We start from the raw sequence: 144,179 nt of genomic DNA, 5'->3' as shown, positions 1-144,179 counted from the left end.
GCCACCAGTGGTATACACATCATTGACTTGATTATTATACTCTGGGTTACCACTATTAGGGAATATCTCTGTGACTTTAAGCCCTGAAGGTGACCCATGAGATATTTCGTGCGTGTGAGGTCGATTTTGTTTCGTCGTTTCGTATATATTCGTCATTTGGTTTGGTGAGAGGTTGTTAGTTGTGCCGTGAATGATGTTGTTCCTCCCCACAGGTGAGAAAGATGGGGTGTTGTGGAGGTGAGTGAGGTGTTCTGGGTGTGGATCATGGGTAGGGGTGACGTAGATCTGTTCATGGGGTAGTGTAGGTTGGTTATGGGGAAGTTGGTACACGTCACTTACACTCGAGATATGGTGTGATGGGGTGTACATGTCGTTGATAGTTAATGAGGTCGTCTGATGGGGTGGTTGGTAGGTGTCAGTCACAGGGTTTAGAGAACTAGAAAAGGTGTAGGAGCTCGATAAATCAGAACTATGGAGAGTTGTGCTGGATCCAAAACCACTACTGTACCCACTAACACCATTAACACCATTAACACCATTAACACCATTACGCACTGAGTTAAAGTTCTGGGAGACAATACTTTTGGAGTGTTGTGCCGCGAGGAACTTTTTGGAGTAGGAACAGTCCACATTATACCACCAGTCACACACTGAGTATTTCTGGCTGAAGATGGTGCCGTTGGGACATAGGAAGGAGTCTTGGCGGCCATCATACTGACAGATGTGGAAGACTTGACAGCGGGACAAGTCAGCGGTGTCAGCGTAATAACCCGGACACTCTTGATGCTCACAGGAGAACCGGGTGTAAGGTACAGAGGCCAGGATCGGGTAGTTTAGACCAGGGACGCCGCCGCCGGGGATGCTGGCGGCCAAGGCGGCTATGGGGTCCTGGTAATAGGCGTCACTAAAGGCGGTTGTCTCTGCGTAAACCAGCCCCTGAGCCATCCTAGTGTAGCTTCTGCCTCCCATCACAACTGTGGGATGTAACCTGGTGTTAAACGTCATTATTTCCAGTATAAAACTATCTCATATCACCAGAAACACCTCCAGCTATTTGGTCGTCACTAACCAAAGGATAAAACTACTATATTTCCCCACCAGGAAGAAAAAAAAAACCTAAATCTTTCCCGAACACAAAAGAAAAAAATCCCCTAAATTCTCCCCAGCACAGAAAAAATATCCCCCATATCTTCCCCCAACACTATAAAAACCTTAGAATCTTCCCCTAAAACACAACAAAATCCCCACAGTACAGGAGTCTCACCCAGTAGAAGAAGTAAGAGGCTCGCCATGGCTTCGACGGTGAGTGAGTGTCTGTGAGTTGGTGACGGAAGCGGCGACAAAGGAGATCACAACTCCACTAACCGAGTAAGAGGAATCCACGCCTCTATATACTGTGTCATAATACCATATCCTTGACAGAGATGAGGGGGGGGGAGGGGGGAGGGGATAATAAGCGGAAGTAACAGGGTATACGGTCTCGTGTGTGTGTGTGTGTGTGTGTGTGTGTGTGTGTGTGTGTGTGTGTGTGTGTGTGTGTGTGTGTGTGTGTGTGTCTCCTCTGCAATTCTAAATCGATCTCAATCTACCTGTCTATCTATAGGAGTAATTTTCTGGGCTGGTACAGGTGAGGGGTTTACCTGTTAATTATCTCACTCACCTGTGTTGACTTGACTGACTGACTGACTGACTGGCTGACTGAACTCCCAGGCGTATACTATTTGTTTTTATGAGGGTTCGAATCCTCCTCATACCTGAATCCGAACCCGTGGCTTGGTAGGGTCTCTGGAGGTGTTATTGTCATTGGTGTGTACTGAAATTGTCCCTCTGTCATGTCATGCCTCTCTGGTGACGTCATAGATTACCTGTCATGTCAAGGCTTCACATTGCTTCTCTGGTGATGTCATAAAACCGCTCCCCTGTCATGTCAAGGCTTCACATTGCCTCCAGGTGATGTCATACAACCTCTCCCCTATCATATCATACCTCCCTCGTGATGTCAGCTAATCTACAAAACTACAGGTGAAGGGACTAATGACATCATCTCATTACCTGTCTTATTAATTACACCCTAATGACAGGTAATAACCATATCATCTTTAAACTCATTTAACATCGTTTCCCTCTTCCGTTCTTCCATTATTTATTTACTTTCTATTATTCCCACCATTATTATCATCTTCTTCCTTATTTACTGCGACGTGAGGGAAATATTTTTTTATGCTGTTATGTTAGTAATTATGGCATAAGAGTTAATTAAATAGGTGGGTGATAGGATTGAGGGGATAGGAAGAGGAAGAGGAAGAAGGAAGAGAAGAAGAGGAACAAGAGGAATTAGTAACAGGTTCAGTTCAGGTTCAGGATAACGAGACGAAACAATTATATAGATTATTTTTATTTACTAGTGATCAATAGTTTACATTCTCGTGATAATAAATTAAAGGTTGATCGACAGTGTACAGTGTAAGGACAGCGAGAAGACAAGTGAGGAGGAGAGAGGAGGGATTTTTTTTTTCGTTTTTGTGTTGTGGTGAGAGAAGATGGCGGCTCACGGGGCGGTCTATATTGTTCGGCGTCTAGGTCGATGGGTAATTCTCGTCCATACTACAGTAGTTGGTGAGTATTAGAACCTGTTGGGGGCGCTGTAGAAGTTGATGGGAGCTGGGGGTACTGTTGGGGTATCTTGACGCTCTTCAGGCACGCCGTACTGCTGGCTGGGCGCCACAACGTTACTGCGGAAGGAAGCGGCAGCGTCCTCAGGGATCTTGCCGATCTCAGCGTTGAGGCTACGGAACTGTTGTGAGGCGGCACAGTCCACGTTGAACCACCAGTCACACACGAAGTACTGCTGGTTGAAGATGGTGCCGTTGGGACACAGGAAGGAGTCCTGGCGGCCGTCGAACTGACAGATGTGGAAGACCTGGCAGCCGGCCTCGTCGGCGGTGTCAGCGAAGTAACCTGGGAACTCCTGTTGCTCGCAGGAGAAGCCGGTGTCGGGTACAGAGGCCAGGATCGGGTAGTCTTCACCAGGGACGCCGCCGCCGGGGATGAGGGCGGCCAGGGCGGCTATGGGGTCTTCCTCCTCCACCAGGCTGGAGGCGGCTGATCTCAGCTCGGGGGCGCCGTAGGTGTAGGCAGGAGGAGACTGCGTGAATAACTTATCAGCTTGGGAGGCTCCCAACAAGGCTGTGGGGAAACAGTTCAGGTCAGTACAAATAAGGAAGGCTTCCAGTGGAGGAATAATTGAACGTCATTATTATTATTACATACAGATCAACATTAAATAAAGAGAGAGAACCTTCAAGTGACAACATTACACACGTAACATAGAGTAAAGCTCGCGCCCTCACTATAAACAGACTACAGGTCGAAGCTGGCGATGCAAACGAGAACATTTTGGTGATGTTTACCGAGAACAAACACGGAGAGGAACTTGGCCATTGCAGCGGTGCGTGAGTGTGTGTGTGGGAGGGCGGGAGGAGGTGGACGAGATCAGCTTGGGTACTGTGCTCATCCGGGACGACTGGCGTCACTTTATACCCTCGATGATGCCCTTCCCTTAACGAGGTCATATCCCTGAGATGGACGAAAGGTGCGTCATGCCCGCCACACACACACAGGTGACCACAGGCAGGACGTTTAACATGACCTCCTTTGATGAGAGAGAGACGCTGCTCGACCTTGTCTCTCATATATTGACAAGTTGAGAACGAACTTCTTCTCTTGTGTTCTCCAGCAGTTGTCTCTCTCTCTCTCTCTCTCTCTCTCTCTCTCTCTCTCTCTCTCTCTCTCTCTCTCTCAGTAAGCCAAGCATTCCTCCACACTCTGTTCAGTTTCTCGTGATAACAACGCCGTCTTCAGTGAGTGAGTCGATGTCTGGGTTTTATGGGGTAAGTGTTTTTTTTTCCTGCACAAATTCCTGAGTTTACTTAACCTGTTCTCCGTTACACCTGAAGTTAATTATATAGGCGTGAAGACGGTGTTCAGTATTTACTTTAGTGACGTACATTAAAACCTCTATTTAATGGACTATATGGGGGAGTGTAAGTCCGTTATATCGAGGGGGATGTTAAATTTAAAACCTCCATATAACGGGCTGTTAGATGAGCTTCTGACCTAATATGATAAACAAAAATATATCATAAGGGATAACTATATATTTATAATGAGGTCAAGATAAGAAATAAAAGTTGGCTGCTGTTTCAATTTCAATTTCAATGACCTTAAATAAATAAAAAGGATGGCGTGTTGGATATCTTGCCTCCATCCAAGTCTTGTAATGAGTTGCTTTTGCCATCTTTTATCTGAACCAAGGTAGGAGGAGAGCTAGTGTGTGTGTGTGTGTGTGTGCGTGTGTGTGTGTGTGTGTGTGTGTGTGTGTGTGTGTATGTCTGTGTGTGTGTGTGTGTGTGTGTGTGTGTGTGTGTGTGTGTGTGTGTGTCTGTGTGTGTGTGTGTGTGTGTGTGTGTGCGTGTGTGTGTGTCTGTGTGTGTGTGTGCGTGTGTGTGTGTGTGTGTGTGTGTGTGTGTGTGTGTGTGTGTGTGTGTGCTGGCTCTGGTTGGTTGGGCAGCAGATGTGTGGACCAGTTCAATCAGACCTTGGCCCACTCCCCCCTTACTTCAAGACACTGTCCAAGTCTGTAAGATGCTGAGGAATGTCTTGGCCATCTTGAGGGTTTCTTTGTCTTAGCTCTTGAGTTTAAGCTGAATTAAGCTTGGTGGTTTTATTGTGGATGTTGATTTAAGCTGGATGGTTTTATTGTAGATGATGAATTCAGCTGGATGGATTTATTGTGGATGTTGAATTAAGCTGGATGCTCTTATTGTGGTTGTTGAATTAAGCTGGATGATCTTATTGTGGATGTCGAATTAAGCTGGGTGGTCTTATTGTAGATGATGAATTAAGCTGGATGATCTTATTGTGGATGTCAAGCAAAGAAAATTGTAAAATTAAATTGACTTGTAAAAATGTAGAATGGGTTCCAATACCTTCAATTAAGTTAAAGATAGGTTCAGTTGATTCGATTTTCATTGCTTCAAAATAAAGTCGATTCAACTGTATTAAATTAAATCAATTTGGGTCTAAAATTCACTCCCTCCTAAAATGAAACAGTTTCGACCCACCAGTGAAGTAAAAAACACATCAGCCCCAGAAAACAGTCAGTGTACAGTCCCCTTCACTTCTGCGTTTACAGGGACTCGTTATATAAACATTCCACAAATTATTATCTTTGAGATATTTGTTTTAATATTGTTTTAATTTGATTCTATACCATGTTTACTATTACGAGTTTCCTTGTGTCGACTGTAAATAAACATAGTCTGCCACACTGCACAAAACCTGACGATCCCCTGTAAACGCACAAGTGAAGGGGACTGTACATAGTTTCGGAGACTTATTCCCAGGGAGAAATTTTTTTGTTTAACGCTGTACTATGTCTTAAACTACGCCAATAAACACACAGCAATCATCAGTGGGGTATCAAAGGCCTGGAATTAGTGATATGCTTGACTGATATGTAAAGACGTGGTTAGTGTCGGCGCTTCTGTTCAAATAATAATAAGCCAAGCATGAGTGTGTGTGTGTATGTGTGTGTGTGTGTGTGTGTGTGTGTGTGTGTGTGTGTGTAGAGAGAGTGAGTGAATGAGTGTGTGTACTCATATGTGTGTTCATGTATTTACAAATCATCGAATCTAATCCATGAACCAATCCTAACGTAATATAACCTTACTTGTCAAAGGGAACAAGTAGGAAGAAGAGGAGGAGGAGGAGCTGAAGAAGGAGAGAGAGAGAGAGAGAGAGAGAGAGAGAGAGAGAGGGGGGGGAGGAGAGGAGGAGGAGAGAGGTGGGGGCAAATTCCAAAAAATCCCCTTCTTCCCTTTTCGTAAATATTAATCATAGACTTAACTCCACTTCCACTCCACCACTTACCCTAATTCACCCCACCCCTACCCCCGACCCCCCAACTCTTTCGATACATCATCTAGCGAGTCTCAAGGCATAAAGACTCTTAGATACAGCCTCCTCTTCAATCTTCCCGTTCCTGCCAGATTATCCTTAATCTACCTTACTTAACTTTGTCTTTATTAAATATTTCCGCTCATTCACTAACCTCCTTTATTCTCATCATCATTCTTCTCTCTCTCTTAGTCCTTGGTATTGTGTTTCAATCTGTATTTAATAGCGTCTTGCTTTCTTTATTATTAAATAAATGATTAAAGGTAATTAACCATTCTTTTTCATTTCACTGTTAGATTTTCAAGCACTTCTCATCACTCTCCCCAGGTGAGACTTGATGAGGTTTGTTCTTCCCAGTGATGAGAGAGAGAGAGAGAGAGAGAGAGAGAGAGAGAGGAAAGAGGGAAGAAAGGAACGAGAGAGGGAAATACAGAGAGAGGAAGCGAAGAAAGAAAGAAAGAGAGAGAGAGAGAATGAAAAAGAAAGGAGAGAGAGAGGGAAGAAAGGAAAACGAGAGGAAATAGAGAGAGGAAGGAAGAAAGAAAAGAGAGAGAGAGAGAGAGAGAGAGAGAGAGAGAGAGAGAGAGAGAGAGACCATCATATAATTCAGAAAGACAAAAAAAAAAAGTAAAATAAAAAATTCATACTTTTTTTTCACACACAATAATAAACAACATATTAACTAATTGCACCTTAAGAGATTATGTATATTAAGGTCATATTCTAATGGCACCTATGTATGCATTACCTATAACCCGTGTTTAGTATCATTCACCTTTGTTGTCAGGTGTATCTCATATCGTCTTGATCTTCTGGTCTGTCTGTCTGTCTGTCTGTTTGTGTGTGTGTCTGTCTGTCTGTCTGTCTGTTTGTGTGTGTGTCTGTCTGTTTGTGTGTGTGTAAGTGTGTGTGTGTGTGTGTCTGTCTGTCTGTCTGTGTGTCTGTCTGGGTCTGTCTGTGTGTCTTCGTTCGTCTGTCTGTGTGTGTGTTCGTTCGTCTGTGTGTGTGTCTGTCTGTCTGTGTGTGTGTGTGTGTGTGTGTGTGTGTGTGTGTGTGTGTGTGTGTGTGTCTGTCTGTCTGTTCGTGTGTCTGGTTCGTCTGTTCGTGTAAAGCCTGTGTGTCTGTCTGTGTGTCTGTCTGTCTGTCTGTCACTTCTAGCCTCAATATCCTCATCTATCCCTAGGGAGTCGCTGGAACGTCCTACTCTTGTAATTAATGGAGACAGCTTTCATTCCTTCTTCAATCACCAACTATAATTACCTCCATCGTTATCACACACTCATGTCCTATACTTGTTTTTTGGTATATAATTACTCAATAATTACCTAGAAAACATAGATCCGTCAGCAATACTATATTAGTTGTGGTAATTACCTGAGATAATGGTCTTACTCTTGATATGCATTAATTAGTCATCTGGAGCAGTGACGTCACCTAGAGCAGTGACGTCATCTGGAGCGGTGACGTCATCTGGAGCAGTGACGTCATCTGGAGCAGTGACGTCACCGTGAGTCAAGTGGTGTAATATTCCTTTGGTTTATATATATGTTTTCATATTGCCACAGACAGCAGCTAGTTTGTTGTGCACCCCATACTTATCCTGTGAGCTGTAGAGGAAAATAGATTATTGAGTAGAGGCCACAGAGGGAGTTTATGAGACTCCTATGGTCAGGATATTGTAGCGTTGAGTATTACAGAGTATTTCCAGTACTACGAGATACCGAGATAACGTGATAACGAGATACCGAGATAACGTGATACCGAGATAATGAGATAACGAGATAACGTGATACCGAGATACCGAGATAACGTGATACCGAGATAACGAGATAACGTGATACCGAGATACCGAGATAACGTGATACCGAGATACCGAGATAACGTGATACCGAGATAACGTGATACCGAGATACCGAGATAACGTGATACCGAGATACCGATAACGTGATACCGAGATAACGTGATACCGAGATAACGTGATACCGAGATACCGAGATAACGTGATACCGAGATACCGAGATAACGTGATACCGAGATAACGAGATAACGTGATACCGAGATACCGAGATAACGAGATAACGAGATACCGAGATTACGTGATACTGAGATAACGAGATACCGAGATACCGAAATAACGAGATAACGAGATAACGAGATACAGAGATACCGAGATAACGAGATACCGAGATAACGAGATAACGAGATAACGAGATACCAAGATAACGAGATACCGAGAGAACGAGACACTCCTCAAGGGTTGGTGGAGCGAGTAATGGTGTGGATTCAGGGCTTGCGTCACCACTCACCCGTTTATTCCGATTTAAAGAGAAGAATTAACTTTTTGGGGGCGTTTTATTTTTATTATTATTATGTGATTTAGCTTTTTTGGGGGGTGTGGGGGTTGGGATGGGGGGTGTGGGGAGGTTAGGATGGGGGTGTGGGGGTTGGGATGGGGGGTGTGGGGAGTTGGGATGGGGGGTGTGGGGGTTGGGATAGGGGGGGTGTGGGGGTTGGGATGGAGACAGGGAGGTTGGGATGGGGGGGTGGGGATGGGATGGGGGGGGTGTGGGGGTTGGGATGGGGGGTGTGGGGGTTGGGATGGGGGTGTGGGGGTTGGGATGGGGGTGTGGGGGGGTTGGGATGGGGGCTGTGGGGGTTGGGATGGGGGGTGTGGGGGTTGGGATGGGGACTGTGGGGAGGATTGGGATGGGGGTGTGTGGGGGTTGGGATGGGGGTTGTGGGGGTTGGGATGGGGGGTGTGGGGTTGGGATGGGGGGTGTGGGGGGTTGGGATGGGGGGGGGTGTCTTTTGTCATGGTGTATACGCGATTAACCTTTCAGTTTATATCACCTTAAGATTAAACACCATAACCAAACCTAACGCTAACCTAACCAAACTTAAACCAAACCTAACTAAACCTAACCAAATTTAAACCTCTTATATGTGGATTCCGATTAACTATTTTCCATAATGAGTAAATAGATTTCAATTCTATATAGAGGCTGGGATCTTTCTTTTATACTTCAGGTTGAGTGTTGATAAAGACTGCCCGGTCCTTGACTCTTATTACTATTGTGATGATACGTAATCTTTCCCAGGATCTCCCACATCTGCCTCTGTGTTTCAAGACCTCCCTAACTGTTGGTCCTTTACACTGTACTCCACCTTATGAATCCAGGTATAATTACTCCATAAACAATATAATTACTCCATAAACAGCGCCTTTAACCTCATAGGGTCATTAACAAATAAACCAGACCTTTGTGATAAGATGTAGGCAATGCGGACCAAGTGTGAGAAACGGCGCTGTGAACGAGTGTACAGTAGGTCCTGTGGAAGGTAGGAACGAGGAAGAGGTGTGAGAAACGGCGTTATGAGATATGTGAACGAGTGAACGAGTGAATGAGAGTAGGTCTTGGTGGGTGGGGAAGGGGGGGAGGGAGGTAGGGATGTCCGTGATATTTTTCGGATCATTTGCTGAAGGCATTTCTTTTATCTCTCTCACACAGGGAGGGTAAGGTTCCTCCCTGACCCAGGCACGTAGAACACATTCATTAGTCCTTCAGGGGTTAGTAGGGGTAGGAGGTGGGTAGAGAAAGGGGGTGGGTAGGTGAGAGGGGTTAGCGGGGGGGGGTAGGTGAGAGAGGGTAGGTGGGGGTTGGGTAGGTGAGAGAGGGTTAGCGGTGGGGCTGGGGTAGGTGAGAGAGGGGTAGAGGTGGGGTTGGGTAGGTGAGAGAGGGGTAGAGGTGGGGTTGGGGTAGGGAGGAGGGTTAGCGGTGGGAATGGAGGTGGGTAGGTGGGGGTAGGTATAGGTGAGGAAGATGACGGTGGGGGGGCGTTATAGGTGAGTGGGGTAGTTGTGGTGGGGGATAGGTAGGTGAGAGGGGTAAATGAGAGGGGGTATTAAAAAAGTACAGTATTAACCCAGATACGAGTATACCCCCTCTCCATTTCAGCCTCTTAAGATCATTCCCCCATAGCCGACACCTCTCTCTCTCCACTGCGTTGCGTAACTTGACCACCGCCATCTGTCTTAACTTGGTGTTGACAGGAGTGGGTAGTTGTTCATGGTCACTGAAAATGGTGATAATAAGACTTAGTAAACACGATGATAGTGGTGATGATAATGGAATTGTATATTTTGGGAGGAGGGTTGGGTTAGATTAGGTTAGGTTAGGTTAGATTAGATTAGATTAGCATTAAGGTGGTTATTAGACCTAAATAACCTAACCAAACTTAATCAAACTAACCAAATCTAACCAAACCTAACCAAACCTAACCAAACCTAACCAAACCTAGCCTAACCTAACCAAACCTAACCAAACCCAGCCCTCTATTGCAGCGCCTCATGTAAACATTAGCTCATATCAATACCCTCAAGATGTACGATAATTAATGCTAATATATTCTGTCTGGATACCGACACCTGTTCCTTGGGTTACCTGGAATACGTGAGAGTGATCTGTTGGAGGTGTTGGAGAGAGGCTGATGTTGGAGAGGAGGGAGTGGTGGTGAGGAGAGGAGAGGGAGGGTATTGGTGATGTTGGTGGAGAGGAGAGGGAGGGTTTTGGTGGTGGTGGTAGTGGTGGTGGTGGTGGTGGTGGTGGAGAGGAGAGATTGGTGGTGGTAGTGGTGGTGGTAGGGTGGTGGTGGTGGAGAGGGAGATTGGTGGTGGTAGTGGTGGTGGTAGTGGTGGGGGTGGTGGTGGTGGTGGTGGTAGTGGTGGTGGTGGGGGTAGTGGTGGTGGTGGTGGAGAGGAGAGATTGGTGGTGCTGGTGGAGGCAAGTGTAAAAAAAATAATAATTATTCTTTTATTTAACAGACAGACAGAAAGAGAGACAGACAGAACCGTAGTCTGTAAAAGAACATAAATTTGCTCTACTGGCTGTTAAACTGTCGTGTGTGTGTGTGTGTGTGTGTGTGTGTGTGTGTAGGTCTAACATTTACACAGCACCAACACTGCCACAAAGAGAAGATTTTTTTTCACCCTATAATTGTTTGATATAAGTGTGAGAGAACTCGGTCACTCTCGGGGGTAAAATACGGAGTCAAAACACATAAGTAAAAAAAAATTAAAGGAAAAAAGTCATAAAAACACAAAAATCGAAAAAAAAAGTAAAAAGCAAAAGTTATAAAAACACAAAAGTAATAAAACAAAAGTAAAAAAAAATCATAAAAACACAAAAGTAAAAAAAAAGCCTAACAAAAATTAAGTCCTAAAAACACAAGTCAAAATACAACTCTGGTCAGGACTTTGTGTTTGTAAAGGGTTGCGGATGTGCTTGTTATTTTTGACTGGGTGAAAAAAAAGCGTAGTTTTGCAACCTAACCTAACCAAATCAAACCTAACCTAACCAAACCAAACCTAACCTAACCAAACGTGTAAGAAAATGAGTAACATATATTCAAGATTCTCATAATTTCAGGTGTGTAAATTACAGGTAGGATAATATCTAATTAGTGACAGGTAATACATTGAAATAGTGTGATAACCTCGATACAAGGAACATGTGTTTAATATTAGAATAAACAAATTAATTGGTAAAGTTAATTGCTTGATAATTATAATTTGACTGAATATTAATGAGGTTGAATTTTAATTGTGGTTAAGTGAAAGTGCACGCTCTCTCTCTCTCTCTCTCTCTCTCTCTCTCTCTCTCTAGGTATTGTAAGAAGAATAACCCACACCACCCACACCACCACCCACACTATCATCACTACTACCCATACCACCGTCACCACCACCACCATATTCTCACCATACCCTCACCACGTACAGTGATGTGGGGGCAGGAGTATGTATGTATGTATGCAAGTAAATCACTGTAGGTGCGGGTGATCCAGCACCCCCACACACACAGCTTCTTCCCCACCCCCACCCCCTCACTCCCCACCACCATGTAGGGATGGGGAGAGGGATGGGGGGATGGAGGTCTGCATGGAAGGATTGTGGGATGGAGGGGGAGAGGGAAGGAGAGGGGGGAGTGGAGAGGGGGGAGTGGAGAGGGGGAGAGATATTCCAAGATGGGATCAATGGACAGTGAACAAAGCGTGTGAAGGCTCTACTCCCACCACTCTTTTTCTGGTATGCAAATTATCTATTCTGAGACCTTGCGATATGTACAGTGCGCCATCTGTCCCCTTGCGTCGCTCTATATCCTGGAGGTGAGGAATATATTTATCTCTTCTCTCTTATTCCTTCTTTCGTAAATATTTCCTACGTCACCGAATGGAAGCCAGAAATTAGATTTTTGTTAACCAATCATAACACAGGTGATATATTTTCTACAATTTCTACCAATCACAGAAGTTGTTACAAGTCGTTTCGCTTGCCAATGAAAACAATAACATTTCAAGGAGCTTGGAGGATAATGGCTCACACACACACACACTCAAGACGGGTCAGACGTACCTGGCGCTCCTCTGGCAGCAGCCAGGTCAACTGTTATGTTGGCCCATACCAACCCCCTCCCCTGAACCCTCCTCCCCACCGGAATATCAACAAGTTCTCGCCAGAAGTTACTATTTCATTTGGGAAAGGAATGGAACCAGTGGTGAACAGAGGTGAACAGTGGTGAACAGTGCTTAAGTCAGTGAAAAATAACTCGGCAGCTGAGTCTGAGCCAAGCTAACCTTCACACAGTGAGGTTCCAGGTACCCAGTGATAATTCTCCTGAGACTCCACGATGGAGAGGCCTGGGACCACACCTCACCCACTTGAGTGAATGAAGTCCTATGACTACAGACCACATGGTGTCCCCATGATGCTACGACACCACGTAGTGAATGAGGGAGTTACTACACCACATCAGGCCCCTCATAACGCCATCTGTGAGGGAGTTACTACACTACGTGTCTGCTGTTCAACACCTCAGCGTACATGATCTACGTGACCTCCACTGTAAACATTAATCTGTATGTTCACTGTATGTTCCTTTACCTTTCTCTAATGAAGGCTTTTGTTAAACCACCAATGTATGTAATAAGTCATTTATGTCCACTGTATATTTTCAGCCTTCGGGCTGCAGAACTTTTTCAGTAAACCGTTTATTATTATTATTATTTTTAATATTATTTACACACACACAAACATTCACACTCACCTGTGAATAGAAATAACACGGCCATGACTACACCTCACCTGTGTCTCTCTCTACCACTAATTAACTCAAAACTCACCTGTAGTTCCTTAGGTTTTATTAATTCCATCAATATCGTTGGACCACCTGAAGATTAGGCACCCTAGCTTATTTATTTACCTGATGATTAAATACCCTATCGCTACCTGAGGTTAGGTTAGGTTTGGTTAGATTGAGTTAAGTTATGTTAGGTGAGGTTAGCTTTCCTTTTCGTGGTTAGGTTAGCTTAGTATAGCCCTCCTGTTCGTGGTTAGTATAGGTTAGCTTAGCCCCCTCCCGTTCGTGGTTATTATCCAACATACAACTACCTACCGGCCAGAAAGTGTGTACAGCACCTTCAATCTTCACCAATGTTCCTCTTTATGTTAAATAGGTACCTCGTCTTTTGTCAAGTATTTAGATAAGTTTACAGCGAGCGTTGAGGAGCGTTGAGTGTGGACAGGGAGGCGTGAAGGGAAATATATTGTAGAATAGTAAAGAAGAGACAGATAGACAGAGACAGACAGACAAACAGAGAGACAGACAGAGAGACAGATAGACAAACAGACAGACAGAGAGTAAAATGGTAATGAACAGAGAGACAGAGACAGACAGACAGTAGAATGGTAATGAACAGACAGACAGACTGACAGACTTTGGAATATAATTATTAAGGCATTCATCATCTAATTGGTTTACAATGATTAAGTTAAATATATATTAATACCTAGTGAATTACCTAACCTAACCTTACCTAACCTAACCTAACACTAACCTAACACTAACCTAACACTAACCTAACCTAACACTAACCTAACACTAACACTAACCTAACACTAACCTAACCTAACCTAACACTAACCTAACACTAACCTAACCTAACACTAACCTAACACTAACCTAATTACCTTAATTAAAGAAGCGTAGTAATACATTATAACATCAACAACAAAAGACCTTAATTAACGCACTAAACAGCAATTAAGAAAAAAAAGTTAAAAAAAACACTAAAACAACAGTAATCCTTTTAATTAAGAGATGTAGACTATTGTTATTTATTCTTTTTCTCTGCAATGAAAGATGCTATTACACCTTCCTACTCGGCAGTGAAAGTTGCAAGTTGATTTAAGTGTTGCAAGGCTTTAGTTCTGCTGTTGTGGGATGCGTCTTGTCCACCTAGCAGAGTAGTATGCACCTTGTTTCATCTGCCACTGTGTCTTTCTGTCTGCCACTGTGTCTTTCTGTCTGCCATTGTGTCTCCCTGTCTAACCTACCACATCCCTACCTCCCTCTACACCTCCCTACCTCCACCTGCACCTCCTTACCTCCACCTGCACCTCCTTACCTCCACCTGCACCTCCTTACCTCCCCTACCACCTCTCTACCTACACCTCCCTACCTCCACCTGCACCTCCTTACCTCCACCTGCACCTCCATACCTCCCCACCACCTCCTCTACACCTCCCACCTCCCCTCCACCTGCACCTCCCTTACCTCCCCTACCACCTCTCTACCTCCCACCTCCCTACCTCCCACCTGCACATCCCTACCTCCCTCTACACCTCCCCTACCTCCCACCTGCACCTCCCTACCTCCACCTGCACCTCCTTACCTCCACCTGCACCTCCTTACCTCCCCTACAACCTCTCTACCTACACCTCCCTACCTCCACCTGCACCTCCCATACCTCCCTACCACCTCTCTACCTCCACCTCCCTACCTCCTCTACACCTCCCCTACCCCCTCTCCCCTACCTCCACCTGCACCTCCTTACCTCCCCTACCACCTCTCTACCTCCCACTTCCCTACCTCCCTCTACACCTCCTTACCTCCCTACCGCCCCCTACCACCTCCCTGCCTCCCCCTGCCTCAGGTTAAAGTATTGAATCAGGTGAAATAAGCTAAGGTGATCCAATGAATGTAACTAAACCAAACAGTGACGAGGTAAAGTTGGCTAGACTTATTAAACACACATGATATGCATTATTTTCTGTGTGTATATATGTGAAGGAGTGAGAAGATGTCTTGTCAATATATCAAACTTAAAATCCGAATATATAAATGTAAAATAAACTTAACAATTGTTCTGAAGTGAGAAAAATCGTCATTGTTTTCACTTATATCAAAAAACCTATTGTATTTTGAGTGCTGTTTTGTGTACAGGTAAATATATCTAATAGTTTATGTGAGAATATGTATCGTAAATTGTAAATCTATTGTAAAAAAAAAAAAATATTGAGTTGTTTTTTATAGGTATTGGTGAAACAGTGAAACAAATGAACATCGCTAGTGACGTCATTATGGTAAACACAACACTGAGAGTTCAAGAGTAACAAGATGCAGTATCTCTCTCTCTCTCTCTCTCTCTCTCTCTCTCTCTCTCTCTCTCTCTCTCTCTCAGTCCCACAATAATTAGGACACGTTTTCTTTCGAGGTCAGATTTTTATATTGCATGAGAGACTCTACACACACGCACACACACACACACACACACACACACACACACACACACACACACAGTCCTAATATTTGTAAACATTGTGTAAACCTTCTTTTAAAAGCGTATGCAAAAAACATTACTACATCCATGGCGTCCTTACTCTTATTACGATACTTTTGTGTTATTGAGTAATGAAAGTAACGTAGATAATTGTTACTGATATTGATTATTATTGATAGAGGAAATCCTATTGAAATTGGTAAGGGAATACGATTGACACAGTAGTTCATTTAAATCACCTGGAGGGGTAGTTAGGTTAAGTTAGTGTTTGGTTAGGTTAGGTTAGTGTATTGTTAGGTTTGGCTAGTGTTAAGTTAGGTTATTTAAGTGAAATAAACTGGGGTGCCTAATCTTCATGTGATGTAAAAATGCTAAAAAAAACCTTAGTTGTTAAAGCTCATTAATACATTATAGTACATTACTTAACACACCACAGTCTACCACATCCCTACCACAGAGACATAACACCACATCCCTACCACAACCTACCACAGAGACACTACACCACATCCCTACCACAACCTACCACAGAGACACTACACCACATCCCTACCACACCCTACCACAGATACACTACACCACATCCTACCACATCCCTACCACAGAGACATAACACCACATCCCTACCACAACCTACCACAGAGACACAACACCACATCCCTACCACAACCTACCACAGAGACATACCACCACATCCCTACCACAACCTACCACAGAGACATAACACCACATCCCTACCACAACCTACCACAGAGACACAACACCACATCCCTACCACAACCTACCACAGCCTACCACAGCCTACCACACACAACTTTCACTCTATTGTTCACACCAAGCACTAAATCACTCCACCCACCTTCACTCTGAGTGGTTAGGTTAGGTTAGGTTAGGTTAGGTTAGGTTAAGTAAAGGTGTATAGAATCAAGGTAAAACTGTCTCGTCATAATGCAGGTGTCCACAGGTAGGGTCATTACTGAGGTGCATGTGGGTTTATTTATAACAGGTGAGTGTATGAGTGTAAAAGAGTGTGTGAGTGTATGAGTGTATGAGTGTGTATGAGTGTATGAGTGTATGAGTGTGTGAGTGTGTGAGAGCCCCCCCCCACCCCAGAAAACATTGAAAAAAATAATAATTATACCACTTTAAAAACATATTAAGGGAAAGTAATTAAGAGTTATAGAAGGTTAATGACGCAAGTTAATTATACTAAAGAGTCACACTAGTAGTTATAGCGATTAGTGATGCAAGTTAATTATACTAGAGAGTCATTAGTAGTTATAGAGATTAGTGACGCAAGATAATTATACTAGAGAGTCATTAGTAGTTATAGAGATTAGTGATGCAAGATAATTATACTAGAGAGTCATTAGTAGTTATAGAGATTAGTGATGCAAGATAATTATACTAGAGAGTCATTAGTAGTTATAGAGATTAGTGATGCAAGTTAATTACACTAGAGAGTCATTAGTAGTTATAGAGATTAGTGATGCAAGATAATTATACTAGAGAGTCATTAGTAGTTATAGAGATTAGTGATGCAAGTTAATTACACTAGAGAGTCATTAGTAGTTATAGAGATTAATGACGCAAATGAGCAAAACAAAAATCAACAACAGTCATATAGCTGAAAAAACGAACAAACTCAAAAATCAAAACAAAGGAAAAAAAATCACTCGAGATTATATAAAAAAAGTTGTAGATACGAAAGATAAACAATGGGACCCGTATCAACAAGGCGAGTGTATAAGCCGTATTTATCTCGGTGGCTAAGACCAGGGATGTGTTGGTATAGTATTGTGAAGCAGAGTCCCTTAGCACATCCTCTTTGACGTTAGCACACCCTCTCTGACGTTAGCACACCCTCTCTGACGTTAGCACACCCTCTCTGACGTTAGCACACCCTCCCTGACGTTAGCACACCCTCTCTGACGTTAGCACACCCTCCCTGACGTTAGCACACACCCTCTCTGACGTTAGCACATCCTCTTTGACGTTAGCACACCCTCTCTGACGTTAGCACACCCTCTCTGACGTTAGCACACCCTCTCTGACGTTAGCACACCCTCCCTGACGTTAGCACACCCTCTCTGACGTTAGCACACCCTCCCTGACGTTAGCACACCCTCTCTGACGCGTTAGCACACCCTCTCTGACGTTAGCACACACCCTCCCTGACGTTAGCACACCCTCTCCTGGCAATTTAGCACACCCTCCCTGACGTTAGCACACCCTCCCTGACGTTAGCACACCCTCCCTGACGTTAGCACACCCTCCTGACGTTAGCACACCCTCCCTGACGTTAGCACACCCCTCCCCTGACGTTAGCACACCCTCTCTGACGTTAGCACCCTCTCCTGACGTTAGCACACCCTCCCCTGACGTTAGCACACCCTCTCTGACGTTAGCACACCCTCCTGACGTTAGCACACCCCACTCCTGACGTTAGCACACCTCCCTGACGTTAGCACACCCTCTCTGACGTTACTTGCACACCTCCTGACGTTAGCACACCTCCTGACGCTAGCACACCCTCCTGACGTGCTTTTACCCTCCCTGACGTTAGCACACCCTCTGACGTTAGCACACCCTCTCTGACGTTAGCACACCCTCTCTGACGTTAGCACACCCTCTCTGACGTTAGCACACCCTCCTGACGTTAGCACACCCTCCTGACGTTGCCCACACCCTCTCTGACGTTAGCACACCCTCTCTGACGTTAGCACACCCTCCCTGACGTTAGCAACACCTCTTGACGTTAGCACACCCTCCTGACGTTAGCACACCCTCCCTGACGTTAGCACACCCTCCCTGACGTTAGCACACCCTCCCTGACGTTAGCACACCCTCCCTGACGTTAGCACACCCTCTCTGACACCTTGGTAGAAAGGACTCATTGTTATTGTTTGTGATTTTTTGTTTACCGGGAGGCTTATTTACACCTGTGTGTATACAGATGCTCTTTGTAAACAATTTAGCACGGACAGCCTCACATGTGTAGGTGTAAAGGTAAATAAATGCATTCAAATATACACACACGCACATGTATACACACACATACATACACACACACACACACACACACACACACACACACACAAACACATCTGCGTATATGTGTGTGTGTATGTGTGTGTGTGTGTGAGAGAGAGAGAGAGAGAGAGAGAGAATACGAAATTACAGTAAATCAGGTTATCCTCAACCCAATTACCTTCACACTTAAATTAAATCAATAAACAACTTTTTCAAAACTAACATAACTTTACCTGAATATTGTATTAATTGAATAAAAAAAATCTTATGGGTGTTATTATTTGGAGTTTGTAAAGCCATGAGATGAGAAATAATGAGAAATATCGTGAAGAAACGAGTCTAGGGGCCTGGCATCAGAAAATATATCAGTGGTGGCCTTGAGTTCCTTGCGGGAGGGTGAGGTGTTTCAGACTAACGCTGCCGCAGTTTCTTTGTTCCTGTGTTTGTCCGGAGCAACAGACTAACCTAACCCAGTCCTTGTTTTCTCTCCTAACACCAAATATCATCTTATCACCAAGCTACCTGTACGTGACAACTTGTGTTAATATAATATATATTTTTGCTATAGTGAAATCTTGAGTTTATTTACCGATTTATTATAATTTACACGTGAATACATACAAAAAATTATTAAAATATTAGAGAAAGTAGACATGAATATTTAGAAAGTTGTTATAGAGTTGTATTAACGATATATAGAGAAAATAGATAGAAAAACTTTGATATTAGTGAAAGTTCTTAAATAAAATATAATAGCTACTTACTGGATACCATTTACCTTAACCTTGTATACTGAATGACTTTCCCCGGTTCTCGAGGCTGTCATTACGATAGTTACACTAATTATTGATCTTTTCACTCTTGAGTCTATTACCGGCTTGTGTAGTTAAATGAGATAGAAATATAGTCACACTAACAACCTAACTCAAGCTATCTTATCTGTAGGCCTATGAGTAATATCTTATCTGTAGGCCTATGAGTAATATCTTATCTGTAGGCCTATGAGTAATATCTTATCTGTAGGCCTATGAGTAATATCTTATCTGTAGGCCTATGAGTAATATCTTATCTGTAGGCCTATGAGTAATATCTTATCTGTAGGCCTATGAGTAATATCTTATCTGTAGGCCTGGCTTATCTGTAGGCCTATAGTAATATAGGTTCAGATTTTTTCAATGTGTATGTATGTGTCCATTAAAATGTCCTTGTCTTCCCTGCCTGCCTGCTCCTGTCTTCCCTGCCTGCTGCCTGCTCCTGTCTTCTCCTGCCTGCGCCTGCTCCCTGTCTTCTCCCTGCCTGCGCCTGCTCTCTGTCTTCTCCTGCCTGCGCCTGCTCCTGTCTTCTCCTGCCTGCGCCTGCTCCCTGTCTTCTCCCTGCCTGCGCCTTCCCTGTCTTCTCCCTGCCTGCGCCTGTTCCCTGTCTTCTCCCTGCCCTGCCTGCTCTGCCTCTGTCTTCTCCTGCCTGCGCCTGCTCCCTGTCTTCTCTCCCCCTGCTCCTGCTCCCTCCCTTCCTGCCCCTCCCTGCCTCCCTGCTGCCTGCGCTCCCTGCCTGCTCCCTGCCTGCTCCCTGCCCTCCCTCCTGCCCTCCCCTGCCTGCTCCTGCCTGCTCCTGCCTGCCTGCCTCCCTCCCTGCCTGCTCCTCCCCTGCCTCCCTGCTCCTGAGACACTGTGAGTCGGAGGGAGGGAGCAGGCAGGAGGCAGGGGAGGCAGGAGGGCAGGAGGCAGGGAGGCTGAGGCTGAGGGAGGCAGGAGGGAGGGCAGGGAGGGAGAGGAGAGCGGGGAGGAGGGGAGGCAGGGATGGGAGGCAGGGAGCAGGAGGGAGGCAGAGGGAGGGAGGGCAGGGGCAGGCAGGGGGAGGCAGGGAGCAGGAGGGAGGAAGGCAGGGGATGGAGGTGGGGAGGCAAGCGGGGATGGAGGGGGGGGAGGGCAGGGAGGAGGGAGGAGGCAGGGAGCAGGGGGGAGGCAGGGAGCAGGCAGGAGGAGGAGGCAGGGGTGGAGCAGGAGGCAGGGAACAGGGAGAGGAGAGGCAGGGGAGGCGAGGGAGGGAGGGGGGGAGAGGGGGGAGGCAGGGGGAGCGAGGCAGAGGGAGGGAGGCAGGGGAGGCAGGGGAGGCAGGGCAGGGGAGGCGCAGGGAGGAGCAGGCAGGGAGCAGGCAGGCAGGCAGGGAGGCAGGGGAGCAGGCGGAGGCAGGGAGAGGGGGAGGCAGGCGGAGCAGGCAGGCAGCAGGCAGGGAGGCAGGGGGCAGGCAGGGAGGCAGAGGGAGGCAGGGGAGGGAGGGAGGCAGGGGGGAGGCAGGCAGGGAGGCAGGAGAGGCAGGGGAGGCAGGGAGGGAGGCAGGGAGGGCAGGAGGCAGGGGCAGGCAGGGAGGCAGGGAGGCAGGGAGCAGGCAGGAGGGGGAGGAGGCAGGAGGCAGGGAGGGAGGCAGGCAGGGAGGGAGGTCAGGGCAGGGCAGGGGAGCAGGCAGGCAGGCAGGGAGGCAGGCAGGGAGGGAGGCAGGCAGGGCAGGGAGGCAGGCAGGAAGCAGGCAGGGAGGCAGGCAGGGAGGGAGGCAGGGACATTTTCCTGTGACCCATGATAGTTAGATGATTTAATTATAGTCTAAATTAAGTAATCCTACCAAGATAACTTACACAGATTTTCAAGATAACTAACACAGATTTTCTCTCTCAGATGCAGCCCCTCATACAGCACCAGGTAAGTGATGGTGTGTTCAGGTGTACGAGGAGTAATGACTAGTTACCTGGTGTGTTTTAACCTCTGAAAGAGATACCTGGCGTGAGGGGGGGGGGTGTGTTGGGAGATAAGGTTAGGTAAGGTAATACGAGGAGAGAGAGAGAGAGAGAGAGAGAGAGAGAGAGAGAGAGAGAGAGAGAGAGAGGTGTAGAATAGAGAGGAAAAACGAAAGTCACGTTATACAATAGACTAAGAAATTGTATCTGTTGTTGCTGTTGTTTTATACTTCAGGTACTCTAGCTGACAGAGTACAGTCTTGAACTCATACGGTAAATTCTCTCAATAGCGGAATCCTCTCAATAATGGACAAGACTTGCAAGAATTAGTCCGGTATTGGGAGGGTTTACTGTACATTACCTTCACTAAAATACAAAATTCAGTCGAGCGTGTATGAGTGTGAGTCACTTTAAGTATCTCACTGTTAACCCATTTCCCTCACTTGGACGAAGACTTGTCCCATTTTCTCTCACTTGAGTTCCTTCCCAGACACAAATATGGACGATCATTTATGTAAGGTCACGTAACATGGGACTCCTCGGGAAACACTTGGTGAAAACAGGTCAACACACCTGTATGAAAGTGAAAGGTCGACCTCCCTCCAACACTGACTTGGCCATTCCCAGTTATAGGACCGGAAGACTGTGAGGACGAGACTTACATATACTTAATCTCTATATGATCAACATGATACCTTGTGGCCTCCCTTGGTGTTAACATTAAGTGATTCGTGGTGACGACACTCATGAGGAAATGTGTTTTCTCACGGACGGAAGGAAACTATCAGCCTGGCGGTGTGAGAAGCCGAGCTGGGAACGAAGGATACAAAAAGAACTTGTTCACTACATGAAATTATCTTAAGAATATGTGTAAATTATTATTCTCCTGAACATAATTAATTAGCTCATCATACGTGGCCTGACACTGGCTGTGGTACTGTACGAAGTGTAGTGAAACAGGTGGTGAGCGAACACTATCCTGCAGGTCGTCCCTCTCAGCGCTGGTCATCTGGATCAACCTTGACTCAGCCAGGGAAAGGTGCAGCGAGGCACTATAAAACGATGCCAACACCTGCAGCAGCACAGTGCCAACCACAGCCTCTCCACTAACACAATGATGACCAAGTGTATGGCGCTGCTCACCCTCAGTAAGTGTACAACATGTAGCTTCTTCTTCTTCACTACAACCAACCTTAAACTAACTTAGTCTCAGCAGCCAGAGTGACTCACTGGAGGCAACTTTACATATATTGTTGTTAATAGCGGCTGTTTGTTTATAGGCTTGCTGGGAGTGACGTACGGTCAGGTAGGATATAACCAGCCGCCTCCTCCTCCTGCCTACTCCTACGGCGCCCCGGAGCTGAGATCAGCCGCCTCCAGCCTGGTGGAGGAGGAAGACCCCATAGCCGCCCTGGCTGCCCTCATCCCCGGCGGCGGCGTCCCTGGTGAAGACTACCCGATCCTGGCCTCTGTACCCGACACCGGCTTCTCCTGCGAGCAACAGGAGTTCCCAGGTTACTTCGCTGACACCGCCGACGAGGCCGGCTGCCAGGTCTTCCACATCTGTCAGTTCGACGGCCGCCAGGACTCCTTCCTGTGTCCCAACGGCACCATCTTCAACCAGCAGTACTTCGTGTGTGACTGGTGGTTCAACGTGGACTGTGCCGCCTCACAACAGTTCTTCGGCCTCAACGCTGAGATCGGCAAGATCCCTGAAGACGCTGTCGCTTCCTTCCGCAGTGACGTTGTGGCGCCCAGCCAGCAGTACGGCGCCCCCCAGCAGCGTCAGTCTGCCCCAGCACCACCCCCAACCCCGTCACAGTTCTACAACAGCCCCAACAGGTTGTAACTCCACACTGGCTCCACCACTGTACCACCGCCTTGTGGTGTGCCGACTTAGTCCTACAGCTTCCCTTTAGTTTATGAACAGTAATTTACGTCATTTCTGTATCTCATAAATTTGACTCTTTAACACTTCATCTTCACCTTCCTCCGTGAACGCCTTCGCTGTGGTGCTGCTCGATCAAAGGAATTTATTTATCGAAATGTATATAAATATGTATTATGCAAATAAAAAAGATATATAAATGTATTGTCTGAATGTCCTATATACACCTTGCTACATGACGTGTGTGTGTGGCGAGATGAATAACCCTCATAACACTGCAACACCTATCAACACCCACCTGACCATAGGAATACGAACCTTTACCTCACACACTGGAGGAACCAAACACCACCTATCAATGAAACATAACAAAATAAAACGAACCAAAGATAATAATCCACTCTTTACGTAACTTCTTAATAAACAATAAAGTAAAGGGATTATCAGGAGGGAGACGTATTTAATTTTGTGGTGTAAGCGACCTCTAGACTGTGATGATTAATGTTGTCTTGATATACACGAACAAAAGGTCATCTATTCAACATTGTTACATAAGATACGAAGTTGTTGCATTATTATGGGTAACTCAACTGTGTATGTAGTGTGTTTATGTATGAATGGATCACCTGAAGATTAACCACTCTGAAACTAAACCCTACCATACCCTACCCTACTCTGCCCTACCATACCCTACCCTACCCTGCCATACCCTACCCTACCCTGCCCTACCCTACCCTACATATTAGCGTGTGAATTTAATATCTTCATTTCATTCTATAAATACATTCCGTATATTTGAGATATCATAGCCATAAATTTATCCTCAGACACACATTGTATAACTTAGTCGACGGTTCACCACGCAAAACTCATTAACGTCAAATATTTAATTTTATTGTTCACTAAACATTAATGGCTGTCTGTTTATATATTATATTATGGTTAACATTATGACAATAGTGAAGATAATTTCTAAATATTTATTAGTGGGGGAAATAATTGTTGATGTTAATTTTGTCCTTTGATCAAAATTTGCAATGCATAATAGGAGTTATGGGTAAATTAACCTAACCTAACCTAACCTAACCTAACCTAACTCTAAATTAACCTAACCTAACCTAACTCTAAATTAACTTAACCCCTCAGGTAGCATAAGGTGTGTTTAATCATCAGGTGACATAATCTATAAGGGGGTTAATCTGCAGGTGATCGCTCTAAATAATAGTAAACATTTAATATCTAATAGAACTTAATGTGTGTGTTATAAGCCTCTCGAGTATTATAGAGCTAAATATACTTATTACCTCACTAAGGACTAGACCAGCTGACGACATCTCTTAACTCGAGACAAACATGCAGATGTAAATAAAACTAAGTGGGCTCTCAGGTGCTCGGTGTGTGTGTGTGTGTTTGTGTGTGTGTGTGTGTGTGTGTGTGTGTGTGTGTGTGTGTGTGTGTGTGTGTTAAGGCCAGATCACAACAGGTTCGGTGGTATAAGTATCGTAAATTACAATACAAACGAATTTAATTGATTTTCTTCTTTTCTATTGTCTATGAACCAACGCGTCTGATTTACTAGTTAGTACTCAAATGATTCCTGTACAAAGTTCTAGTCTGCGATGCGTTTATCTTGTACCTAGACGTTACTTTATTCACTTGTCACACACTTACAAGGTCACTTATCTAAGTTGAGGTAACACGCGCTCTTCTGGAAACACTTAAAGGAAAAATCAGGTCATGAAACAACTGGATGGAAGTGAAAGGTCGACCTCCCACGAGCACTGACTTGACCATCCTAGTTACGGGAGCGGAAGACTGTGAGGAAGAGACCCAGCCAACAGCCGACCAGCTGGGTGATCTTCACTAACCAATCGCATCACTCGTGGCCTTCCCGAGCGTTCTCATTTGGCGAGGTGTGTGACCAATACCGAGAGAGGATCGTGTTTCCTTGTTGGTGTGAGAGCATCCCTGAAGATGTTGTCCCTCTTTGTCAACAATGGAGGATACTGGTATACAGGAGTAAAACTTTCTTTATTCATTTTACGAAGTTCCATGAAAGAGAATTTGACATTTTTATTTTATTTACTATAATATAAAGGAGTTTGTAATGAATCCTTGATAAGGAGATGATAGTGGTACTGGACGAAGTGTAGTGAAACAGGTGGTGAGCGAACACTATCCTGCAGGTCGTCCCTCTCAGCGCTGGTCATCTGGATCAACCTTGACTCAGCCAGGGAAAGGTGCAGCGAGGCACTATAAAACGATGCCAACACCTGCAGCAGCACAGTGCCAACCACAGCCTCTCCACTAACACAATGATGACCAAGTGTATGGCGCTGCTCACCCTCAGTAAGTGTACAACATGTAGCTTCTTCTTCTTCACTACAACCAACCTTAAACTAACTTAGTCTCAGCAGCCAGAGTGACTCACTGGAGGCAACTTTACATATATTGTTGTTAATAGCGGCTGTTTGTTTATAGGCTTGCTGGGAGTGACGTACGGTCAGGTAGGATATAACCAGCCGCCTCCTCCTCCTGCCTACTCCTACGGCGCCCCGGAGCTGAGATCAGCCGCCTCCAGCCTGGTGGAGGAGGAAGACCCCATAGCCGCCCTGGCCGCCCTCATCCCCGGCGGCGGCGTCCCTGGTGAAGACTACCCGATCCTGGCCTCTGTACCCGACACCGGCTTCTCCTGCGAGCAACAGGAGTTCCCAGGTTACTTCGCTGACACCGCCGACGAGGCCGGCTGCCAGGTCTTCCACATCTGTCAGTTCGACGGCCGCCAGGACTCCTTCCTGTGTCCCAACGGCACCATCTTCAACCAGCAGTACTTCGTGTGTGACTGGTGGTTCAACGTGGACTGTGCCGCCTCACAACAGTTCTTCGGCCTCAACGCTGAGATCGGCAAGATCCCTGAGGACGCTGCCGCTTCCTCCCGCAGTAACGTTGTGGCGCCCAGCCAGCAGTACGGCGCCCCCCAGCAGCGTCAAGATACCCCACCTCCTTCTCAGTTCTACAACAGCCCCAACAGGTTCTAACTTCACCCTGGCCGGCTCCACCACTGTACCACCACCTTGTACTGAAGACGAGAAATAGCCTTTCTGATCTTTGTTGAAATCTAATAAGTTAGGACTTCCTTCTTCCTATTACCTGACCTCCTGAAAAGTATTTCTATACTCATTTTCTGCTAAATTTTCTATATTTCTACTTCCCATCCCATACCCCCAAAATACTCTGATGCACTGCTCGATATTATTTATTTACTCATCAACGTGTACACAGATCTGCATGTTGTAAATAAAACTCTGAAGGTAAACGAATCCACTTTATCTATCCTGACGCGAGACACCAAGACGTGCCTCTGTCTCACTCTGGTGTTGTGTTGACTAACTGGAGGTGACGGGAGAAAGCAGCGCCTCGATACGTGTGATCACTTTGCTGAGTCCAAATAGAGAGAAGTACAAATGGTCTCTATCTCTCACCTTCAGCGTCTCTTTATGGCCAGGGTTTAGGTGGGAGGTCTCGTACTAGCCCACCACCCACCCACCCACCCACCCACCCACCCAGCCTTCAGAGAGATGAGTTAAAGAGGTTCCAGTCCTAATAAACACCCAATTTAACCATAGGATTGAGGACTCCTTATTGCTAGTGTTGGATAGGATGGGATTTTCTTAGGATTTGGTTAGGTTAGGAATAAAACTCACTTTAATCCTGCAACCTTCCCAATACCTTTTCTTGGAGGAGGAGGAGGAGAAGGAGGAAGAGGAGGAGGAGGAGGAGGAGGAGGAGGAGGAAGAGGAAGAAGAAGAGGAGGAGGAGGAGGGGGAGGAAGAAGAAGAAGAAGAAGAGGAGGAGGAGGAGGAGGTCTTCCTTAACATTTAACACTTTGCTTTTTAGTACGATGACTTAACCCCTCCAAGACGATGACAACCCCTCCTTGGAGATAGTTGGAGATATTGTTCCTTGGAGATAGTTGGAGATTTGTTCCTTGGAGATAGTTGGAGATTTGTTCCTTGGAGATAGTTGGAGATATTGTTCCTTGGAGGTAGTTGGAGATATTGTTCCTTGGGAGTAGTTGGAGATATTGTTCCTTGGAGATAGATGGAGATTTGTTCCTTGGAGATAGATGGAGATTTGTTCCTTGGAGATACTCTACTTAAGTCATCGTACTCAAGGTTAAATCATCGTACTCAAGCGGTAAAAATCATCGTACTCAAGGGAAAAATCATCGTACCAGGTAAATCACGACTCAAGATGGCTGATTGAATAAATTGCCTCAACTAAGAAGATCATCTCTGGAAATAATGGTCTAATGGTACCTGTAGGTGTTGGTCTATTGGTTACCTGTAGGTGTTGGTCTAATGGTTACCTGTAGGTGTTGGTCTAATGGTTACCTGTAGGTGTTGGTCTATTGGTTACCTGTAGGTGTTGGTCTATTGTTACCTGTAGGTGTTGGTCTAATGGTTACCTGTAGGTGTTGGTCTATTGGTTACCTGTAGGTGTTGGTCTGGTTACCTGTAGGTGTTGGTCTATTGGTTACCTGTAGGTGTTGGTCTATTGGTTACCTGTAGGTGTTGGTCTATTGGTTACCTGTAGGTGTTGGTCAATGGTTACCTGTAGGTGTTGGTCTATTGGTTACCTGTGGTGTTGGTCTATTGGTTACCTGTAGGTGTTGGTCTATTGGTTACCTAGGTGTTGGTCTATTAGTTACCTAGTGTTGGTCTATTAGTTACCTGTAGGTGTTGTCTATTGGTACCTGTAGGTGTTGGTCTACTGTAGGTGTTGGTCTATTATTAACTGTAGGTGTTGTCTATTGGTTAACTGTAGGTTGGTCTATTGGTTACCTGTAGGTGTTGGTCTATTAGTTACCTGTAGGTTGGTCTATTGGTTACCTGTAGGTGTTGGTCTATTGGTTACCTGTAGGTGCTATTCTACTGTAGGTGTTGGTCTATTGGTTACCTGTAGGTGTTGGTCTATTGGTTACCTGTAGGTGTTGGTCTATTAGTTACCTGTAGGTGTTGGTCTATTGTTACCTGTAGGTGTTGGTCTATTGAGTTACCTGTAGGTGTTGGTCTATTAGTTACCTGTAGGTGTTGGTCTATTAGTTACCTGTAGGTGTTGGTCTGGAGTTCGTAGGTGTTGGTCTATTGGTCTGTAGGTGTTGGTCTATTAGTTACCTGTAGGTGTTGGTCTATTGGTTACCTGTAGGTGTTGGTCTATTAGTTACCTGTGTGTTGGTCTAATGGTTACCTAGGTGTTGGTCTAATGTTACCTGTAGGTGTTGGTCTGTTGGTTACCTGTAGGTGTTGGTCTAATGGTTACCTGTAGGTGTTGGTCTATTGGTTACCTGTAGTGTTGGTCTATTAGTTACCTGTAGGTGTTGGTCTATTGGTTACCTGTAGGTGTTGGTCTATTGTTACCTGTAGGTGTTGGTCTATTGGTTACCTGTGGTGTTGGTCTATTGGTTACCTGTAGGTGTTGGTCTATTGGTTACCTGTAGGTGTTGGTCTATTGGTTACCTGTAGGTGTTGGTCTATTAGTTACCTGTAGGTGTTGGTCTATTATTTACCTGTAGTGTTGGTCTATTAGTTACCTGTAGGTGTTGGTCATTAGTTACCTGTAGGTGTTGGTCTATTGTTACCTGTAGGTGTTGGTCTATTGTTACCTGTAGGTGTTGGTCTATTGGTTACCTGTAGGTGTTGGTCTATTGGTTACCTGTAGGTGTTGGTTGGGTTACCTAGGTGTTGGTCATTGGTTACCTGTAGGTGTTGGTATATTAGTTACCTGTAGGTGTTGGTCTATTAGTTACCTGAGGTTCATTGGTTACCTGTAGGTGTTGGTCTATTATTACCTGTAGGTGTTGGTCTATTAGTTACCTGTAGGTGTTGGTCTATTGGTTACCTAGGTGTTGGTCTATTGGTTACCTGTAGGTGTTGGTCTATTAGTTACCTGTAGGTGTTGGTCATTAGTTACCTGTAGGTGTTGGTCTATTGTTACCTGTAGGTGTTGGTCTATTAGTTACCTGTAGGTGTTGGTCTATTAGTTACCTGAAGGTGGTCTATGGTTACCTGTAGGTGTTGGTCTATTAGTTACCTGTAGGTGTTGGTCTATTAGTTACCTGTAGGTGTTGGTCTATTAGTTACCTGTAGGTGTTGGTCTATTAGTTACCTGTAGGTGTTGGTCTATTAGTTACCTGTAGGTGTTAAATATGGTTAAGATTCATTTTATCTTTGCTTGTGGTGTTGTGTTCGTGGATGCCAGACACTCGCCCTAGGAACTACCTGACGTATACCTGTGTCTGCCTTACCTGGGACAACATGAAGGTTGGATAAAAAAGAGAGGTTTTTTTTCCCTTTTATTTGATGTGTTTTGATTATTTTATTTTATTGTGGTGATGTTAATATCGTCTTGTGGTAATAGACAAATTTGGTCTGGGTGAGGAGAGGAGAGGAGAGGGGCGTTAGAGGGAGTGCCGTAACTTTCACTGGTCTAAAATGGACGACAAATATATAGTACAAACTGGGTTTTTATAATATCAATATTTATAAAAGGAATCACCTCCCCATAAATGTTAAACTAGATCGCACGACAAACACAGACACACATTTACACCTGACAGCCAAATATCCTGAGAGACAGAGAGTGACTTAGAAATCAAGGCTGAAGACGTTGATGAAGTGATCCACAATGAGACGCTCGGCTGTGAAGATTTGGACAAGATGAAAGTGAGTGAAGTAGCACCGTCGTGAACGTTATCCTGTGAACCATCTAGATCAACCTTGATCATGGGGAAAGGTGGAGGCTGGCACTATAAAGCACAGGCACTCACCTCCACCAGCACAGTGCCAAGACACAGCTTCTCTATTAACTTCTTTCGTCTCACTATCTTAAGTGACCACATAATGGCCGTGTTTACCGTGCTGCTCACCCTGGGTAGGTGTAACACACACACACACACACACACACACACACACACACACCAGTGATGCCACACATAACTCCCCTACAAGAGATGGGTGTAAGATACACTGGTACACTGAACCCTTCTACCTCGACCTTACAGGATTCAACAGTGATAATGATGTCCTGCATCACTGTTCATTTTCTTACAGTTTGTCGAATATTTGCATGTCTGATATTTCAGCACCAATGACCTACCAGCATCACTATCATGTGTCGATGTGTCCATATACTAAATATCGTCTCGTAATCTTACAGCCTTGCTGGGAGCAACTTACGCTGACAAGAGCTTCTTGCCCCCTCCTCCTGCCCCTCGCTATTTTACAACGCCCCTGGCCTGAGGTCAGACGACTCTAACTTAGTGGCGGAGGAAGACCCCATAGCCGCCCTGGCCGCCCTCATCCCCGGCGGCGGCGTCCCTGGTGAAGACTACCCGATCCTGGCCTCTGTACCCGACACCGGCTTCTCCTGCGAGCAACAGGAGTTCCCAGGTTACTTCGCTGACACCGCCGACGAGGGCCGGCTGCCAGGTCTTCCACATCTGTCGTTCGACGGCCGCCAGGACTCCTTCCTGTGTCCCAACGGCACCATCTTCAACCAGCAGTACTGTGACCGGTGGTTCAACGTGGACTGTGCCGCCTCGGAACAGTTCCGTAGCCTCAACGCTGAGATCGGCAAGATCCCTGAAGACGCTTCCTCCCGCAGTGATGTGGTGGCGCCCAGCCAGCTGTACGGCGCCCCCCAGCAGCGTCAAGCACCACCTCCTTCTCAGCTCTACAACAGCCCCAACAGGTTCTAACATCCCTCCAGCACCACCCCAGCCCCATCATAGGTCTAATTTCAATCCAGTTGTGCAGCACCTGTCGCCATGTGCACTCTAATTGCATTGTCGTTCTCGTCGTCTAGAATGTCTCGCCTTCAACTGGACGCTTTATTTCCTTTACGAATGAATGATTAGCAAACCTTCCCCTCATCTGTTCCTCTCCGCACGACAAGCGAATTCGACTTCAGATCGTCCATTTATATTTATATGCCGAAATAACTGTATCCATATTTATGTGCAAATAACACTGTCAAACCTACACCCACGAGTATATCTTATGAACCTCTTGACGTGACGCACCAGAGTGACTCACTGATAACGGAAGCTGAGGGAGCATTACAAGGCAGCGGGGCTTACCATACCACACATGTAAACACACCGGAAACAAACTTGTGTCTTAGGACCATCAAATAAAATCTCTGACTGGTGATGTTTTTAGGTACAGGAAAAAGTAGTTATGATAATGAATCCTTTGGTGACAATACAGTATACATTACGTGAAGCGATACTGTACCTTACAAATTCTCACTGTTATTATTGTTGTTTTGTATTTAGTAGTTAATTCTGGGTTGTTAAGTATCGGAATTAAGAATTATTTTTACAGAACAAATATAATTAATCTCTTTTTTATTCCACGTCTCTCTCTTTGGGGGCTTCACAGCACACTCAGTATATACACAAAACACTGACAAAATCCACACATAACAGGTAATGCATTTTACCATTGACATACATACATACATACATACACTTACCAACCCCAAGCAGTGAAATAGACAATGATGTGTTGTCAGTCTGCTGTTGATCTTACGTGCTACAGAACCCTGGACACTAACATTAAAATCACGTGTTAAAAAAAAAAAAAAAACTCATTAATTTTACGTGGAATTTCCCTGTGTTTACAAAGCATTAGGCGCACCACACTATCATAACCACACCAAATAGTAAAAGACCTGACTAGTAGTGGCTATTTTACTTATATCCACTATATTTACCTCCTACTAGCTCATGACAATAGACCCGTGGCTACTAGCTCGTCTCTTTAACCCCCAAAGTGATTTCTGTAATAGCATTTGTGTCTCTTAGGAGTTCTCTTGAGGAGATGGAAGAAAATGTTTCAAGAAGATTATAGGAAGAATTTTTTTGATGTTGTGGGATAAATGGTGGTTTGTAATGCCAGTTACCATACCACACCATACCATACCATACCACACCATACCCCATACCATACCATACCACACCACACCACCACCTACCATCCACCACCACCCCCCCCATACCATACCATACCATATCATACCTACTAACATACCATTTACCAAACCTTTTAACCACCATACCATACCATACCTCCTCAACCATACCATACCATCCCATACCATACCACAACCATACCATACCACACTCATACCCACACCATACCATACCATACCATACCATACCACATACATACCATACCATACCACACCACACATACCATACATACCATACCATACCATACCATACCATACCATACCACTACCACACCATACATACCATACCATACCATACCATACCACACCATACCATACCATCAACCACACCAACACCATACCACTACCACACCATACCATACCACATACCATACCGTACCACTACATACCACACCATACCATACCATATCATACCCATACCATACACCATACCACCATACCATCCACCCACCACACCATTTACCATACCATACCATACCATACCATACCATACCATACCATACCATACCATACCATACCATACCACACCATACCATACCATACCATACCATACCATACCATACCATACCATAATTCATCAAAATGGTTATATATATATACCCAACTCTGTCTTGATTTACCCTTTGATGACGATGATTTAACCCTTTGATGACGATGATTTAACCCTTTGATGACTATGATTTAACCTTTTGAGGACGATGATTTAACCCTTTGATGACGATGATTTAACCCTTTGATGACGGTGATTTAACCCTTTAATGACGATGATTTAACCCTTTGAGGACGATGATTTAACCCTTTGAGGACGATGATTTAACCCTTTGAGGCCGATGATTTAACCCTTTGCCGACTATGATTTAACCCTTTGAGGACGATGATTTAACCCTTTGATGACGATGATTTAACCCTTTGATGACGATGACTTAACCCTTTAATGACGATGATTTAACCCTTTGATGACGATGATTTAACCCTTTGAGGACGATGATTTAACACCTTTGATGACGATAATTTAACCCTTTGACAACTATGATTTAACCCTTTGACAATTATGATTTTTAACCCCCTTCAGAACTCAAAGGGTTAAATCATTGACAAAAACCCTCCACCTCCCCCCACAAAAAACCCCTCCCTCGAGCCATGATCTTAATTTGCAGTCACTAGACACTCACCTAAGAACACGTTGTAGGAAGCGATCCATTCTTGGTATAGTTGGCTACACAAATAAGCTAAGTCAATGTTGATTACCTGAGTGGTCTGTGGCTAAGAGAAGGCAGGGCTTATGGCACGTTTCTTGTAGGTAACTCGATAGTAAGGGAAATGACAATGGAAAGTGTTATTTATTTGTGTTAGTTTTCACCGCGTTTATCAAAGCATTCGGTGAGAAGTAATGTTTCAATGATGCTTTAATTCTATGTGGTATATTTAATTGCATCAGAAAATAAGTCAATAATGTTCCAATGATATTCTCTGTGTATGCTTTAATTCTATGTGGTATATTTAATTGCATCAGAAAATAAGTCAATAATGTTCCAATGATATTCTCTGTGTATGCTTTAATTCTATGTGGTATATTTAAGCTGAATAGAATTTTTTTTTTTTTATATTTATGTTCCCTAATCACCTTTCAACGTGTTTGTATTATTTCGTCAATCACTGATCACTTTCGCGGGCTTTTGTAGCGAGGAGAGTAAAAAACCAAAACTCGTTGTTGTTTTTTTAAGAGCAATGAGCATGAGTCGCGCGCCTCACCAACTTTACCTTGTCAATAAAGTCGAGATTCCACCCTGATGTTTATAGTTCAGTTGGATCTTCGACTTTCAATCTCCTCCTCTTGAACATAGACGTAACATACTTCTCGGTAGATTGGTATATGTTCTCTGATTGGTTAGGAATTTAAGCTCTCTAATTGGCCAGGAAATTAAGCTTTCTAGATGGCCAATCAAATGTTTTCAAGCTTACTAAATGGCTAGTAAATAGTGCTCTCAAAGACGTTAATAGTTCATAATTGGGTAAAACACGACATTTTAGTCCACCCAGTGCTTGTCCAGTCGTTACTTAATGGCAACAATGGCAACAGTGTAAGCATGGCCGGTTTTCCTCCATCAATGGCACCAGTGTAAGAATGGCCGGTTTTCCTCCATCAATGTCAAATTAGTCATTTTTCCCGACCATTCAACACCCAGTGTACCCGGTGTCAACATTCGCCTCCATTAAATAAACTAAACACCGAATCTCTTGGCCAATACGAGGCTTCCATCATATAGCTATCCAGTAAAGGTTAGGTTAGGTTAGGTTAGGTTGTGTGTATAATTATGGACCTTAGTGGTTAATTTTATGAGCTATTGATAATTTCACAGGTTATAATGAAACAAGTGATGTGCGTGAATTCCAAAGGTAATTGTTTATTTATGCAAGTTGTAGGTCAGTTTATGCTAGGTGAGAGGGAGAGAACTACCCTGGGAATGTGTCTTGAGTTCCTTGGATACAGGCGGAGGAGCTGCCAGGGTACAGGAAAGTCTAGATCCGTCAATATCGTGTAAGTCATCAGCCTCGGCAGCGACTCTTCTGGCGAGGTCGAGCAGCAGAGGAAACATTACGCAACAGCTGTGCCCTAAATTGGCAGCGTCACTTAGTGTTGGGTGTAGGGGCGAGGGAGAGGGACTAAACAAAGTGTTGTGAAACATCTGGGCTGCGGCCGCTATCCTCTGGTCACCTCGATCACTGTTTTCTGGATCAGCCTTGACGGAGCCAGAGAAAGGTACCAGCGAGGCGCTATAAAGCTGTGTCGGCTCACACCACCAACACAGTACTGCACTAAACACAGCTTCTCATTTACCTCGACTCAGTTCCTTCCTTCCCTCCTCACGATGGCCAACACCATGATGCTGCTCGCCCTGGGTTAGTGGAGCGAAAACTGTCTTGCTAACAATCAGGTTCAGTCTCTCATTAAACCTTTTATCATTAGAGCTCTTCCATGTATTGAGTTTTGTCACTTGAATACAACGTTGTTAAAATATTGTCTCATATAGTATACTGTAGTGTCCTAACACCTCCCATGATGTTATTAATATTAGCCCCTCATTTGCCTTCTCTCAGCCCTGCTGGGAACATGTCAGGCTCAACAGGGATACTTGCCGGCGCCTCCCAGTTACTCCTACAACGCCCCAGACGTGAGGACAGCGACAACCGAGCTAGAACAAGACCCCATAGCCGCCCTGGCCGCCCTCATCCCCGGCGGCGGCGTCCCTGGTGAAGACTACCCGATCCTGGCCTCTGTACCCGACACCGGCTTCTCCTGCGAGCAACAGGAGTTCCCAGGTTACTTCGCTGACACCGCCGACGAGGCCGGCTGCCAGGTCTTCCACATCTGTCAGTTCGACGGCCGCCAGGACTCCTTCCTGTGTCCCAACGGCACCATCTTCAACCAGCAGTACTTCGTGTGTGACTGGTGGTTCAACGTGGACTGTGCCGCCTCGGAACAGTTCCGTAGCCTCAACGCTGAGATCGGCAAGATCCCTGAAGACGCTTCCTCCCGCAGTGATGTGGTGGCGCCCAGCCAGCTGTACGGCGCCCCCCAGCAGCGTCAAGCACCACCTCCTTCTCAGCTCTACAACAGCCCCAACAGGTCCTAAATCAACTCCAGCCTCGGCATAGATCTACTACGGCTTCAACAGATTCTAACTCGACTGTAACTTCTCTACCTAACACTCCCTCAGTAAGAGTAAACACAGGAACATATATATCAGGAGTTATTTGAACTATTTTCCAGTTTACACTTAGCTTAAGAGTTTGAGCTACTGCTGTACAAAGCTATATTGCTTAGAATTTATATTTTTCTTAGAATTTATTTTGCTCTTCATTGTTCTATGTACAAATAATGGTAGATTTATTATGGTAATTTATATATCCAGTCTTATGTAGCTATTTATGTATTTAATTAAATATACGCATGATATATTGATATAGTCTGTCTTATCCTCACAAACTTATAAAGAAGAACGTCCCAAATACATCCACGAGTAAACACCGTCACCGTTTGTTTACCGCAATGCATTATGGGTTAAAACCGAAGATCAAGTCAACCATTTTGTTTTCATCCCTCTGCGTGACACACCTATACTAACTTGTTGATAAAATGCCACAAGTAAGCTGTTGTGGCCAGCAGTGTGATCCAGCGAGAAGAATAACACCTCCTAAAGGTTTGTGTGAGCAGCCATCGACGATAAGAAGAGATATAACACCATGTCTTATAGCCATTCAATCTTCTCCCATCTTACCATATCGTTGCCTCTGACTCGATGAAAAACAAAAGAATCTCATTAAAATATTTCTTGAATAACAAAAGTCAGAGATTTAGGATTAGAGTCAACAGAATCAATAATGTTTCTTATGGTTATATTACATTATGTTTTTTTTCTGTTTCTAAATATAATCCGGATAAAAACTATTAATTACGTTATTGTTTGGGTGATTCCTGTTTCACTAAAGTTATATGGTCCGGTATACTAAATAATATACAGTATATCCGATATACTAAATAATGTACAGTTTATATATATATATTTTTTTCCTATTTAAAGTTAGAAATACAAAAAAGAAAAACTAAATAAGTAAACACTATAAACACAATGACTTTACATAAAATACCTCCTTACACAAAAGCACAAACACATACACAAACACAACCATCCTATACCCCAGAAAACATTACGGTAATACTTCATAGGATACATAAATTCAGTCAATTTATCCTACAGGTATACATTGATTCAACAGGTATGTAAACAGTACAGGTGTGTATAATAATTAAGTCAGGTAAAGGTAAGACATATATCTCTCTTATTTTTTTTATCGTATTAGTGTTTTTATATGACCTAGAATACATAATTAAAGACCTTAGTTACTGAAGTTAATCATCTATCATTACTACCTATGAAAAGACCATCATTGTTAAGCTATAGACACCCATATTAAACTGTTTATGTTGACATGTTTAGAGACATAGATACGACTCGTGTGTTGTGTTAAAAGATGTTAGTTGTTATGTTAATATTATATAACATTCACCTCTTTTGTTTACATTCTCAAGTGTTGTGTTGCGGAGTCTGACCTGCTTGCCTCCCTATAACAGCCACCCCCCTCCCCTCTACCTTATTGGGGTGTGACTGAACTGTTGTTACTACATGAGGGTTGCGTTAGATAGGTGCGTTAGTTAGCTGCGTCAGGTAGCTACGTCAGATCATCCTGTAGTAAATCTTCAATGACAACGTCTCCACATCCTCCGCCGACTCAAGTCCCTCGGAGTTCCTGCACACGAGCTCCTCAGTGTTTACTCAACATTCATACTTCCCAAGCTCACCTATGCCTCCCCTACCTGGTCTTCCTCCCTAAATGCCACACAACGTAAACACCTAGAAAAAGTGCAAAAGAGGGCATGCAAGATTATTCTCTCCCCTTCCTACTCCACATATCAAGAAGCGCTCAACACACTGACCCTTTCGACTCTCACTGACCATCACCACGACCTCATCTGCAAATTTGGTAAGAAGCTTCTGCACCATCCTCGACACCGGCTCCTACTACCACCTGAGATCCCTCGCCCGAGAATTGCTGTTCGACACCACAACCGCATCCAGCCCATACGTGCACGAACTGATCGCTATAAGAACAGCCCAGTCCCAACCATTGTAAAAATTATCAATAACTTGTAATAAACCAGTGTGTTCACTCCCAGTAAATACTACTTCTTGCACTGTCACTATGTTGAAATGCCCTGTAGTTTGATGATTAATTATCGTACTCAAGGGGTTTGTGAACTCATGGTACTCAAGTGGTTTAATTCATCGCACCAAGGCTTCAACCTTGTCGTACTCAAGGGGCTTATGCATCGTACTCAAGGGGATTAATTCATCGTACTCAAGTGGTTTAATTCATCGTACTCAAGGGGTTTAACTCATCGTAGTCAAGTGGTTTAATTCATCGTACTCAAGGGGTTTAACTCATCGTACTCAAGGGGTTAATGATGATTGCCTTCCTGTGCTCCGTCCTGGTCAGCTCTGGTCATGAGGGTGAAAGGGGAGACAACACGAAACAATAAGGAACGTCTACACTGAACACACACACACACACACGCACACACGCACACACACACACACACACACACACACACTGATCTGAGTGTCGGTCATCTGGATCAACCTTGACTCAGCCAGGGAAAGGTGCAGCGAGGCACTATAAAACGATGCCAACACCTGCAGCAGCACAGTGCCAACCACAGCCTCTCCACCAGCACTACATCCCTCCCAGCTTCTCTCTCTCCCCATAATGGCCAACTCAATCATCCTTCTCCTGGGTAAGACTCTTGTTCTTCCTCGATATTACTGACTTCTGCTCCTGTGTCCGCTGATCCAATGCTTTCAAATTCACGATATTCTGTAAATACTAAACAAATGTTACCATAATGTTAGTGTGGGTTGAAGACATTACATTTGGTTGATAACTAATCCACCCCCCCTTCCTCTCCTGTAGCCCTGGGGAAACATGTCAGGCTCAGGGATACTTGCGGCGCCTCCCAGTTGCTCCTACAACGCCCCAGACGTGAGGACAGCGACAACCGAGCTTAGAACAAGACCCCATAGCCGCCCTGGCCGCCCTCATCCCCGGCGGCGGCGTCCCTGGTGAAGACTACCCGATCCTGGCCTCTGTACCCGACACCGGCTTCTCCTGCGAGCAACAGGAGTTCCCAGGTTACTTCGCTGACACCGCCGACGAGGCCGGCTGCCAGGTCTTCCACATCTGTCAGTTCGACGGCCGCCAGGACTCCTTCCTGTGTCCCAACGGCACCATCTTCAACCAGCAGTACTTCGTGTGTGACTGGTGGTTCAACGTGGACTGTGCCGCCTCGGAACAGTTCCGTAGCCTCAACGCTGAGATCGGCAAGATCCCTGAAGACGCTTCCTCCCGCAGTGATGTGGTGGCGCCCAGCCAGCTGTACGGCGCCCCCCAGCAGCGTCAAGCACCACCTCCTTCTCAGCTCTACAACAGCCCCAACAGGTCCTAACTCCCCCCCAGCACCACCCCAGCCCCATCACAGGTGTTCGTCAGCCCCGACATGATCTATATCTCTAAAGTTTCCGTATCATCGCTCTCCTCCTCCACTCCTCAACAGAGACAAACTTATTGTTAAATTTTCTCTTCCATCAGTTCATTCAGTCTTCATCTTCTACACTGGAGCTTCTGCTGTACATATATTGCTGTACTCGCAAACTATCTATTAACTCTATTTATACGACCTAAATATACCCGATACCTAATATATAAATCTGTAATACATATCAATAGCTGTAATCTGCTAATAAAACCTGCCTATATTACCCTTATCTTTTAATATACATTTTGAATCAAACTTTATATATGTAAATGTTCCTCTCACCGATAACATGGCGGATAATTAGGTAAGGTTAGGTTAAATTAAGCTAGATTAGTTAGGTCAGGTATCGATTAGATTAACGTCTGTCTTAAAACAATATTCGGCATCACATAACCCCCCCCAAACTTACCTGTCTCGTCTTTACATAATTTATCATCGCTAATCAACAGGTAGACAGAAGTATTTGCCTCATCATTCTGCGTATTGGTATAGTAAGCGACCGAGTGAAGTGATCTGGTTACTAGCGGGAGATACGAACCTTTTATAATACGCTGGTGGTGGTGGTCAATACCTTGATTTTGTTGTGTCAAGTTTAACCAATAAGGATTAGAGTTAATTACAGGTGAGGTAATTAATGAAATATCTGTGATATGTGTGTTAAAATATACCTGGTTATTATACGTATATTCCCAATGATGTTTTTTTTTTGTTAAATAATTAATAATAGAAAGAAAAGTCCTTGAATATATTAAATACATGATGGTAAGAATTTCATTTGAGTTTTATAGAGAGAAAAATCATTGTTTATGCTAACTGTGGGTACAAGATATTACAATACATTATGAAATAGTGATGTTGACTCAGTATATCACATTACAGTCTTTTAAACTGTATTTTTCCCTGTATCTTTATGGTCATTAAAACAATACGTATATACACACAGGTAACACACATCAAGTTACCTGTGTATAAGAGGGGGAACTAATTTACCTTTGAGATTATTATTTACCTGAAAAAAATAACATATAAAACTGTATTTGTTAAGGTAAGTAGAATATCGTTATTGTTTATTAAAGGTAAAATAATGAAGGAGAAAAATGATATAATTTATCTGTGTTTTTGAGTTGCGTTTGTAGGTAATTATAGAGAAAATATAAGTCATTAGTTATTAATAGTTAGGAAGGGGTGAGGAGTGGGAGGGAGAGGGGGAGAGAGGGGTGAAGGGTGATGGGGAAAGGGTGAGGAGGTGAGGGAGGAGGAGGGGTGAGAGGAGAGGGAAAGGGTGAGGAGTGAGAGGTGAGAAGTGAGGGAAGGGGTGAGGGGTGAAGGTGGAGGGGGAGGATAGGAGGGCTGATGGTGAGGTGGAGAGGAGGGGTGAGGGGAAGGGGTGAGGAAGGAGGGGTGAGGTGAAGGGGATGAGGGAAAGGGGAGACATGAGAAGCCAAACAGTCACACAGGAAAAAAGACAGAGTGAAAGGTACTGTATTTAAGTCTTCCTCAACAGAACTGCTTCAATTCTTTTTCTTTCACGTAAGATCTTTGTGGACATTGTCTAAGAGCGCCGCCCTGAGCTGATTGGCTGAGAATATATACATCTGAGCATCGAGGAACTTCACTGTGAGCTGATTGGATGAGAATATAAACATCTGAGCATCGAGGAACTTCACTGTGAGCTGATTGGATGAGAATATAAACATCTGAGCATCGAGGAACTTCACTGTGAGCTGATTGGATGAGAATATAAACATCTGAGCATCGAGGAACTTCACTGTGAGCTGATTGGATGAGAATATAAACACCTGAGCATCGAGGAACTTCACTGTGAGCTGATTGGATGAGAATATAAACATCTGAGCATCGAGGAACTTCACTGTGAGCTGATTGGATGAGAATATAAACACCTGAGCATCGAGGAACTTCACTGTGAGCTGATTGGCTGAGAATATATACATCTGAGCATCGAGGAACTTCACTGTGAGCTGTGAGCTGATTGGATGAGAATATAAACATCTGAATATCGAGGAACGTCACTGTGAGCTGATTGGATGAGAATATAAACATCTGAGCATCGAGGAACTTCACTGTGAGCTGATTGGCTGAGAACATAAACATCTGAGCATCGAGGAACGTCACTGTGAGCTGATTGGGTAAGAACAGAGAGATTATATTTCTATCCATTGTCAATCGTTGATGCCTAATATATCCCTAACCTATCCAACGGACTTGAACACACACACACACACACACACACACACACACACAAACACACACACACAAACACACACAAACACACACACACACACACACACAAGTCCTGTAGCCCAAAGAGTTCGATCGCCTATGCTTAGTGTTAAATCCATCCTGATCGCACTCTCGAATGACATAATATTGACAGGAGAATTTTTCCCCAGGTTGTGAAGCGTGTGTGAGTTCTCGCTCTCTTGTCTGGGAGTAAACACGACAATTTTTATTTGATTTTTACTTTTTCAGGGAATGTGTTTTTATAAGCAATATTTTATGATAAACTCTATATGAAAATTATAACATGGTGATCTTAGATGAATATTAAACTCTAATATAGGTTTGTTAGTTAGTGATTATATAATGTATTTATAATGATAGTTGTTATATATGCTATTGTTGTATATTATAAACATTTACAGTTAAAATAATATCAACATGGAAAGTAACATATTAATATTTCCCAAACTATTTTATTTAACACCAAAGTAAAAAAAAAAATACCTACGTTTCTGTTAAAAAATATATTCGATAATTTCACCTTTTAAAAAAAGTATAATTTATACAGACTTGGTTATACCCCGCACGTGTAAGGAGCGTCAACAAGACTAACCTAGTATACCCTTATAAGTAGGTCAGGCCAGGTCAGCATATACCTCGTAAGAAAGCCAACTCAACCCCCCCCTCCCCTCCCTTCCCCCACAAGCCTACCAGTGACACGTGAATGTTAAAAGAATATCTATGTAACATTCATTTTAAGCCAGGTCGAATGTTTCTTTGTTTTGTATGGAGGTTCTGAGGGGTGATTGGTTAGGTTAGGTTAGGTTAGGTTAATGGAACTTTTTTAGAAGTTTTTTTGTTAACAATTCACTTGAATGTTTTGATAAGTGTTTTAAATGTGACTTTTACCTCCTCCTCTTCTTCCACTTCCTTCTATCTTCCTCCTCCTCCTCCTTCCCCTCCTCCTTCCCCTCCTCGTCCTATCCTCCACCTCCTCCCTTTATCCTTCCCCTCCTCCTTCCCCTCCACCTCCTCCCCCCACCTCCTCCTTCCCCTCCTCGTCCTATCCTCCACCTCCTCCCTTTATCCTTCCCCTCCTCCTTCCCCTCCACCTCCTCCCCCCACCTACTACTCCTCTTCCTCCTCCTACTAAAAACATCCATAATTTAGCTCAAAAAACACAAATTTCACCTGACTAAAACAAGGAACCACACTCTGTCCCCACCACCATAACCACCACTACCAATTCCACCAATTACAACCACCACTACCAATTTCTACCACCACTATAACCACCACTACCAATTCCCCACCACCACTATGTCCACCACTACCAATTCCCCACCACCACCATAACCACCAATTACCAACTCCACCACCAATTATAACCACCACTCACCACCCCCACCACCACCATAACCACCACCACCAACTCCCCACCACCACCACATAACCACCACCACCAATTCCCCACCACCATAACCACCACTACCACCCCCACCACCAATTAATAGCAACCACCACTACCACCCCCACCACCACTATAACCACCACTACCAATTCCACCACCACTATAACCACCACTACCACCCCCACCACCACTATAACCACCACTACCACACCACCACCACCATAACCACCACTACCAATTCCCCACCACCATAACCACCACTACCACCCCACCACCACTATAACCACCACCACCAACTCCACCACCACTATAAACCACCACTACCACCCCACCACCACCATAACCACCACTACCAACCCCACCACCACCATAACCACCACCACCAACTCCCACCACCACTATAACCACCACCACCAATTCCACCACCATAACCACCACCTCACCACCCCCACCACCATAACCACCATACTACCCCACCACCACTATAACCACCACTACCACCCCACCTCACCATAACCACTCACTACTTTCACCCCCACACCATAACCACCACTACCAATTCCCCACCACTACTACCACCCCCAATTAGTCATAACCACACCACTACCACCCCCACCACCACCATAACCACCACTACCACACCACCACCACTATAACAAGCATTACCATAACTTACCTACACTACCATAAAAGTCGTAGTTACCTGTGTGTGTACAGACTGAGGTAAACAAGGCTACAAAAATGGACTTGTGTGTGTGTTTGTCCAACCTGGCTCACACACACACACACACACACACACACACACACACACACACACAGGAATAGAGATTTTTATTCTATATTTTTAACCTAGTAATATTCTCTCTCTCCGTCTGACAAACTCGAATATCCACACTTGTATTTCCATCACGTATTAAATTCCCCGATAGACTTAGCATTCCCGACTCTCCTCTTCCCTGTAAATGGAAAAGAATCTTGAATTAATCTCCGCTAACAGTTCACCTTTTTTTTTAGAATTCGTTTATCTTCTTTGGGGGAGTCTGATTTGGGGCTAAGTCAACTCGTATAAGCAAGGAAAAGAACTTATGTTTTAGTCTATGAGAGCTTAAACCCCTATTAAATACGTTCGCTGTACCGTATTTTAAGCGATTCATGCCTCTAGTCTGTGATCGATTTCCACGTATCACTTTTCATTCTGTGGGCGGAGCGTTCTACCGTAACCGTACTCGCTAATCGTTTGTAATTATATGTAATTATATACCAGCGCTCAATTATAGCTTATTGAAGATTCATTTAAGCTCAGGTTTGATTATAAGTAACTGGAGAAGGGTTGATGTGCTTTTGTTTTCTATTTGGGTGCTGAGGATCGGGGAGTTTGGATAGAGGGTTGAACTCCATTGACTATAGGATACAATACGGTTTAACTATAAGTACCAGGAGTCGATATACTTTTGTTTTCATCTGGTATTTGAGGATCGAAGAGTTTATTTAGTGTTGAACTACATTAACTATAGGATGCGATACGGTTTAACTATAAGTACCAGGGGGTGATATGCTTTTGTTTTCACCCGGGACATAAACACCATAATATTATACTCCACAATGAAATTATTTAACTTTATGAAGCTCCAGTTATGAATACGTATTTATATGTATAATAATCACTAAAGAAGGATAATTATACACTGAAAGTTTACATAGAAGCTGTTGTTTGGATATTTAATGTTATAATGAGTTGAGTTTATATTTGGTTCCCTTTGTTTGTGTTTTGTGAAGGTAATGTTATGTGTGGGTGGTCTTATACGTTGACTTATGTTAACATCTCTCTCTCAATAGATTACCCCCGTCTGCCTCCGTACCTGTCTCAATGGCCGTCTACCTGCATTAACAGTAAGAGGTGTGTGTCAGACAAACACACAGACACACACACACAGGAGAGGAACAAAAGAGAGGAGAAGGTACAGCACAACCGAATGTATAAGAAAACACAAAGAAGATAGAAAAAATAGGCAGTAATGTGAAGGAAAAGGAAATTAAGCTAAAGGGATTAAAAAAACGTCTATGTAATAATTAGCATCGTACAGGTAAACACAGGTAAACCAGGTGAGAATTAAGGGAACATCTATATAATAATTAGCATCACAGGTAAAACCAGGTGGGGAACGTCTATAATAATTAACATCACAGGTAACTCTCGTAAAACCAGGTGGGGAACATCTATATAATAATTAGCATCGTACAGGTAACACAGGTAAACCAGGTGGTGGGAACGTCTATGTAATAATTAGCATCGTACAGGTAAACACAGGTAAACCAGGTGAGAATTAAGGGAACGTCTATATAATAATTAACATCGTACAGGTAACTCGTAAACCAGGTGAGAATTAAGGGAACGTCTATATAATAATTAGCATCGTACAGGTAAACACAGGTAAACCAGGTGGGAATTAAGGGAACGTCTATATAATAATTAGCATCGTACAGGTAAACACAGGTAAACCAGGTGAGAATTAAGGGAACGTCTATATAATAATTAACATCGTACAGGTAACTCGTAAACCAGGTGGGAACGTCTATATAATAATTAGCATCGTACAGGTAAACACAGATAAACCAGGTGTGAGTGCAATTACCACGTGTAGCTGATGATTTTATTACGACTACCGTGTTGCAGTTATACAGGTTTTCCAATAGCGATAAGAACACTTGTTTACAGCGGTAGTTTAATTTAATGCGTTTTTGCTATTACGTTTTATGAGATGTGGTTAGTTTGTTTTGATTTTGTAGCTGTCAACGCCTGGGTCATTGTGGGTGTATGGGATGTGGTGAAGGATGGTGATGTGGTGAATGATGGTGATGTGGTGAATGATGGTGATGTGGTGAATGATGGTGATGTGGTGAAGGATGGTGATGTGAAGGAGGAAGATGTGGAAGAGGAAGAAGAGCAGGAAGTGTTACCACAATATCCACTTCAATTTCGCCACAATAGACTTATGACTTAGTATAAAGCGCCAGTATAAAGCTCCAGTATAAAGCTCCAGTATAAGGCTCCAGTATAAGGCTCCAGTATAAAGCTCCAGTATAAGGCTCCAGTATAAAGCTCCAGTATAAAGCTTCAGTATAAGGCTCCAGTATAAAGCTCCAGTATAAGGCTCCAGTATAAGGCTCCAGTATAAAGCTCCAGTATAAAGCTCCTGTATAAAGTTCCTGTATAAAGCTCCAGTATAAGGCTCCAGTATAAAGCTCCAGTATAAGGCTCCAGTATAAAGCTCCAGTATAAGGCTCCAGTATAAAGCTCCAGTATAAGGCTCCAGTATAAAGCTCCACTGGTGACTGACAACAGAAAGTGAACTAGTGAAATGTAACGCGGTCGCAGTACAGTGTATACCGGCCGGAGGAGCTCACTCGCCTGGTAGCTCTTTGGCCGACATTCATACCACTATTTTAAGGAAGTCCAAAGAAGTTATTCATTGCATAAATTTATTTCGAATAAATATATAGTCAAATAAATACAGCATTTAGTGAAAGGTATTAAATGGTTGTTCTATGATACTAATTGGTGGTTTGAAGATATTGGTCTGTCTTAGGAGTCGTCATAAGTATGGGTGGCGGGGGGGGGAGGGTGTAGGGGGAGGCTCACAGTCGGCCAGGTGTGTTGTACAGCCTGTTGGGGGCGGCGACACTCTGCTGTTGTGGTGCCCCGTAGCTGGTGGAGAGTGATCGGTCAGATGCGGCGGCCTCATTATCTTCAGGCACTTTGCCGATCTCAGCGTTGAGGCCGAAGAACTGTTGTGAGGCGGCACAGTCCACGTTGAACCACCAGTCACACACGAAGTACTGCTGGTTGAAGATGGTGCCGTTGGGACACAGGAAGGAGTCCTGGCGGCCGTCGAACTGACAGATGTGGAAGACCTGGCAGCCGGCCTCGTCGGCGGTGTCAGCGAAGTAACCTGGGAACTCCTGTTGCTCGCAGGAGAAGCCGGTGTCGGGTACAGAGGCCAGGATCGGGTAGTCTTCACCAGGGACGCCGCCGCCGGGGATTGCCTCAGCTAACACCTATAGATAATAAGTGTGAGTACTGGAGTAACATGGCTGACTGACCTAATGTTACCTGAAAGGTTATAACAATTCACTTTGCTTAATTATCAACTCCTTACACACACACACACACACACACTCCCCACCCCCACAACACACCTGGAGAGGGTCCACCTGTACGTCATCAACACTGGAGGCAGCAGCGAGCAGTGGGTCACCATTGCCGGGAGCGCCATAGTTGTACCCTGGTATGACCTGACCGCCTGTACCTACTGCCACCAGAGCTGTAGTGAAAGATAACCAGTACAGCTTGAGACATCACCGCCACATTCATTTATTTATGCATATATCATCATTTTTATCAACTTCACGACTATAATTAACTTTCAAGATATAATATTTATCATACATAGACATTATTATATTGTTTTGGGGGAAATATTAACTGGAATGAATAAAATTATACTTTACCCAGAGCCAGAGCGGTTACAAAACGATTCATGTCTGCAAGAAAAAGTCATTATTATATAAACAGTTGTGTATAATAACCCTCAATAGACATGTCTTCGTTAATATAAATGGAATGGTTCGTTTAACCCTTTGAGTCATGGAGGGTTAAATGATTGTCCTCAAAGGGTTAAATCATCGTCCTCAAAGGGTTAAATAATCGTCCTCAAAGGGTTAAATCATCGTCCTCAAAGGGTTAAATCATCGTCCTCAAAGGGTTAAATCATCGTCATCAAAGGGTTAAATCATCGTCATCAAAGGGTTAAATCATCATATTCAAAGGGTTAAATCATCGTCATCAAAGGGTTAAATCATCGTCATCAAAGGGTTAAATCATCGTCATCAAAGGGTTAAATCATCATATTCAAAGGGTTAAATCATCATCGTCAAAGGGTTAAACTGATATTATTACAAGAGCTATTTAATAATGATCCAATAAAAAAAAACCCCACATAATTTCAATAGTCATTACCTTACACAAATAGAAGCATTATATTATTAAAAAGAATGAAACCAACTGAGGGTCTCTTGTCATGCTAACTTAACTAAACTCCCGTCATCCGTACAGCTAGTGTGTGTATAAGAACCAAGCTCAGTCAGTTTAATTTGCATATCAAGCTAATATTTATGTTTTGAAAGTTCATAAACACAAATAAATTACATGATTTTGGTACATTTGCTACGACGGGGTTTCTTCTGGGTAGTGTTAGGAGAGGTAGGCTGAGTGACTACTTATGTATTATGATTATTTTACGTGGTAGTAACGAATAGTTTCTTAGATATAATTTCTTTGTTTGATTTCATTTATTTTTTTATCGTCTTCTGAATCATGTTATTACGTGAATGATGGATGAAAGTGTATAGAAAAAATACTGTCATTGGGTCATTCATATTGGAGTTCATTTATAATACGAGTGTTGACATCCTTAGTTCAACACAGACCTCAAGGAGTTTATACACATAGTAATACCATTCTTTTACACTACATAATGTGAGGCGGTGATGTAGGTTTAATCTCTCTACATCTTAAGCCATGAACACCTTAGAATTCGTCCCAAATCCCCAAGGGCTTCACGACCATTGACAACGTCTAGGTAAACAATTTCAATGTTCACAGCTTTAAGGCGGCCTTGTTGACACAGTAACCGGAGCAAACGAACTCTGTTGGTCTTTGTTAAACAGCAAACAAAGGGGCCAGTTGTCAGCCCAAGTTGCACATCTGACGTGTTTAGAATGTAATCAATGCCAGCAACAGTTCCGTTCTAGATCAGCACTTGTAGCCACGATCAATAATACCCTATCATACATGTGTCAAGTCCATATTCAGAATGGGGTAGTGAAAGTTTCTTATACAACTGAATATTACGTGAAGAAATTGGAACCCGGATCAAGTTGGTGTAATATTTAATAATAAAACTAAGAATAAGAATAAAGTGATGTATTTTACGGTAAAGAATGAAAGAATAATATATAAAACAAAACACCGATGTATTATTCTGTCCATAAATGCTTCGGGTTCACGAATCTGAATCCCGGGGTTCGTGGTACAGAAGGAGAGATGGAAGAACTTCAGAGGGGGAACTGTACTCTACAAATTAGACAGATCAAACGAAGAAGAAGGCGAAGAAGAAGGCGAAGAAGAAGGCGAAGAAGAAGTAGAAGAGGAAGAGGTACTTACTTTTCGGTGTTAAGGGAGGTAGTGTATGGTAGTTTAAGGGCTGTCTGAGTTATATAGTGTTGTTGTACTCTACCCTGACCTTGCTGACAGTGGCGAAAGTCTCAGTGGCGGGAGTCTGTCGAGGTTAAGGTGCTCCCGTAGTACAGGTGAGGTCAAGAGCGGCCCCCAGGTGTAACGAAGTCAATCATCTGCTGGAAAGGTAGAAAGAGTTGGTGATGTTAACTTGGATTAGGGTAGGGTAGGGTAGGGTAGGGTAGGGTAGGGTAAGACCTATATAATATTTGTGCAATATTACGTTATAACATAATTAAACACCTAATGATTATCTTTTGAGATAACCCTATCCTATCCTACCCTACCCTACCCTACCCAAACAACCAAACACGCAAAGGTAATGAATATAGAGAGGAAGAAGCCAATGGGAAGACCTACTACACTTATTCACGGGAGTCATTTACAAATAGGGAAGACGAAGGCAATCTCCCCCCCCCCCCACCAGAGAATGAAACACCTTAGTTACCATGACCAACGGGCGTGTATGCAGCAAGACCTATCTCATTTGCATACACCCGCCAAAGGTATGCAATTTGCTAGAGTCGATTAGTTTTGATCTATAGCGAAGGTAAGTTTCTCAAGTAACCACAGACTTAGGTAAGGGATAGGTAGGTATAGTGAGGTGTATAATCATTGAGTGTGTTTTGACTTAACTTGACTTGACGTGACTCTATTACTACTACTGTTGAAATTATTGTGAGTACTATTACACTTAGTACTACTACTACTACTACTACTACGACTTTTTTTTAACGTGGCCTCCAGCCTCCCCCAATAGCCATACCTTCGCCACCATTTTATTACCTTAATATTAAATATCCTAATACATAAGAAGCTATCCTATCTGTGTTGAATTAGTTGAGCCGCAGATCTATGTGGCATTCAGTGACTGTAGCCTCATAGTCAATATCTGCAGCAGTTGTCGGCATTAGGGCAGAAGCTCTCGTTCCCCTGAGGCAGAGCAAAGCCGACCGAAGGAGAGAGAAAGACAGTCGACATCTCATCCAGGATGTAACGTAACTTCTGGGCTGCTGCTTCTGTTCGGGGATCACCTCCGCGAGTCTGGCGTAGAAACATCTTGCACTTGGGCCCATCCCACCAGAAGTTGTGAACACTAAAGGAGTGAAGCTGCCTTGATCAACGTTTTGAATTCTCTCCCCATATGCCCTTCTCTTGTCGTTCTCGTTCCTCCTGTGTGCAGCATCGAGAGCTAGGTTACGGTGACATGCGGCCATGGGATCAAATATCCTGATGTCGAAGAAAGCTCGCTGTCCCCGCGTCCAGAATCCTCGAGCACTGACGTCAACACGGGCTTCGTTAGATGTGTTTAAAGTCCTATGTTGGAAGATCTCACCGTCCAAAGGAAGGAGGGTCGGTTCTACCATGACACCCTTGCAGATTTCCTTCAACATATTTGCTGTGAGGTCCCTTACTTCGTCATGCCTCATGCATATGAAGCCCCCCTTCTTGCACACCATGGCGTGATCGACGTCATAGGAAGAGCCACACACGCATTGGGAGGGCAAACCTTCTACTGGCCTACCAATTAACGGTGGGAGGGAGGGAGGGAGGGAGGGGGGAGGGGGGGGTATTGACTATGTATTATCCAGGTAAAGATACACATTTACATATACATAGAGTTATACATCTTTGGTAAAACGTCTAGGGAGAAATTTAAGCTTCCCTTTGCGTCTTTACCTCATGAAAAAGGTTATTACTACACAGGTATACAGATATCTGGGTGTGTTTAGTTTATAGCAGCAGTAGTTGTTGAGTAATATATATATAGTCTCTTATGTCTAATTCCTTAACTTTTTTAAGATGGTAGAATCATGTACCTTTGAATATCTTGTTACCAATGATTTTATAGAGATATTTATTTGTTAATTGATTCAGTAACTTCTATTTCGACCACTGTTTTAGATAGGTGGATATTTTTCACTAGTTCAGGACTTTTTTTTTTCGTTTTTTTTCTCTATTATTATTCTAATTTTCATTCTATTCGTATTTCCATTCAGATTATTTCGTTTTTTTCTCTCTATTGGTTTTTATTCTAGTTTTCATTTCACTTCGTTCATCAGTATTCCCAGTGAGGCAATACTCCCATAAGGCCACAGTACTGTACTTCCTCTTACACAAGTTACACACACACACTGTTAAAGAATGGGACCTCTTCCTTAGTAATTTACCGACTATTATGTAAATTCAAACTTTTCCATAACCAGAAGAATCCTATGTGGTTACAGCTTTACCATATTAAGCTTAGAATACTGTAGATCCTTTATTGTCTGTCTATCTATATACGTATCATGTAAGCTTAGTCTCTTAATATCAAGCAAATGGAGTATTATCATGTAAGCTTAGTCTCTTAATATCAACCTCTATATACGTATCATGTAAGCTTAGTCTCTTAATATCAACCATGATGTAAGCTTAGATTCCATAATAGTCCTCAAGCTTTTCTTATCAGTCAGGTGGTAGAGACGAGCCGTGTAAAGCTGGCATTATTCTCACCCCCCAAATCTCAGCATTTTATCCCTTATCAGCGACAGTAATAGTAGGGTACTGTAAACACCTCTCTCTCTCTCTCTCTCTCTCTCTCTCTCTCTCTCTCTCTCTGTCTCTCTCGGTATAAATATTCTGGCCAGGTAAGGTATAATCACTCGAACAATTCTCAGGTGCTATCGAACTCCCTTTGAAGTAGTCGTGTGAAGTCATTTGTTTCGTAGAACCATTTTTTTTAAAGCGTTATTTGATCCTCCTTTCATTTAGGCTACCGTGGCCCAGGGTGTGTTGAAGCTACTGGATCCCCTGTACTTGTTACCATACACTTGATGGGTAATGATCGGTCTTCATAAAATAGTTATTGTTCGTCTATACCAAACGTGTTCTCAAGGGCTGGTGTAACAGACGTCAACCACTCTAGAATGGCTAAGAAGCTCTAGAGTGCACGATACCTAATGGTTAAAACACACTCTAGAATAGTGCATTTCACCATCAGGAACCGTGCACTCTAGAGTTTAGCCTATCTAGAGTGGTTGACGTTTCCTACACCGGGCAGAGAGAAGAGTGTGTACTTGGGCCGGACCATCTCACTGACGAAGCCACAAGGTCAGCTTCCAGACCAGTGTTAATATTTGCCAGACTCCCAGCCGACTCATAATAAACTCTTCCTGATCTCCGTCTACCACTAGCCTCTTCCCTTGACCTAAATCATAAACGGAAGAGGAATATTGACAACAGAGCTCACTCATTTGACTCTTTGTTGATTATTATTCCCCGCCTGGTGCCGCGCCAAGTGATGATACTCAGCGGTTGGTCTGCTTGTCTGTTTGGTTCCTTCGGGAGATATTCACGCCCCGTAAAATATTAATAAAATGGCGGGAAAATAATGTGTTTATATCCACTACAAAAATAAGTGGAATATCAATATTTGTGAGGCAACTCCGGTGTTTAATGTCATTCATAAGACACCGGCGTTTAACAACCTACTACTGTGTCTTAAAGGGCATTTATATACTACAAATACTACTCTGTTTACAATGGCCTTTATATACTACAAATACTACTCTGTTTACAATGGCCTTTATATACTACAAATACTACTCTGTTTACAATGGCCTTTATATACTACAAATACTACTCTGTTTACAATGGCCTTTATATACTACAAATACTACTCTGTTTACAATGGCATTTAATTGCGTTATTTGAGTCCATCATTTAAACTCATTCACGTAGATAGATCAGATTATTTTTATTTACTTCAACTTCAAATGATAAAATTCATTTTTATTTATATCTTTCATTATAAAGTTATTGTTTCTTCGTGAATATAAGCGTTATCCTGTTTTGTTTTTTAACTTTGATAAATATATCCATGCGTTATGGAGTTAGTGTAAAGTTAAGTACAGAAATATTACTTAAGTTAGCCCTCAAAGTTTTCTTTTATTAATAATAAAGAAAACGAACGTTTTTACTGGTAAACTCAACTATTGTACAGTATATGCTACGCGGTGTTTTCAATGTCTTTTCAAGATTATATACACGCGAAGAAAAACTTTAAAATGGTATTTTAAACAAATGAACCTTAATAATAATGTTTATATCATGAGTTTCACCACTAAGGTTGTTTTAATACACATCCAGAGAGCAACTCGTGTTGGATGACAAAGAAAATTATTCCTGGAGCTGGCGGAAGCCCGCCCCACTAGTGGTCACAACTTAAGGTTGAAAAGGCCACAAATTCAGAACATTTTTAGGTAAAGCTTTTAAGGAGTGATAGTTGTGAATTATTGGAACAATTTACGATAGATCGTTGTAACGGCACAGAGTGTGGACTCATTCAAGACTCGGCCTACTGTTGTTTCCTGAAGTAAACTCGACGCCTTTTATTTTATCCTCTTCGCCACTTGGGCAGTCCGTCACATCTATGCTACGCATTGTTGGTAAATACTGGGCATGTACGGACTCTCTGTTATGTACTGTACCTAACTCTTAAGGTAAATGGCAGACACTATGTCTTGTACGTGTTTGACTTGAGCAAGAAAGAACCACACAACGATACATACTCAAGTGTTAACAAAACACTAAATATAGAGTAAAGTTATATCAGTTGGTCAGTTGATACGAAGATATTCCTTAGAGGAAGTAGATTCTTAACACGGTGTATTTAGTGTAAATTATCACACCTGACAAAAACACGCCTCTCCCACCTCCCAGTAAAACACGCCTCTCCCACCTCCCAGTAAAACACGCCTCTCCCACCTCCCAGTAAAACACGCCCCTCCCACCTCCTGTAAACACGCCTCCCACCTCCCCTGTAAAACACGCCTCTCCCACCTCCCGTAAAACACGCCCTCCCACCTCCCCTGTAAAACACGCCTCTCCCACCTCCCCTGTAAACACGCTCCCACCTCCCACCTCCCACCTCCTGCAAACACGCCCTCCACCTCCCTCGTAAAACACGCCTTCCACCTCCCAGTAAAACACGCCTTCACCTCCCTGTAGAACACGCCTCTCCACCTCCCCAAACACGCCTCCCACCTCCCCTGTAAAACACCGCCTCTCCCACCTCCCTGTAAAACACGCCTCCCACCTCCCCTGCAAACACGCTCTCTCCCACCTCTAAAACACACACCTCCCACCTCCCGTAAAACACGCCTCCCACCTCCCCCTGTAAAACACACCCTCCCACCTCCTGTAAAACACGCCTCTCCCACCTCCCCGTAAAACACGCCTCTCCCACCTCCCCGTAAAACACACCTCTCCCACCTCCCCGTAAAACACGCCTCTCCCACCTCCCCGTAAAACACGCCTCTCCCACCTCCCCACCAAGCCCCTCACTACTGTCCTCTAGAATCAATTATTCACAAATAAAAGTTGCCACAACATGTCCCCCATCCCATATAATTTATTATAATTATTCGTATACATAAGAGTTAATATTATACAACTCGAGGACTGACATATTTTGGAGGGTGACCCGAGACGCCTCCCTCACCTCCCAACCCATTATCTGCCGTCGCTTAATGATGATGATGATGACGATGACGAAGCATGTGCAGGTGAGTGTGTATGTGTCCACAAGTTTATTCTTTTCAAATTTATAATATTTGTATTATTATTTATGTCTTTTGTCTTATACAGTATAATATTTACAAATACAACGACCATTTGATAGTCCAAACAACCTCGTTTATAAACCCCGCCCACTTGATGACGTCACCAAAACAACAGAGATTCGAAACCCTGAATCTGGCCTCGAACAGTTAATCAATTCTCGCGGTAATTTTAAGTGAAATTGTAAGTAATTCAATTTTATAAAGTCAATTGGTTTATTAATATAGTTTAAGGTTATTTTCACGTTAGTGGTTCAGTAATAGTGTTAATATCTTCGTTAGGCAACTGGGATTTGGATGGTTGATGGTTCAGGATGGGGAGTCGAAGCCTCATTTACAAGTTCCGACGTTTCACAGTGAACTTGGGAGAGAGGCGGTGCTGTACCTGACACACGTCGTCTGCTGCAGTCTGTGTACTGCTCCTGGCTGGTGACGACTGACACACGCTACTCTGCCTCGTTCTTCTGTTGGCTGATTGCTTTTGGCGTTATTGGTTACTGCTGGCTGACAATGTTGTTGCTACAGGATACTCCCTACTGACGGGAGCTCCTTGCTGATCGGTAAGTTCCACTCCTAACTCATAGGTGTGAAAGGATCGTCATATATTAAGTGTACTTAGTTTATCTTGCTGTTAGGTCATGATAATAGTTCGTTATAAGTTTAAGTAATAAACAAACTACTGCATTAATTGCCGACTGTACACGTCACCATAGAGCATCACAATTAAGGCTTCTGGACCGGGTTCGTGGACGGTTAATAAATACCAGGACAAGTTTCAAGTATCTCAGGAGTCTGCAACCCTCCATTACAAACAAAATATAATAATAATGTACATAAAAATATAATAATTCTGGTGAAGTTAATGTTTCAAGGCCGTAAATTACACGTAGTACAGTAAAATTACTCCATAGTCGGCTAGTAGAGGGAAGCGTTATTAGTGGCCGGGATGACGTGAGGTGGGACTGTTGTTAAGCAAGACGAGAACAAATGGTCCTTAGTTTCCTTAGTTATTCCGAAACCAAGAAAGATTAGTTTTTTTAATTGTGAAATCTGTGGTTTATTCTGTGGGCAACTGAGGATATGTTATACAGTATATATATATTTAAGACGACAAATTACCCCGGGTGACCCCTTACTGCTTGTTTCATTCTTGATTTTGTAAAGGATCGTTTCATCGGTTTGTTTTTTTAGAGGAATATTGTTTGACTATTAAGTGTTTAACGTATATATATAACCTGGTGTTATTAAAGTATTTTTCAATGCTAATGTATAAATATTCGTGCCTCTGTAGTATTGTGTGAACTGTTAACCGTATATTAGGATTTAGTTCAATAAAGAGTTACCAAGGAGGAGGCCAAGTTGAAGCATTATTTACGTCTTGTGTACAGTCGACAAAATCGGCCTTCGAACAGCTGGGCACGACAGATTTCCAAACAGATTAGCTCTTGTTCTTATGATGATTAGCAAGTCTCTGGTTTTGAAGTGACTTAATATTTCGTAATTTGTTGCTCTTTTTTATTGTATTTACTGTTGAAAAGTAATTAAATTTGCATTAAAAACTTCCTAAACTTCAGAATTTTCGTTAGTTTTTTCTTAAGTCGTTTGGAACAGTCGGGAACTTCGGTTTTTTCCCCGACTGTACATAGTTTGATGGTCAGGGCTAGATGGTCAGGGCTAGTAAATAAAGTGCTCTAACATTATATCTAAAAACACTGGCATTAATTAATCACTACATGAACTACCCTGACGTAATTACTCAGGTGTTTTAATGATGTTGTTAACTAGGAAACTTAAATAATCCCTAAAACATATTGGCTCCTTATTGGTTCATTTTACGATTCTCTTCCAGATCCAACTCCCCGTGGACTACCCGAGCCATGGTGAGCCACAGCTACTGCACGGACCAGGCCTCGACCCCCTCCTGGCTCCTCGCCCAAAAATGACAAGATGAACAGTCGCCATTCCTGCAGTATTGCCAGCTGTCATGCTCCTCCTCGCCTGTGGGCCGCGTGAGCTGTCTTGTCATGCTCCACCTCACCTGTGGGCCGCGTGAGCTGTCTTGTCATGCTCCTCCTCGCCTGTGGGCCACGTGAGCTGTCTTGTCATGCTCCTCCTCACCTGTGGGCCACGTGAGCTGTCTTGTCATGCTCCTCCTCGCCTGTGGGCCACGTGAGCTGTCTTGTCATGCTCCACCTCACCTGTGGGCCGCGTGAGCTGTCTTGTCATGCTCCTCCTCGCCTGTGGGCCACGTTGTCTTGTCATGCGCCTGAGCTGTCTTGTCTCCTCCTCGCCACGTGAGCTGTCTTGTCATGCTCCTCCTCGCCTGTGGGCCCGTGAGCTGTCTTGTCATGCTCCTCCTCGCCTGTGGCCCACGTGAGCTGTCTTGTCATGCTCCTCCTCGCCTGTGGGCCACGTAGCTGTCTTGTCATGCTCCTCCTCACCTGTGGCCACGTGAGCTGTCTTGTCATGCTCCTCCTCGCCTGTAGGCCACGTGAGCTGTCTTGTCATGCTCCTCCTCGCCTGTGGGCCACGTGAGCTGTCTTGTCATGCTCCTCCTCACCTGTGGGCCACGTGAGCTGTCTTGTCATGCTCCTCCTCGCCTGTGGGCAACGTGAGCTGTCTTGTCATGCTCCTCGCCTGTAGGGCAACGTAGCTGTCTTGTCATGCTCCTCCTCGCCTGTGGCCACGTGGTTGTCTTGTCATGCTCCTCCTCGCCTGTGGGCCCATGGCTGTCTTGTCATGCTCCTCCTCACCTGTGTGCCGCGTGAGATGTCTTGTCATGCTCCTCCTCACCTGTGGGCAGGCTGTCTTGTCATGCTCCTCCTCACCTGTGGGCCACGTGAGCTGTCTTGTCATGCTCCTCCTCACCTGTGGGCCACGTGAGCTGTCTTGTCATGCTCCTCCTCGCCTGTGGGCCACGTGAGCTGTCTTGTCATGCTCCTCCTCACGCCTGTGTGTCATGCTCCTCCACCCACTGGGTCATGCTCTCCTCACCTGTGCCGCGTGAGATGTCTTGTCATGCTCCTCCTCACCTGTGGGCCACGTGAGATGTCTTGTCATGCTCCTCCTCACCTGTGGGCCGTGAGCTGTCTTGTCATGCTCCTCCTCGCCTGTGGGCCACCTGAGCTGTCTTGTCATGCTCCTCCTCACCTGTGTGCCGCGTGAGATGTCTTGTCATGCTCCTCCTCACCTGTGGGCCACGTGAGCTGTCTTGTCATGCTCCTCACCTGTGTGCCGCGTGAGATGTCTTGTCATGCTCCTCCTCACCTGTGGGCCACGTGAGCTGTCTTGTCATGCTCCTCCTCACCTGTGTGCCGCGTGAGATGTCTTGTCATGCCCTCCTCACCTGTGGGCCACGTGAGCTGTCTTGTCATGCTCCTCCTCGCCTGTGGGCCACCTGAGCTGTCTTGTCATGCTCCTCCTCACCTGTGTGTGCGTGAGATGTCTTGTCATGCTCCTCCTCACCTGTGGGCCACGTGGCTGTCTTGTCATGCTGTCCCTTGTGTCATGCTCCTCCTCACCTGTGGGCCACGTGAGCTGTCTTGTCATGCTCCTCCTCGCCTGTGGGCCACGTCCTGTCTTGTCATGCTCCTCCTCACCTGTGTGCCGCGTTCTTGTCACCTGGGCCACGTGTGTCTTGTCATGCTCCTCCTCGCCTGTGGGCCATGTGTCATGCTCCTCTCGCCTGTGGGCCACCTGAGTCTCCTCCTCGCCTGTGGGCCACCTGAGCTGTCTCATGCTCCTCCTCGCCTGTGGGCCACACAGAGCTGTCTTGTCATGCTCCTCCTCTCCTGTGGGCCACGTGAGCTGTCTTGTCATGCTCCTCCTCACCTGTGGGCCACGTGAGCTGTCTTGTCATGCTCCTCCTCTCCTGTGGGCCACGTGAGCTGTCTTGTCATGCTCCTCCTCGCCTGTAGGCCACGTGAGCTGTCTTGTCATGCTCCCTCCTCACCTGTGTGCCGCGTGAGATGTCTTGTCATGCTCCTCCTCGCCTGTAGGCCACGTGAGCTGTCTTGTCATGCTCCTCCTCACCTGTGTGCCGCGTGAGATGTCTTGTCATGCTCCTCCTCACCTGTGGGCCACGTGGCTGTCTTGTCATGCTCCTCCTCGCCCTGTGGGCCACCTGAGCTGTCTTGTCATGCTCCTCCTCGCCTGTGGGCCACCTGAGCTGTCTTGTCATGCTCCTCCTCACCTGTGGGCCACGTGAGCTGTCTTGTCATGCTCCTCCTCGCCTGTGGCCACGTGAGCCGTCTTGTTCAACACCGTTTCATCTGACACCAATAAGACGTGATGGGTCTTGCTACAGCCTCTACTGTTGGTCAAGGTAACTATTGAACCCTTAACTGTTGTGTACCTTAGGTTCTGTTGGGGCTCCTCAATTCTTAGTGGACGAAGTTTAGCTAAAGGCGGTTTTTAAATGGTTAACTTCAGTGAAAAAGTCGTCACATAACTTACTATTTCAGTCATATAAATTCAGCTAAATAATAGTAATAATAATTTGTATACAATCTATTGACTAAAGCCTCGCTACCACCCTTCCGGCACCCTGGACACTACCTGGGTATCTGGTCGGTTATCTTACAGAAAAACAATGTATCCCGCTCATTGTTTTCACTTAAGTCATTAGTAAATTTGTTACCCAATACAATCGTGTTTATTTGTTCGATAATATTTGGTAATCTGCAGTATGGACTCGCCCTAGTATATCCTCCAGACGCACTTGTAAACTACGTTATGAGTCCACCTCAACACTTGACGTACCTAATACAACTAAGATTCTCTCAGATCAGTTGTGTATATCCGTCCTTCAAATGATTAGTGTTTATTTAATTTTAGACAACCGTAAACAAAGCTCCCAGATATAGTATACTGTTCATATTACGCTACAATAAACCAATGAAGTCATCCTAGCAATCACATAGGCATCTTGAATTATCCCTTAATACTAAATCTATATAGACGAGGTATTATTCACGGGCTTTTAAATCGTGCATAATGGTGAGTTACCCCTTAAATTTGAAAATTTTCTGTTACACGAAGCCATAGAAAACGTTAATTATACGTGTGACTACTCTGAGATTACTTTGGTTATGCAGCTGTACAGTAATATAAATCACGAGGTAGTAGAGACCAGTACCAGAGTCTGGAGTACAGTATAGCGGATTAATTTATTATTACAAGTGACTGAGACCTGAGGAAGCTTTGAAAATAGGGGAGGAGGATGACTACAGAACAGGTTGTAACAGCCGCTACCAGTGGAGACCTTGAAGCATTCCTTAATAAGTAAACTTAATTTTTACTTAGATTTTACATCAATTGATTTTGTAAACCAATTCTATTAACTCTGTAAACCATCAGTTTAAATGTTTTACAGTCTAGAGTAAATAATTTATTGGGATAAATTAATGTAAAGTTATATATATATATTTAGTTGTAGTTAAGTACAGCGTTTAAAGGTAAATTAAATCGATAATAATGAAAGTTTTTGGGCTAAAATAATGAAAATGACTTGGTTTGATAATTCAGCTTAATCTATTTTGCAAGTTTGTTTTCTGAGGCAGCTTTAAGCATTATATTTGCTTCTAACGTAAAATTTAAACGTTACTTCTTAGTCTCGTTAATCTATAGTGATAAACTTATTCGTTGCAAGTGTGAAGAAAATTATCCAAAGTTAAAATTTCTTGTTAAGTTTAGCTTTACAGTCGACCGTTGTTGTTAATAAACTTTAGTTGTAATTAAATATTTTGGACTTGATGTTTATGAAGACTTGTTTAAAATATTGTTGATTGTAGTAAACTGTTTACTCAAGTTAACTTTTATATTTTCAGGGGAGTGAAAACATTAACCCGACGAGAGTTAGACTGGAGGCCTTCACCAAGGAGCGTGCCCACACACCAGTGACGTGACCTCTACACGAGCAGCGTGCCCACACACCAGTGACGTGACCTCTACACGAGCAGCGTGCCCACACACCAGTGACGTGACCTCTACACGAGCAGCGTGCCCACACCAGTGACCCCTACACGAGCAGCGTGCCCACACAGCACGTGACCTCTACACGAGCAGCGTGCCCACACACCAGTGACGTGACCTCTACACGAGCAGCGTGCCCCACACACCAGTGACGTGACCTCTACACGAGCAGCGTGCCCACACCAGTGACGTGACCTCTACACGAGCAGCGTGCCCACACACCAGTGACGTGACCTCTACACGAGCAGCGTGCCCACACACCAGTGACCCCTACACGAGCAGCGTGCCCACACAGCAGTGACGTGACCTCTACACGAGCAGCGTGCCCACACACCAGTGACTTGACCTTCAAGCAACAAATTGATTGGTTCAACATAGCTTGATTGTATATATGTGCTCAATGAATTAATAAATATTAATATGTCATCCAGTTATCATTTACCAGTTAACACTTCACATATCTCGATTGCCTTGTTTGAAGTGTCCAGTTTACACCTCGAAATTTTTTCCTAAAATCTAAGTAAAACTCTATACATGGGACAGAAAAATTTATTTTTTACAAAACTTTAAATATTCAACACAAAAAGCATTAGACAAGATTTTACAATAAAGTAAAACTCAATGGTTACAAGAAAGTTGTAGAGCTGTAATAACTGCTTCAGGTTACAGTAAATTATTAAACAAACGCGTTGTTAGAGCCAGCAAGAGTAACATACTGTAAAGAGGACACTAGTGGACAACGTCGTGTACAATAGTTTATCTTCATTTGTATATCGAGATAATTTACTCTTCCTGACGCTGAAATACAACGTTTAATAATTTACTGTAACCTGAAGCAGTTATTACAGCTCTGTATTACTGTAACATGGTTATTACAACTTCTGTATTACAACATTTTCTCCCTTAAACAACAGTCATTGATTACAAACAAGTAATAGTTACTTTATTTTAATGCCGGGAATAAATTGTTTATATAAAACCTTTTGGTGAACTAAGTAATGTTTTATCTCGTCTTTAATGTTTGTTACGTTACACTAATAAACATTGATCGTCTTCACTTGTGTTACGTTAAACATTTTTTGTGTTAACGTCTTACTATTGTAATAAACATCACAATCTATCACCTCATTTAAATAACTTCATTTACATAAAACATTTTATTCTTTCTGGCATTATGATACAAAAGTTTATTAAGTAACTATTACGTCTTTACTGTGGCCAATGTCACACGTTTGTACAGAGTCATTAAATGGGCCTGTGACGTCACTACCAGCAGTCATTAAGTGGACCAGTCGCCAGTGACGTCACCACCAGCAATCATTAAGTGGACCAGTCACCAGAGGGCCAGTGACGTCACCACCAGCAATCATTAAGAGGGCCAGTGACGTCACCACCAGTACGTCACTTTACAATGGTTGACTTGGATAACGTCTACTCGTTAACAATATTATAACAGTGTATAATAGTCTCACCCACCGTAACCAACAAGTTCACTACTGTACCAACTACGAGTCCTACACAAAAGTACTTCCCTCACTCCTACACCTCACAGCAAGTCCTTCCCTCACTCCTACACCTCACAACACGTCCTTCCCTCACTCCTACACCTCACAACACGTCCTTCCCTCACTCCTACACCTCACAACACGTCCTTCCCTCCTCCTACACCTCACAACACGTCCTTCCCTCACTCCTACACCTCACTTACGTCCTTCCCTCTCCTACACACCTCACAACAAGTCCTTCCCTCACTCCTACACCTCCCAACAAGTCCTTCCCTCACTCCTACACCTCACAACAAGTCCTTCCTCACTCCTACACCTCACAACAAGTCCTTCCTCACTCCTACACCTCACAACAAGTCCTTCCCTCACTCCTACACCTCTCACAAGTCCTTCCCTCACTCCTACACCTCACCAACAAGTCCTTCCCTCACTCCCTACACCTCACAACTCGTCCTTCCCTCACTCCCACACCTCACAACACGTCCTTCCCTCACTCCTACACCTCACAACAAGTCCTTCCCTCTCCACCCCACCTCCCCCATCGTCCTTCCCTCACTCCTACACCCTCCCCACGTCCTTCCCTCACTCCCTACACCTCCCCACCACGTCCTTCCTCACTCCTACACCTCACAACAAGTCCTTCCCTCACTCCTACACCTCTGCTCAAGTCCTTCCCTCACTCCTACACCTCACAACAAGTCCTTCCCTCACTCCTACACCTCCACAACAGTCCTTCCCTCACTCCTACACCTCACAACAAGTCCTTCCCTCACTCCTACACCCTCACAACAAGTCCTTCCCCTCACTCCTACACCTCCCCAGCACGTCCTTCCCTCCACTCCTACACCTCCACAACAAGTCCTTCCTCACTCCTCCACACACCTCACAACAAGTCCTTCCCTCACTCTCACCTCACAACACGTCCTTCCCTCCTACACCTCCTGCCACGTCCTTCCCTCACTCCTACACCTCACAACACGTCCTTCCCTCACTCCTACACCTCACAACAAGGTCCTTCCTCACTCCTACACCTCACAACAAGTCCTTCCCTCCTCCACCACCACAACAAGTCCTTCCCTCACTCCTACACCTCACAACAAGTCCTTCCCTCCTCCTACACCTCACAACCGTCCTTCCCTCACTCCCTACACCTCACAACAGTCCTTCCCTCACTCCTACACCTCACAACAAGTCCTTCCCTCACTCCTACACCTCCCACAACAAGTCCTTCCCTCACTCCTACACCTCACAACAGTCCTTCCCTCACTCCTACCTCCACAACAAGTCCTTCCCCTCACTCCTACACCTCACAACACGTCCTTCCCTCACTCCACCACCTCCACAACAAGTCCTTCCCTCACTCCTACACCTCACAACAAGTCCTTCCCTCACTCCCTACACCTCCCTTTCAAGTCCTTCCCCTCACTCCTACACCTCACAACAAGTCCTTCCCTCCTCCTACCTCACAACAAGTCTCCCTCATCACTCACCTCTGGCCGTCCTTCCTCATCCCTACACCTCCCACAACAAGTCCTTCCCTCACTCCTACACCTCACAACAAGTCCTTCCCTCACTCCTACACCTCACAACAAGTCCTTCCCTCACTCCTACACCTCACAACAAGTCCTTTCCTCCACTCCTACACCTCACAACAAGTCCTTTCCCTCCCTCCTACACCTCACAACAAGTCCTTCCTCCTCTACCTCACAACAAGTCCCTCACTCCTACACCTCACAACAGTCCTTCCCTCCCTCCTACACCTCAAGTCCTTCCCTCCTCTTACTCACAACAAGTCCTTCCCTCACTCCTACACCTCACAACAAGTCTTCCCTCACCCTACACCTCAACAAGTCCTTCCCTCACTCCTACACCTCAACAAGTCCTTCCCTCACCCCACCTCACAACACGTCCTTCCCTCACTCTACACCTCCTACACGTCCTTCCCTCACTCCCTACACCTCACAACACGTCCTTCCCTCACTCCTACACCTCTACAAGTCCTCCCTCCTCCTACACCTCACAACAAGTCCTTCCCTCCTCCTACACCTCTGGCTAGTCCTTCCCTCCTCCTACACCTCACAACAAGTCCTTCCCTCACTCCTACACCTCACAACAGTCCTTCCCTCCTCCTACACCTCACAGCATCCTTCCCTCCTCCTACACCTCACAACAAGTCCTTCCCTCCTCCACCTCACAACAAGTCCTTCCCTCACTCCTACACCTCTAGCATCCTTCCCTCCTCCCACACCTCACAACGTCCTTCCCTCACTCCTACCTCACAACAAGTCCTTCCCTCCTCCTACACCTCACAACAAGTCCTTCCCTCTCCTACACCTCACAACAAGTCCTTCCCTCCTCCTACACCTCACAACAAGTCCTTCCCTCACTCCTACACCTCACAACAAGTCCTTCCCTCCTCCTACACCTCTAACAAGTCCTTCCTCCATCCCTACACACCTCACAACAAGTCCTTCCTCCTCCTACACCTCTGCTTAAGTCCTTCCCTCACTCCTACACCTCACAACAAGTCCTCCCTCACTCCCTACACCTACAACACGTCCTTCCCTCCTCCTACACCTCACAACAAGTCCTTCCCTCCACTCCACCACCTCCAACAAGTCCTTCCCTCACTCCTACACCTCACAACAAGTCCTTCCTCACTCCTACACCCTCCAACAAGTCCTCCCTCACTCCTACACCTCACAACAAGTCCTTCCCTCACAACAAGTCCTTCCCTCCTCCTACACCTCACAACACGTCCTTCCCTCACTCCTACACCTCCACAACAGTCCTTCCCTCACTCCTACACCTCACAACAATCCTTCCCTCACTCCTCACCTCACAACACGTCCTTCCCTCACTCCTACACCTCACAACAGCCTTCCCTCACTCCTACACCTCACAACAAGTCCTCCCTCACTCCACCTCACAACAATCTTCCCTCATCCTACACCTCACAACAAGTCCTTCCTCACTACTACACCTCACAACAAGTCCTTCCCTCACTCCTACACCTCACACAAGTCCTTCCCTCATCTACACCTCACAACACGTCCTTCCTCCATCCTCACAACAAGTCCTTCCCTCACTCCTACACCTCACAACAAGTCCTTCCCTCACACCTACACCTCACAACAAGTCCTTCCCTCCACCTACACCTCACAACAAGTCCTTCCTCCACACCTCACAACAAAGTCCTTTCCTCCTCTACCTCACAACAAGTCCTTTCCTCACTCCTACACCTCACAACAAGTCCTTTCCTCCTCTCACCTCTCTGAATCCTTCCCTCACTCCTACACCTCAAGTCCTTCCCTCACTCTACACCTCACAACAAGTCCTTCCCTCCTCCTACACATCACAAGTCCTTCCCTCACCCTACACCTCACAACAAGTCCTTCCCTCCATCTACACCTCACAACAAGTCCTTCCCTCCATCCTAACTCACAACAAGTCCTTCCCTCACTCCTACACCTCACAACAAGTCCTTCCTCACTCCTACACCTCACAACAAGTCCTTCCCTCACTCCTACACCTCACAACAAGTCCTTCCTCACTCTACACCTCACAACAAGTCCTTCCTCACTCCACCACACAACAAGTCCTTTCCTCACTCCTACACCTCACAACAAGTCCTTCCCTCCCTCCTACACCTCACAACAAGTCCTTCCCTCACTCTACACCTCACAACAAGTCCTTTCCTCCTCCCACACCCTCACAACAGTCCTTCCTCCTCCTACACCTCACAACAAGTCCTTCCCTCACTCCTACACCTCACAACAAGTCTTCCCTCACTCCTACACCTCACAACAAGTCCTTCCCTCACTCACCACTCACAACAAGTCCTTCCCTCACTCCTACACCTCACAACAAGTCCTTCCTCCTCCTACACCTCCTAATAAGTCCTTCCTCACTCCACTTTACACTGTTATAATTTGCTTAATTTTTGTGTGGCGTATCAAAGCAACACTTACTTCATCACAATACAACTTGTCATGTCGGGTAACGCTGACTCATGTAAGGCAGTTCAACGTTTTTCAGTTTTCTTGTGTTTGCCTCTTGACTAACTTGGTGTTGGTTCATCATCTGGACACCTGGCTGCTGTTTTCATCCTCCTTGGGCAGGTAACTTCTGTTTGTGCCTGTCAAATGAATAATTAGACAAACATATTAGTATTTCTTATGTATCCTGTAGAGTTGCAAGAATTAATATGTCTTTTTCCTATCATTTATTATTCACTACTGGACTAAAAGTATTGAACTACCTCCACAACAAAGCCTCATAAGCCACTAACAACTCTCCGTTAACGCTACACCACACAAGTCTTATAGTGATGCTCCCTGACTCTTCCCTCCACCTCCTTGGCCATTCCTCTTCTCTCTTTTATAACAATTCTTATAAATCTTTCACTTCTCATTCTCCAAGTTGTCGATACCAGTTGACCTGATGCCTTTACCCCCTTAATGAACACTGTCACCGCCTCATACTCTCCTGTTCACTGTTCACTATCACATTCTTCACCCTCACGTCACCACCTTGTTGTTCCTTCACCCACATCATCACATACACTATTGTAACCATGTGCTCACCTTTCAACCTCCCTGGTCCTACTATTAACTAATGTTCACTATAATGGTCACACAGTCCAGTTCCTCTGTATATCTTCCATCTGTCGTTTCTGTGTTCTGTCATCCGGAACTGTGTACTGGATACAAACTGTGACCTTCATGTTAGCTATCACTAGTGAAACATCCTAACCTACTGTTTATATATCCTCACTGTCTTGGTAAATAAATTATATACCTACAGTGTCTATGTATAGTGTATAAGCGCATCTACAGTGATTTACTTGTATACTGTATGAATGTATGCTTAGCTGTATACCGCACCTGCATTGTCTATATACCTGTAACACCAATAATTGTTAACTTATTAAACATCAATATATATGTACAGGGACCATATCCAAGCGTCAGGGAGAACCAGTGAAGAGACCAACTCCCCAGACACCACCTAACCTCCCCAGACACCACCTAACACTCCCCAGACACCACCTAACACTCCCCAGACACCACCTAACCTCTAGACACCACCAAACACTCCCCAGACACCTAACACTCCCCAGACACCACAAACACTCCCCAGACACCACCAAACACTCCCCAGACACCACCTAACACTCCCCAGACACCACCTAACCTCCCCAGACACCATCAACACTCCCCAGACACTCCCCAGACACCTGAACACTCCCCAGACACCACAGACCTCCCCAAGACACCACCTAACATTCCCAGACACCACAACACTCCCCAGACACCAGCTAACACTCCCAGACACCACCTAACACTCCCAGACACCACCTAACACTCCCAGACACCACTAACACTCCCCAGACACCACCTAACACTCCCCAGACACCTAACACTCCCCAGACACCACCCTAACACTCCCCAGACACCACCAAACCTCCCCAGACACCACAAACACTCCCCAGACACCACAAACCTCCCCAGACACCACCTAACCTCCCAGACACCACCAACACTCCCCAGACACCACCAACATCCCCAGACACCACCAACACTCCCAGACACCAAACACTCCCCAGACACCACAAACACTCCCAGACACCACCAAACACTCCCCCAGACACCACAAACACTCCCAGACACACCTAACACTCCCAGACACCACCAACACTCCCCAGACACCACAGACACTCCCAGACACCACCTAACTCCCCCAGACACCACCTAACACTCCCCAGACACCAGCTAACACTCCCCAGACACCACCTAACACTCCCCAGACACCACCTAACACTCCCCAGACACCACCTAACACTCCCCAGACACCACCAACACTCTCCAGACACTCCCCAGACACCACCTAACACTCCCCAGACACCACCAAACACTCCCCAGACACCACCTAACACTCCCCAGACACCACCTAACACTCCCCCAGACACCTAACACTCCCCAGACACCACCTAACACTCCCCAGACACCACCAACACTCTCAGACCTCCCCGCCACCTAACCTCCCCAGACACCACAAACACTCCCCAGACACCACCTAACACTCCCCAGACACCACCAAACACTCCCCAGACACCACCTAACACTCCCCAGACACCACCAACACTCCCCAGACACCATAACACTCCCCAGACACCACCTAACACTCCGACCTCCCAGACACCACTAACACTCCCCAGACACCACCAGACACTCCCGAGACACCACCTAACACTCCCCAGAGACCACCTAACCCTCCCTACCTAACACTCCCCAGACACCTAACACTCCCCAGACACCACCAAACACTCCCCAGACACCACCTTACTCCCAAACACTACAAACACTCCCAGACACCACCTAACACTCCCCAGACACCACCAACCTCCCCAGACACCACTCTCCAGACACTCCCCAGACACCACTAAACACTCCCCAGACACCACCAGACCTCCCAGACACCACCAGACCTCCCCAGACACCACCAAACCTCCCCGACACCACAAACATCGTTGCGCACCCCCAAACACTCGTGCGCTCTAACTGCTCGTGCGCACCCGCAAACACTCGTGCGCACCCGCAAACACTCGTGCGCACCGCCAAACACTCGTGCACGCCTCCCAAACACTCGTGCACGCCTCCCAAACACTCGTGTACATCCCCAATCTCGTGCACACCTCCCAAACACTCGTTCACACACCGCAACACTCGTTACATACATCCTCAAACACTGTCACACCCCCAAACCTCTTTGCAAACACGTGCGCACCCCAAACCTGCATCCCAAACACTCGTGCACGCCCCAACTGCCCCAAACACTCGTGCACGCCCCCAAACACTCGTGCGCAAACACTCTGCCCCAAACACTCGTGCACCCCCAAACACTCGTGCGCCCCCAAACACGTGCACCCCCCAAACACTCGTGCACCCCAAACACTCGTGCACCCCCAAACACTCGTGCACACCGTAACAGTCGTACCCATGTTAACCTTCACACAGTGAGGTCCCAGGTACCCAGTGATAACGGCCAGTGATAACCAGCATGTGTTAATTCGTCTCCGATAAAGGCCTGGGACCACACCTCACACATATAACATCATCTGTGAAATTCTACCATGGCCCTCATAACATCATCTGTGAGGAATTACTACACCACGTCAGGCCCTCATAACACCATATGTGAAGGAGTTACTACACCGTGACCCTCATAACACCATCTGTGAGGAATACCACGTGCCATCATCTGTGAGGGTACTACCACGTCAGGCCCTCATAACACCATATGTGAAGGGTTACTACACCGTGAGGCCCTCATAACACCATCTGTGATTGCTACACCACGTGAGGCCCTCATAACACCATCTGTGAAGTTACTACACCACGTGAGGCCCTCATAACACCATCTGTGAAGAATTACTACACCACGTGAGGCCCTCATAACACCATCTGTGAGGGAATTACTACACCGTGAGGCCCCTCATAACACCATCTGTGAGGAACTACTACACCACGTGAGGTCCCTCCTAACACCATCTGGGAGGATTACTACCACGTAGAGCCTCATAACACCATCTGTGAGGGACTACTACCACGTGAGTCCCTCTAACACCATCTGGGAGGGAGTTACTACACTACAGTTTTTGCTGTTCCCTACATTAATCTGTATGTTCACTGTATGTTTCCTTTACCTTTCTCTAATGAAACACCACCTAACACTCCCCAGACACCACCTAACACTCCCCAGACACCACCTAACACTCCCCAGACACCATCAACACTCCCCAGACACTCCCCAGACACCACCAGACACTCCCCAGACACCACCTAACACTCCCCAGACACCACCTAACACTCCCCAGACACCAGCTACCACTCCCCAGACACCACCAACACTCCCCCAGACACCACCTAACCTCCCAGACACCACCAACACTCCCAGACACTCCCCAGACACCACCTAACACTCCCCAGACACACAAACACTCCCCAGACACCACCTAACACTCCCCAGACACCACCAAACCTCCCAGACACCACCAAAACCTCCCCAGACACCACCAACACTCCCCAGACACCACCAAACCTCCCCAGACACCACCTAACACTCCCCAGACACCACCTAACCTCCCCAGACACCACCAACCTCCCCAGACACCACCAACACTCTCCAGACACTCCCCAGACACCACCTAACACCTCCCCAGACACTCCCAGACACCACCAGACACTCCCCAGACACCAAACCTCCCCAGACACCACCAAACACTCGTGCACACCCCCCAAACACTCGTGCACGCCTCCCAAACACTCATTACGCCTCCCAAACACTCGTGCGCCTCCCAAACTCTCGTGCACGCCTCCAAACACTCGTGTACATCCCCAATCTCTCGTGACACCTCCCAAACACTCGTTCACACCGCCAAACACTCGTGTACAATACATCCCTCAAACACTCGCGCACACCCCCAAACACTCGTGCACCGCTCAAACTGCTCGTGCACACCCCCAAACACTCGTGCACATCCCCAAACACTCTGCACGCCCCAAACACTCGTGCACCCCCAAACACTCGTGCACACCCCCAAACACTCGTGCATACCCCCCAAACACTCGTGCACATCCCCCAAACACTCGTGCACCCCCCAAACACTCGTGCACACCCCAAACACTCGTGCACCGTAACAGTCGACCCATGTTAACCTTCACAGGTGGTCCCAGGTACCCAGTGATAACGGCCAGTGATAACCAGCGATGTGTTAATTCGTCTACGATAGGCCTGGGAGCCACACCTCACACATATAACATCATCTGTGAGGGAATACTACATGTGAGTACACCACGTCAGGCCTCATAACACCATATGCGAAGAGTTACTACACCATGAGCCCTCATAACACCATCTGTGAGAATTACTACACCGTGAGGCCCTCATAACACCATCTGTGAGAATTACTACACCACGTGAGGCCCTCATAACACCATCTGTGAGGGAACTACTACACCACGTGAGGTCCCTCTAACACCATCTGGGAGAATTACTACCGTGAGGCCCTCATAACACCATCTGTGAGGAATTACTACACCACGTGAGGCCCTCATAACACCATCTGTGGGGAATTACACACCACGTGAGGCCCTCATAACACCATCTGTGGGAACTACTACACCACGTGAGGTCCCTCCTAACACCATCTGGGAGGAGTTACTACACTACGTTTTGCTGTTCAACACCTACATTAATCTGTATGTTCACTGTATGTTCTTTTACCTTTCTCTAATGAAGGCTTTTGTTAAACCACCAATGTACGTAATAAGTCATTTATGTCAATGTATATTTTCAGCCTTCGGGCTGAGAACTTTCAATAAACCGTCAATTATTATTATTATTATTATTTATTAAACACTCATGCACCCCCCAAACACTCGTGCACCCAAACCTCGAGCACACCCCAAACTTTACAACACTCAACACCCCCAAACTCCCGCTTTGTGGTAGTACTCGAGATAACAGCAGAGGTGTACAAACCCGGCAGAACAAGGAAGAAGGATTAAGACCTGGTGGACGAATAACTACTCCAAGAAAACCTACAAGAAAACAGCCAAGGAAGAAATACCGGGCACAGGGTAATGTTGTATACAGAGGAGCCCTAAAGGTGGCCACTGAGGCTCTAAGATCAGGTGCAACACAGTGACTAAGATGAGTCCGGCCAAATATCTCTTATTATTATCTGGTCTTAAGACTCATAACTTTAGGCATGACATTAAGCGGATCTCAGCCCTTCACAATCTTCAGAAGGATGGTAAACCTGACCCTGGCCATCAGTTGGTGATGTCACGCACCACAACACAGAGACCTAACTATAAGCTCGCCAAGTTGTCAGGCAATACTTGACACAGAGGCTGGTAGACCGATGGGACGATCTAGCAGCCCAAGATGTGCAATTACGAACAGCACTGAGACTCAAAATGGCCATAGACAAATATGAAGAATAGAGGACCCTACACGCCACTGGCCTCCACTGAAGTCTTCCTCTACTTGTAACAATGGCGGAAATATTTCGGGTAAAACATCTTTAATTTACGAACCCTTGAGAATCCTCCTCTCCGTTCCTCGTCCTGTGCAACACGTCTAAGTAGTTTGTCAGTCCGGGAATCGAACCCGACGCCTCTGTCATCCACATCGGGTCCTGTGCCACCAAAACCGCTGTGCTGAAATATGAACCAGTGTTAGCACTTATATAAACTGTTTATATTATGTATCTACAGCTTTATGTCGTCTACTGTAGATAAACAAATTACCTAGCATCTATAAACTTATATAAATTAACTAGTATCACACTGTCTATAAACTATATAAATCTTGTTAGTCCAGAAATTATACACACTTGCTGTAATATAATTAACCCACAAAACAATACCAAATGTCTGATATAAACTAGTAATACAAATCCCGTGTTTACTTATAGCTATACACATTACCTCCTTCATATACATCATTAACTACAGCTCCAATATACTGTACACACAAACCTTTACAGAAGAGTTCACCACGATTACGACACGTGGAGGTCCGCCAGCTTGCCACTCCACATTACTCAGTCGCCCGCACACCTGTTGAATTCATAAATTAAACCTAAGTTACCTGTATAAATTAATAAATAGTCAAGTAAAATATATTGGTGCTAGTTTATTTTTATTTTTCACCACAAATCACTTCCCCAGCATCACCACAATCACTTCCCCACCACCACCACAAATCACTTCCCCAGCACCACCACAATCACTTCCTCAGCACCACCACAAATCACTTCCCCAGCATCACCACAATCACTTCCTCACCACCACCACAAATCACTTCCCCAGCATCACCACAATCACTTCCCCACCACCACCACAAATCACTTCCCCAGCATCACCACAATCACTTCCCCACCACCACCACAATCACTTCCCCAGCACCACCGCAATCACTTCCCCAGCACCACCACCAATCACTTCCCCAGCACCACCGCAATCACTTCCCCAGCAGTACCACATTCACTTCTCCAGCACCACACAATCACTTCAAGAGGCACCATCAGGTGTACTTAGCTGCGACAGACAGTCAATAGGCCCAGGCAGTGAGGAGGTCCAGCCCGGCAGGTGGTCAGTATAGGAGTGAGCCGGCGCCACCATACCCACCTACGCTGCTCTCATTCTGAACCTTAGAGGCGACTCACTCACTCACTCACTCACAATAAACTGAAGCATCTCCAACTGAAACATCATTTATAAACGACAATAATTTACGTCAGAGAAGAAATATCACAACTTGTGGATCACTAACAAGACAATAACACTCTGAGTTGTGTTTACCAAGACAAATATATACGTATTGGATGACCTAAATAAGAATTCTGACACTGGATTCACAGATCTATGTCTCCTGATTCAGAGTTTCGTTCATGGAGGATTCGAATCTTTGGTGGTTCGTGAATCCTTGAACATGACGTCAGGGATGGGCGGAGCTTAGAAACAATTCCTTGGGTTGGGTAATGATCGTTGTGCTTGTTTGTGATGACCAATAACACACCAGGATGAGAGATGAGAGGAGTTAGAGGGACTGTTCAATATATCATCGTAAACACTCTTGTTAACTAAATTACAGATTATAAAGGTGTGTCAGGCTGCTGGGGCTTATAATATTAAAATACTTATATATGAAACAAAAGTTGAAGATCTGGTAATCTTCAGATATAAGAAAAAACATCAAATTTCTCTTATAACCTCCATTTGTAACTCTAATTTTGTTGTTGTCTCCGTTGATTCTCGAAAATGTGTCCATTCTCCTTATGCCACGTATGTACATCCACTATTCACTCTGACTGACACCTTTACCAGACTGACAGAGAAACACTTTATTGGAATATTTTTATTTATTTTTTTAATCTTGTGTTCAGTTTGTCAATAATGAATTCCTTACTTCAATTAATTTTTAACATCTTCATTACTCAAACATATATAATTAGTTTATGATACAGTCTCCTCCAGGTGTGGTGTTACCCTTCTACAGTGCCTCCGTCGTTCATGTGGCACCGTGGCACTATACTCAAGGGAACTGGTTGATAGGGCTGTTTGGTGTTATTGGTTATCGGAAGTCTTGTCTGTTTTGTTAAATTTATCTATTTGGTATATTAAACATTTATGGTTTTATTGGTAATACTTGAGTATATTTAATTATTGAGATGTACTAAGATAAAATACATTATGATTGACTGCAATATTTATTAGGAAACACACAAACACACACACACACACTGGTTTCGGTAAGTTAGAGGTACAATTTTACATCACACTAAAAGTAAATCGACATACTAATATAGTTTTAAAACTCATAATGGTTATTTATAAGAACAATAATCACAAAGCAGAATAACATAGGTTGAAAATGATCACTTAAGAACAAGTGTATCAACAGCTGCCATGGAGACACAAGGAGACCAATGACCTCGTCCTCCAGGATATAAGAGGCAGATGACCTCAACATTTCCTCTTCACAAACCTAAACACCATTAGAGTATTTTTGAAGTAATCTAACTCTACCGGACCTCTGAGCTTATATTCGGTCTCTTGATCCGATTCCAGACCTCGTTTGGCCATCTGGTCTTTGACGTAGTCGTTGGTGCGGCAGTTGACGTGGGAGTGACCTCCCTGACCCGGCACCGCCCACGACAACACCACACCTGGAGGGGAAAACTGTGTTAACACGTCACTAGAAGGAAAAAACACACTCAGGCAACTCGCTTCACTCTCTCTCTCTCTCTCTCTGTTTCAACCAGGAAAAGTGATGGAAACTCCTCTCTCTCTCACACACAAACACACAGTTACCCGGCCTTAGGATTACCACGTCGTATGTATCCGCCTGTTTATCAGTACCAACCTCCTAACTCGACTATAACATACTGAATAATATCCTCATGTACTAATCTCCCTATCAAGCATGAGTGATGAGGCATATAAGAACTCCTTACTCACCTACACAAGCATGTTTCACCAGGTTGTCGATAAAGTTCTTTTCGCCAGCCTTGGGGATGTGTTCGCCCACCTCTAAACTCATGATCCAGTCGAATTTTCGTCCCAGGTCAACCGGAATCATTAAATCCACCACACCGATGTTCCCAGCTGATAATTCGTCTATGTTTGAAGCACCATCCCATCCTAACACAGGTGTGATAATTGTTAGGTGTGGGGGTACAGCCATCTTCATTAGTGCGTTTACAGGGGGTCGTCTGGTGGTTGTTAGGGGGTCAGGGGTCCGTCAGGGGGTTGTTAGGGGTCGTCAGGGGGTTGTTAGGGGCAGGGGGTCGTCAGGCGTCGTCAGGGGGTTCAGGGGTTGTTAGGGGTCGTCAGGGGTTGTTAGGGGGTCGTCAGGGGGTCGTCTGGTGATTGTTAGGGGGTCGCTATGTTTGATTATATTCGACAGAAGGAAACTCGCAAAAGTAAACAAACCATGAAATGAAATTAAAACAATATTGAAATAAATATCTCAAAGATAATGATTTGTGGAATGCTTATATAACGAACCCATGTGAATGGAAACAGTGAAGGGAACTGTACTGTACATGTAATTCCAATGTTTTTTTTTTTATATCTCATGATCTGAAACTTGAAACATTTTAATACTTTACCATTTGAAACTTTTGACCAATACGTAGTTACCTGGATCTTCCCAACACCTACACACCTGAACCTTACCTACACCTACACTATACACCTGGATCTTACCTCCACCTACAATACACCTGGGCCTTACCTCCACCTACAATACACCTGGGCCTTATCTCCACCTACAATACACCTGGGCCTTACCTACACTACACACCTGAACCTTACCTACACCTACACTATACACCTGGATCTTACCTCCACCTACAATACACCTGGGCCTTACCTCCACCTACAATACACCTGGGCCTTACCTACACTACACACCTGAACCTTAACAACACCTACACTACACACCTGGATCTTACCTACACCTACACTCCTCGCTATTGCATTATGCGTGAGGTGGCCGACAGTAAACGGTGTGTGCTGTAAGTGTCTCACACCCTCAGGGCCACGCCACGCAGCTGGGATCGAGGCAGGCAATGTACGTCTGGTAACGAAGGGAGGCTCAAAGGCAAGGCAACCATCAAAACGTTCACCAGTTGCTCGTGTACATTTTGTGAACGAAGCTTTATGAGTTTTACTGCCCCCCCGCCCCAGGACATTGCCTCTATTTATTGCCACATCGCCCACTGTTTCTTTGCTTTTTTTACCACAATGGGCTAGAGCAGGGGTGGGCAATTATTTTTGATGGAGGGCCACTTCATGAATGGTGGCACACTTCGCCTGCCACAGGTTAACAGCGACGAGCCAGTATTGCTGCTATGTCCACCCAACTTCCAAAATTGTCCTTTCTGTAATTAATAAGAATTTTTTTTCTGATTGCCAAATGCAGTGGCGGGCCACAGAAATAATTTAGCGGGCCAAATGTGGCCCGCGGGCCGCACTTTGCCCACCCGCTAGAGGAAAGATTTAACAAAGGAGGAGATAGCATCACTTATTAGTGTGCATAAGGGCAGGACACCTGTAAAGGAAATATCATGATTTATTGGTGTGAGTGAACGATCAGTTCAGACGTGGACCCTTAAGCCCCGGGTGAGGGTGCTGGTGCCACTACCCCCCACCCGGGGTTAAATCGAGAAAAATCAAATTTTTCAAAAATATTTTTTAACCTTTTAAAACGATAAAACAATAAAAAAATAAGAAAGGAAACTATATATCGACCCTCTAGAAACTTCCCTGACCACACAGAGGGAGGGGGGGGGATGCTTGTGGTCCCTCGGCATTTAGCAGCTATTTTTAGCTCGCCTTTGTGTCCATGTGGCCAATAATGTATGTGTTTACTGATATAAATACTTACTTGCTGTAAATAATTCATTTAGAATCTTTTATTTGCATAATTTTTCATAAAAAAGTGCTTGACAACACTCACCAGTCGGTCGCCAGTCTGTCTGGCTGTCTTTGTGTTTGGTAGGGCAAGTAATGCATAAAATAATAATAATTCCACAAATAAATACATTTATAACACAATCATAACATTGTTTTACAGTAATACTACCCTACAATACAACTACGCAACTTTTATCAATATTACTTTGATACAACATGCTAAAATAGACAAACAATGAAAATGAAACAAACAAAAGAAGGTAATTATGTTCAGGAAGCTTCCCTGTGGCCGAGTGTATGGCGTGAGAGGCAAATAGTCACACTGGAACCTGATAACCCGCGCTGGGCATTAAACAGTGGCGGGAATAAGGGCGCGTTCTGGAACGTCACAGGAGCTGGTCAGACGTTCTGGAACGTCACCTACACTACACTACACACCTGGACCTTACCTACACTACACACCTGAACCTTACCTACACTACATTACACACCTGGGCGTTACCTACACTACACTACACACCTGGACCTTACCTACACTACACACCTGGACCTTACCTACACTACACTACACACCTGGGCCTTACCTTGCCAAGATTTGATCACCTGAGGGGTCCCTAGTAGTCTACTTTCAGACATCTTCTTGTAAAACGTCTGATTCATGAGCTTGATTTCAGACATGTTAGCGGAGATCACTAATGGTTTCGCCAGACGCAGGAAACATTGCCCGTAGTGTCCTAGACCAGCGCCAAGATCCCCAACTGTAGACCAACTAAAGATGTCCTCCAGTCCCGCACATAACTATAAAAGCACACATGTAGTATGTATGGGTTCATACAAAGGAGTGTTAGTTACAAGACTAGCGAGGTCATCCTAAAACTGTATCTTGCTCTTGTGAGACCACACCTGGATTACGCAGTTCAGTTCTGGTCACCGTATTACAGAATGGATATAGAATCCTTGGAAAGAATTCAGAGGAGAATGACAAGACTAATCCCGGGCATTAGGAACCTTGAGTATAGAGACAGGTTAAAGCATCTTAATTTGCACTCCCTCGAGAGACGTAGAGCGAGGGGCGACCTGATAGAGGTGTATAAGTGGAAGACAGGGCTAAACAAAGGGGACATTACAAAGGTACTCAAACTATCCAACCAGGAGCGAACTCGTAACAATGGTTTTAAATTAGACAAATTTAGATTTAGGCGTGAAATAGGTAAACACTGGTTTGGAAACAGAGTAGTGGATGAGTGGAACAAGTTACCAAATATCATCATTAACTCGAATACGCTGAATTGCTTCAAAAATAGGTTGGATGCTCATATGAGCAATAGGGGTTGGGTGTAAACGGGACTGCCCAGTATGGGCCAATAGGCCCGCTGCAGTTTCCTCCATTCTTATGTTCTTATGTTCTTATATACACACACACACACACACACACACACTCAGTAGGTTTACATGATCGTCGACACACTTTCGAAAGCAATCAGACATACCTACCCCCCCCTCTCTCTTCACGTTACTACCTACCCCCCCTCTCTCTTCACGTTACTACCCACCCCCCCCCCCTCTCTCTCTTCACGTTACCTTAGCACTCCAGAGATAGTTCCCACCGACCAATAATTTATTCTTGTCAATACAGAATCCACCAGAGGGCAGCACCTGTTTTGCTGCACAGTGCATCTTGTTAATCATAATTCGGTTCCTCTGAGTTGCTTCCATAACCTTTTTCTGTGGAAGGTAGATTAGATTTGGTTAGGTTAGCTTAGGTTAGGTTAAGTTATGTTAGCTTAGGTTAGGTTAGGTTGCAAGTTGGGTTGGGTCGGGTTGGGTTGAGTAATTGCATAAATCTTGAAATAATTAGATAAGTTTATGCTGGATAACTAAGGGTATAATCTTAAAGGCATGGATGGATGGATGGATGGGTGGATGGATGGATGGATGGATGGGTGGATGGATGGATGGATGGATGGATGGATGGATGGATGGATGGATGGATGGATGGATGGATGGATGGGTGGATGGATGGGTGGATGGATGGGTGGATGGATGGACGGATGGATGGATGGGTGGATGGATGGATGGGTGGATGGATGGATGGATGGGTGGAAAAAGAAACGGACAGACAAATGAATACAAGACAAAAAGTTATAAATCTAGTCAATATAATCCTCTGCTTTTTGTAGTGGGAGCATAATAAAAAGACAGTCATACAGTCACTCAACAGTCACTCAATACAGTCACTTATCACAGTCACTCATAATAGCTTCTTAGAACAGTCACTCAGAGAAGACACTCAATGCAACTACTCAACACAGTCACTCAACAGTCACTCAATACAGTCACTTATCACAGTCACTCATAATAGCTTCTTAGAACAGTCACTAAGAGAAGACACTCAATGCAACTACTCAACACAGTCACTCAACAGTCACTCAATACAGTCACTTATCACAGTCACTCATAATAGCTTCTTAGAACAGTCACTCAGAGAAGACACTCAATGCAACTACTCAACACAGTCACTCAACAGTCACTCAATACAGTCACTTATCACAGTCACTCATAATAGCTTCTTAGAACAGTCACTCAGAGAAGACACTCAATGCAACTACTCAACACAGTCACTCAACAGTCACTCAATACAGTCACTCACCAGTTCTTCCTTGAATCCATCGTTGTTCTCAGTAACATGGAACATCGTTGAACTACTCCTGATGTTCTGGTGGACGATTACGAGTACTAGAACTGGTACTACCACACAGGACACTTTTAGGAACAACTGTATGAGAGAGAGAGAGAGAGAGAGAGAGAGAGAGAGAGAGAGAGAGAGATTAATAATAATAATAATAATAATAATAATAATAATAATAATAATAATAATAATAAAAATAATAATAATAATAATAATAATAAATATATAATAAATAATTACATGCATTATTTGCCAGCGTTAACAGCACCGGAAGTGAGAGGAGACAGCAGGAGTTCTCTTACAGCAGTCAAGACACAGGTTGTGCAGCAATGGACACAGCAGCGGTCCTGTAATAATAATAATAATAATAATGCCATTGAACAGCTGAAGTATACGTACCATGACGTTAACCTGGTCTAACACTAATTTAATCTAAAGCTAAATTTTTTAAGCCTAGCCGGGGGGGGGGGGATAATAATAATAATAATAATAATAATAATAATAATAATAATAATAATAACAATAATAATAATAATAATAATAATAATAATAATAATAATAACAATAATAATAATAATAATAATAATAATAATAATTTAATAAATAAATAAATATAAAAAGGAAAAAAAAGAACAAGTGTATCAAGCAGTATTCAGTAGTATGTTGTGTTGTCATTAGTAAAAGAAACATACATACAAGTACAGAGACAGGTTAAAGCATCTTAACCTGTACTCCCTCTAGAGACGTAGAGTGAGGGGCGACCTGATCAATGTGTATAAACGGAAGTCAGGGCTAAACAAAGGTGATATAACAAAGGTACTCAAACTATCCATCCAGGAGCGAACTCGTAACAATGGTTTAGATTCAGGCGCGGGATAGGTAAACATTGGTTTGGAAATAGAGTAGTGGATGAGTGGAACAAGTTACCAAATATCATCTTTAACTCGAACACGCTGGATATCTTCGACCATAAGGTGGACGGATATATGAGCGATAGGGGGCTAGGTGTACACAGGCTGCTTAGTATGAGCCAATATGCCCGCTGCAGTTTCCTCCATTCTTATGTTATTATGTTCTTTTGTAAGCTAACACTTTACCTAAAGTACTCTATTTACACTTAATTTACATTTACATACCTGTGGAAGAGTGATGAGATGAGCAGGTATGCACGGCTGTTACCCAGGTGAGTACACGTAGTCAACTGAAGGGAAAGACGAGAGAATCCGTGCATTCTGTAAAACACGCACCCTCATGGCAACGTCACACTTGCCATATTTATTCCTCATTTTCCACAAGTTATCATCTTTTCCAGAGTGTATCGCCCAGAGTAATATTTCTACCTGACTGTATGCTGTTAATGACGAGAGAGAGCAAGCACACCTGTTCCTTCACTCAGCAGGTGTGGGGAGAGTATAGTGTCCTGCACAGTGTTCTCTTTAAAGGGGTTACACTTTATAGGTAAGGATAATAATAATAAATAATAATAATTATTATTAACAGTTTATTGAGAAAGTTCAGCAGTCCGATGGCTGAAAATATACATTGGACAAAAATTGAATTGAATTGAAACAGTTTATTTAGCCAGAAAAACACAGATACAGAGTGGATAATAATAACAATATTAACATAGATGAGCCATGGAAGTATTATGTAACATTTAGTATCATCTGGAATAGTACAACAGCACGTGGCACCTCAGCGTGAGTGCGTTGCACCTGAGTGTACCCTAGGTGGCACCCTAGCGTGCACTTGGTGTGTGCAATAATAATAATAATAATAATTAACGGTTTATTGAAAGAGCCTGGCAGCCAGAAGGCTGAAAATATACAGTTACATATTTGGGGAATGGGTTACGAATTACAAATAATATACAAGTAACATAAGTGATACAAATAAGATATATAATAACTAGATGGGGAAAAGCTCAAACTACAGTGCATTTCAACATAGTGACAGTGCAAGAAGTAGTATTTACTGGGAGTGAATACACTGGTTTATTACAAGTTATTGATAATTTTTACAATGGTTGGGACTGGGCTGTTCTTATAGCGATCAGTTCGTGCACGTATGGGCTGGATGCGGTTGTGGTGTCGAACAGCAATTCTCGGGCTAGGGATCTCAGGTGGTAGTAGGAGCCGGTGTCGAGAATGGTGCAGAAGCTTCTTACCAAATTTGCAGATGAGTTCGTGGTGATGGTCAGCGAGAGTCGAGAGGGTCAGTGTGTTGAGCGCTTCTTGATATGTGGAGTAGGAAGGGGAGAGAATAATCTTGCATGCCCTCTTTTGCACTTTTTCTAGGTGTTTACGTTGTGTGGCATTTAGGGAGGAAGACCATGTGTGTGTGTGTGTGCCGGCTCTCACCTGTCCACCACCGCGGATATCGATGAAAAAATTCAACATCGGATCAGATGTGCTTGGCAGAACACCATCCAAGAAGGTGTCAATACTTTCGAGTTAGCCTGACTGCAAACCGAGGCAAACGAAAGCCAACGCCGGAAATACGTTGCCGCCGCCCCTCCCGCACCAGATGTAGCCCTACACATGTGCAATATCTGTGAACGACACTGCCGGTCCTGTATCGGCCACTTGAGTCACCTCAGAACTCACCAACGAAGGTGACATCCTTAATAACTCATGTCATTTTATTATAGCTGGATGATCGTCATACTTGATTCCGAGTGACAGCAAAGTACCAGTAGTGTGTGTGTGTAACAATAATAAAAATAATTAACGATTTATTAAAAAAGTTCTGCAGCCCGAAGGCTGAAAATATACATTGGACATAAATGACTTATTACATACATTGGTGGTTTAACAAAAGCCTTCATTAGAGAAAGGTAAAGGAACATACAGTGAACATACAGATTAATGTAGGTGTTCAACAGCAAACACGTAGTGCAGTAACTCCCTCCCAGATGGTGTTAGGAGGGACCTCACGTGATGTAGTAGTTCCCTCACAGATGGTGTGATGAGGGACTTGACGCGGTGTAGTAATTCCCTCACAGATGGTGTTATGAGGGGCCTGACTTGGTGTAGTAATTCCTTCACAGATGGTGTTATGAGGGGCCTGACGTGGTGTAGTAATTCCTTCACAGATGGTGTTATGAGGGGCCTGACGTGGTGTAGTAATTCCTTCACAGATGGTGTTATGAGGGGCCTGACGTGGTGTAGTAATTCCCTCACAGATGGTGTGATGAGGGACTTGACGCGGTGTAGTAATTCCCTCACAGATGGTGTTATGAGGGGCCTCACGTGGTGTAGTAATTCCCTCACAGATGGTGTTATGAGGGGCCTCACGTGGTGTAGTAATTCCTGTATGTATATTATGTATGTGCTCCATTTATATACACTATTTATTCAGCCTAGCAAGCAGCGTGTGGCAATGTATTTACCATGTCCCACACGCTTAATTAATGTGCCTGGCGACATATGGAAGCTGCTAATGTATCACTTACCACATGTCGCCCGAAAGGCTAGTTGACCCCGATACAGAGTAAGGAGCGCCACCTTCCTTGTGTACATATCTGTTTATCCAGTAAATAGAACCTACGAAAACTCTACAGGTGTTTGTGTTCGCTCCTGTAGATAGAACTTGATACCTAGAACACATGCAATTCCCTCACAGATGGTGTTATGAGGGGCCTCACGTGGTGTAGTAACTCCCTCACAGATGGTGTTATGAGGGACCTGACGTGGTATAGTAATTCCCTCACAGATGATGTTATGAGGGGCCTCACGTGGTGTAGTAATTCCCTCACAGATGGTGTTATATGAGTGAGGTGTGGTCCCAGTCCTTCCTACTGTAGACGGATTAACACATCTCTGATTGTTGTTGGGTCTCACGGGCCGTTATCACTGGGTACCTGGGACCTCACTGTGTGAAGGTTAAGTTGGGTACGACTGTTACTGTTGAGTTGTTCTCACTGACTTACGCACTGTTCACCACTGTTCACCTCTGTTTAACACTGGTTCCATTCCTTTCCTAAATGAAATTGTAACTTCTGGCGAGAACTTGTTGATATTTCGGTGGGGAGGAGGGTTCAGGGAGGGCGTTGGTATGGGCCAACATAACAGTTGACCTGGCTGCTCCCAGAGGAGCGCCAGGTGCGTCTTGACCCTTCGGTGGTCAAGGAGTGTGTGTGTGTGTGTGTCTAAGGTAGATATTTACATTGAATCAGGATTCTAATCTAACTTAACCCAATTTAACGTAACCTAATTTAACTTAATCAAACTTGACTTAACCTAAATTAAACCTAATCTAACTTCACCTATTCTAACCTAACCAAAGCAACCAAAGTCCATGTTGAAATGAAGAAGAGGGAATGAAACAGAAGACTAAACGAGATAACCTTTCAAAAAACCTAATCACTTGAGGCGGCCAGCATAGGTCTTGCCACCAACAGCACTCTCTAGGTCCATTAATGTGTGTTACTGAGGGATTTACAAAGCACTTTATATATGACAGCGGTTACGGTGTTATCACCCTCTCTGTGTGCCATGGGTGTAGCTGCTGCTGTGGGTGTGGGGGAGAAGGGGGAGTGTGGGGTGAAGAGGGAAGGGGAGGGGGATAAGTGGGAGACGAGTAACCACACACACAAGAACGACACGAAGCCTGTCATCATAACACGTAACATTACCTGGTCCTGATACACCTTGGATCACGTAAGGCAACATCTCATAGTGTGTGATTTTCTACACCGAGGGAGATGATAAACACAAAGTTCTAGAGATAACGAGTCAACGAGTCATTAGTTTATCAAAAGTTCTGACTCCGTGAGATATGAGATTGAGAGGCTCAGAAACTGTGTTCAGACAAAATCAATAAGTTGGAACAGTCGGGTATAAATATGGTGAGGTGTCTACTGGCGGTGGTGGGCGTCCTACGGATGTTTGGAGGGTTTCCTTACACTTGGAATTCCTCCTCGTCTCCTACTTTCACCAGGAGGACGTACCTGGTCGCATGGAGTGTGATTTGTGGCCTCCTTGCCGCCGTGTTGGTATTCCTCCCTGTGTCCCTCCATAAGGCAGATTTCCCCGTCTTAAGCAAGGAGACGCGTAGGACGTCCCTCACCATCTCAGTTAACATTTCGTGGATAACTGTCGCAGCTCTGCTTAGCCACACCATCTGTCACCATACCAAACTGTGTAAGCTGCTTCAGTCTGTATGTCAACTACCTTTCGTCGGTCATCAACAAGGTTTCAGTAAAACAGGATTAGTTGTTTGTGTCTCAACACTGTTAGTTGTGGCTGTATGTCAAGCCGGCAACTTGATGGTGGGTTTGCTTTTTCACGAAAATGTGCCCCCAGTAGTCAGAACTCTCCTGCTTGTGAGAAAGTTCACCGTTGACAATGTCGCATATATTGTTCCACTCTTGTTCCACTTAACGCTCACACTCTTGGCAAGATCACTCAAGATCGCCTCGTGTACTTGGCTCTTTCCTTCGTCACCACACAAGATGGAGTGCGACCCAGAAGCTCCTGTAGTAATAACACATGAAGACCAGACCAACACCTCCTGTGGTTATATCGCTTTATCAAGGCAGGAAGACCCGACAACTTTTATATTCATCCAGAACGAGTCTACTTCACAAGAAACCTTCCATGAACTGAGCCTCACAGACATCAGGATGATGAGGAACTATGTGCTCACCTTCAACGTGGTTCTGGAAGACCTCCTGGGGTACTTCCAGTTGCCTGTGTTGGTGTTGTTGTTCAACGACTTGGTGCTCATCACCACCAGGAGTTACCTGCTCATCGTCAATGATACCAACATCTTTACTGAGTGTCTGAGTATCATCTTTGGCTCAGCGAGTTTCACGAGGACGTTACTGCTCATCATCTCCCCGAGATACATTGTAAAGCAGGTAAGTGGCGCTTACCTGCGTGCTGGAGAACCGCTGTGTTAAGTAATATTGTTGTGTGTGTGTGTGTGTGTGTTACCTTGACAACCGCCCTCTGGTGTACAGAGGAGTCACAGCCTGGCGTCACTGTGTCTCCGGCAGTGAAGGCTCCACCACGAAGTACACCGAGTGGCACCATAAAAGGAAACGCCGAGAACATTGTCTTAATGTTACTATGGTTTGTCGAGATTTGAGGCAGAGGAGTGAGTTTGGTGCCTGTGTATAAGACCAAATTTGATTTTGTTTATCATACTAGTTGCTCTGTTTTGTGTGTACATGTGGTGCAGTAGTAGTAACAGCATAGTTGTACACATAGACACAAGCAGTACAGCAGCACAGTTGTTCATAAAGACAACAACTTAGCAGCGGCGACAACAGCCTACCTGGACAGTGTGAGTGTTCCAGGATGAAGGTGGTGTCGTGTCTGCTGCTGGTGACGAGCGTCCTGCGGGTGTTTGGGGGGTTCCCTTACACCTGGACCTCCTCCTCACCTCCCAAATTCATCCGGCGGAAGTGTCTGGTGGCGTGGACTGTGACCTACACGCTACTAGCCACTGGTCTAGTGGTCATCTCCCTCACACACTTCCACTTCCAGGACTTTGGAGTTACTAAACTGATCATGAAAAACACCTTGAACGTGCTGAATAAATCTTGGCTGTTCTCTATCTTCTGTTTGATCGTCTACTCGTCTTACCGACACACCGACTTGGTACAGATCCTGGAATGTCTGTTCAGGATGTCTGTGTCGCCACCCCACCGCTACCGCCTTGGAAAGAACGAAGTGGCCATAGTTGTATGTGCTTTGACGTTGGCTGTGTTGCATCACGTCGCGTTTCTGGTCCTCCAACTGTGTATCATCGACTGTATGGCATTGGAGAGCTCCATTATCTTCATGGTATGTGAAATCTTCCTGGACGCCATAATGTTTATGTTTCCTCTCCTGCTGTATCTCGTGTTTAAACTAGCGGCATGTGTCTTAGACCACAGAGTGTTCCTTTGTTCCTGCTGCACTAACACAAACAGAGAGACTCACCAAACTACACCAGGAGACCATGAGATAAATATCATCCCACACTACTCATTCCTTCCTCACCATAAGACGAAACCTACCCTACCAGCCCACACACCGACAGAAGCTACTAACTGCGCAGAACTACTCGGTGGTCACCATATTACTACACAGGATCTTACTGACCTGAGGAACTACATCTTCGACTACAACACCATCTTAGAGAAACTGGTTACCTACGTGCAGTTCCCGGTAGTGGTGATGCTGGTGAATGAGATGCTTTACCTTACCATTACCAGTTACTTCGTCATCACGGGAGACACCACCATCGCCTCCTTATGGACAGGACTTACCTTCAGTTTAGCTAGTTTCCTTCGCCTGGCGTTAACAGTCACGTCACCACAACACGTTACTGCCAAGGTATGGAAAAATATCTTTTGTGAGATAGATAGATAGATAGATAGATCAGAGCATCGTCCACATATCTGAGGGTTGGCGACCACAGTCCTCCTCTCTAAACGTTCTCAGGCTGTTTTTACCACCCCATTATGCCACCCCAACCACCCATGTCACCGCCCCAACCACCCATGTCACCTCCACTAACACCATGTCACCGCCACTAACACCATGTCAACGCCATTAACACCCATGTCAACGCCACTAACACCATGTCAACGCCACTAACACCCATGTCAACGCCACTAACACCATGTCACCGCCACTAACACCATGTCAACGCCATTAACACCCATGTCACCTCCACTAACACCATGTCACCGCCACTAACACCATGTCAACGCCACTAACACCCATGTCAACGCCACTAACACCATTTCAACGCCACTAACACCCATGTCAACGCCACTAACACCATGTCAACGCCACTAACACCATGTCAACGCCACTAACACCATGTCAACGCCACTAACACCATGTCACCGCCACTAACACCATGTCACCGCCACTAACACCATGTCACCGCCACTAACACCATGTCAACGCCACTAACACCATGTCAACGCCACTAACACCATGTCAACGCCACAACACCATGTCACCGCCACTAACACCATGTCACCGCCACTAACACCATGTCACCGCCACTAACACCCATGTCAACGCCACTAACACCATGTCACCGCCACTAACACCATGTCACCGCCACTAACACCATGTCAACGCCACTAACACCCATGTCAACGCCACTAACACCATTTCAACGCCACTAACACCCATGTCAACGCCACTAACACCATGTCAACGCCACTAACACCATGTCAACGCCACTAACACCATGTCAACGCCACTAACACCATGTCAACGCCACTAACACCATGTCACCGCCACTAACACCATGTCACCGCCACTCAACACCATGTCACCGCCACTAACACCATGTCAACGCCACTAACACCATGTCAACGCCACTAACACCATGTCAACGCCACTAACACCATGTCACCGCCACTAACACCATGTCACCGCCACTAACACCATGTCAACGCCACTAACACCATGTCAACGCCACTAACACCATGTCAACGCCACTAACACCATATCAATTTACAGAGGCAAGACATCGCACGACGCCTCCGTAGGTACAAGATGAATCCTGTTCCACCCTCAGTAAAGGAGGAGGTGAGTGTTGCTTCCTTGACCTGACATGACCTGATATGACCTAAGATGACCTGAGATGACCTCAGATGACCTGAGATAGCTTGAAGTGTCCTACGTCTTAAGCTGACTTGTAGTGACTGACAGTGACCTAACATGACCTGTAGTGACTGACAATGACCTAACGTGACCTGTAATGACTGACAGTGACCTAACGTGACCTGTAGTGACTGACAGTGACCTAACGTGACCTGTAGTGACTGACAGTGACCTAACGTGACCTGTAGTGACTGACAGTGACCTAACGTGACCTGTAGTGACTGACAGTGACCTAACGTGACCTGTAGTGACTGACAGTGACCTAACGTGACCTGTAGTGACTGATAGTGACCTAACGTGACGTGCTGTGAGTGAAAATAACTTAAGATGACTTATAGTGAGTGAAAATGACTTAACCTAACCAAACCTAACCAAACCTAACCTGAGTTGTCCTTTGTGTCTTAGGCTGGTCACGTGATCACGGCCCTGGAGGACAGTCCTACGTTCACCATCTACGGTCTCTTTGTCCTTGACCGTCATTGTCTTCTGTCCGTGAGTTTATTGTTATTCATTAAAGTTTAGTTAGGTTAGGTTAGGTTAAGTTAGTTTAGTGTGTGTGTGTGGATAAAATAATCAGGTAAGTACAGTATAGAAGGCACAGGTATAAATCAGGTACAGGTGTGGTATAGATCCAAGTAGATGTCAGGTATAGGTACAAGTGATTACAATCTTGTATTTCAGATCGCCAGCTTCGTGACCACCTATGCCATCATCGCCTACCAGCTGGAGATAGGCGAGAATACCACTACCAATACCACCACAACCACCTGCCTGTAACACGACACTCTGCCAGCTGTACTCTACCACCACCGCCAGCTGTACTCTACTTCCACCAGCTGTACTCTACCACCACCACCAGCTGTACTCTACTTCCACTAGCTGTACTCTACCACAACCACCAGCTGTAATTTCTACTATCACCGCCAGCTGTACTCTCTACTTCCACCAGCTGTACTCTACCACCACCACCAGCTGCTACTACCACCACCACCAGCTGTACTCTACTATCACCGCCAGCCACCACTTCCACCAGCTACCTACCACCAGCTGTACTATCACCGCCAGCTGTACTCTACTTCCACCAGCTGTACTCTACCACCACCACCAGCTGTACTCTACTATCACCGCCAGCTGTACTTACTACCACCAGCTGTACTCACTATCACCGCCAGCTGTACTCTACCACCACCACCAGCTGTACTCTACTATCACCGCCAGCTGTACTCTACTTCCACCACCAGCTGTACTCTACCACCACCACCACCAGCTGTACTACCACCACCAGCTGTACTCTACCACCACCACCAGCTGTACTCTACCACCACCACCAACTGTACTCTACCACCACCACCAGCTGTACTCTACCACCACCACCAGCTGTACTCTACCACCACCACCACCAGCTGTACTCTACCACCACCACCAGCTGTACTCTACCACCACCACTCATCAAACAACTACCTCACTCATTACCAACTTCATAAACAACAAGTCTACTATCGTCTGTTTGCCTCCATTCTCTATAATGTCTTGTGATAGTGATGGCGTATAATAGGTGAATTATCGATTATACCAAGTTATTATCAGTTATTCATGACGCTTGTTTGTAGTAATTATCTTTCTCTCTCTTTCTCTTTATCTTCGTCTGTCTGTGTGTTTCTCGGTATCCGGCTTTTTTCTGTATTAACAATGGATATATCAATCACCCGAATGGATAATTGGGTCAACAGTGGTGAAAATTGTTAAATTTAAAATATATATAAGATTGTCAAGTCTTAATAAATAATATATTAGTTACCCAAAAAACGTTTTTTCTTATGTATTCACCAGAGAAAATTTATATATGGGTAACTTATTCATTTTATAGAATGTTATTGAAATTAAATAAATATATATATAATCTCACTAATTTAGCATTTGATATAATAATAATAATTATAATAATAATAATAATAATAATAATAATAATAATAATAAAAAATAATAGTTGAAATTTAATAAACAATTTACAGGTACAGTTACAACGTGTAATAATAATAATAATAATTAACGGTTTATTGAAAAAGTTCTGCAGCCCGAAGGCTGAAAATATACATTGGACATAAATGACTTATTACATACATTGGTGGTTTAACAAAAGCCTTCATTAGAGAAAGGTAAAGGAACATACAGTGAACATACAGATTAATGTAGGGTTGTACGTGTTGAACAGCAAATACGTAGTGTAGTAACAAAGAAGAATGACAAAAATGATCCATAATATTAGAAACCTTCCATATGAAGAAAGACTGAAAAGCTTAGGCTTACATTCATTAGAGAGGCGTAGAGTTAGGGGAGATATGATAGAGGTGTACAAGTGGGTAAGTGGGATTAACAAGGGTAAAATGGAAGATGTTCTGAAGCTCAGTAATAACGAAATAACTAGAACAAATGGCTTTAAATTAGATAAATTCCGATTCAGAAAGGATATAGGCAAGCACTGGTTTGGTAATAGAGTTGTGGATATGTGGAATAGGCTACCGAGTGCTATAGTAGGATCGGGGACGCTAAGGAGCTTCAAGACGAAGTTGGATAGGCACATGGAAGTGCTGGGATGGGTGTGAAAGGGATCTGCCCTGCATGGGCCAGTCGGCCTCCTGCAGTATCCCACTTTCTTATGTTCTTATGTTAGGAGGGACCTCACGTGGTGTAGTAATTCCCTCACAGATGGTGTTATGGGGGACCTCACGTGGTGTAATTACCTCACAGATGGTGTTATGAGGGTCCTTACGTGGTGTAGTAATTCCCTCACAGATGGTGTTATTAGGGACCTGACGGTGTGGTAATTCCCTCACAGATGGTGTTATGAGGGACCTCACGTGGTGTAATTACCTCACAGATGGTGTTATGAGGGACCTCACGTGGTGTAGTAATTCCTTCACAGATGGTGTTATGAGGGTCCTCACGTGGTGTAGTAATTCCCTCACAGATGGTGTGATGAGGGACTTGACGTGGTGTAGCAATTCCCTCACATATGGTGTTATGAGGGACATGTGGTGTAGTAATTCCCTCACAGATGGTGTTATATGAGTGAGGTTTGGTCCCAGGCCTTCCTATCGTAGACGGATTAACACATCGCTGGTTATCATGGGCCGTTATCACTGGGTACCTGGGACCTCACTGTGTGAAGGTTAACTTGGGTACAACTGTTACTGTTGAGTTGTTCTCACTGACTTAAGCACTGTTCACCACTGTTCACCTCTGTTTAACACTGGTTCCATTCCTTTCCTAAATGAAATTGTAACTTCTGGCGAGAACTTGTTGATATTCCGGTGGGGAGGAGGGTTCAGGGGAGGGGGTTGGTATGGGCCAACTTAACAGTTGACCTGGCTGCTCCGAGAGGAGCGCCAGGTACGTCTTGACCCTTCGGTGGTCAAGGATGTAGTGTGTGTGTGTGTGTGTGTGTGTGTGTGTGTGTGTGTGTGTGTGTGTGTGTGTGTGTGCGTCATGTATGTGGCAAATTATATAACAATTTGGTCAGTAATGTAAAGAAATACATAAAAAATAGTTAAAAAAATCGTTGGTTCACCTTATTATAACACATCACAACACCTCACAACACATCACAAAACACCACAGCACTTCACAACACATCTCAACACGTCATAACACATCACAACACAACACGTCATAACACATCACAAAACACCACAGCACTTCACAACACTTCACAACCCATCATAACACACATCACAACACATCACAACACACCACAACACGTCATAACACATCACAAACCATCACAACACACCACAACGCACATCACAACTACTCACAGTACTTCACAACATATCACAACATATCGTAACACATTAGAACATAAGAACATAAGAAAGTGGGATACAGCAGGAGGCCGACTGGCCCATACAGGGCAGATCCCTTTCACACCCATCCCAGCACTTCCATGTGCCTATCCAACTTCGTCTTGAAGCTCCCTAGCGTCCCCGATCCTACTACAGCACTCGGTAGCCTATTCCACATATCCACAACTCTATTACCAAACCAGTGCTTGCCTATATCCTTTCTGAATCGGAATTTATCTAATTTAAAGCCATTTGTTCTAGTTATTTCGTTATTACTGAGCTTCAGAACATCTTCCATTTTACCCTTGTTAATCCCACTTACCCACTTGTACACCTCTATCATATCTCCCCTAACTCTACGCCTCTCTAATGAATGTAAGCCTAAGCTTTTCAGTCTTTCTTCATATGGAAGGTTTCTAATATTATGGATCATTTTTGTCATTCTTCTTTGTACTCTCTCCAAAGAATCTATGTCCATTCTATAATAAGGACACCAGAACTGAACCGCATAATCCATGTGTGGCCTCACTAATGCTAGGTAAAGTTTCAAGATAACGTCAGCAGTTCTGTTACTCACAGACCTAGATATGGAACCCAAGAATCCTGTTTGCCTTGTTGCGAACGCTAATACATTGTTTTCTAGGTTTCAAGTCGTTGCTAACAAATACACCTAGATCTTTTTTCACAAACTGAGTTTTCTATTTCCGTGTTACCTAGTTTATACTTAACGTTTGTATTCGTCTTCCCTATCTGTAGTACCTTGCATTTATCAGTATTAAAATTCATTTGCCAGTCTACTGACCACTCATGTAAGGTATCTAGATCTCTTTGAAGGTGTTCAAAGTCACTGTCTGAATTTATCACTCTCCCCATTTTGGTATCATCTGCAAATTTACTAATCCTACTAGTTATGCCTAAATCAAGATCATTACGAATATAACAAACAGCAGAGGGCCTAATACAGATCCCTGGGGAACTCCGCTGGACCGCACCCAGTCTGACTTTAATCCATTTATGCTGACTCTTTGTTTCCTACCAGTTAACCATGACCTAATCCATTTTAATACTGATCCACCTATTCCATGTGCTTCTACCTTCCTTATCAATCTCTCATGAGGGACTCTATCGAATGCTTTACTGAAATCTAAATAAATTATATCATATGACTTATCATTATCTACCGCTTCAAATACTTCTGAGAAAAAGCTAAGCAAATTTGTGAGACAAGAACGTCCCTGGGTGAACCAGTGCTGAGAAGAATGAATTAAGTTGAATGTTTCAAGGTGGCTTCTGATTTTTGTAGCAATAATTGACTCTAGCAACTTGCCTATGATTGACGTGAGACTAATGGGACGGTAATTTGATGCTATTGATTTATCACCCTTTTGAAAATCGGAACTACATTTGCAAGTTTCCAAGCTTCTGGCACTAGGCCCGATTTTAATGACTTATTAAATAAAACTGCTAATGGATTACTCAACTCATCTCTACATTCTTTTAATATTCTAGCATATACCTCGTCTGGACCAGGCGATTTATGAGGCTTCAGTTTGTTAATTACTTTAAGCACATCGTTACTAGTAATATTGATATTCATCAACATATTTTCTATACTGTCGTTATATACCTTATGAACTTCTGGAAACTGTGCTAGGTTTTCATTTGTGAATACAGAGCGAAAATGACTATTTAACGTACTACACATTTCTAACTCATCATCAGTCATTTCTCCTGTCGTAGTTTTAAGGGGACCTATTGTATCTCTAACCTTTGATTTATACAGTTGATAAAAAGCTTTGGGGTTATTTTTCGATTCGTTTGCTACCTTGATTTCATAATTTCTCTTTGCTTTCCTAATTTCTGTTTTTACCTGTCTTGTTAGGTTCTGATAGTAACCAAGTAAGTGATTTTCGCCTTTCTTAACTTTTCTATATACTCCTTTCTTTTCCCTAGAAGATCTAAGAGTCTATTATTCATCCATTTTGGTTGGTTCCGTATCGATCTGAATTTTCTTTTAGGGATGTGTTTATTTTGAGCATTATGGATTGTCGCAATAAATTGTTCATAAGTAGCTGCTAAATTAAATTCGGGGTTCTCCCGTCCTAAGTTGACAGTTTCCGGAGGTGTGGGGGGGATTAATCTTTTGACCATAGGGTCATCCCTTAGGTGGTAATTAGGGGATCTCCTCCCATAGCAAGGGCTATAATTAGCCTTCCTAAAATCCGGGATCAAGGCCGAATTTTCCTTCTTCCTGCCATCCATATTATGTTAAAATATATGGCTTTATGATCACTGTTTCCTAGTTCGTCTCCAATCCCAACATCTTTTACTAGATTTTCATTATTACTGAGAACTAAATCGAGGATATTATTTCCTCTAGTGGGCGAGTTTATGAATTGATATAAAAAACTATCTTGTACTACTTCTAGAAAATCTTCAGATTCATTATCGCTAAGTTGATTTTTCCAATCTAAGCCTGAAAAGTTGAAATCGCCTAGAATACATACATTGTTTCTATCAGATGCCTTCTTTATTTCCTCCCATAGCAATTTACCATCGTTCCTACTCAAATTAGGTGGTCTATATATAACACCAATGACTACGGATTCACTGCCCTCACCAATCTCTACCCAAATACTTTCATTGTCGCTATTTGTTTTAATGTTTGATTTATTGCAGCTTTTTAATGACACCCTGATATACACTGCTACACCGCCACCTCTCCTTCCTACTCTGTCAAATTTAAATAGGTTATATCCTGGAATATGAAATTCTGCTAAAAAATGCTTGCTGTTTGAATTTATCCATGTTTCCGTTATTGCAATTATATCTATGTTCTCTTTACTAACAATGGCCCTGAGCTGGTCCATTTTGTTACACAGGCTTCTACTATTAGTATAATAAACACTCAATATATTTCTTCCGTTTCTATCTGTTTTACATTTATTACTTTGATGTCTGTTATTATGACTAACTATATTTTCAGCATTATCTACTTCTGTTTCACTACTTCCCAGGACCTGCTTGTTTTTTGACTCCCATTTTCCCCGACCCCTCTCTACTGGCGAAACCCCCCCTTCGGAGTGACAATTTCACGCTCCAGGGATGCAGACAACGTCTTTACCCCCTCACGAGACAAGTGTACTCCGTCGCGACAGTACAGGTAGTCGTTGCCATAAAATCGTTGCCAGTCATCAATGAATGCCCAACCATTGTTTGCACAATGTTTCTCCAGTCGGCAATTAATAGCAATTGCCCTGGACAGCCATTCACGACCAACCCCTCTTCTAGGCAAGACACCACATACTATCGGGATCCCTCCCCTATCTCTAATCTTCCCCAGCGCCTCCCTATACCTCTTGAAAAGTTCCTCACTCCTAACCTTACCTATGTCGTTTCCTCCCACACTAAGACACACTACTGGATTGGTACCCTCCCCTGACAAAACTCTGTCTAACCTCTCGGCTACATGCCCTATCCCAGCCCCAGGAAAACACACCCTAGTCCTACGTTTCCTATCTCTCGCACAAAAAGCCCTATCCATAAACCTCACCTGGCTGTCACCAACTACCACGACCTTACCTGTGGGCAGGGTTTGTACAACTGCCCTTTCCTCTCCTTGATCCATACCGTCCTGCCTCTTCTCTTCCTCTCCAGCTTCCTGCAGCACCTGGTAAGGGTTACTGCACTCCACACCCTGGTCAGCTTTCCTAAGCCTGACCCTAGTCCCCTTGGAGACAACCACTCTCCACGCCTGCTCCTCCTTCGCAGGTGTCCTGCTAGGCAGGACACCTACCTGAAGGAGTTCCGTCCTGAGGGCTTCATTTTCCCCCTTTAGAGTGTCAACCTCACTCCTCAACTGCCCCAGCTGCCTTAACAGCGTGGCAAGGAGGTCGTCCTTCCCCACACTCCCCTCCTCTTCCCCCACGGCACAACGATCCAAAGCGGCCATTTTCCTTGGTCTCTAGCGGGAGCACTATCAGCACGACCTTCTACAAGACCATTACACGGACCTCTGTATAAATTCCAAGACCTCACAGCACTCCACAACACATTACACCACATCACAACACATTACACCACATCACAAGACACATCACAACACTTCTTAACATATCCCAACAGATCACAATATAACACAGGAACATATAATAACAAGATCTATAAAAATAAAATAGCTTAACACATCACAGCACACCACACCGTAACACATCACAGCACACCACACCGTAACACATCACAGCACACCCCAAAGTGCCAAAACAGAGGGCCAAACCTGGAGAGGGAGCCAAGTGTGCCAGTAACCGGAGGGTATGTGACGACAATAGTGGCACCATCTGGCACTCGAGGCATGAACTTGATGCTACGTCCAGCCAGCTATCGTAACTATCTGCAAAAAATCGGATAAGGGTTGAGTACAGATAGAATTACAGGTACAGTACAGGTGTTGGTAATGATGGTAATTAATACAGTAGGTCAGGCCTGTAAGCACTGTTTAGGATATGGTTAATTTTCAAGGGTTATTTTCCTCTGATGTAATGATTTAGAGAGATGGGTATTTATACGTAGACTGATTAGCGTGATGCGTTCACCATATCTACCTGAGGTCACCACGTCAAGGTCATCACACGAGGGTCACTATATCAAGGTAACGCTATACCTAACCTCATCCCCAAAATACTGGTAGGGTGGTTAATTAATCTTCAGGTGAAATAAACTGGGGTGGAGATTCTTCAGGTAACACCCAACACATAACCCCTTCCCCAACACAATCACCCCCCCCTTCCTCAACACACCACCCCTTTGTTTTCCTCAGGTGTCCCAAGTGTCTCAAACCGGTGACGTCACATGCTTACCTGGTGAAACGCTCCTGGAAGAATGAACCTAAAAGTTACGTAATCCTCTGCCGTGACCAGGATTCGAACCTGGGTTATTGCGGCCACAACGCAATGTACTAACCACTATACGATCACGGCCACCTGGACCTGTTGTTGATTTGGACAGGTGATGGCCAGGTGAGTCTGTGTTATTCTCTCCGTTTATGTAAATTAATGTGCTAACCCAACCATATCATATATACTGTTTATCTATATACATTTAGGTAGATGTATATACCGTTTATACTCATTTATTCGTGAAAATAGAAGATATTATTTAAATCAATCTCTGTAGTGCTTCTGTAACTCACACTACACAAAATGGAAAGGGTGCCCAAGAAAGTAGCCTCCGCTCTGTCTCTGGTCACCCTAGTGGAGGATCGGCAACTTTCTATCTGTCTATTCTGCTTCTTGGGTATAATTTCCATTGTGGGGTTAACAGAAAACAGAGAAGGGTGATTACAAGGGGAAACTAACTCACATAATACTTAACCTACACCAAAAGTTGTAATATAATTTGGTTATTATTTTACGTGAAGTGTTATGAAACAGAGGAAGATTAGGTACAACATAAATCGGTTGTGGTTATAAGTGGGTGTTAAATGGTGGTTGTTGTCGGGAGCCAATCATAACACGGTGGTCAAGTCATAACACTGCACAGCAAGACGCCATAACAGGGAACAGTATCTACACAACTCACTGGTTATCACAAACACGTATGGTTACTTTTATTCTTTTTACTCCAATATGAACCTTTATGCTTCGTGGTTCCTGCCAGATATGAATCCCCTAACGAACCACTATCTACTGAACCCGAACCCGTTTTACATATAAGGTCCCTCAAGAATAAAAATAACTTGAGGCAGATTACACACATCAACGCGTGAGGACAACGGCGCTGTAGTCATAACAAACATTACCCCCCAAAAAACAGTGAAGATCTACAAACCATAATATAATTCTTTTTTGTTCTAAAGCGAAAGAAAAAAAAAAACAATCATCTCTGCCGTAACCAGGATTCGAACCTGGGTTATTGCGGCCACAACGCAATGTACTAACCACTATACGATTACGGCCACTGAGATATAGTAAAAGAGAGTGAAATGTAAGATTAAGTTGTAAGCTCAGTGTGGCAATAGTGACGTGTAAACTAAAGGTCAAGTGGTCGATAGTGTGTTTTATCAATACTGAACCGTTGATGGAGGCTGTCATCTTGGTTGAGTCGACTTAATATCTATATTCACTGTTTATATACCTATACTTTCTATATACATCGTTTATATACCTGAACTGTCTATGGAGCAGCTGAAGTTATGAACGATACTCATGACTAAACCAAATAATTACCACAAAAAAGTTAAGTGTATTTACCTTACACTATGACGCGTCTTAAGTAGCAGTGAGTCTCCCTTAAGTAACCCTGACCACGTTTGTACCATAAACTACCTCCTGCAACGTGCGCTATGTTGATCAAAACAGTCGGGGGGGGGAGGGTATGTGCAAGGTGTTGACGGGAACAGCTAGATGCTGCAATCTAACCTCTGGCTCAATACTGTCAACATATCCTTGACTAGTTACTCAGCCCGCGGCCTTGCAACTTGGAACATTGACGGTGAAAGGCTGACTCGAGTGTGGACGAGAGCTCGAGTGTGGACGAGAGCAGCGAGTCAGTAGATCTTTAACAGGTGGAAACGTAAGCCAGGTATAATGACCTGGGCGTGGAGGCATCTCTTCCTACTTCTCTTCCTCCTGCTGGCGGGGTTCCTGCTTCCCTGCTGGAGTCACCCCATGATGGGTAACGCCCCTGAGAGTTTCTGTTAAATCTGTTTTTATTTTCTGTGTGTGTGTGTGTGTGTGTGTGTGTGTGTGTGTGTGGAGATATTTTATTTTAGTGTGTGATATGCCCTACAACCCAACCCCACCCAACCAAAACCCAACCAAAACCCAACCAATATCCACCACGCCACCTTCCCCTCACACCCTCACTCTTATCTCTGGTTTCACCCAACAGTCCGGGATTACCACCCAGTGTGTTATCCGATGTCACAGTGGAATGACAACTGCAACAACTTCGTCTGCTTGTTGTCAGGTTGTCAGGTCGCCCGTACAAGTAACTATTGCTACGGCCACCACAGAATCAGTGAGTTTTTTTTTATCTGTGGCTGTGTCTGTGGCTGTGTTTGTGGCTACGTCCGTCTGTGTTTGTGTGTCTTTGGCTCTGTTTGTTTCTGTGTCTGTGGCTGTGTGTGTGTTGGTAAATTGCAAGACTGTGTACCTATGATTTTACCTGGATTTTTTTATATTAGAATTTATATTAATCATTTATATTCTGTTGTTTATATGTAGACCGTATATGAGAGAGAGAGAGAGAGAGAGAGAGAGAGAGAGTGAGAGAGAGACAAAAATTACCCTAGGATCACACGGTATTTCTTCCTTAATAAATTAATACTTAATTCCTAGGATTTAATGATAACTCTTAAGGTATTTTAAGCAATAAATTCTGGGATTATAGCCAATAGATTAACACACACAAAGGTAGAATAATTCCCAGGTAGTGATAATAATATAGAGATTAACTATAATATCTGTTGCGTGTGCCTTCAGAATACGCTTGTTTTACCAACTCACTGTGGCAAGAGGATGAAAGCTGTAACTGGTGTGGATGTCGGGACAATATCGGAGTGTGTACTAACCTCGACTGTACCAAAGGTGAGTGTATACAGTCAGTCAGTTAGTTCAGTTACAGTTACAGGTAGATACAGGTAGAGTAAATTTCAGTAAGGTAAACCAGAACTAAATAATGTTTCCCCCCCTGTTGTAGATTTTCCACGGCTATGCATTCCAGGGTCTAATTACAACGATACCTGTGGTCGACCGTGTACCTGTAATGAGACAGGTGTACCTAACTGTGAGAATCGCCCGTGTATTCAAGGTAAGTCACTCAAAAAAAAACTCACGTGATATCTTAACTACGAATAGATAATAATTACATATCCAATCAATCTATATCTCTCTATCTCTCTATCTATCTCTCACTATCTCTCTATCTCCACCAGGATTTACAATAGAGAACCAAACCTGCCAGAATTTTACTTACTTCATGAAAGACGAGACCAACTGGTGTCGATGTGAGGAAGGCAGATACACCTGTACAATATTTGTCTGTGAAACTCAGAATTCCACCAATGTCTTTTCACCTGAATTAATACACAAATACAGACATCTACGACCGCGAACACCACAATCACTAGAAAAGGTAACACAATCACTAGAAACAGGACCACAATCACTAGAAACTGGACCACAATCACTAGAAACAGGACCACAATCACTAGAAACAGGACCACAATCACTAGAAACAGGACCACAATCACTAGAAAAGGTAACACAATCACTAGAAACAGGACCACAATCACTAGAAACAGGACTACAATCACTAGAAACAGGATCACAATCACTAGAAACAGGACCACAATCACTAGAAACTGGATCACAATCACTAGAAACTGGACCACAATCACTAGAAACTGGACCACAATCACTAGAACCATTAAACCCACCACAACCACTAGAACCAGGAACACCACAACCACTAGAACCAAGAACACCACAACCACCACTACCACTAGAACTAGGAACACCACAACCACTAGAACCACGACAACCACTAGAACTAGGAACACTACAACCAATAGAACCAGGAGCACTACAACCAAGAACACCACAACCACCACTAGAACCTCCACAACCACTAGAACCACTAGAACCCCCACAACCACTAGAACCACCACAACCACTAGAACCACCACAACCACAACCACTAGAACCACAACCACAGAACCACTAACCACTAGAACCACTAGAACCACCACAACCACTTCCAGAATCAGAACACCACAACCACCACTACCACTAGAACCACGACAACCACTAGAACTAGGAACACTACAACCAATAGAACCACTAGAACCACACAACCACAGAACCCCCCAAACCACTAGAATCAGGAACCCCACAACCACCACTACCAAAGAACCTCACAACCATTAGAACCACCACAACCACTAGAACCACCACAACACAGAATCAGAAACACCACTGCCACTACCACTCAGAACCAGGAACACCACAACCACTAGAACCACTAGAACCAGCAACACCACAACCACTAGAACCACTAGAACCAGCAACACCACAACCACTAGAACCACTAACACCACAAACCACTAGAACCACTAGAACCAGCAACACCACAACCACTAGAACCAGAAACACCACAACCACTAGAACCAGGAACACCAGCCACTAGAACAAATAGAACCAGGAACACCACAACCACTAGAACCAAGAACCAGCAACACCACAAACCACTAGAGCCACTAGAACCAGGAACACCACAACCACTAGAACCACAGAACAACACCACAACCAGCTAGAACCAGCAACACCACAACCACTAGAACCACTAGAACCAGCAACACCACAACCACTAGAACCACTAGAACCAGCAACACCACAACTACTAGAACCACTAGAACCAACAACACCACAAACCACAACCACTAGAACCACCAACACCACAACCACTAGAACCACTAGAACCAGCAACACCACAACCACTAGATCCACTAGAACCAGGAACACCACAACCACTAGAACCACCAACACCACAACCACTAGAACTATCACAACTACTTGAACAACCACAACCACCACAAACCCAAGAATTCACTCTACCACAACCTTTCGGATCACCACAACCACGAGAACTCACACTACCACAACCACCAGAACCAGGAACACCACAACCACTAGAACCAGGAACACCACAACCACTAGAACCACTAGAACCACCACAACCACTAGAACCAATGAGACACACAACCACTAGAACCACTACAACTACTAGAACCAGGAACACTTTCAACCACAGAACCAGAGACATACAGCCACTAGAACCACCACAACCACTAGAACCACTACAACTACTAGAACCAGAACACCACAACCACTAGAACCAGGAACACCACAACCACTGGGAACCAGGAACACCACAGCCACTAGAACCACCCTGACCACTAGTACCACTACAACTACTGGGGAACCAGGAACACCACAACCACTAGAACCAGGAACACCACAACCACTAGAACCAGGGAACACCACAACCACTGGGGCCACCCACAACCACTAGTACCACCCAGCTGCACAGAACCAGGAACACCACAACCACTAGAACCAGGACACACAACCACTAAGAACCAGAACACCACAACCGCTAGAACCAGGGAACACCACAGCCACTGAGACCAGGAACACCCACAGCCATTTCAGAACCACTGAACCACACAACCACAGAACCGCTACAACTACTGAGACAGGAACACCACAACCACTAGAACCAGGGAACACCCACAAACACTGGAGACCAGAGACACCACAACCACTGGAACCACTGAGGCCACTACAACCACTAAGTGCCACTACAACTACTGAGCAGGAACACCCACAACCACTGAGACCAGGGGACACCACAGCCACTAGAACCAGGAACATCCTGTGCATTAGGCAGACACACAACCACTTTGGGAACCAGGAACACCACACACTGGTACCACTACTACAACTCACACTGAACCAGGAACACCACAACCACTAGAACCAGGAATATCCTGGCCAACCACTAGAAGCAGAACTACAACCACTGAGACCAGGAACACTACCCAGCCACTAGAACCACCCTAGAACCAGGAACACCACAACCACTAGAACCAGGAACACTACAACCACTAGAACCACCACAACCACTAGTACCACTACAACTACTAGAACCAGGAACACCACAACCACTAGAACCAGGAACACCACAATCACTAGAACCACTAGACCCACCACAACCACTAGACCCACCACAACCACTAGAACCACCACAACCACTAGAACCAGGAACACCACAACCACTAGAACCAGGAACACTACAACCACTAGAACCACTAGACCCACCACAACCACCACAACCACTAGAACCAGGAACACTACAATCACCAAGACCACCACAATCACAAGAGAATGCAACTTCTGTAGGTAAGTTTGATTCGAATTTTATATTATTTTACTTTTTTTTTTAAATTCCAATGACGTGAGATTGTCCTGCCCTGCACCTAACCTACCTTGCCCTGCACTCCCTTACCCTAACCTACCCTTCCGTACCCTAAACCTACCCTGCCCTGACGTACCCTACCCTGTCTTGACCTGCCCAATTTTATCCTGCCCTGCTCTGCCCTACCCTAACCTACCCTCCCGTACCCTAACCTACCCTTCAGATCGCAAGTGTGTGATTGTTTGAACGTTAACTTACCCTATTTCCCATTTCTTCTACCTATTAATTTTCCCCATTAACTCTTCCCCCTATTAATTTCCTATTAGTTTTATCTATTTTTCTCTCCCCTATTTCTACCCCCATTCAGATTTCAATATTAGTGGGCAAATGTGTTATAGCTGGACCTATTTCATTAAGGATTACTGTAAGTGGTGCTTTTGTGTAAGGGGGAGAGTAATCTGTAACACATACAAGCAAGGTAACCCACTGTAACTCACTGTAACTCATTGTACACTGTGGTATAAATCACTGTAACTCTTATTATTCTTTTATGTATCCCTGTAACTCACTGTAATCTGTATTTGTCCTGTTGTTTCTTAAATATATAATGTGATTATTATTATCATTATTATTATTATTATTATTATTATTATTATTATTATTATTATTATTATTATTATTATTATTATATTATTGTACATATTTCAGACACACAGGTGGAGGGTCAGAAATGTATGGAAGATGCAAATTTCATGAAAGATTCCTGTAACTGGTGCTACTGTAATACTGGTATTGTAGTGTGTACCCAGAAAGTGTGTATCACACCAACAACACCATCACCACCACCATCACCATCACCACCATCATCACCATCATCACCATCACCACCACCACCATCACTATCATCAACACAATCATCACCAACTACACCAACACAACCACAATCATCACCACCATCACCTACACAACCATCGCCACCACCACCATTACAACCACAATCATCACCACCACCACCACCACAATCATCACCACCACCACCAACACCACAATCATCACCACCACCACCAATACAATCATCACCAACAACACCATCACCAACACAATCATCACCACCATCACAATCATCACCACCACCAATACAATCATCACGACCACCACCATCACCAACACAATCATCACCACCACCACCTACACAACCATCACCAACACAATCATCACCACCACCACCACCTACACAAACATCACCACCACTATCACCAACACAATCATCACCACCACCACCTACACAACCATCAAACAGCAACACAATCATCACCACCACCACCAACAAAACCATCACCAACACAACCACAATCATCACCACCATCACCAACACAATCATCACCACCACCACCACCTACACAGCCATCACCAACACCATCACCAACAACACCATCACCAACAAAACAATCACCAACACAACCACAATCATCACCACCACCACCAACACAATCATCATCACCACCACCTACACAACCATTACCAACACCATCACCAACAAAACAATCACCAACACAACCACAATCATCACCACCACCACCAACACAATCATCATCACCACCACCTACACAGCCATCACCAACAACACCATCACCAACAAAACAATCACCAACACAACCACAATCATCACCACCACCACCAACAACATCACCACCACAACCACCATCTGCAACATCACCAACAACCACGCCCACGGCTGTAGGTGAGTCAGATTTATTATTGCCCAGATTTCGAGTTTAAATCTGACATTGTTTTGGCCGATTATTTAGTAAACTTGCCAAACTCTAAGCTATTACATAACCTGTATTTTATATCTAAAATCTGTACTGTTAAAATCGATTAATCTTTTTCTTTTAATTTATACCTAAAATCTGGACTGATTTATCCGATTAATTTCTTCTATTTATACTTAAAATCTGTACCGATATACCCAATTAACATTCATCAACATATCCTTAAACCCGATTAATCTGTTTTAATGTATTTCCTAAAATCTGTGCTGACTGTTTTTCTGTAACTGTTAGCCTGTTACTTTAATGGTGTTACCTGGGACCGTAACGATGACTGTAACTGGTGCGGCTGTAGGAACGGCTTTCTCACCTGTACCGAGTTGGACTGTGAGGGTAAGTCCAAACTGTACTCAAAGTTCCATTAAGTCCAACATTTGACTTTAACTTACAATATTTGAATGATATTTTGAATATTTAAGTCAATCCAAGCTTTAAGTAATAATAGAATCCAAGTTGTATTCTTAAGCGCGTAACTAAATCCAAACTCTCGTAATGGTTAAGTGATTTTCGCCTCTAACTTAACAGATAATAAGATCGTGGATTGTATACCGGGTTCTATTTTCTTCAACAAGTGTTACCAACGCTGCGCTTGCCCAAAGAGTGGGATTAGGGAGTGTCAGCCTGCAACCTGTATCTCTAGTAAGTGTTAACCTGTAGCCTGTATCTCTAGTAAGTGTTAACCTGTAATGGGTGAGTGTTAACCTGTAGCCTGTATCTCTAGTAAGTGTTAACCTGTAATGGGTGAGTGTTAACCTGTAGCCTGTAACTCTAGTGAGTGTTAGATGGACAAATTTATATTGGAAGAAAGATGCATACAGAGAGAGAGAGAGAGAGAGAGAGAGAGAGAGAGAGAGAGAGAGACAGAGACAGAGAGATAATAAGGTTCTCTCGACAGATCTGCCTATCGACGCACAACCTTGTCAGATGGGAACGTTCTTCACCCATGAGAAGGCCTGGTGCAAGTGTACAGAAGAGGGTCTTAAATGTTCAAATTACATCAGTTTGACGGTAGGTAAGTGAATGGAAACTTAATGTATTACTATTATTACAACTATGACGACTACTATTACTACAGCTATTACGATGACTATTACTATGATTATTATTACTATTACTACTGTCAGTATACCTCTTACCATTATTGCCACCATCAATATCCCTCTCACCACTATTACCACCATCACTATCCCTCTCACCACTATTACCACCATCAAGACCCCTCTCACCACTACTACCACCATTAATATCCCTCTCATCACTATCCCTCTCACCACTATTACCACCATCACTATCCCTCTCACCACTATTACCACCATCACTATCCCTCTCATCACTATTACCACCATCAACACCCCTCTCACCACTACTACCACCACCAAGACCCCTCTCACCACTACTACCACCATCAATATCCCTCTCATCACTATTACCACCATCAACACCCCTCTCACCACTACTACCACCATTAATAACCCTCTCATCACTATTACCACCATCAATATCCCTCTCACCACTACTATTACTACTGCTACCACCATCATTATCCCTCTCACCACTACTACCACTACCACTACTACCACTACCACTACTACCACAGTATTTGTTTATGTCAAAGACTGTAAACAAACTGGAAACATAAATAACACACTATTTCCAGAATCCAGGAAATCACGGGACCTCTCTAGTGCACCTACCCCGAGTCCTGGAAATTTCAATAGTAAGTTCTTGTGATTTTCTTCCTTTTTAAAACAATAACAAATAAATAACCTTGAAATAAACGTAAGTTCTTGTGATTTTCTTCCTTTTTAAAACAATAACAAATAAATAACCTTGAAATAAACGTAAGTTCTTGTGATTTTCTACCTTTTTACAACAATAACAAATAAATAACCTTGAAATAAATGTAAGTTCTTGTGATTTTCTTCCTTTTTACAACAATAACAAATAAATAACCTAAATATAACTTAATATTTTTACCCATTTAACAAGTGATATATTAATAACTATGTATACAGGTTATACATAAAAGGTATATACATTACATTGGTGTATTCATTCCAGGAGACTGTATTGGACCTGAGTTATGGAGGGAAGGAAGTTGTAATTGGTGTGGCTGTAGGAGAGAACGTAAGGTGTGCACGGATTTAATCAACTGTACAGGTAAGTTAATGTATTTTGTGGTGTATTATCCTGTATTGATGTATTCTGTAACGCTGTTGTATTATTTGAATTATTGTATCTTGATTGTTTCTCTATCTCTCTCTCTCTCTCTCTCTCTATCTCTCTATCTCTCTCTATCTCTCTATCTCCCCAGACACGGAGGTTGTAGTGTGTATACCTGAGTCCGTTTATCTTAATCACTGTGGCCGGAAGTGCACCTGTAGTTCCCAGGGCCGGTTTGTGTGTGACCCAGACCGGTGTAGAGCAGGTAAGGTGTGTGTGTGTGTGTGTGTGTGTGTGTGTGTATGTGTGTGTGTGTGTGTGTGTGCGTGTGTGTGTGTGTATGTGCGTGTGTGTGAGAGTTAACACAAATAAACGTCACCAAACACTCAGTACTCACGACAGATAGTTTGGTGATGAGAGGAGAGTCACTGAGGTCACCACACACTGAGGACACCACACACTGAGGACACCACACACTGAGGACACCACACACTGAGGACACCACACACTGGGGTCACCACACACTGAGGTCACCACACACTAGACTGAGCCCTGATGACTGTGGTCCGGGTAATTATGTCCGTCAAACTACAGGTTCACGGCACCAGTGTCCTGATTGGTTGAAAAGCATTGTTGGTGTGGCCTTGTAAACGACTGTCATTGGCTGATTGGCTCCTACAGTAGTTTAGGCCTGAGGACAGACAGCCAGCCAGACGTAAGAGATGGAATCTATGTATGTATGTATGTATGTATGTATATATGTATGTATGTATGTATGTATGTATGTATGTATTAATTACACGCTTCACCCTCCAACAGAGACAGAGGTGGAAGGTCAGGTGTGTGATCATGTATACCTCCTGTTAGATGAGTGTAATTGGTGTATGTGTGTTAATGGGCGAATTACCTGTACCCACGACACATGTGTAACCACCAACCACTCCAATTACCACAATCAGCCGGCTTTTAGTACCACCAACCACCCCAACTACGGCTATACGTCGGATCTTACTACCACCAACCACTCCAACTACCACAATCAGCCTGCCTTAACCACCACCAACCACCCCAACTACCACAATTCACCGGCCTTAACCACCACCAACCAGAGCACCAGGTCAGTATTTCTTCAGTATTTAATATTGACATTAAAAATCGTAAGAGAATTTGTTCCTATTGTAAAGTAATTCTAACGTCTATTATTGATGCTATTTTATACTAGTTAATTCTCTTTCAAGCTATTTATCTTTTTAGCTATTAAGGTGTGAATTATTTGGTCTATTAAATCTCTGTCTGTCTGTCTGTCTGCCTGTCTGTCTGTCTGTCTGTTTATCTGTCTGTCTGTCAATTATTTATTTATTTTTTCTACATATTTATTTTCAGGCTAGAGGTGAACACGAGACAGGATGATGACGAACCATAGAACTACTAACACCACCACCACTATCACCATCACCACCACTACAACCACCACCTGTCACCACTACAACCACCACCACTACAACAACAACCACCACCACCACTACAACCACCACCACCACCACCTCCACCTCTGTCACCACTACAACCACCACCACTACAACAACAACCACCACCACCACCACTACAACAACTGCCACCACCACTACCACCACCACCAGTCCACCACCACCACCACTACAACCACCACCACCACCACTACCACTACAACCACCACCACCACTACAACAACCACCACCACAACAACAACCACCACCACCACTACAACAACTGCCACCACCACCTCCACCTCTGTCACCACTACAACCACCACCACTACAACAACAACCACCACCACCACTACAACAACTGCCACCACCACTACACCAGTCCACCACCACCACCACTACAACCACCACCATCACCACCACTACAACCACCACCTGTCACCACTACAACCACCACCACTACAACAACAACCACCACCACCACTACAACCACCACCACCACCACTACAACCACCACCTCCACCTCTGTCACCACTACAACCACCACCACTACAACAACAACCACCACCACCACTACAACAACTGCCACCACCACTACCACTACAACTACCACCAGTCCACCACCACTACAACCACCACCACCACCACTACCACTACAACCACCACCACCACTACCACTACAACCACCACCACTGTCTCCTCTCCTGACCTGACGGATCATGTATTACCCCCATGTTGTCGTGTTTCTTAACTGGGAATAAAAGTTTACATTATCTGTTAACAAGAGAGTCTTAGCTACGTTTTGACGCCATTTTGAAAGTTGTGGTTTGAGTAAAAATTATCTGTTTATTCGTAGAGTTTTTGTCATTGTCCTCCTTATAATGATTTTGTTTTTATTAAGTTATAATAGAAAATGGACTTCAATATTAGGTTAGGTTAGGTTAGGTTCGGTTAGATTAAGTTAAGTTAAAATAGATCTGGTTAAGTTAAATACCCGGTCTAAGAGCTAATGAAACACTGAAATCTGACCCAAAACTTGAATAAAAACGGAAAAAAATAATACCCACAGGATTTTCTTTTATTTTTTATTACAAGTATTAGACGAAAGACAGGTTAATGGAGAGATATAAACAAGATGGATGACTTGCAGGAGCGACACAGAACACATGGTTAGTTATATACACACAAGCTCACATGAACATATCTTCGACCTTATCATATAGACTATGGTAAGAAGTATGGTCGTGATGCCACACAGCCACGAACCAACGAGCCCCGTCACGATTTTCTCGAAGGTCCGGAGGTTGTCTAGCATGTAGGCCTGGTCTCGGTCGTCGTAGTTCTGGTTACAGGTGTGGATGTACTCGTTCCAGGAGAGGTTTAGGTCGAAGGAGATACAGGTGTGTCTGAACCCCTCCGTCAGGGTGATGGCAACGGCTAAGGCGATCACGGTCTCGAGGGTGACGATGGCCAAGACGACGAGGGTGTAGAGGCGAGTGAAGGCGAACGATGGTGGTTCTCCTTTGGTGCGCCAAGAGTGAAGTAGACCAAGATGGAACAACAGCAGCGTCACCGACAGCGCCAGCACCATGATAGGTAAGAACGCCGTCGTGTTACAGGGAGTCATGTCCGGGTTGCCCCATCCCCAATGGCTACTGAGGGTCGGGGGCGTGTCGACGAATAGCGGACACATCTTACGGTAAGTCTCCCACCGCGTAGTGACCATGGCCATGGGTATAATCACCGTGAGGGCCGACCCGGCAGCGATGATGTGTAGGATGATGCTGAACACCTCCAGGCGGGCAGTGGTCTTCTCCTCCTCCAGCTTGGCTGCCTCAGAGGGATGTAACTGCCCCGGTTTGTGTTGTTGTCCCCGGGTGTACCCCTGGCGGTGCTGCTTCACTGGTGACCTGCTACTGACCTGCTGCCCGACACCTGTAGCAGTCTGTGTCGGTAACAGTTCCTGGCTCGCCTGTTTATCATTCTGACGAGGTGTTTGGTCACGATTATCACGTTTGTTCTGGCGCTGTGGTGATTGGCTGGGGCTGTTACCTTTGCGTTGGCGTCGTGGTGATTGGTTGGGGCTGTTACGTCTATTGTCTTGTCGACGAGGTGATTGGTCACGATTATCGCGTCTCTTCTGGCGCTGTGGTGATTGGCTGGGGCTGTTACCTCTGTGATGACGTAGTGGTGACCGGTCCCTCCCTGGCCGCCTCGACCTGGGGGACGGAGTGCGAGGTGGGCGGCGCTGGTCAGCAGGTGAGTGGCGAAGATCAGCTAGTGGGAGGTCTGAATCAACTAGTGGGAGGCGGGAATCATCTGGTGAGTCCCATTGATCACGAGGAGGCAGAGTTCTGTTCAGTGGCTCATCCAAATAGTGAGGTGGAGGAGCTACGTCCCTCCCTTGTTCACCTCCTCCTCTCCACCAACCTACGTCATACTGCTCCTCCTCCTCCTCCTGCCCCTCTGACCAACCCCGCACCTCCATCCTCACAACACCTCCCGCTTGTTAAACCCTGAAATAAAATCACAACCATAAATACCATGAACTAATAACAATGTCATTTAAGCTTTACCAGACAACAACAACAAATATATACAGTGAATCTTAAGTGAAAAACGTACATAACAACGACAATAACAACAAATAAACCGTAAGTGAAAACATACATAGAATTCTATACTTAAAGTCCATAGTTATTCAAGTACAGTTATACATGGAATTGAGTGTGAACATAAGGGATTCGATTCTCTTATTTGCTATTGAAGCCTATTAAAAGGAATCGGATCCTTTAAATGTGCTGTTGTTTAAGCTTATAGTCAAATATTCCGTTATTGTTTTAATATAGCATACAGTGAAGCCTCCATATAAGGGATTGTACTCTCCTATATAGTCCGTTAAAGAGAGGTTTTTATCTTACGAACCTCGATATAACGTACTATGATCTCACACATAGTCCGTTAATTGGGGGTTAGTGTCTGTGTCTGTATCTATGTCTGTGTCTGTGTCTGTGTCTGTGTCTATGTCTGTGTCTATGTCTGTGTCTATGGCTGTGTCTGTATCTATAACTATGTCTGTGTCTATGGCTGTGTCTATGGCTATGTCTGTGTCTATGGCTGTGTCTGTGTCTATGGCTGTGTCTGTGTCTATGGCTGTGTCTGTGTCTATGGCTGTGTCTGTGTCTATAACTATGTCTGTGTCTATGGCTGTCTGTGTCTATGGCTGTCTGTGTCTATGGCTGTGTGTCTATGGCTGTGTCTGTGTCTATGGCTGTGTCTATAACTATGTCTGTGTCATGTCTGTGTCTGTGTCTATGTCTGTGTCTATGGCTGTGTCTGTGTCTATAACTATGTCTGTGTCTATGTCTGTGTCTATGGCTGTGTCTGTGTCTATGGCTGTGTCTGTGCTATGTCTGTCTATGTCTGTGTCTATGGCTGTGTCGTATGGCTGTGTCTGTGTCTGGCTGTGTCTGTGGCTGTGCCTGTGTCTATGGCTGTGTCTATAACTATGTCTGTGTCTATGTCTGTGTCTGTCTATGTCTCTGTCATGGCTGTGTCTGTGTCTATGGCTGTGTCTATAACTATGTCGTGTCTATGTCTGTGTCTGTGTCTATGTCTGTGTCTATGGCTGTGTCTGTGTCTATGGCTGTGTCTGTGTCTATGTCTGTGTCTGTGTCTATGGCTGTGTCTGTGTCTATAACTATGTCTGTGTCTATGGCTGTGTCTATGGCTATGTCTGTGTCTATGTCTGTGTCTATGGCTGTGTCTGTGTCTATGGCTGTGTCTGTGTCTATGGCTGTGTCTGTGTCTATGGCTGTGTCTGTGTCTATGTCTGTGTCTGTGTCTATGGCTGTGTCTGTGTCTATAACTATGTCTGTTTGTGTGTGTCTGACTGTATCTATGTCTGTGTCTGTATTTATGTCTGTATCTATGGCTGTATCTGTATGTGTTTCTATGTATACCTGTGTCTGTATGTCTGTATGTCTTTCTGTGACCTTATCTGTTGGGGCATCAAAGGTGACATCCTTAAATGGATTAGGGCGTGGTTACAGGACAGGAAACAGCGAGTGAGCATAAACGGCACTAAGTCCCATTGGAGCAACGTCACAAGTGGAGTTCCCCAAGGCTCAGTACTTGGACCATTATTATTTATTATATACATAAACGACATAGATATCGGCATAGACAGCAACATAAGTAAATTTGCTGATGACACTAAAATAGGACGTGTTATCAAATCTGACGAGGACTCGGCAAAACTACAGGAAGATCTAAACAAATTTTTCGAATGGTCTGAAAAATGGCAGATGAAATTCAACATGGACAAATGTAAAGTACTCAGTATAGGAGATGTAAACAGGGAAACCAGATACCAGATGAACAACGATGCCATAGAGAAATCCGACTGCGAGAGAGATTTAGGAGTAATGATAAGTAGGAACCTTAAGCCAAGTAAACAATGTGTTTTTGCTCGTAACAAGGCTAATAAAGTACTTGGGTTCATACAAAGGAGTGTTAGTTACAAGACTAGAGAGGTCATCCTAAAACTGTATCTTGCTCTTGTGAGACCACACCTGGATTACGCAGTTCAGTTCTGGTCACCGTATTACAGAATGGATATAGAATCCTTGGAAAGAATTCAGAGGAGAATGACAAGACTAATCCCGGGCATTAGGAACCTTGAGTATAGAGACAGGTTAAAGCATCTTAATTTGCACTCCCTCGAGAGACGTAGAGCGAGGGGCGACCTGATAGAGGTGTATAAGTGGAAGGCAGGGCTAAACAAAGGGGACATTACAAAGGTACTCAAACTATCCAACCAGGAGCGAACTCGTAACAATGGTTATAAATTAGACAAATTTAGATTTAGGCGTGAAATATGTAAACACTGGTTTGGAAACAGAGTAGTGGATAAATGGAACAAGTTACCAAATATCATCATTAACTCGAATAAGCTGAATTGCTTCAAACATAGGTTGGATGCTTATATGAGCAATAGGGGTTGGGTGTAAACGGGACTGCCCAGTATGGGCCAATAGGCCCGCTGCAGTTTCCTCCATTCTTATGTTCTTATGTTCTTATGTATGTATGTATGTATGTATGTATGTATGTACGCATGTATGTATGTATGTATGTATGTATGTATGTATGTATGTCAGTATGTCTACATAACTAACATAACCGAACAAGATAACCACATTCCGGATATTCTCACTATGTAATATAACCAGTGTGATATCAGGAGCATCCGGGAATGATAGCGTTAGTTATTCAATTATTACGTCATTATAGAACCTGTAGTATAATCTGTATAACTGTAGAGGGAAGGATTATAAGTGTAGAGTGATTATATACATATACATACATTATACATAGTTAAGAATATATGTGTATAATTATGTATAGAATATTGGTGAAAACGGCAAAGGTAAGATTACATACATACATACATACATACATACATACATACATACATACATACATACATACATGCATACATACATACATACATACATACCCCAACAACAAACAAACAAACAACATGGCGTATTAGTCCTAAGATCACACACACACACACACACACACACACCTGTTAATTAGCTTACCTGTGGCCGCTGTAGTGTCTCCAACCCCTCCTTAGTGTACTTAAACCTCGATAAGTGAAGACTGTAGGAATATTTCTAAGTGTTTTGACGTGTTATTGTCCTCTTAAGTGTCACTATAACATCCTGAGGGAGGCGACGAAGGTATAAACTGACATAAACTGACTCGCGTTACGATTTACCTGTAGGGGGTGACGTGTTTGATGCGGTTTCCAGTTAGTAAATATTAGATCGCTTATAAACACATCTATAGAAGCATCAGTAGCTCATAGAATCTAGTGAGGATTAATAACTTATTGATAAAATACAGTAGAATATAAAACTAATATTGATATTAACTAAATCATCTTGAAATATTGTTGTAGTTGTGAAAATTAGCAACTTGTTATCAGCCAGGTTAATCTTATCTGTTTTGCCTCTCAGATAACACCCAATAAAGCTTTCAAATTTACGTGTATTCTCCTTTTCAATTTATAATTATTTAAAAAAATCAACTACACTAAATTAAATTACCCCAAAACTACTTAAAATGTTGTTCTTTAATATTCAAAACGATAATTATTTGGTGTTTGTATGGCTGTCTGGGTTGGGAGGAGAAAGGAGAGAGTTGTGTGTTATTTATCTAAGTCTACCTAATATTACTATCATAGAAAACGGAAAGAGATAAAATATTGATTTTTTACCCCGATAATAATGACGATGAGAATAATAACAATAATAATAACAATAATAATAATAATAATAATAATAATAATAATAACCAGACGTACATTCGTTCTACAATGCATAATGAAAGTGATAATGACCCAGAGAGAGAGAGAGAATTATTATTATTATTATTATTTGCTTAACACGTAGGCGTTACACTTAGGCACACAAATTAAACCTGAATAAAATTAACCATTAGGGAACAATACCATGCAAAGTTCACATTAACCAAATGAACTTAACCATTAAAAAGCATTTGCCATGAGGGGGAAAAAAGTTAAAATACCCAGAAGTGAAATTTGCAATCAGAATTACATGTCTCGTTCCGAAGTTTCGAATCCTCGTACCCGTGTTATATGACCCCATGACCCCAATAACTGCACACTGACCCTTTAGAGAGAGAGAGAGAGAGAGAGAGAGAGAGAGAGAGAGAGAGATTCTGGCGTCTCATCTCCCATTACTACTACTACTACTACTACTACTACTACTTTTTTTTACTACTACTACTACTTTTTTTTTTTTTTATGGCCTCCAGGCTCCCCCAATAGCCACACCTTCGCCACCATTTATTTACCTTAATATTAAATATTCTAATACATAAGAAGCTATCCTATCTGTGTTAAATTAGTTGAGCCGCAGATCTATGCCGCATTCAGTGACTGTAGCCTCATAGTCAATATCTGCAGCAGTTGTCGGAGTAGGGGCGGAAGCTCTCGTTCCCCTGAGGCAGAGCAAAGCTGACCGAAGGAGAGAGAAGGACAGTCGACATGTCATCCAGGCTGTAACATAACTTCTGGGCTGCTGCTTCTGTTCGGAGATCAGCTCCGCGAGTCTGGCGTAGAAACATCTTGCACTTGGGCCCATCCCACCCGAGGTTGTGAACACTAGAGGAGTGAAGCTGCCTTGATCAACATTTTGTATTCTCTCCCCGTATGCCCTTCTCTTGTCGTTCTCATTCCTCCTATGCGCAGCATCGAGAGCTAGGTTACGGTGACAAACGGCCATGGGATCAAAAATCCTGATGTCGAAGAAAGCTCGCTGTCCCCGCGTCCAGAATCCTCGAGCACTGACGTCCACACAGGCTTCGTTAGAAGTGTTTGAAGTCCTATGTTGGAAAATCTCGCCATCCAGTGGAAGGAGGGTCGGTTCTACCATGACGTCCCGGCAGATTTCCTTCAACATATTTGCTGTGAGATCCCTTACCTCGTCATGCCTCATGCATATGAAGCCCCCCTTCTTGCAGACCATGGCGTGATCGCCATCATAGGGAGAGCCACACACGCATTGGGAGGGCAAACCGTCTACTGGCCGAGCAGAAAGAACACTTCTTGCACTTCCACCAAGACTGGGAGGGATGGGACTAACTAATCCAGAGGAGATTGCTGACTCTGAACATCAAAATTCACTTAAGATCACGGCAGCCCTCACTGACCAGATAATAGCCCAGAATGCAACAGGGGAAGTGGACACCAGCGAAGTTAATAAGATCCGTAGGTCCATTACAACAGATCGGCAGCACTGCCAAAATGACATGTTGCAGCAACTATTGCTGCTGGTTCCAGAAAATTTGACAAAAAAAGTTGCTATAGCGCAGGAGGTGGGCGCCTCGAACTGGTTAACTACGTTACCAATAAGGGCAAATGGTTTCAGCCTTAACAAACAAGAATTTACAGATGCCATTGCTCTAAGGTACGGTTGGCCAGTAGAAGGTTTGCCCTCCCAATGCGTGTGTGGCTCTCCCTATGATGGCGATCACGCCATGGTCTGCAAGAAGGGGGGCTTCATATGCATGAGGCATGACGAGGTAAGGGATCTCACAGCAAATATGTTGAAGGAAATCTGCCGGGACGTCATGGTAGAACCGACCCTCCTTCCACTGGATGGCGAGATTTCCAACATAGGACTTCAAACACTTCTAACGAAGCCTGTGTGGACGTCAGTGCTCGAGGATTCTGGACGCGGGGACAGCGAGCTTTCTTCGACATCAGGATTTTTGATCCCATGGCCGTTTGTCACCGTAACCTAGCTCTCGATGCTGCGCATAGGAGGAACGAGAACGACAAGAGAAGGGCATACAGGGAGAGAATACAAAATGTTGACCAAGGCAGCTTCACTCCTCTAGTGTTCACAACCTCTGGTGGGATGCAAGATGCTACGCGACTCGCGGACTGAGAACAGAAGCAGCAGCCCAGAAGTTATGTTACAGCCTGGATGAGATGTCGACTGTCCTTCTCTCTCCTTCGGTCGGCTTTGCTCTGCCTCAGGGGAACGAGAGCTTCTGCCCCTACTCCGACAACTGCTGCAGATATTGACTATGAGGCTACAGTCACTGAATGCCGCATAGATCTGCGGCTCAACTAATTTAACAGATAGGATAGCTTCTTATGTATTAGGATATTTAATATTAAGGTAAATAAATGGTGGCGAAGGTGTGGCTATTGGGGGAGGCTGGAGGCCATGAAAAAAAAAAAAGTAGTAGTAGTAGTAGTAGTAGTAGTAGTAGTAGTAGTAATGGGAGATGAGACGCCAGAATCTCTCTCTCTCTCTCTCTCTCTCTCTCTCTCTCTCTCTCTCTAAAGGGTCAGTGTGCAGTTATTGGGGTCATGGGGTCATATAACACGGGTACGAGGATTCGAAACTTCGGAACGAGACATGTAATTCTGATTGCAAATTTCACTTCTGGGTATTTTAACTTTTTTCCCCCTCATGGCAAATGCTTTTTAATGGTTAAGTTCATTTGGTTAATGTGAACTTTGCATGGTATTGTTCCCTAATGGTTAATTTTATTCAGGTTTAATTTGTGTGCCTAAGTGTAACGCCTACGTGTTAAGCAAATAATAATAATAATAATAATTCTCTCTCTCTCTCTCTCTCTGGGTCATTATCACTTTCATTATGCATTGTAGAACGAATGTACGTCTGGTTATTATTATTATTATTATTATTATTATTATTATTATTATTATTATTATTATTGTTATTGTTATTATTATTGTTATTATTCTCATCGTCATTATTATCGGGGTAAAAAATCAATATTTTATCTCTTTCCGTTTTCTATGATAGTAATATTAGGTAGACTTAGATAAATAACACACAACTCTCTCCTTTCTCCTCCCAACCCAGACAGCCATACAAACACCAAATAATTATCGTTTTGAATATTAAAGAACAACATTTTAAGTAGTTTTGGGGTAATTTAATTTAGTGTAGTTGATTTTTTTAAATAATTATAAATTGAAAAGGAAAATACACGTAAATTTGAAAGCTTTATTGGGTGTTATCTGAGAGGCAAAACAGATAAGATTAACCTGGCTGATAACAAGTTGCTAATTTTCACAACTACAACAATATTTCAAGATGATTTAGTTAATATCAATATTAGTTTTATATTCTACTGTATTTTATCAATAAGTTATTAATCCTCACTAGATTCTATGAGCTACTGATGCTTCTAGAGATGTGTTTATAACCGATCTAATATTTACTAACTGGAAACCGCATCAAACACGTCACCCCCTACAGGTAAATCGTAACGCGAGTCAGTTTATGTCAGTTTATACCTTCGTCGCCTCCCTCAGGATGTTATAGTGACACTTAAGAGGACAATAACACGTCAAAACACTTAGAAATATTCCTACAGTCTTCACTTATCGAGGTTTAAGTACACTAAGGAGGGGTTGGAGACACTACAGCGGCCACAGGTAAGCTAATTAACAGGTGTGTGTGTGTGTGTGTGTGTGATCTTAGGACTAATACGCCATGTTGTTTGTTTGTTTGTTTTTGGGGTATGTATGTATGTATGTATGCATGTATGTATGTATGTATGTATGCATGTATGTATGTATCTATGTATGCATGTATGTATGTATGTATGTATGTATGTATGTATGTATGTAATCTTACCTTTGCCGTTTTCACCAATATTCTATACATAATTATACACACATATTCTTAACTATGTATAATATATGTATAAGTATATAATCACTCTACACTTATAATCCTTCCCTCTACAGTTATACAGATTATACTACAGGTTCTATAATGACGTAATAATTGAATAACTAACGCTATCATTCCCGGATGCTGAATCGGCTGCTTGTCCAATTAACCAGTCCGTTCACACATATTTATATTTGGGTTTTAAGTAACGAAACCCAAACGGTAGTTCCTTTGTTTTATTATAAAAGGTTGTATATATAATTCCTGAGTGTATATCAACCGTAAGTCTCACTGTCTAGGAGTGAATGAGAAAGGGACGGCGTTTATGTATGATAAACGTTTGGTCACGTCCTTTCGATATGAGTTGAGGTGAGCTACTGAAGCTTAGGGGCATCGCAGTGCGTGCTTACAGAAATGCTGAGCTATGGGTCTCGCCCTCTTGGGTAAGTTGCCCGCTCACGTGTCAATCTCATGTCTTACTCATAGACAGTGGAAAGTTACAGGGTGGTGAATCTGAATATAATATCAGATGTATTGACCCATTTATATAATACGTTCTGTTGATGAGACAGGGGCCTATTACATCGCTCGGTCACCTACCAGCCGAGCTCCGTGAGGCCTAAATAACTCACAGAGTACAGTACATCCTTGACAACCCTAACCATGTTATAAACAGATATGTAGACACTAAGCTGGGGATATTACTGTAGGGGTATTCTCTACTACAGGGGACCTAGACTTTTGTGTCGTACGGGTTAGTATGTTATGAACAATGTTGAATTTGGATGATACTGCCCAGTAATAACAGAACAGGAACATTATTGCCAGAATTAACAGAATAGAGGGAATCGTAAGACTTGGTAGTGCAAATTCCCGTGACAGGTAAAATGGCAAGTTATTATTCAAATCAGCAAAATGTGTCTCGTTCAAGAAAGCTAACACTTTTAATTTCTCTGATACTATTTGAATATCCTTGATAGTGAAATTCATTATAGGAAGTGGAATTAAAGCAGACTTGAGTTTTCGATTTAACGCAAAATGCTGATGAGTAGGCAAGGTCCGTAATGTACTACAAGTGATTTCACAGTAATCAGGAGCCTTGTAATGCCCTTTCACAACTAGCTGCTTAACACCATTTTGGCATTTTAAAATTACAGTAGTGAGATTTGGAAAGAACAAATACTGCACATTCTGAAGGTGAGCGTGGAACACAGTCTTTAGACTAACTGGCCTATAACTGCATTGCGCTAACGCTGTGCGTACATTTGGTTGTATGACTGCCAATTCACATATTCCATCTGCAGCAGGAATAAATGCAAACAATGTAGGCTGGACATACGTGTAGGTGTAGATAAGACGACTTACACCGTGACAGTACCTCAGAATCCTCTATTGATAACAATGAATATTCTTCATCTACTAAGAAAAGTTCTTTAGGCCTATCTAGGGTATACAGTGTGTCGTTCACAAACCAGGGGAAGGGTTCTAAATGCCATGCATTAAACTCATGTTGCCCTCGCATAGGAATGTGGATCAGAATTGCATTGTGCGTGAGGGTTGACTCCAACAGTGGGTAATGATATTGAACCTCATTGTCATTGAAAATCGGAGTTAAATGATACTGCAACTTGGCTATTTTTAAAGCTTCAAGAAGCGTCTGCACAGGCACAAGCTTCGCGTCCACACGTCCTATCCCGGCATCTACAATGCTGTCTATTAGTTCATTTTTAGAGGTTACAATTTTATGAACTGAAATTTCAGCAGCATGCAAATATTCTGTGAAGTAAAGGAGCCATTCTAACGTCGGGATTGCTTTCTGTAACCTAGTAACAATCCTCGAAACTTGGTTAGACTCCATTATGATTGCATTAACCTTTGATTCTAGAGCAGTAATCGCGTGAAAGGTTTGAGAAATAACACGATTCTGTTGAGATACAGCTTGAACGACAACGTTCATGAAACTATTGTCGAATTCATCGAAGCTGTGCTGAGACCATGAAGAATGTCCAATGTTGATTGTAGTTGGTCGTCGACGTCTTCCATCTGACGCGAAAGTACGAGTTAACTTCTACTCGCAGAACGTAGTTTCATACAATAGTCATTTGGGACATTTTGCTTCTGAACAGTCTGTAAGGATGTATCAATCACATTATCATCAACTTGAGGTAAGACATTTATCTGGGTCTTCTTCAGACGATCCCCGTGCACGACATCTGCGATCTGTGCATTAGGCTTCCATATTTTGAATTTGTTGCCTGCTTCTTTTGAGATTATGCGGAATGGACCAGAAAATTTCGCCGAAAGTTTGGAGTTCCTTTCAGGTACCTGTAACATAACAGCGTCCCCAACGTTCAGTGCGATAGGTTTAGCATGTTTATGCTGTTTGATGATCATTTCGGCGCGTGACGCCGCTAGCTGTGATCGTACTTGGTTATGAATTTCTGTAAAGACATGAATTTGTTTTGCCGCAAAATCATCCGTATTATATACCGGGTATGGCGCCTCTGTAAGGATGTCGTAAGGCAGACGTTTATCTGTGCCATAGACAATATAGTAGGGTGTTTTGCCCGTAGAGCTATTAACTGACCCATTAATCGACGCTGCAACCTGCGGTAACCAATCCTCCCATGCGTATTGAAAACCATTAACGATTGGACGTAGTATTTCTAGGATTTTACGATTGGTTGTTTCAACAAGGCCATTAGCCTGTGGATGATAAGCTGTCACAAAAGTTTGTTTAATTCCATATTGTGCACATATATGCTCTATTAGCTCATTCTTGAACTCTGTTCCATTATCAGAGAGTAGAACTTTAGGCGTAGTATATGGACATATGGGATTCATCACTAATGCATAGGCTACTGCTTCGGCCGTTTTGCTTTTTAGTGGGACCAAGACCACGAACCTGGAAAAATGATCCACACACACTAAGACGTATCCTGATCCCTGATGACTCATTGGGAGTTGTAACACATCAACAGCGACTGTGTCAAACGGACGGTCTGGTGTAGGATATTGTAGAATCGGGGCAGGTGATCCTGTTGATCCTTTATGTTGAGCACACGCCAAACAATTAGCTATGTGTAATTCTATGTCTTTCTTCATAGTGTTCCAGAAATACTTCTTTCGTAAATCCGCTAAGCATTTATCACGACCTTGGTGACCTGCTTGTGGGACATCGTGGAACAATGTCATTACTGCTTTGCGCAACGTGTCAGGTACGACTATTTGAGACACATTACCCTCAGGAGATTTTCTCGTCCTATTGAGTATGTTATGTCGTAACTCAAACTGACTTAAGGGAAGAAATAACTTGGGGAGTTTAACATCCTCGCCCGATTCGAGAGCAAAAATAACAGCTGACCAATATGGGTCGCGTCGTTGCTCATCTTCCAGCTGCGAAAGAGTGAATGTTGATACAGGCATTACTGGTGCTATATTTCTTGACAGAGCGTCGGCGACAACATTCGCCCTCCCAGGTAAATACCTAAATTCGGGGTCAAACTCTTGAATTGTCAGATACCAGCGTGCTAATCTGCCTGATAAGTTTCTGCCATGGAACAGTTCGGTGACTGCCGCATGATCAGTAAAAACAGTTATCTTGTAGCCAAAGATAATGTCTTTGAACTTCTTAAGTGCCCACACAACGGCTAACGTTTCTAGATGCGTCGCCGAATAACGTGTTTCAGCATCGATTAGTTTGCGACTTGCAATTGCTATCACTCTAAACTTCCCACGCTTGTCCTCTTGCATGAGCACTGCTCCGACTCCAATTCCGGGAGCGTCAGTACAGAGAGTGAAAGGTTGAGTGTAGTCTGGGAATGCTAGAACCGGGGCATTGGTTAGCGCTGTCTTCAATGCCGTAATACTTTCCTCGTGTTCAGCATCCTATATAAACACTGCATCTTTTTTTTTGAGCAAACTCGTTCGGGGCGATGCTAATGTTGCATAGTCCTTGATAAAGGAACGATAATAACCAGATAATCCGAGAAGGCTACGCACATGATCATTTGAGGTAGGACGCGGGAACTGAGATACAGCTTTGACTTTATCATTAACTGTGTGTATGCCCTCACCGTCGACTACATGACCAAGGAAATGGATTCTGGATTTTAAAAACTCGCACTTTGAGAGTTTTATTTTGAGGCCTGCTGTGGAAAGTTTGGCCAAAACTTCACGCAGTTTTATCAGATGGGAATCGACGTCCTTACTGACTACTATTAGATCATCCAAATAAGCGCAGACTGTGTTACCAATTAGTCCGGCAAACAGGGTGTTGATCATTCTTTGAAATGTTAGTGGGGCATTTCTGAGACCAAATGGCATTCGTAGAAACTCAAAGTGGCCTAGAGGCGTGCTAAATGCCGTGATTTCTCGTGATTTTTCATCGAGTGGTATTTGCCAATACCCACTAAGCAAATCTAAGTTGCTAAATACCGCATTATCCTTGCCTAAGGATTGCAATATGTCACTCAAGATAGGCATTGGGTACCTATCAGGGATTGTTTGATCATTTACGCGCCTGAAATCTATGACAAGGCGCCATCCACCATCCTTTTTCGGGACGAGGAATAATGGGCTATTAAAGGGGGATTTTGAGTGTCTAATGACATTCTCATCTAACATACCCTGTACCATATCTTGCACTACAGCGCGCTGGCTATGAGGTAGTCTATAAGCTGGTACGTAAATAGGGTTGGTTCCTTCCTTTAACGCTATATGATGGGATGTTAAATCTGTCTGACCTAGCGTTTCCCCTGGCAAGGCTACTATTACTGTAGTCGGCAAGCAGCTCTAACAGGCGTGTCTTGCCCTGAGGATGATCGATCACCTTGACATGTGGCGCTATTTGATCTATCCTGGCCAGTCGAGTCTGTTGGCAATTCGCAACAATACCTCGAATTAGGAATTTATTTGGTTGCACTTCGACATTGCTGTGATATCTATAAAATCACACACATAACATCCTTTCTTTAATTTCTTGATAATGTGAAATTGCTCCCGCAATCCCGTAGACTTGTGTGTGTGTGTCACAGTAGACACAGCTGATTCCAAGGTCCGGTGATTGGGTCAATGCTCACAAAAATCCTGAGTACAGCAAACCGCCGCTAATTGTTACACAACGTCATCCACAACACCATACCTCAGAATGCTGAGACCATCTCTAAGACCGGATGTGTCATCATCACTAGGGTGGGTGCTGGGTGCTGGTAACTGGGGGTTGTTCACGCCATACGAAATAATTTTGTTGACAGGATGTTGACTTATGAGTAGTCACAACAACTGCAGTCACGTCCTGTCACACCCTGGGCAGTGAACGAATCATTTGCAGAAACTAATGTTCACTTCAGCTCACAGGATTGTTGCGTTGGTGAATTCCTCATTCTGGTAATGGAGAGTACTCTTCAACATTGCAGGTACTATCTTCCAACTCTTGCTGCTGTAATCACGCTGGGAAGGTGTGTGGTTGAGGTCGAGAGATATCTCTGACGCATGATCCGCCTTCCTCTTAATAGGATTGGTAGACAACACCTTCGTCCTAGCGGTGAGCATAGGTTCAGAATGACTCATTGCTGTGTAGGAAACACCTTAAACGTAACACTATTATTACGTGGATGAACATCTATCATGTTCTTTCGAAGAGTTGGTAGACCAAGTAACCCGTCAGCTGGCAAATTGAACTGCTGAACTATATAAAAGTCCGCGTAGAAGGGCGTACCACGTCTTGAGAATCTGAGTGGTAACGTCACCATTCCTTTGATGCTCAGCTGAGTACCTGAAACTCCTTCGAGCTCAGCGTTACTAGGCCTCCATTTGAATTTGCGGTGAGGGAATTTACGTTGTAACTCGTGATATGATGTCAAGGCCAATACATTAGCGCAAGCACCTGTGTCTATATCAAGAGCCAATCTGGTATTATCCACTCTCACCGGTACTGACAACACTTCCACTTTGCTAAGCGCCGCTATTAATGAGGCCGCTATAGAAGTGCTGTGAGGAGGGGCGGGAATTACCCTATCTATCCCTCTCCTTGCTGTAGTGTGCGCTGGTCTTCCCCCGATGACTTGTCCTGGGGACGTTTCTGCTTGCGCCTATACGACACCTCCGTTTCACTTAGGTCCACTCCCCTAGCTTTTATTAGTATATCGCACTCATGTGAACTATGAGATGTCGATTTGTGAAGAGCGCACCATTTGCGCACTGTCTGGGTAGGAGGAGGAGGTGCTGCTTTAGCTCCCTCTCTGTTTGACCTTGAGAATGGCTTTGCACCGGGTGTGGCTTTATTTGCACTATTACCTCGGAGCTGAAAACAATCTTCCATTACGTGGCCACGTTCATTACAATGTGCGCATCGTAACGATGTTTTCTGTTTATATGTTAGGCGGGGAGGAGCGATCGGAGCTAAGTGTGTCGCGTAAGGAGTCTGGGAGTGAGGCATCTGTGGCATCTGTGACGGCTGGCCCAGCTGTGACCTACCCCCAATAATCCCAATTAGCGTTCGCTTGAACTTTTCATAGTCAGGGCTTTGTAAACCAAACGCATTTAAACGACTGCCTGCATAGGAACCCTGCGTTATATGGGAACGTACATATGCTTTCTTATCTTCGTCAGTCGTTATGTGACTATTGCGCATGCTATCTTCACATGCACGAATAAAATGTGCGACCCTATAATCGTCTTGTCCCGTGAAATTTCGAACATAATCGCCGCGCTGCATGATATTAATAACAGTATCAGCTTTAGGTGTGGTAGTAGTACTGGTGTGAAGGTTAGAGGACGCCATTGTAGTGTTATTAAGCAAGTTAGTATTCTTACTCTTAACAGAAAGCTGGGTTAATAAGGTTGTTACCGATTTAGCAACAGACACACTATCACCTGTAACAGGGGTAACTGCTTTAGTATACTTAGGTGAGGTACTATAGTGATTACCAGACCGTAGGGTACGACGGTTTAAGTCGTCAAATGATTCGTCTATAACTTTCTCACTACTTCCTACCGACTCATTTAACTGTGTTCCATACTCAAAATCTATGTCAGTCTGGGCTTGATCATTGATGAGTTGGTTATCAGCAAATAGTTGCGCTAGGCGTTCGATTTCATCTACATTAGACATGGGAAACTTAGAAATTATCTATTAGCCCCCTTGGGTCAATGAATACTTAACAGTAAGTAGATCACTTGCCTCTCATTTACAAGACAAATGAATATGTTTTGTAGTTAATTATTAAACTATCAATAAGTAAACAGACACTTACAAACTACTGTAAATTATAGGATTCCAATACATTAATCTTACATTCGACACTTTATCATTGAAATAATCCTATCCGACGAACCTATCGGTGTGAAGATATCTCTCGAACGTGTTCATGTGTGTAGAATTATGTAATTTAAATACCTATTTATACAGGGTGTAACGTCTGCTGGTTTCCTTGGCAACGAGATGACGCTTCTGCTTTGGTGAGAGACGAGTCCACTTGATTTAGGTGAGTTCCTCCTCCCGCGATCAGAAAACTGATGATTGGTTATCACACTGGTCGTGCTGGTTCGCTGGCGAAAACTGCCGTGTGCCAATGCTTCACAGACCACGTATATATGGAGATCTGTATGATGACACCGGAATTCGTAATTCGCTCTGACGACACAACAATACTGCTCAGCTGCTAGTGAAATACCAATTGAATTCCAGGTTACGAAACTGTTGTTCAACACTGCAACACTGTAATGTCTAGGGAATGCTGAGTGGAGTCTATCTCAACCGGCTCAATCTGGATATATACCAACAGGCTGTAATATTTGTATATTACGAATTCTGCACGTATTTGTATGTGACAGAGATAAGGAGCGCTCACTACATATCGTCTCAATACGGGATATAGTTTTAAACACTCGGATTATGTAACGCGTCACTGTTGTGTGTTTTCTTGTTTTTCACAAGACACAGACGGATGATACGACTACCAGTTTGAAGAATCCGTACACACCGCTTGCCACCTATATGAATCGGCTGCTTGTCCAATTAACCAGTCCGTTCACACATATTTATATTTGGGTTTTAAGTAACGAAACCCAAACGGTAGTTCCTTTGTTTTATTATAAAAGGTTGTATATATAATTCCTGAGTGTATATCAACCGTAAGTCTCACTGTCTAGGAGTGAATGAGAAGGGGACGGCGTTTATGTATGATAAACGTTAAGTCACGTCCTTACGATATGAGTTGAGGTGGGCTACTGAAGCTTAGGGGCATCGCAGTGCGTGCTTACAGATATGCTGAGCTATGGGTCTCGCCCTCTTGGGTAAGTTGCCCGCTCACGTGTCAATCTCATGTCTTACTCATAGACAGTGGAAAGTTACAGGGTGGTGAATCTGAATATAATATCAGATGTATTGACCCATTTATATAATACGTTCTGTTGATGAGACAGAGGCCTATTACAATGCTCCTGATATCACACTGGTTATATTACATAGTGAGAATATCCGGAATGTGGTTATCTTTTTCGGTTATGTTAGTTATGTAGACATACTGACAGACATACATACATACATACATACATACATACATACATACATACTGTTACGAACCCCTCCACCCAGCACTACGAACCACGCCATCTATTGTCCTGATCTACCTACCCAGCACCCCGAGCAACGCCATCTAGGGACGAGACACGAGTATGACTCGTCTTAGTTACCACTCCGAGGTTTCCCTTCTCCATATCCTGGGTTGCGTCACCTCCTCAGTCTTCTTTGTCAGCTCCAATTCGAGGAGAGGGCACTTGGCTCTGGGAAGTGACCACAGGATCATCTATCCTCTAAACCTACGTGCAGTGACTACCTACCGTCTTCTACAATACTCAGCCTTACTCGTCAGCCATCTCAGCTCCTCACTTAAGTACTATTATCCTGTATTAACTTCCCCACGTCCACTTGCTTCGAGATTGTTTTATGTTTATTAATATGTATATACTGTTAATGTTTAGGTTAAGTTTGGTTAAGGGTAATTTATAAGCTGAATATTTTGTTAAGGGATTTATGGTACTCTATTATATACAACGAAAACTCGCATCCTTTGTCTACCCTTTTATAGTCCGATTGTCTTTTTTGTTTTTTATTGTTGTTACCTGTTGGGATCTGGGTAGACGTATAACTATATTCTAAATCCCCAACTCGTAACAAATGGCGACCGTGACAGGATACGACCTTAAGTACCATATTCCTTCCTCCCTTGTTACTCAGTGTTAATTATTCCTCCCAGTCACTTCTGTTCTCAATTGCTTTACGGTAGTTTAAAGTTCCCTTCATATGTGTGTGCATATATTGGTATTATCGTATAGTAAGAGTGACAGACGTAGGATATTAGGTTCCAAGTGTCATAAAAGAGCACACCATTTATTACACATCGAATCTCAGCTAGGATCATCTTATTATTATCATTAATCAATCTTATAAAATATATACACTCTTTTCAAGTATATCCGGGTTGTAATCCGGATCTTTATATTTATATAAATATTTTGCCCTACACTCTTTCCGTCTCTTATCCTTATCTAAGGATCTTCTCCAGAAGAACAATAATCACATAAGTGTAATTTCCTAGGTATAACTTGGATTTAGTTTTCGGGACTTTTCTGGTTTTATATACGTATTTTCTAGGGTTATCACTTATCTTATCTTTTGGACCATTAGTTAATTTATCCTATTTTCTTAACAATGGCCACCTCAGGTTTTGATCTCCAAAATTTTTATTGAAAAATCCTTCCGTAGCTAAATTGCGTGTTAATATCCTGGAAGAAAGGAATGGAAAGAAATGGCCAACTATTATAATATCCCATTTTTCACAGCAACTGACTGAAATGTTTAAAAATCATGTGATTCAGAGTGCTTTGGTTCAACGGAAGTTTTAAAAGAATCCGCTGTTGACAGATTAGCATACATGTGAAGCTTCAACCACTATCCACCACCCTCCTCACTCAGGATTTGCCTCAGGTCTGGCTGGCCACTCAAGAAGAAACGCAACGAATAGACGCCTTAGAACTAGAACGAGGCTGGGTTCGAGTTCCAAATCAAATGAAAGAACTAGAGTTGGAACAGACCAGTTAGACAAAAGTTGGAGCATGAGGGAAGGTCGGAACAGGCCAAGGATTGGAGCATGAAATGATGGAACAGGCCAAGTTGGAGCATGAGGGAAGGTCAGGTGGGCAAGTTGGGCATGAGGGAAATGATGGAACGGGCCAAGTTGGAGCAGGAGGTTAGACTGAAGAACTACAGGTAAGAGGGAATGAAGTCACCTTAACATCAGGTTCAGATCGAAGAAGTGGCATTAAGAGAGAGAAACTAGCTGCTTTTAACCCTGCTACTGCTTCTTCCCTTGTTCCGGGTTTGATGAATCCGATATGGACGGAGTCATTTAGGACTTTTGAAAATAGCGGGAAGAATGAGTGTAAGGACAAGTGGGTGTCAGTGTTAGTTCCTAAATTATATGGTAAGGCTCGTAAGTTTATAACTGTTTAGACCAGACTGATGACTGATATTAACGTAAAAAAGAATATCCTCACCTCTTATGCTATCACGCCAGATGGATACCGGCGAGTTTCACAAGTAAACTAACAAACCATTTCCCACACCTTTGTTGGAGTTTGCTCAAGAAAAGCTTGGGTTTTTTAAGAAGTGGTTAGAGGCTACAGAGACCTCCACATTTTGGGATTTGTTAAATTTGGTAGTCCTGGAGGAGTGGAAAGGAAAATGGAATACCATTTCACACATCTTGAAGCATGTGGAGGCGTGGAGAGAGGTTAATTTGGGGCGTGCTGCTGAGGCTATTTGATGCGTACGCGCTTTGTTGGTCAGTCACTGGGCAGTAGAGAACGTGGTACTTCCCGACATGGTAGGTCCTCCTCTGATGATAACCTTGGGAACGTGAGTGGTAGGTCGAAAAGTCCCTACTCCCCGATGCAGCCAAACACTTGTTTCTTACTGTAAAACCCAGGCCATACGATCCAGAATTGTAAACACCCAAAGTGTCGAATTGCTAAAGTAGTTCCTGGATCCCAAATCCAAACCAATATAGAAACACCAATGTGGAAAAGGCCCCATCAGGATCTCTTCTCTTCATTCACCTATGAGGAAAAATTTCAATCATGGAGGGGTCTCGTTCTTTCCTATTCGTATGCTACGTGATACGGGCGCAGCACAATCTATCCTCCTGTTTAACGTCATTCCTGATATATCTACCGCATTTACTAATGAGAGTGTTCTAATTTCGGATCTCTCATCCCATTCTTCCTATCCTTTAGCTAAAGTGCACCTCAATGTCACATGATGATTACTGGGAAGTGCAAATAGCCAAGGAAAGACCAATGCCTGTGTGCGGCATTCATTTTATTATTGAGTAATGACTTGGTAAGCAGGAGATCTAGTGGTTCCCTAACATAAGACAGTCGACTCTCCTTACCATCCAACTCCACCACTGACCTTAAAAACTATTCCTCATCTTTTCCCATCTTGTGCTGTCACCCCGGTCACAAATTTGTGCGAAATGGGCCCTCTTCATCTAAAAGCCCACCTCTAATATCTTCACTACCCACAGAAGATCTGTACAATAGATAGCTAGTAAGGAGGGCTCGTTAAAACCCAACAATCTGATCCATCTTTGACTAAACTTCATCATGCAGCAGTTGAGGGTAAAGATTTTTAACACCCTTCCGTGTTTTATTATCATGAAGGGAGGTTTTGATGAGGGCCTATAGGCCCCTGAGCTGCCCATCTAGACACGTGGTCTGAAATACATCGAAGTGGTAATTCCCTCAGTCAGACCAGCATTAATTGCCCCTTGCCCATGATGATGGTATTTCGGGACATTTGGGAATCCTGAAACATATAAAAGCTCCTCCAACACTATTATTGGCCTGGACTTAGGAAGGATGTGTCAAAATACCTAAAATCTTGTCATATTTGTCAAATGGTAGGAAAACCAAATGAAAGTATACCAGCAGCTCCCATTAAGCCCATCCCAGTATTTTCTACACCATTTGAAAAGATTGTTGTGGATTGTGTGGGCCCATTACCACCCAAGACTAAGAAGGGGAAATCAATTCTGCTCACAGTTATGGATACCAGTACGTTATCCTGAGGGCTTTTCCTTGGCATCAATTCAAAAACGTAATCAGAAGCATCTTTTTAAAGCTACATTGGGCATTCCTAAAGAGAGATCCAATCCGATGGGGGCACCAATTTTACAGGCAATCTTTTCAAACAGGTGATGAAAGACCTCAGTGTGGACCATTGTACATCTTCGGCTTACCACCCACAATCCCAAGGTTGCTTGGAACGGTTCCATCAAACTTTCAAATCAATGATCAAAAAATATTGTATAGAACACCAAAAGGAATGGGATGAAAGCATAGACTTGTTACTTTTTGCCATCAGGGAATGTCCCCAGGAGTCATTGGGATTCTCCCCGTTCGAGTTACTATATGGGAGACAAATTAGGGGACCCCTTAAAATAGTAAAGGAGCAGTGGTTTGACACTCCATCTATTAAGCCCGCAACAGTTTCCCAATACATTGACACTTTACGGGACAAATTAACTGAAGTCCGAACCATTGCTCAGTCAAACTTAAAAAAAGTCCAAGACAAAATGGTGAAGTCCCAACCTAAATTAGTTAAAGATCATTTTCTCCAGGTGACAAAGTGTTACTCTTTCTCCCCATTCCAGGCTCTCCCCTTAAAAGCAAGTTTACTGGTCCCTACATAGTTGCTGATAAACTATCTCCCCTCAACTATATAGTCCATACTCCTGATCGCCGAAAAGATTCACAACTTGTTCACATTAATCTCATGAAACTTTACCATTCCAGGCAGTCAGAGGAAGACATCCCAGAGGCTATAAGCCAACCTGTATTGCATACGGTTTTGTCAGGGCCGGAGCCGGAGACAGATGACATGGACCTATTGGAGAATTTAGACTTCCCTCTACCTAAAGAAAACCCTGCTAACAGTCACATACTCAACAACTTGGATGAGTATTTTTCTGTTCTGAATCCATCTCAAGCAAAAGATCTCACTAAGTTAGTATCAACATTTCCTAAAGTCACGTCAGACCTCCCAGGGGTTTGCAATATACTTAAACATGATATTAAGCTAATCTCAGATGATGTACAACCCATTAGGCAATCAGCATATCGACTAAATCCACAAAAAAGAAAGATTATGAAAAAAGAGGTAGATTTTTTGTTAAAACCTAACTTAGCTGAGCCTAGTACCTCCCCCTGGGCTTCACCTTGCCTTCTCATTCCAAAACCCGATGGCACTTTTCGTTTCTGTACCGATTATCGTAAAGTGAACCAGGTCACTGTCTCAGACTCCTACCATTTACCTTTGATTGAAGATATAATAGACAGCATAGGCTGTGCCAAATTTATCAGTACGGTGGACTTATTGAAAGGATATTATCAAGTGGGACTCACGGATAAGGCAAAAATAATCTCGGCATTTATAACTCCATTTGTTCTTTTTCAATATTTGGTTATGGAGTTTGGCTTTTCTAATGCTCCGGCCACATACCAGAGGGCCATCAACTACCTTATTCAGGACCTAGGTGGGACGTTCGCCTACCTGGATGACCTGGTGGTGGTATCGGACGGCTGGGACGAACATCTGGTGCGTTTGGAGATACTGTTCGCACGACTGCAAGAGACTGGATTCACCATAAACCTGGCTAAATCTGCTTTTGGCCGGGCCTCAGTGACTTACCTGGGACATATCGTTGGGCATGGTATGGTGAGACCTAAGGACGCAAACGTTAAAGCCATCTTGTCCTTCCCCACTCCAAGGACGAGGAAGGAACTCATGCGCTTCCTGGGGATGTGCGGCTACTACCGTCGGTTCTGCAGTGCATCTCTCCAGCGGACCCCCACAGACCTTACCAGTTCTGGTGTCCCTCATAACGGAACCAGGAGGACCAGTCTTTCCAGCACTGGCCTCAAAGCCTTCTCTTTGCCCCCAAGCCTGTAGTCCACCCCCTGACTACACTCTCGCCCTTCCATCTGCAAATTGACGCGGTGGTGTCGAGCAACAGTTCCCTACAACGACCCAACCATCGATGTTCTTCACCCTGTGGCATATTACTCCGCCAAGTTGAAACATCGACCACCACTGACCATAGAGAAGGAGGCCTGGCTCTGGTGTTGGCAATAAAGAAGTTTGAATGTTACCTCCAGTCTAGCCCACAAACAACCCTAGTCTTCACCGACCATAACCCACTCACGTTCATCCAAACCAACAAGACCTCCAACCAGCGAATCCTCCGCTGGGCTCTCCTCACCCAGCCCTATAATCTACAAATCCGGCACATAAAGGGGGTCGATAACCTGATTGCAGACTCCTTATCCCGAGCTCCAGTGGAAATGCAGCAGCTACTCTCCAGACGCACCAGGTGATCACCTCCTTCGCGCCCGCGCCACGGAGGTCTTTGGAGGGGGGGTGTTACGAACCCCTCCACCCAGCACTACGAACCACGCCATCTATTGTCCTGATCTACCTACCCAGCACCCCGAGCAACGCCATCTAGGGACGAGACACGAGTATGACTCGTCTTAGTTACCACTCCGAGGTTTCCCTTCTCCCTATCCTGGTTGTTGCGTCACCTCCTCAGTCTTCTTTGTCAGCTCCAATTCGAGGAGAGGGCACTTGGCTCTGGGAAGTGACCACAGGATCATCTATCCTCTAAACCTACGTGCAGTGACTACCTACCGTCTTCTACAATACTCAGCCTTACTCGTCAGCCATCTCAGCTCCTCACTTAAGTACTATTATCCTGTATTAACTTCCCCACGTCCACTTGCTTCGAGATTGTTTTATGTTTATTAATATGTATATACTGTTAATGTTTAGGTTAAGTTTGGTTAAGGGTAATTTATAAGCTGAATATTTTGTTAAGGGATTTATGGTACTCTATTATATACAACGAAAACTCGCATCCTTTGTCTACCCTTTTATAGTCCGATTGTCTTTTTTGTTTTTTATTGTTGTTACCTGTTGGGATCTGGGTAGACGTATAACTATATTCTAAATCCCCAACTCGTAACAATACATACATACATGCGTACATACATGCGTACATACATACATACATACATACATACATACATACATGCCCCAACAGATGAGGTCACAGAAAGACATACAGACACAGGTATACATAGAAACACATACAGATACAGCCATAGATACAGACATAAATACAGACACAGACATAGATACAGTCAGACACACACAAACAGACATAGTTATAGACACAGACACAGACACAGACATAGATACAGACACAGACACTAACCCCCAATTAACGGACTATGTGTGAGATCCTAGTACGTTATATCGAGGTTCGTAAGATAAAAACCTCTCTTTAACGGACTATATAGGAGAGTACAATCCCTTATATGGAGGCTTCACTGTATGCTATATTAAAACAATAACGGAATATTTGACTATAAGCTTAAACAACAGCACATTTAAAGGATCCGATTCCTTTTAATAGGCTTCAATAGCAAATAAGAGAATCGAATCCCTTATGTTCACACTCAATTCCATGTATAACTGTACTTGAATAACTATGGACTTTAAGTATAGAATTCTATGTATGTTTTCACTTACGGTTTATTTGTTGTTATTGTCGTTGTTATGTACGTTTTTCACTTAAGATTCACTGTATATATTTGTTGTTGTTGTTGTTGTTGTTGTTGTCTGGTGAAGCTTAAATGACATTGTTATTAGGATAAACAAATGACTGACTGATTGAGGTTGCATGAAATATTAATATCTCTAACTACTAATTCATCAGGAAACTATTAACAAATTAACAAATAATTAACATAAGTGTAAATAGAAACTGCTAATTACACCCAGAAATTTGTTGACACCTGAACGAGAGAGGAAGGGGGGAGGGTGAAGGAGGGGGAGGGGGGGTCGCTAAATTAAAATTCTCCTTCCCCCTCCCCGGTCTCCCTCCTCCTCCCCGGTCTCCTCCCTCCCTCCCCCTGGTCTCTATCCCTCCTCCCTTAGGTTACCTGTCCACCATCATCAATCACTTAATTAACATGGCTTACCTGTGAGAGAGTTTATTAATTGCTTTTAAAACTTTTTCCCTCAAACACCTTTCATTCGTTAATTACTCTCATGGTTTTTTTTTAACCAGGTAATTTATCAGGTAACATTGGGGACTTAATTAGTATTTCATTTCAATTAGGTGTATCATCATCATCATCATCATCATCATGGGTTGAGTTATCATTGTATGCGTTAAATCATCGTATTTAATCTTTCATTCCATTTCAGTTAGTCAATAAGGTGGTTGGGTTTAGGTTAGGTTAGGTTAGGATAGGTTAAGGGTAGGTTGGGTTAGGTTAAGGATGGTAAAGGTTAAGAATAGATTAGAGACAGACAGACAGACAGACAGATAGACAGATAGATAGACAGATAGACAGATACCATAAACAGCATAATCTTTATATAAGTCCCTCACACCTGTACAATAAACACACCTGGTGAGCTTAATTACACCTCAGGTAATTAATAATACACAGGTGACCCTTGATGTCAAATGAGAACCTTTAATTACAGGCAAATAACGTATAATTACGTCTCAGGTAGATTTAAGGTGTTTAGGTGATAATCCTCATTAATTTTACCTGGACAGGATACTGGTAATTAGCGTACGATTATTTACGGTTTGTTTGAAAATGACGTATAATTAGTGTGAGTAATTAGAGGAAGGGAAAAGACCTAGTTAGTTTGGGTGTTTGTGTATGTTTTGATGATAATTGATGTATAATTGATGGCTGTTGGGATAATTTACTTTCATAACAAGATGCTGGAATTATAGCTTTCAAATCGCCCCTTTTGATAATAATAATAATAATAATAATAATAATAATAATGATAATGATAATAATAATAATGATAATAATAATAATAATAATAATAATAACAATAATAGTAATAATAATAATAATAATAACAATAATAATAATGATGATAATAATAATTCAACCAATGTCTTCGTAAAAAAATCTGTCGACGATAAATCAGCATATACCACACACTCCCTTCCCTCCCTCCTTCCCCCTTTCCCCCTCCCCTCCTCTACTCTCTCCCTCCCCCATTATGCAACACAGACCACCAGTCAAAGAAACACACTTACCACCCCTACGACACAGACAGATCCCAACCTAACCTAACCTAACCTAATATAAAATAACCTAACCTAATATAACCTAACCCAACCTAATATAAAATAACCTAACCTAACCTGACATAAACCTAACCTAATCTAACCTAACCTATATCTTGTATTTCAGAAGGTGTTCAACAGGAAGAGATAGACGAGAGGAACAACGGGAAGAAGGAGACAATGGAGACGAAAGAGGTTCAACGGGAAGAGATAGACGAGAGGAACAACGGGAAGAGGGAGATGTTAGTGACGAAACGGGTTCAGGAGGAAGAGATTCAGAAATTCCAGAAGATGGGATTCAAAATATACAAGGCAATGCTTCGTCTTGGCCCTAAGGAAATGTTGATGCATAAATCGTGAGTCTACCTAGCTTGCTTCACTGGCCACACATTCATTCTAGCTTCTTCACTGGCCACATATTCATTCTAGCTTCCTTCACTGGCCAAATATGTCATTCTAGCTTCCTTCACTGCCCACACATTCATTCTAGCTTCCTTCAATGGCCAAATATGTCATTCTAGCTTCCTTCACTGGCCACACATTCATTCTAGCTGCCTTTACTGGCCACACTATCATTCTAGCTTCCTTTACTGGCCAAATATGTCATTCTAGCTTCCTTCACTGGCCACACTATCATTCTAGCTTCCTTCAATGGCCAAATATGTCATTCTAGCTTCCTTCACTGGCCACACATTCATTCTAGCTTCCTTCACTGGCCACACATTCATTCTAGCTTCCTTTACTGGCCACACTATCATTCTAGCTTCCTTTACTGACCAAATATCATTCTAGCCTTCACTGGCCACACATTCATTCTAGCTTCCTTCACCACAACATGTCATTCTAGCTTCCTTCACTGGCCACACACTCATTCTAGCTTCCTTCACTGGCCACACATTCATTCTAGCTTCTTCACTGGCCACATATTCATTCTAGCTTCCTTCACTGGCCAAATATGTCATTCTAGCTTCCTTCACTGCCCACACTTTCATTCTAGCTTCCTTTACTGGCCAAATATGTCATTCTGGCTTCATTCACTCATCCTCTATCTCAAAAATTCATGCTAGAGAGATAATAGTTAATTGCTTTACCTGTACTTCTCTCCAGGTGATAATAGTTAATTGCTTTACCTGAATATCTCTCCAGGTGATAATAGTTAATTGCTTTACCTGAATATCTCTCCAGGTGATCATAGTTAATTGCTTTACCTGAATATCTCTCCAGGTGATAATAGTTAATTGCTTTACCTGAATATCTCTCCAGGTGATAATAGTTAATTGCTTTACCTGTATTTCTCTCCAGGTGATAATAGTTAATTGCTTTACCTGTACTTCTCTCCAGGTGATAATAGTTAATTGCTTTACCTGTACTTCTCTCCAGGTGATAATAGTTAATTGCTTTACCTGAATATCTCTCCAGGTGATAATAGTTAATTGCTTTACCTGAATATCTCTCCAGGTGATAATAGTTAATTGCTTTACCTGAATATCTCTCCAGGTGATAATAGTTAATTGCTTTACCTGAATATCTCTCCAGGTGATAATAGTTAATTGCTTTACCTGTATTTCTCTCCAGGTGATAATAGTTAATTGCTTTACCTGTACTTCTCTCCAGGTGATAATAGTTAATTGCTTTACCTGTACTTCTCTCCAGGTGATAATAGTTAATTGCTTTACCTGAATATCTCTCCAGGTGATAATAGTTAATTGCTTTACCTGAATATCTCTCCAGGTGATAATAGTTAATTGCTTTACCTGTACTTCTCTCCAGGTGATAATAGTTAATTGCTTTACCTGTACTTCTCTCCAGGTGATAATAGTTAATTGCTTTACCTGTACTTCTCTCCAGGTGATAATAGTTAATTGCTTTACCTGTATATCTCTCCAGGTATCTCCAGTATGCTGACGAACATTACAACTTTGGGTTCAGGAGTGATGATGTGATGGTGTTGTCTTTCCCTAAGAGCGGCACCACTTGGACCTCTGAATTAGTGTGGTCCATGAAACACCCGCACCAGCTGCACCTTCTTCAGGATCTCTCACCCCAGGATCGGATTTTTTGGCTCGATTTGGTAAGGTTAGGTTACTCTAGGTAGATTAGGTTAGGTTAGGTTAAGTTACCTCATTCTAGTAGTCAACATTTATTACCTTTAAACTCAAGTATATTCTCTTCACGGTTTTCAAATAATATCCTAAGGTCATATCCTGTAGGACTTCGTGAACCCCGTTGATCCTATGGAGGACGCGACCTTGGAGATGAAGAAGTTCCGGCAGAGATTCCCTGGAGACCTCCCAGAAGATGGGGTCAAGCTCAAGGTGGCGTCTAGTGAACCTGGCCCAAGGCACATCCAGTCAAACTTCATGCTTAGCTGTTTTAATCCTGACCTCCTCAACAGGTGTAAGGTGAGCTACAGGTGTGCTACAGGTGTATAGGTGAGCTACAGGTGAGCTACAGGTGTAAACAGAGAGATGGAGATTAATTAGCGTATATATTAATCCATAGGTTTCAGTCTGTGGTCGAAACTGTTCAGGAAGAATAGACGAAAGAAAATGAACTAAACTTAAATTGCAATCTATCTATCTGTCTGTCTGTCTGTCTGTCTGTCTGTCTCACTACTCTCCTTCCTCCAAACAGGTCATCTACGTGGCTCGGAACCCAATGGACGTGTGCCTGTCATTCTACCACTTCTTGAGTAACATGGCCAATGGTTCACAACGAGTCTTCATGGGTGAATTCGAGGACTTTGTAGAAGGTTTTATGGGAGACTGTGTAGCGTTCGGTCCCTATTGGCCACACGTGAAGGAGGCGTGGCAACTGAGACATCACCCCAACCTCCATTTTATGTTCTATGAGGATTTGAAGACCGATATAATGGGGGAACTGAGGAAGTTAAATAATTTCCTCAGTGTGGACCTCAGCGACGACCAGCTTGAGAAGTGAGTTGTATTGACTGTGTATGTGTGTGTGTGTGTGTGTATGTGTGTGTGTCATATCTTCTAACCACATTCTTCTCCTACAGGATCATTGAAGCCACTTCCTTCAGCAATATGAAAGCCAGGGAAGAAAGTAAGCCAGTGATGAAGACTCTCCAGATGTCCTTCTTCCGTCAGGGTAAGACAGGAGGATTCAAGTCCTTCGCTTCCCCTCAAGTACAAGCTCGTATGGACGCCTGGGTCAAGGAGAACCTGATTGACACGGACATTCCCTTTAAGAGTTAACACGGACCAAAGCTGGGAAGAAGCACGCGAAGAATAGGCACCCTACCTTATTTCACTTGATGAGTAACCTAACCTAACCTAACCTAACCTAACCTAACCTAACCTAACCTAACCAATAGTATTGTAATAACTTTGTTTAATGGTGTTTTAAAGGGAATAAATGAATACCTATTTTGTGCGTTTTTTTTTTCCTATTTGCCTATTTTTAAGACTTTATTTTATTTAATATATTAATTAATCCTCCCATAGGTCTTAATTACATCTTTATTAACAACCTAAGAATAATTATCGAGTTATTATCAAGAATTCAAACACGTCTGGCAGCCATTGTTATCGAGGTGAGGTAGCAGTTGTCGTACGCTGCCATTGTTGTGGTTTATTCGGAACTGGCGGGCGTAGGAAGTCTTCAGCCATTTTTGGTACGAGAAATGTGGCACTAACAATGGGCTTGGCACTTTAGTCTGCTCGTAATAATGCCATTAATATTTCTATATGGTTGTGCTTTTTGGTCTCTCTCTCTCTCTCTCTCTCTCTCTCTCTCTCTCTCACCTGTACTGTAGATTCCCCTTCAGTTGTTCTTGTTTATAAATATATAATTTATTTTATTTTATGGCCAAACTTTTAAGACATTATTATTATTATTATTATTATTATTATTATTATTATTATTATTATTACTATTATTGTTATTATTATTATTATTATTATTATTACTATTATTGTTATTATTATTATTTTTATTACTATTATTGTTATTATTATTATTATTATTATTATTATTATTATTATTGTTATTATCATTATTATTATTATTATTGTTGTTATTATTATTATTATTATTATTATTATTGTTGTTGTTATTGTTGTTGTTGTTGTTATTGTTATTGTTATTGTTATTATTATTATTTACATGAAACCAGTTACCATATGGAGTACAATTTCAACTCCCCAAAAATATTATACTGAAAACTGAGGTAAGGAAATGAAGCAGGTAGTATTAATTATGCACACAGGTGAGAATTACGCAACGCACTGCATACGAGACGGAAAAAAATAATATTCACGCTCAAATACGCAACAAAAATGCGAAATAAATCTGAGTTAAAAATGACAGTATTTATTTTAAGCGTTTCTATAATATTTTTGTTCATGTGTTTATATAATTCACTGTTCATTTGTTCTTGTTATGTTGTTCATTTGTACAGTTGTTATTTTATTTTCTCTTTACGTATTTTTCCCGTTATTTTTCCTCCATTTCCCTCAATTTCTGTCATTATTCACAACCAATCAAACACATGCTTCAGTTATATACAAAGATGATTTTTATTACTATTATTATGGGCAAGACAGACATAAACGCATCGAAACAAAGGATCAGAATCGCTTCAATATCCGATCTGATCTTTTATAAGAGATTCGATCCCAAATAGGTTAGGTTCAAGGTGCTTATGGCGTATCTAGACTCCCCAGATCACTTCATTTATGGGAATTTTACCGTATCGTCTGGTGCTTCCTTACCCTTATACGACCGCCATATGAGTGTGTAGGAAGGTGTGAGGATATAGTGAGGATAGTGTAATGGTGAGGATAGTGCATGGTGAGGATAGAGGATGTTGAAGATAGTGTAGTGAGGATAGTACAATATATAAACAAACCTAATAGTAAAATAATAATGGTTCGTGTAACGAGGATGGCCGACCCAAGGGCCACCCAGGCGTGGATTTGTTAAGGTGTAGAAGTTGTCGCCAACACAACAACCACACCCTGAGTTAACGAGCTGCATGACCTAGTGTCAAGGAATAGTCCGAGAAGACCGGACAACTCGCCAACTGCACTGGCTAATCATTACTCCGGAACACGATCCGTAAATCGATTAACATCCAGGTCCCCAATTACTGCTGGATAGACAGAGGCAAATGGCGTTAAGAAACTTGCCCATAGTTTCACCCTGCCCGGGGGTCGAACCCGGGTCCACACGCTTGCGAGGCGAACTGCAAAACACACACACACACACACACACACACACACACACCATCTTTACTTACACTAATAAATGGTTTGATGTCACAGTCAAAACCTCGTGTTCTTGGTTTAACTACGCCTTAAAGCACGTCAAACCACGCTTCTCAAACACTAATTTCAGACAGGAATTCCCTTGACAGCTTACGTGTGTGTGTGTGTGTGTCTGTGTGTGTGTGTGTGTGTGTGTGTGTGTGTGTGTGTTTTGAAGAATTATACCAAGAGATAGATCATTTTCTCTCTCTCTCTCTCTAGGGGCAGCTTCTTGACATCAAATAAATACCCGAGAAATGTTATACCTTGTTTCTCGTTCTTTATTTTTCCCTCTCTCTCACCTCTCACCTCTCTCTCTCTCTCTTTTTTCCTCTTTCTATCTCTTTTTTCTTTCTTTTCTTTCTTTTTTACCCCCCACTCTCAGCTTTACTCGGATTACATGAAGAATAGGCACCCTAACTTAACCTAACCTAACCTAACCTAACCTAACTTTAACTTCCACGAACCTCTAACCTAACCTCCATGACCTCTACCCTCCACAAACTTCTAACTTTACCTCCACGAACCTCTAACCTGACCTCCACTACCACTACCATCCACGAACATCTAACCTGACCTCCGCTACCACTACCATCCACGAACAACTAACCTAACCTCCACGAACCTCTAACCTGACCTCCACGAACCTCTAACCTGACCTCCACGAACCTCTAACCTGACCTCCACTACCACTACCATCCACGAACAACTAACCTGACCTCCACGAACCTCTAACCTGACCTCCACGAACCTCTAACCTGCCTCCACTACCACTACCCTTCACGAACCTCTAACTTTACCTCCACGAACCTTTAACCTGACCTCCACGAACCTCTAACCTGACCTCCACTACCACTACCATCCACGAACAACTAACCTGACTTCCACGAACCTCTAACCTGACCTCCACGAACCTCTAACCTGACCTCCACGAACCTCTAACCTGACCTCCACTACCACTACCCTTCACGAACCTCTAACTTTACCTCCACGAACCTTTAACCTGACCTCCACGAACCTCTAACCTGACCTCCCACTACCACTACCATCCACGAACAACTAACCTGACTTCCACGAACCTCTAACTGACCTCCACGAACCTCTAACCTGACTCACTGAACTCTAACCTGACCTCACTACCACTACCATCCACGAACCTCTAACCTGACCTCCACGAACCTCTAACTGGACCTCCACTACCACTACCATCCACGAACAACTAACCTGACCTCCACGAACCTCTAACCTGACCTCCACGAACCTCTAACTTTACCTCCACGAACCTTTAACCTGAACACTACCATCCACGAATCTAACCTGACCTCCACGAACCTCTAACCTGACCTCCACGAACCTTTAACCTGACCTCCACGAACCTCTAACCTGACCTCCACTACCACTACCATCCACGAACAACTAACCTGACCTCCACGAACCTCTAACCTGACCTCCACGAACCTCTAACTTTCATAACCTCACGACAAGGAGAAAAAAATCCTTTGGAAGAGACAATAAGAAATAATTTGAGTTCCTAAAGCAGAAGGACTCGGGGAAAATCCTTAATTAGGTTCCTTAATGCCTTGAAGGATCCCTAATAAGGAGATCATTACGTCATCAGGACTCAGCCGTATCCTTCCAGCTATCTGTAGGATTCAGAGTATCCTTTTCATGTCTTTAGGGCTAAGATGGACTCACAAAGGCTAAGATGGACTCACAAAGGCTAAGATGGACTCACAAGGGTTCAGATGGACTCACAAGGGTTCAGATGGACACAAAAAGGTTCAGATGGACTCACAAGGGTTCAGATGGACTCACAAGGGCTCAGATGGATTCACAAAGGCTCAGATGGACTCACAAAGGCTCAGATAGACTCACAAGGGTTCAGATGGACTCACAAGGGTTCAGATGGACACAAAAAGGTTCAGATGGACTCACAAGGGCTCAGATGGATTCACAAAGGCTCAGATGGACTCACAAGGGCTCAGATGGACTCACAAGGGCTCAGATGGATTCACAAAGGCTCAGATGGACTCACAAAGGCTCAGGTGGACTCATAAGGTTTCAGATCGATTCACAAAATTTTAGAGAGAGAGAGAGAGAGAGAGAGAGAGAGAGATTAATATTTCATGCAACCTCAATCAGTCAGTCATTTGTTTATCCTCATTAACACAACAGCTCGACCAATCCCACAAATTAGTGCGACTTTTGTTTAAATCTTTTGTAAATACTTCCCCCACCCCTCCAAAGTATTAAACAAAAATAATAGGTGGTGGTGGTGGTGATAATGGTAGCGGTGGTGGTGGTAGTGGTGGTGGTGGTGGTGGTGGTGTGGTGGTAGGGGTGGTGGTGGGTAGGGTGGTGGTGATGGTGGTGGTAGTGGTGGTGGTGATGGTG

At 43.8% G+C, this 144,179-nt stretch overlaps 11 protein-coding genes, 1 long non-coding RNA gene and 2 other non-coding genes across 19 annotated transcripts in view; 7 read left to right on the top strand and 7 right to left on the bottom strand.

Moving 5' to 3' along the window:
* The window catches only part of LOC121853252, a 2,284-nt gene extending 939 nt beyond the window's left edge, over positions 1–1,345 (bottom strand). Inside the window, exons 1-2 of the mRNA XM_042347270.1 lie at positions 1,265–1,345; positions 1–974 (exon numbers count right to left, since the gene is read on the bottom strand). The exon at positions 1–974 is cut by the window's left edge and continues 939 nt beyond it. Coding sequence (XP_042203204.1) covers positions 1–974; positions 1,265–1,292 — 1,002 coding nt within the window. The 5' untranslated portion in view covers positions 1,293–1,345. The remainder of the gene's footprint in view (positions 975–1,264) is intronic.
* The window catches only part of LOC121853254, a 15,038-nt gene extending 11,536 nt beyond the window's left edge, over positions 1–3,502 (bottom strand). Inside the window, exons 1-2 of one of the 2 annotated variants that reach the window (XM_042347272.1) lie at positions 3,411–3,502; positions 2,969–3,186 (exon numbers count right to left, since the gene is read on the bottom strand). In XM_042347272.1, the coding sequence (XP_042203206.1) occupies positions 2,969–3,186; positions 3,411–3,441 (249 nt within the window). In that variant the 5' untranslated portion in view covers positions 3,442–3,502. Of the gene's footprint in view, positions 1–2,379; positions 3,187–3,410 lie in introns of those variants that run through there. The other variant, XM_042347271.1, reaches the window with a different exon arrangement.
* An 18,894-nt stretch (positions 3,503–22,396) lies between these two features.
* LOC121853246 lies at positions 22,397–23,425 on the top strand. Its single transcript, XM_042347259.1, has 2 exons — positions 22,397–22,485; positions 22,618–23,425. The coding sequence occupies exons 1-2, from the start codon at positions 22,452–22,454 to the stop codon at positions 23,184–23,186; spliced, it is 603 nt and encodes a 200-aa protein (XP_042203193.1). The 5' UTR covers positions 22,397–22,451; the 3' UTR covers positions 23,187–23,425.
* A 2,060-nt stretch (positions 23,426–25,485) lies between these two features.
* LOC121853247 lies at positions 25,486–26,541 on the top strand. The gene is made up of 2 exons (XM_042347260.1): positions 25,486–25,574; positions 25,707–26,541. Exons 1-2 carry the CDS (start codon positions 25,541–25,543, stop codon positions 26,261–26,263), a joined length of 591 nt encoding a protein of 196 aa, XP_042203194.1. The 5' UTR covers positions 25,486–25,540; the 3' UTR covers positions 26,264–26,541.
* Positions 26,542–35,054: 8,513 nt separating this feature from the next.
* LOC121853248 lies at positions 35,055–36,219 on the top strand. The gene is made up of 2 exons (XM_042347261.1): positions 35,055–35,162; positions 35,361–36,219. The coding sequence occupies exons 1-2, from the start codon at positions 35,132–35,134 to the stop codon at positions 35,894–35,896; spliced, it is 567 nt and encodes a 188-aa protein (XP_042203195.1). The 5' UTR covers positions 35,055–35,131; the 3' UTR covers positions 35,897–36,219.
* A 2,067-nt stretch (positions 36,220–38,286) lies between these two features.
* LOC121853235 (U-scoloptoxin(01)-Er1a-like) lies at positions 38,287–39,637 on the top strand. Its single transcript, XM_042347242.1, has 2 exons — positions 38,287–38,313; positions 38,872–39,637. Exons 1-2 carry the CDS (start codon positions 38,287–38,289, stop codon positions 39,322–39,324), a joined length of 480 nt encoding a protein of 159 aa, XP_042203176.1. The 3' UTR covers positions 39,325–39,637.
* A 6,895-nt stretch (positions 39,638–46,532) lies between these two features.
* LOC121853233 lies at positions 46,533–58,783 on the bottom strand. Its single transcript, XM_042347241.1, has 4 exons — positions 58,564–58,783; positions 47,576–47,608; positions 47,264–47,388; positions 46,533–47,122 (listed from the first exon to the last, which is right to left on the bottom strand). The coding sequence occupies exons 1-4, from the start codon at positions 58,781–58,783 to the stop codon at positions 46,703–46,705; spliced, it is 798 nt and encodes a 265-aa protein (XP_042203175.1). The 3' UTR covers positions 46,533–46,702.
* A 7,711-nt stretch (positions 58,784–66,494) lies between these two features.
* Positions 66,495–73,158, bottom strand: LOC121853251. Its single transcript, XR_006086289.1, has 3 exons — positions 72,993–73,158; positions 72,549–72,671; positions 66,495–66,580 (listed from the first exon to the last, which is right to left on the bottom strand). It is a non-coding gene; the product is annotated as an uncharacterized LOC121853251 (long non-coding RNA).
* Positions 73,159–74,709: 1,551 nt separating this feature from the next.
* On the bottom strand, positions 74,710–114,814 carry LOC121853239 (serine/arginine repetitive matrix protein 1-like). Of its 4 annotated transcripts, XM_042347248.1 has the most exons (9): positions 114,632–114,799; positions 96,867–96,980; positions 87,389–87,447; positions 80,368–80,474; positions 80,089–80,214; positions 79,020–79,163; positions 78,023–78,236; positions 75,477–75,659; positions 74,710–75,184 (listed from the first exon to the last, which is right to left on the bottom strand). In XM_042347248.1, exons 4-9 carry the CDS (start codon positions 80,371–80,373, stop codon positions 74,982–74,984), a joined length of 876 nt encoding a protein of 291 aa, XP_042203182.1. In that variant the 5' UTR covers positions 80,374–80,474; positions 87,389–87,447; positions 96,867–96,980; positions 114,632–114,799; the 3' UTR covers positions 74,710–74,981. The 4 variants fall into 4 exon arrangements, with proteins under 4 accessions (XP_042203182.1, XP_042203184.1, XP_042203183.1 ...); XM_042347250.1 differs by lacking the exon at positions 87,389–87,447; XM_042347249.1 differs by lacking the exons at positions 87,389–87,447; positions 96,867–96,980; positions 114,632–114,799 and adding an exon at positions 81,264–81,569.
* LOC121853240 lies at positions 84,913–89,754 on the top strand. 2 transcript variants are annotated; one of them, XM_042347251.1, is made up of 4 exons: positions 84,913–85,990; positions 88,605–88,673; positions 89,154–89,240; positions 89,430–89,754. In XM_042347251.1, the coding sequence occupies exons 1-4, from the start codon at positions 84,974–84,976 to the stop codon at positions 89,523–89,525; spliced, it is 1,269 nt and encodes a 422-aa protein (XP_042203185.1). In that variant the 5' UTR covers positions 84,913–84,973; the 3' UTR covers positions 89,526–89,754. The 2 variants fall into 2 exon arrangements, with proteins under 2 accessions (XP_042203185.1, XP_042203186.1); XM_042347252.1 differs by lacking the exon at positions 89,154–89,240.
* Positions 97,495–97,566, bottom strand: Trnah-gug. The gene has a single exon. It is a non-coding gene; the product is annotated as a tRNA-His (tRNA).
* Positions 98,472–98,543, bottom strand: Trnah-gug. The gene has a single exon. It is a non-coding gene; the product is annotated as a tRNA-His (tRNA).
* Positions 105,271–109,055, top strand: LOC121853241. The gene is made up of 9 exons (XM_042347253.1): positions 105,271–105,308; positions 105,631–105,729; positions 105,922–106,035; positions 106,292–106,408; positions 107,054–107,113; positions 107,458–107,556; positions 107,711–107,824; positions 108,379–108,676; positions 108,943–109,055. Exons 4-9 carry the CDS (start codon positions 106,321–106,323, stop codon positions 108,980–108,982), a joined length of 699 nt encoding a protein of 232 aa, XP_042203187.1. The 5' UTR covers positions 105,271–105,308; positions 105,631–105,729; positions 105,922–106,035; positions 106,292–106,320; the 3' UTR covers positions 108,983–109,055.
* An 11,935-nt stretch (positions 114,815–126,749) lies between the features above and the next one.
* Positions 126,750–139,906, top strand: LOC121853244 (sulfotransferase family cytosolic 1B member 1-like). The gene is made up of 6 exons (XM_042347257.1): positions 126,750–126,768; positions 136,643–136,871; positions 138,403–138,586; positions 138,726–138,917; positions 139,150–139,451; positions 139,535–139,906. The coding sequence occupies exons 2-6, from the start codon at positions 136,696–136,698 to the stop codon at positions 139,731–139,733; spliced, it is 1,053 nt and encodes a 350-aa protein (XP_042203191.1). The 5' UTR covers positions 126,750–126,768; positions 136,643–136,695; the 3' UTR covers positions 139,734–139,906.
* The last annotated feature ends 4,273 nt before the right edge of the window (positions 139,907–144,179 follow it).

This window comes from Homarus americanus, unplaced genomic scaffold, assembly GCF_018991925.1.
Source record: "Homarus americanus isolate GMGI-L3 unplaced genomic scaffold, GMGI_Hamer_2.0 scaffold18203, whole genome shotgun sequence".
NCBI lineage: Eukaryota > Metazoa > Arthropoda > Malacostraca > Decapoda > Nephropidae > Homarus > Homarus americanus.
The sequence above is the reverse complement of the archived record's forward strand: the minus strand, read 5'-3'. Positions and strand labels throughout refer to the sequence as shown.

Excerpts from the sequence above, each read along its gene's own strand:
- LOC121853246 (XM_042347259.1), top strand. The coding sequence starts at position 22,452 with ATGATGACCAAGTGTATGGCGCTGCTCACCCTCA. Across the intron at positions 22,486-22,617 it reads TATGGCGCTGCTCACCCTCA|GCTTGCTGGGAGTGACGTAC; the intron begins GTAAGTGTACAA and ends GTTTGTTTATAG.
- LOC121853247 (XM_042347260.1), top strand. The coding sequence starts at position 25,541 with ATGATGACCAAGTGTATGGCGCTGCTCACCCTCA. Across the intron at positions 25,575-25,706 it reads TATGGCGCTGCTCACCCTCA|GCTTGCTGGGAGTGACGTAC; the intron begins GTAAGTGTACAA and ends GTTTGTTTATAG.
- LOC121853248 (XM_042347261.1), top strand. The coding sequence starts at position 35,132 with ATGGCCAACACCATGATGCTGCTCGCCCTGG. Across the intron at positions 35,163-35,360 it reads CATGATGCTGCTCGCCCTGG|CCCTGCTGGGAACATGTCAG; the intron begins GTTAGTGGAGCG and ends GCCTTCTCTCAG.
- LOC121853235 (XM_042347242.1), top strand. The coding sequence starts at position 38,287 with ATGATTGCCTTCCTGTGCTCCGTCCTG. Across the intron at positions 38,314-38,871 it reads CCTTCCTGTGCTCCGTCCTG|CGACAACCGAGCTTAGAACA; the intron begins GTCAGCTCTGGT and ends ACGTGAGGACAG.
- LOC121853233 (XM_042347241.1), bottom strand. The coding sequence starts at position 58,783 with ATGACAAGACAGCTCACGTGGCCCACAGGAGAGGAGGAGCATGACAAG. Across the intron at positions 47,609-58,563 it reads GACAAGAACGCGGCACACAG|ACATGAATCGTTTTGTAACC; the intron begins GTGAGGAGGAGC and ends TTTTTCTTGCAG. Across the intron at positions 47,123-47,263 it reads TACAGGTGGACCCTCTCCAG|GTGTTAGCTGAGGCAATCCC; the intron begins GTGTGTTGTGGG and ends TATTATCTATAG.
- LOC121853240 (XM_042347251.1), top strand. The coding sequence starts at position 84,974 with ATGGTGAGGTGTCTACTGGCGGTGGTGGGCGTCCTACGGATGTTTGGA. Across the intron at positions 85,991-88,604 it reads CGAGATACATTGTAAAGCAG|AGGCAAGACATCGCACGACG; the intron begins GTAAGTGGCGCT and ends ATCAATTTACAG. Across the intron at positions 88,674-89,153 it reads CACCCTCAGTAAAGGAGGAG|GCTGGTCACGTGATCACGGC; the intron begins GTGAGTGTTGCT and ends TTTGTGTCTTAG.
- LOC121853241 (XM_042347253.1), top strand. The coding sequence starts at position 106,321 with ATGGGAACGTTCTTCACCCATGAGAAGGCCTGGTGCAAGTGTACAGAA. Across the intron at positions 106,409-107,053 it reads TTACATCAGTTTGACGGTAG|AATCCAGGAAATCACGGGAC; the intron begins GTAAGTGAATGG and ends CACTATTTCCAG. Across the intron at positions 107,114-107,457 it reads GAGTCCTGGAAATTTCAATA|GAGACTGTATTGGACCTGAG; the intron begins GTAAGTTCTTGT and ends TATTCATTCCAG.
- LOC121853239 (XM_042347247.1), bottom strand. The coding sequence starts at position 111,513 with ATGGAGGTGCGGGGTTGGTCAGAGGGGCAGGAGGAGGAGGAGGAGCAG.
- LOC121853244 (XM_042347257.1), top strand. The coding sequence starts at position 136,696 with ATGGAGACGAAAGAGGTTCAACGGGAAGAGATAGACGAGAGGAACAAC. Across the intron at positions 138,587-138,725 it reads GGATTTTTTGGCTCGATTTG|GACTTCGTGAACCCCGTTGA; the intron begins GTAAGGTTAGGT and ends CATATCCTGTAG. Across the intron at positions 138,918-139,149 it reads ACCTCCTCAACAGGTGTAAG|GTCATCTACGTGGCTCGGAA; the intron begins GTGAGCTACAGG and ends TCCTCCAAACAG.